This window comes from Sinohyriopsis cumingii, chromosome 18 (assembly GCF_028554795.1).
Source record: "Sinohyriopsis cumingii isolate HCF-2022 chromosome 18, ASM2855479v2, whole genome shotgun sequence".
Lineage (NCBI taxonomy): Eukaryota > Metazoa > Mollusca > Bivalvia > Unionida > Unionidae > Sinohyriopsis > Sinohyriopsis cumingii.
The window spans coordinates 11,129,357-11,273,535 of record NC_142978.1 but is presented as its reverse complement, the minus strand read 5'-3'; the positions used below and the strand labels follow the sequence as shown (position 1 = coordinate 11,273,535).

General features: G+C 38.7%; 1 protein-coding gene and 1 pseudogene across 1 annotated transcript; one reads left to right on the top strand and one right to left on the bottom strand.

Annotated features, from left to right (window-relative positions):
• Nucleotides 1-50,027: 50,027 nt before the first annotated feature.
• LOC149776066 (galactose-3-O-sulfotransferase 2-like) lies at nucleotides 50,028-142,100 on the top strand. Its single transcript, XM_089942322.1, has 3 exons — nucleotides 50,028-50,160; nucleotides 137,751-137,826; nucleotides 139,405-142,100. The coding sequence occupies exons 2-3, from the start codon at nucleotides 137,810-137,812 to the stop codon at nucleotides 140,612-140,614; spliced, it is 1,227 nt and encodes a 408-aa protein (XP_089798448.1). The 5' UTR covers nucleotides 50,028-50,160; nucleotides 137,751-137,809; the 3' UTR covers nucleotides 140,615-142,100.
• On the bottom strand, nucleotides 52,937-120,283 carry LOC149776067 (small ribosomal subunit protein eS27-like pseudogene; annotated as a pseudogene).
• Nucleotides 142,101-144,179: the final 2,079 nt, after the last annotated feature.

Genomic DNA, 144,179 nt, shown 5'->3' with positions numbered 1-144,179 from the left:
CGGTTACAAAACCAAAATCCTAGAAGCCAGACTCTACGTACGCCGTGTGGAAGTGTTACCTAAAGTGGGAAACGACATCAGTCAGACGTTGAGCAGAACGACTGCCAAGTATCCCATACGACGCGTGGAAGTGAAAACCTTCACCATTCCCAAGGGACAGCGATCCATGATCGAAGATCATCTGTTCCAAGGACAGTTACCCAAACGTTTGATCGTTGGTATCGTCGAGAATACAGCCTTCAACGGAGCTGCCGAAAACAATCCTTTCTACTTTCAACACTTTGGCGTGTCCAAAATCGAAGTCAGTCGCGATGGCAAGACCTTGTGTACCCGACCTTTCGAACCTGACTTTGCCAAGAAGAATTACTTGAGATCGTACTTGTCCCTGTACGAAGCCACCGGACAGTTAGGAACCAATACCAGTCACGGTATTACGTACGAGGATTATGCAGGAGGCTACGCTTTGTGGGCTTTCGATTTCACTCCAGACCAAGGCAGCGACGAGGGACATTTCCACCCTATAAAATCCGGCCAGATTCGTGTGGAAATTCAGTTTAAAGACCGAGACCCTGATGAAACGGTGAACGTCATCCTGTATGCAGAATTCGATAATACCATAGAAATCAACAGTTTGAGAGAAGTCATCCTAGATTACTAGAAACCATGGAAGACTGTTATCCCTCTTTACCTAGTGGAGAAACTTTTATTGCTGTATTATTGTTAAAAAATGTTAGAGTTGTTGTTGTTTAGTGTTAAGTGATTTTTGAATAAAAAATGTTGTGTTTTGAAAAAATTGTTTGATGTTATATTGTTGGATTATTGTTAAAAATGTTAGAGTTGCTGTTTAGTGTTAAGTGATTTTTGAATAAAAAATGTTGTGTTTTGAAAAAAATGCCTTTGTCTTTTGTTTAGCTATAAGAATGTTGGATTGATGCTCTTTCATTTCTTACTATCCCTCTCATGACACTCACTAAACGTTGCGACTCAAACACCGTGTGGGGGATGTTTTCCTTCACGTCCGCGCTTTGACTTTAAGAACCGGGTTGTTTCCAGTCTAACCATCCATTGTCGACTCATCCTCCTAAGAAGATGTGCTCCAAACTAGCTAAACTCAACGAAGCCTACGTGAATTTGCATAGGGTCAGACACAGTCTGATACCGAAGCCAGAAGAAGTAGAGAATGTGAGAATGTTAAAAATCACTGAAGACCTGATAGAAGAGCTCTTCAGAGAAGAAATGAACAAGTAAAAAGAAGAATGGACAGAGAAGTACAGACTTCAGAGACAGCAGCAACAACAACAACAAGAGCAGCAGCAGCAACCTGAAGCTGACAGAGGATTTGTCGATTGTCGTATCGACACTAAAGAGTTCTTCTTCTCTTTCCGAAGAAGCAGACCTATCGCCAGAAAGTCTATCCTCAGAGGACATCGCATTCTTAGAAACTAAAAAGAATGTCATAGCAAACAAAAAAAACCAGCCCTTTTCAGGGCTACCCAATACTCTAGAAAAGAAATAACAATCGATTTGCCAATGTGTGTAGGTAGAGTAGTGTGAAAATAAACACTAACTCTTTTTTAAAAAAATGTGAGGGTATGTGTTTGTGTGTTTGTGTTTGTAAGTGGTTAAGTAAGTTGGTATGGATAGTAGATTAAAATGATGTCTTTTTTGGTGTTTGAGGTGTATATTTGGAGTTAGATTGGATTGCTTTGCGTATGTGGATAGTCTATTGAAGTGATTTATAAAAATTTTTAAAATAGTGATGGGTAGCATAAAAAAGTGAGTGAGTGTTTCTTTTAGGTCCGCGCGTTGTTGTTTTTTTTTGGTTATGATCTAGGTAAGATCAATTTTATGTTTTTAGGGGATGTTTTCGTTCACGTCCGCGCTTTCACTATAAATTGAAACTCGTTCGGCAGTCCAGCTACCCTTGTTGATTGATCAACACCAAAAATGAACACGAGACTGGAGAAACTGTTGGAACTTCATGTGCATCTGGAATATGCCAGGCGCATATTAAATGAACTGGCCGCGGAAGCCATTGTGGAGGAGGGAAGGATAAGAGAGGAGGAGGAAAGAAGAAACAAAGAAGAGGAGGAGAGAAGATATAAAGAAGAGGAAAGAAGATACAAAGAGGAGGAAAGAAGATACAAAGAAGAGGAGGAGGAGGAAAAGGAGAGAAGAAGAAGAAATTTCAGAATCCCAGAGAGCAAAAATTGGGATTCTGAAGCGACATATCCTGCCTCTCCTCTCTCCCCCCAAAAGGTAAAATGTAATTGGGGGATAAGATGTGTATGCGGTGCCAGGCCTGGAAGGTGCCACCATTAACCAGGTGTCCATGAATTTCCAAACAAAAAAACAGCCCTTTTCAGGGCTACCCAATACTCTAGAAAAGAAATAACCATCAATTTTCCAATGTGTAGGTAGAGTAGTGTGAATATAAACACTAACTCTTTTTTAAGATAGTGTGAGGGTATGTGTTTGTGTGTTGGTGCTTGTAAGAGCTAAGGTATGTTTGTGTGAATAGTAGATTATGGGTTTCTTTATTGTTTCTTAGCGTAGGTGAAGAGTATAGTTAGGGTTCTGTAAGCGCTCACGTACGATTGTGTGGATAGTAGATTATGGATTTTGTTTATTGTTTCTTAGCGTATGTGAAGAGTATAGTTAGGGTTCTGTAAGCGCTCACGTACGATTGTGTGGATATTAGATTATGGATTTTGTTTATTGTTTCTTAGCGTATGTGTTTGTGTGTTTGTGTTTGTGTGTTTGTGTTTGTACCCGCTCACGTACGATTGTATGGATAGTAGATTATGGGTTTGTTTATTGTATGTGGAGAGTATAGTTTGGGTTTTGTAACCGCTCACGTACGATTGTGTGGATAGTAGATTATGGATTTTGTTTATTGTTTCTTAGCGTATGTGTTTGTGTGTTTGTGTTTGTGTGTTTGTGTTTGTGTGTTTGTGTTTGTGTGTTTGTGTTTGTACCCGCTCATTGAGTCATCCACCCTTGTGTCTTCCATGATGTTTAGGACGGACATGCTCATGTATGTCAGGTCCAAGTGGACTGTTGTTGATAGGACAGATACTAGTCAATGGATGAGGAGAGTTTACATAGAAAGACAAGGATGTCTCAAGAGGGTACTTGTGTATGGACCGGCAGTTAGAAGGAGTTTAAGAAGAAGAAGAAGAAGATGTGACAGATGCCATCTATGTTAATATTAATATTAACATAAACCCAAAGGCCCTTTTCAGGGCCAGCCATACTTCTCGAAAAGAGATAGCCTTTCCATTGCCTACCCCTTTTTTAAAAAAATTAAAAAAAAAAAAATCCCATGTTCAATTTCCCTTGACGCTATAAAGTCCCACCCTGTTTAAATTCCTTTGACGCTAAACCGTCCCACGATTCTTCTCCATGTTAATTTCCCTTGACGCTAATCTGACCCACGATTTTTCTCCATGTTAAATTTCCCTTGACGCTAATCTGACCCAGGGGTCTCTGTAATGCTAATTCCCATTGACGGTAAAGTGCCCCCATTTGCTACTTATATATATATATATATATATATATATATATATATATATATATATATATATATATATATATATATATATATATATATATATATATATATATATATATATATATATATATATACATATATATATATATATATATATATATATATATATATATATATATATATATATATATATATATATATATATATATATATATATATGTATATATGTATGTGTGTGTGTATGTATGTGTGTGTGTATGTATGTGTGTCTGTGTGTGTCTCTTTATGTGTTTCGCTGTATTTTCTTACGCCTTGTGCTTTTAAACTAGGTATCCCCTAGTCTGCATCACAGAACATTGTCACGCATCACTATTACTACCTTTATTATTTAATATAGCATTTTAAAATAAAGGTAACTATTTTATTGTCAACTGTAGTACAAAGATTGACGTGTATCAAATGCATAATGGAACAAAATGATTTCCTTTTCTAGGCAATATTAACATCTGAAAATATATGGTGCTTTATTTTTTTATTTACCCCTCCAGTTTTCTGGTTCTCTGGCTGCAAAATATTTAGGAGGTGCGATACTTACAAAGCGATGTAGTCGATCTGGAAATTACTATCAGGGGCTTTATGACTACGACATATACGTAAATTGTATTCCGGAACAGGACACCACTGCAGTAATAATGCGGTTAGAGGAAAGGACTTCATTCAGTCATTTTTGTCTCGTACTCTTGGTTTTAATTTGCTGTTGTTGTGTTTAAGGCACAGCAAGACAAATAGGCCATTTAGTACCTTGACAATAAGGTTAAAGTACCAATATTGGGCGATCGGATAGTAAGTTTAGAACCAGCACCCGATCTGTCGCAAGCCAATCCACACTGCAGCCCCTACGTCAGTTAATTTCCCATTAAACATGCATTAGGGACTACCAATCTTTTTGGAAAACTTGTCCTTGGTCAGCTCTGAGGAATGAGATTAGCAATGTAAGGAAACATGTTTGCATATGTTTGAAAATCCAGACTTTATGATTTATATAGTTGTCATCATCTTTATTTCCTTCCATAGAAGATTACATGATATAAGAATAAATCATCTGAATACAATCAATAAATAAGTATTATAAAAAAGTTCAAAACAAGATAAATAAATAATTAATATTAGACTAGAAATTCGTACAGTATATCATTGAACAAAGTGTTCATCAACTGTATAAGTTGCAAGTTTCAGTGCCTTATTTGCAGAAGATAGCTACACACTGCATGACAAAGTATGCTGCATACAGGACAAATAACTTGGAGTTTTCTTTGTCGATTACAACTGTTGGTAACCTTTTACCTAGAACATATTGTAGTTGCAGCTCATCTTCTGCATTAAATAACGTAATATGTAGGCTCAGTGGAAATTTATCAGTAAGGAAATCCCAGAAAGAGGAACAACAGCTCATAAATTAGTTACATATATAACAACATTCGTGTGCTGTCTGGTTTTAGCCGACTGCCACACTGAGGCAGGTCGTAAGTATTCGTGTATCGAAGAGAATCTATCAAAATCTGTTTGATTAGACATACGAACTCTCCAGAGGCTATTTTAAAGATCAACAATTTTTGACCTTACAATTTCTTTCCAATGTTGTTTATCTGGAATTTCAGAATGATGCAAATAATCAGTTAGATACCCGAGCAAGTCAAACTTCTTTGACGTATAATATCAATTTGAAATTAACCCCTAGCTTATCATGCATCCGCTAAAAATGAAGTGAAATAACGCAACGTTAAACACACGTTTAGTATGTACGTTATTAGGCATCAAACACAATCTGTGTGAAAACTAGTTTCGGACTGCATTGATGTCCATCCTAGCATTCCCAGGGCGATGTCTGATCTTGTATGTGTTGGAGAGCCTTGTCAATGTTTGTCAAAATACCTCAGAGTTTTATCCAATGAAGAGAGGTCACTTTTTGAAATGTACACCATAATTCACTTCCATAAAAAATTGAAGGGAAAATTACCTTTTTGTTTACATTTGCATCAACCAAAGGATTTAAACCATTTCTTGCATGCGTCGAGCATTGCGTCATATGACGTCAGCTTTGAGTTAATCCGGTGACCGGTGACCCAGATGTGTTGCCGAATCAGTAACCGGCAAACACGACGGGCCAAGATACCATTTCATATTGACATAATTCTTCTATTGGGGACCGAAAATGACAATGTATGACTTCGTGACACTAAGCTCGAATCGCCACTTATTACTGTAGTCGTATGCTATATCTAACAGCTTTTGTAGATTGCTAGGATATATAGCCAAAAGTGAAATGTCATCAGCTACGGTTGGATTCCCACAGCTAAGGATCCAATCTTTGCTCCCAATCCACTATTTTCTAACTGTAGCAGCAAGTCATTTATAAATATTGTGTACATCAAGGTCGATAAAACACCCTCTTGTCTCACTCATTGACCAATTGAGAACCAATCCGAAAATTGCCCATTGGCAAGAACTTTACTCCGTAAATTTTGTATACATGTTAAAAAATATTAAAAGGGATGTAAGATTGACCAGTCATCTGGGTAAATAAAATTGTCATGCACTCAATGAAGTAGTCGCTGCCATAGATCATATGTTCATTGTAAATTTGATCATTTCCCGATGCTTTTGATTTCTGTAGACTTTTAATGATTTCTCTTACTTCGTTTAACCTGATACTGGTCTGCAAGGCCTCCATGTGCCTTATTCCGTCCTGTAGACCCCGATTTATTTATGTCTCTATAAATTCATAAATGTTTCCGTCAAAACTATGGCGAAAATTTTGCGTGTGAATATCCTCATAGTATCTGGCAAAGCCATTTGCGATGGAATCATCATGACAGACACAAACTCCATCATGTGATAGTTCCTGACAAAATAGTTGCATATCCTTGCCTAAATAACAACTTTATTGCGAGATATAGATCTTCATTCTGGTACCTTTATTCTTCTTTTCAACATTGAAGTTCTATACTTTTCGGTATTTCTATTTTCCTCCTCGCAGCCGTAATTACACTTTCCGGTACGTCTGTTCTCATTCTCACAGCAGGGACATATATAATTGCCTGTACGTACATTCTTCTTCTCACTGTAATACCTCCAACCTTTCCACTACTTATCATCTCCTCCTAACAACAATACATTGAAACTTTCTAGTAGCTATTTAGCCTCCTCACAACATAAGCGTACTACTTTAGAGAAATTATATTCTGATTTCACACATGTAGATTTATGCTTTCCATTGTTTCCATCCTTCTCATAGCAAAACGTTATATTCCCGCACTCATAGCAGTTGCCTTATACTTACCATTCCTTCTCTTACCAGCCTCATAGCAAAAGTTTTATACTTTCCAGTGGTTCTATTCCCAGCTTTCTCATATTCATGGCAGTAGGCTTATACCTACCAGTACTTCCGTTCCCATCCTCCTAGCAGTAGCCTTAAACCTACCAGTAAATCTATTCCCTTCCTCACTGCAGTAGCCTTATACATACTGGTGCTTATATTCCCTTCCTCAGTAGCCTTATACATACTGGTACTTATATTCCCTTCCTCATTGCAGTAGCCTTACAACTACCAGTACTTGTATTCCCAGCATCATAGTAGTAGCCTTATACCTACCAGTACTTATATTGCCGTACTCACAGCTCTAATACTGTACTTTCAAATACTAATATTCTCGTCCACACAGCAACAAAACTGTAATTTCCAATACTTCTATTCCCGACCAAACAGCACTATGTGCTTTCCAATACAACTATTATTCATGAACTCACAGTACTAACGTTGTACTTTCCTGTACTACTATTGCCGTCCTCACAGCACCAACACTGTACTTTCCAATGCCACTAATCCTGTCACCACAGCACCAGCTATGTATATTCAGGTACATCTATACGTCCCCTCACAGCAGCAGCTTTGTAGATTATATTGCTTTTTCTAATGCAAATCAAAGCAACGGCTAAGAAAAATAAAAATTTCCTTTTCAGCTCTTATGTCAGTTAGCACCTTTGTACTTACCAATATGCATATTCTCCTTATCACATAAGTAGTTTTGTTCTTCCAGTACATGAATTGTTCCTCCTCACAGCTACTCAGGTCATTGGCATTATACTGTTATGTTTTGTTTTCTAATTGCGTTTTCAAGGTATTAGCGTTATATTTTACAAAACTTACATTCCCGACCGCACCGCATTAGCTTTGAACTTTCAAATACGTATCCCCGGTCCTCACAGCAATAGTTTTATATTTTCCTGTACCTCTATTTTCCTCCTCAAAGCAATAGCTTTTTAATTTACAGCACCTCTAGTTTCCTCCTCAGCACTAGTTTTATATCGTTTCAATTACTTGTGTTCTTCTCCTCACAAATGTACCTTTACGATTTCCACTACATTTATCCCCACTGCTTAAATCAGTATCTCTATACGCTTATGTTACTCTGTTCTTACCTTCACAACAATAACATTATACTTTCAAGTACTTTCTTTTTCCTTCTAACAGCAATAGTTTTACGCTTTCTAGTACTTCTATTCTCATCCACACAACTTCTCACAGTAATATGTGTACGCTTTCTAGTACTTCTATTCTCATCCACACAACTTCTCACAGTAATATATGTACGCTTTCTAGTACTTCTATTCTCATCCACACAACTTCTAAAAGCAATAGGTGTACGCTTTCTAGTACTTCTATTCTCATCCACACAACTTCTCACAGTAATATATGTACGCTTTCTAGTACTTCTATTCTCATCCACACAACTTCTAAAAGCAATAGGTGTACGCTTTCTAGTACTTCTATTCTCATCCACACAACTTCTCACAGTAATATATGTACGATTTCTAGTACTTGTATTCTCATCCACACAACTTCTAAAAGCAATAGGTGTACGCTTTCTAGTACTTCTATTCTCATCCACACAACTTCTCACAGTAATATATGTATGCTTTCTAGTACTTGTATTCTCACCCACACAACTTCTAACAGTAATAGTTGCACGCGTTCTAGTACTTCTATTTGCATCCTCAGAACAAAAGGTTTTTTATGATTGGCTTCGGTACTTTCATTCTCATCTTTGCAGTTCTTCAGCCTTTATTTACCGCTGCTTTTATTCTCGACTTCAGAGTAGTAACTTGACACTTTCCAGTTTGCCTCGATTGGTAGTAACATTTCATATCTTACGTACTACCTTTCTCTCACACTTATTTCATCGTTCATTCACTTTCATTGATTCGTTCATTCATTCGATCATTCATGTATTCATTTATTAATATTTCTTTTGTAACTTCGTTTTGTCCAGTAAAACATTATGACAAGACGAACTCATCACATATTGCCAAAACAAGAACAAAAAGGACGCCAGTAACCATGAAAACAGGAAAAGGTTTTTGAACAAGGATACAGAATAAACATCATGCCGAAAAAGCATCAATTCTTTTAACAGAACGTTTACGTTTATTTCGACAAAAGTTTCACCGACAACTGCAATAAGAAACAATTACATGATATGCCTGTGACTAATGATTGGCCGAATAAATCTGCAACATCTATTACGATCATCTTTTTTCTACAGTTGATTTCATTAACCTCCAACACCATTATCGTCGCCACAATCCTTGTCATTGTCTCTGTCGTCATCTTTGTCATAGCTATCTTCACTATTGTCGTTAAAGTCATGGTCGTTGTTATCGTCATCGTCATCTTCATCACCATGCCACTAAAGTAACAATATCATTATTATCATAATCGGCATCATCATCGTATATCCATGAAGCCCACCACATTTATTCTATCATTATTAGCATTGTCATCAACATTGAATGGTACAAGCAATGTGACTCCAGGCATTAAACTATAAACGTTGCGTTGTAAGTTATAATTTCTCTAAAATAGGCTTGTAGCCTCCGGTTGTACTTTGAAAGAGTCACATTCAATATAGATGAAAAGAATCAATCCGTTTAATTTATTTTTATCAACGCTACGACCTGGGTTAATGATTATATCTTACCCCATCTGTTCTAAATTAGAAATGTTAATTAACATGTTAATCAGAAAGAAATTAAGTTTGTATGTAATGAGTAGTGAAGTGGGGCTGTTTGCCTCAATGGGAATTAGCATTACAGCCCCCCCCCCCCCCAGCTGTTTAGCCTCAAGATGTATAGCTTCAATGGGAATTAGCATTACACACACCCCTGGGGCTGTTTAGCCTCAAAAGTTATAACCTCAATGAAAGAGGAGTTTGTATGGCGTCTGACGTCAAGGTATGGGGGATTGGTAACAATGTTGCAACCAGGAAGGCGACCTCACAGTACTGAGAAAAGAGCGGGTCTAACGATATAACACGGACAATAGTCAAACACTTATGCAACATTAAAAAATATTTTTTGGAGGCAATAAAGCAAGTCTTTTCGAGGCATATGAGTGGCCCTGAAAATTGCCTTTGGGTCTGTGTTAACATTATTCCGGTAACACAGAGGGCATCGCAAAGGTCTTCTTCTTTTCCTCAAACTTTGTCTGACTTCTGGTCCGTATATCAGAACTCTCTTCAAACAGCTTTGTCTCTCCACATAAATTCTTCTTTTCTAAGTGCTTGTATCCGTGATCCTGATAATGGTCCATGATGATTTTACATACATAGGTAAGTCTTTACGGAACAGCATTGACGAAACAAGGGTAGAGGATTCTACGTTGGTTCACATCTTGTGACGAAAAGAGGTGAAGGGAATGCAGTGAACTGCGGTTATTTATAAGGGAAGGGAGCATCGAAAGGGACTGAGTTAATTCACCAATCCAAACACGCGTTACAAAATTCAGTCACAATGCGGAGTCAGTCTTTCAATCCGAAGAGAGCAGTATCTGACGTCACATTCCCTATATAGATGCGCTAGCGTCTGTGCGCAGTCAATCCATGCGACACCGTTTTCAGTCATGACGGAAACTAAGAAGACGATTAATTGGGGTACTCCGGCCGTGGAGACGAGAAGCGATGGTAGAGCAGCGGCTACCAAAGTTAACACATCTCTACTTCCAGAAGAGGTTGATTTTAATTGGGATTTAGTTGATTTTCTTTCTTCTTCGCAAGAATTTGTTACGGTACCAGTACCTTCAACAGCTTCTCCTTCTTTACCACACGTCGAGGATTTTAAACAGAGACAGAAAGAAGAATTGGAGAAATTTTGACAACAGCAAAAGGAAGCAGAACAAGCTTTTCTTCTTCAACAACACCAGCAAGAAGAAGAGGCAAGAAGGAAACGACAGGAAGAAGAAGAAGCAGCGAAGAAACAAGGTCAAAGAGAGAATGGTGGAAGTCAAACGGTCACGGTACTTTAGGACATTTTAGCAAGTTAAAACGTCTGAAACAAATGTATCAGACTTCTTTATTTCGACCGAAGAGAAAAAGACCTTTCCGAGCTAAACAACCCATCCATGTTACTACACCTGTCGTACCACCCCTAGTGATTTCTACCAAATCATCATCGACAGGAGGCAGTCCAGTAGTAGGCCTTGGTAGTGGCAAAGGTTTAAGGCAGTTAAAGCAGATTACGTCCCGTTCCTGAGTTTGTTTTTTAACAAACAAATACTCAAAGGCCCTTTTCAGGGCCACCCACTTTTCTCGAAAAGAGATAGTATTTCAATTGCCAACATCAATTACAACTCAAAATACTCTTTTAACAAATGATTTACGTGTGTGAGTGCGCGAGTGTAGGTCCATATCATAAAAATCAAAACCAAGAGACACTTACATTTTATGCCTGGTCTATTCTGCTACAAATTTTACAATCCAATTAACAGCACAACATAACACTTTAAAATGTTCATAGGCTTCTTTTGTGTCCGTATTTACTCTCTCTGTTTTTTTTTTAAATTTCTTGTTTCACAGGTTTTTCCTCCACTTCTTCCTAACTTTCTCCTCGTCTTCTTTTCTTATCATGTTTCCCTTTCTTCTGCATGTGTATGGATTCTTCCTTTGGGAAGGTACCTCTTCTTCTTCCTGTCCAGAACCCCTGTCTTCTTCTTGGTCCTGTTGTTTCTGTGGGCAATCTGAAGACCAATGTCCTTTTTCTTGACAATGATAACAGGTATCTTGACTTTTTTCTCCTTTAGCACCTCTTTTGCTTTCTGACGGTCTGGACACTCTGAAGACCAATTCCCTTTCTTGTTACATATATAGCAAGTACCTTGACTTTGATCTCGAAAGGAGGGTGAGTAGTCCGTCGGCTTGTCTAAAGAAAATTTTCTTATGACACCTCGCAAAGTTCTGATCAAAAGTTCGATCTGTGTAGGCTCTTCCATCATTCTGCTCGGTTTGAGAGTGAAATGAATATTGGAAGGCAAGAGACACTCCCTTTATATATACGCTGGTCTGCCATGGATATAAAGTGACCCATGGTGTTTAAAATGCAATCATTTGACTTTCGCAGTCATGATGAAACGATTGCATAAATTTGTGAAGAAAGAAGAAGAAAGTAAGAGGAAGAAACGTGATTTATCGCTTGGTACAGTAGGTGAAGTCTTGGCATAAATTCATGCTAGTGATTTTGAAGATGACATGAGTGAGCCAGAATCCAAACCCAGCGATTATACACCTAACCAAAGCTCACCACCATTAGTAATCACTGAACATTACTATCACATTCGAGAGACGGAAATGCGCTCCTCTAGAAAATTTAGAACGGCGGCTTACACCTACACGGTGAAGTTTAAAGATTTCAAGTCCAACTACCACTGGATAAAGCAGTGGGCTTCATCAACGAGGTGTGGGATTCTTTGTTAACCACTCTGAAACGCCAATGTCAACCCAAAGAAGACGATCGCTTGAGACTTTCCATTCATCACGACAGTTTAAAGTCCCCCGATTGGATCGAGTTTAGCAGCCCAGCAGAATGCATACCTTCCAACGTCATCGACAAGATTCAACACGTACAACAATTCAATGACAAGTTTCACATCATCGATGAAAAAGCGACGCTGTTCATGACCCACATGCCTCTTCCCCAATGGACAGGACGCAAAACGGTGTTATTGGTAGACAACCTTCGCAACACCAAAAGGAGTCTTGTCCAAATTAACAACCCTAAAGACCAGATGTGTTTAGCCCGTGCCATCGTGGTGGGACGAACGTATGCCAATAAGAACAACACGGTAGAATGGGAAAGAGCCTGGAAAACTATTCGACAATCGGACCGAGAGAAACAACGAAGAGAAGCAGAACTCCTGTTACTGGTCTGTCCAAAGACACACCCTGTGGCATTCCTAAAATGCAAAAATTGCAAGACGTCTTGACTCTACGTTACACCTTGAAAGTGCATAATCAAGAAGTGCGCGGACCTTTGTTGTTTCGAGGCAAAGATTTTAAGGATGGAAAATACATTCACGTATATCATCACGATGAGCATTTCGATGCCATTACCAGTATTGCCCCATTCCTGGGATACAGTTATTACTCTGAGAAATGTGTCTATGGCTATAACAACCGAGAGCAACACAAGCATTGTGGATCGAAATGCTCAGGATCTTTGGCCTCTCAACCCTGTCTGGACGAAGGACAAAAACGAGTGCATTGCCCTGCTTGTCAGCGAACTTTTGTCAGCCTTGCTTGTTACCAACAACATTTGAAGACACAAGGTTTACAGCAGAAAAGAGCTTGTCAACTCCTGAGATCGTGTCCTACGTGCGGACAAGTCATATGTACCAATAATACCAAGTCAAACGTATGTTCAAGAAAGAAACGATGTCACATTTGTTTCCAAATCGTGGCCTTGGAACATCAATGCTTCATTCAAAAATATCAACCCCGACAGGAACATGATGACCAAAAGAAGAAAGGCAATTTCATCTTTTTCGATTTCGAATGCCTGCAAGAGACCGGCATTCACATTCCTAATTTCTGTGTGGCTCACCGAACATGACAAAGGTGCATCCAAGAGCCTATATTTATTCGTTACCCTCACTGCAGCAAGATTCATGGAGGACTTGAAAAAATCTTTCGGGGACCGAACACGTTGACCGATTTCGCCCAATGGATCTTAGACTACATCGACGAGACTTGGAGCCAAGGGGACATCGAACGTTATGGTGATTGTCATCGTCTTGCCACGGTAATGGCTCACAATTTCTCGGGATACCATGGGCAGTTTCTTTTGAGATACTATACGGAAACAAGTACCGAACGTCCGAACGTGACTTTGAACGGAGCCAAAATCATTTTCATGCTAGTGGGACAAGTACAGTTTAAAGATTCGATGCGTTACTTGGCCATGCCTTTGAGTCGAATGCCTGAAACGTTTGGAATGACAGAAATGGCCAAAGGCTACTTTCCGCATTTTTTCAATACCGAAGCCAATCAACATGCCGTTCTACCCCATTTGCCTAAGGCTCACGATTGCGACCCCGACAACATGCGTACCGAACAACGAGAAGCTTTCTACGCTTGGTACCAGGCTGACGATTAGGACCTTTTCGACTTTCAGGAAGAAACTTTGAAGTATTGTCGTTCTGTCTTGGACATTTTAAGGCATTGCTGCGGACAATTTAGAGCACTGTTCATGGAACACGGAGGGATCGATCCTTTGAAAGAAGCTTGCACCATTGCCAAAGCATGTTCCTTAGTGTACCGTCAACGAATCATGCCCGAAAACACCCTGGCTGTCATGTGCCTTCAAACAACTAACTTTGTCAAACGTCAATACTCTGTCAAAGCCCAACGATGGCTACATCATTTGTGCGGCAAGGAAGACAAATGGATCGAAACATGCTCGCAACGGAGGAGGCGAAAAGGCTATCGGAACGTATTCGGTGGATGGCTGGGATTTAGAAAACCCCAAGATCGTGTACGAGTTTAACTGTTGCTTATTTCTCCGATGTCCCGTCTGTTACCCTCAACGGCTAAAAATAAGTTCTTACAACGAACCATGTAAGACTTATGCCAGGCTACTTGTCAGCGACGCTTGAATTTAGAACAGCAAGGATACCAAGTAGTGGAAATGTGGGAACACGAATACAATCACCGTTTGAAAACCGATCGCGAGTTTAAACGTATCGTAGAAAGATACAAGTTGATGGACCTACTGAACCCGATGAAGATTTTGTACGGAGGACGGACAAATGCCACTGTTTGCTGTACCACGCTGACAAAGACAAAAGAGAAGAAATCAGATACTTGTAGTTGTGTTCACTGTATCCCTACGTGTGCAAATATTGTCGCTTTTCTACTGTGCAGCCGCAATTGCTGACGGAACATATTGACCTGAACGACATTCGACAATTCGAAGACTTGATCAAGTGCAAAGTTTTGCCTCCCATCGACTTGTGCCATCCCGTGTTACCTCACCATTGCCAAGGAAAACTGATGTTTCCCTTGTGCCGTACTTGTGTCGAAACGTGTAACCAAGATCAGCTTTGTCAGCACACCCAGGGAGAACGCTCCTTGACGGGAACGTGGGTCAGCGTGGAATTGTTCAAGGCTCTGGACATGGGATACCAAATGTTAGAAGTGTACGAAATTTGCCATTTTCCCAAGACAGAACGCTACGACAAGGGTGACAAGAATGAGAAAGGCATTTTCGGAGACTACGTGGATGCTTTTTTAAAACTGAAACAAGAAGCCAGTTGCTATCCTTCTTTGTGTTCACACTCACGAAGATCAAAAGACATTCAAAGAAAAATATTGGGCACAAGAATGCATCACTTTAGACCACATCGAGAAAAACGAAGGCAGGCGATCGTTTGCCAAAGTGATGTTAAATTGCTTGTGGGGCAAAATGGCAAAACAACCTTGTTTACCCAAGCGGGAGTGTTTGACAGAAACTACCCGGTATTTCCAGATGATTCACGAAACAACCAAATACATGAAACACGTGAACGTCGTTCGCGAGGATTTGATCTTAGTCAATAACGAAGACGATCTGGACTTTGTACAAGCCGACGAATTTGGAAATGTCATCATTGCGGCTTACTTGACAGCCTATGCTCATTTAAAATTGCACGAAGCTTTAGAACTGTTATGTGATCTCGTCCTGTACTTTGACACGGACAGTTGCATTTACATCGATCGCCTGGGTCAACGTCACCCTGACATCGAAGGAGACCGTTTAGGAGCCTGACAGACGAGCACCCCGACGAGAACATTTTAAGTTTTGCTAGTGGCGATCCTAAATTTATGGCTACGAACACCGAGACAAACAAAGAGAAAGGATTGACTCTCAATTATCGCACCAGTCAAGTGGTGAACTTTTGAGTATTGAAAGAAGCCTTGCAGTCTGGAGAGGATGGAAATTTTAAAGTGACCACCTAGCAACTGCACAAGATTGTACGCTTACTCACTCATCAAATCGTCAGTCGACCCTTGGGAAAGCGGTATCAAGTCGTGTACCAGAAGCGAGTGAGGCTTCCCAATCACTTCACTTTACCGTATGAACATGTCCGTATAAATAAAACGGTTGTAAGAGTATAGCAACCAACAAGAAGTATGACTTCGCCACAGCAAGAATCGAGTGAGAGACCCAATGAGAACTCCATTTTCAAACCATACCATTTTCCGGCCTTCTTGCCTGACTATTGTGATTGTGCCCGTCGATTGGAAACGTTTCAAAAATGGCCCACGGATAGGTAAGGATTAACTACTTCGAATGTCTTGGCTAGAACATGATTTGTCTACTTGAGACCTGAGACTGGATTGGTATACGAAGTACAGTGTTTCGTTCCGGCCTGAAGTTACGAATGGACCAATGTATCTATAAAGATTCAGCTATTCTGGAACATACTCGTTGGTCTCCGCACTGTCCTTACCTTTATATGGTCTTCCACCCATCACACTACGATACAATTATGATAGTATCTTAGAGAAGGTAGTATCGTTGTCCAGGAAGAAAAAGGAAGACTTCCAAAACTAGACATAAAAAGAAACGAAGTACATGCTAGAGACTTCATTGCGACTAGTATAAAACGGGACAATATGCAAACTCCTGTCGATGTCACCCTTCCCTCATCGAAAAGAGCCCGTCAAAGACGAATACCTCAGCCCTTATCAGGGCTATCTAATCGTTGCCTCTTATCAAGAGATTTCAATTTGGCTTGAAATCTCGATTTGATAATACTATGATACCGGATATGATCCTTTGAGCACCGTTCTAACTTTAAAGCACAATACCAAACTTGGCATTCAAAAATTTATTTGGTCACTTAGACCTAAAGTTTCCTTTGATTTAAAGAATTAATGCACATCTCTTGCATTTGGAATTTATCAAGATAGGAAAATTAAATACTCAAATACGAGACTCTAATAACGATTGTGACTAACACAAATTTGGTAATATGAATACCCATCATATAAGCCACTGGGTTGAATTTGACAAACATTCATTTTGACATCTCAGGTACGTTCCGGCGGCGTTTGGACCTCTGCTCCTAGGCCTTTAGCAGCAGGGAGGGCGAATCATACAATTTTTTTGCGTGAAAAAACCATTCTATCAATAATATTTACAAAAATAACCCTTATTTTGGAAAACAAACCCTTATATTAGTAAATATGACAATAAAGATGTCTATTTACTAAAATAAAAGGTTTTATCATGTAAATCTAATCTTGGAAACGTTATTGCGGCGATGATTTCATGTCGAAACCATCGTGGATTTGCGCCCTCCCTGCTGCTCCCGGGGGGATATTTTTTAACTAAAAAACGTATCAAGTCCAACTCGATATCGTGTCCGAGGATCATGTAAATTTATTGTTACAAATCCGTGTGGGTTTGCCTGAGCACGACTGAAGAAATTTCTGAATCTATTTATGTCCATGTCTCCGCTGCACCAAGTCTGATGAATATTTCGCAACGTGTGTACGTCAACTCCGTTGAACACTGCAAGAATGTTACAATTGTCCCTGATCACTTTCGGAATTTGTGTATACCGTTGTGTTACATAAATGACATCTGTGTTTTTATGACGCCCACGGGAAAATATTCTTGCAGGATTTGTTTGCTTATCCAGCATGACATCATCGTACACTACTAAGTTGTTAATCGATCCATCGATGTCATCAATGCCAGGTGCATCATTGATGTCAGTTATGAATTCAACTATGTCTTCATCATTCTCACTGATTGCTTTTGCACTCTCGTTGAAATCTTTTAACACATCATAGCATCGCTGATCGTCCGCAGATGGAGCAATCAAATATAGCTTATCCCATTTCATCCACTTCATTATCAAATTCAACAACAGCTGTGTTTTACCTGATCCGGATGGACCTATGATAATCATTCTGATTGAATTTGGTAACACACTAACATGTTTAATTGGTTCTTTTTTCTTCACCGCGGAAAAGTCAGTAACTTCCATTTGTATATAACTGAATAATATTATGGATTTATATTGTGTGAAGTGCAAGGCACGAACTCCCACAAATGATCTAACAACGATTGCAACAAAGAATAACCGACAAGCACTTTCTGGTAGGTGTGCTCGATGTGGCACAAAAAAATTTAGATTTCAAAAAAAAGCAAGGTTTTAGCGGAGGTGACATCGCAGCCCAACTTGGAAAACTCCCTGGAACTCCCTGGGCAAAGTATCCCGGAGAAAAACATCTTCCCGGATACAACTACTGCGGTCCTGGAACCAGACTTGACATAAGACTCGACAGTGAAAATCGACCGAAACCTGGTGAGTATCCGATAAATGCTATCGATGCAGCTTGTCATGTTCATGATGTAGCTTATAAAAATCCTGATTTGCAACAACGACATATCGCAGACGTAAATTAATTCATGCGCTAAATGCCATCAAAAATAAATCCATCAAAGAATCACTCGCTAACTGGGTAATAAAATCCGCAATGAAATCTAAACTAGTATTAGGCGCTAGTAATTAATAACAATGCAAGCATTTCCAATGGAGGCGATTTATTATTCCCCGATCGGATACTGGAGAGGTAACGCAGCAATTAATAAACTCGCCAAGTCAGCGTCGGTGACAAGCGAGATTGCCAAAAATTGGCTATCGAAACAGGCAATATGGCAAATTTATTTACCACCGCCTAGTCAAATCAACTTTGCACATTTCAATGTTAGTGTGCCAAACGAAGTTCATCAGGCAGACATACTGTTTCTGACACATGATACAGTTCGTCGGAAAAAATATAAATACGCGTTAACAGTGGTTGATGTTGCAAGCAGATACAAAGAAGCAACGCCGTTGACAACAAAGACAGTATCTGAAGTAGCCGATGCGTTTAAACGAATTTATCAGCGAGGACCTCTGCGATGGCCACATCTGCTGCAAGTTGATCCTGGCAAAGAATTTCAAGGTACAGTATCATCGCTGATGAAGCAACATAACGTTACCATACGACGAGGACATACTGAAATTCATCGTGATCAGGCAATCGTTGAGAGATTTAATCGAACACTCGCCGAAAGATTATTTGGATATCAATACGCGAAAGAATTTATTCAGGATGCAAGATCGCGCGAATGGGTTGCAAGATTACCAAGTGTGATAACTGCGCTAAATAACGAGATCACCCGAGCCACCAACATGAAACCTGCCATCGCGATCACAAAAAATATATACAAATACAACGAAATAATATTTCAACACAGCCAGTGTTGGGTAATGTCACAGTTAGATATTTATACGAACCAGGCGAACTGGAAGGTGGTAAACGAAGAGCGACTGATCCCATTTGGAGTGTTACCACACATAGCATATCCACCCTGACAAGATCCACTGGCAGACCAGCAATCTACAGATTTGGATTCGACTGCTCCTCAACGTGGATTTACGCGCGAGCAACTTCAGGTGATTCCCGATGATACACAATTACCACCAAAATCACTGAAGTGATCCACGCTTAAATAGCTGCAGCCGCGCCTCTGCGTCTATTACACTCAACACAGGTCAACATGATATTTTCACGTGTGTGGCCAAGTTTGCTATTTTTTCTGTCTAACGTAAACTGTCTTGGGTCATTTTTCGGATATCGCCATAACATTACACAATTGCAATTCACGCAATGATTATTTTGTTGTTGTCGCAGCGTAATAATAAATTCAACATCCAAACCCTGATCAAATTCCCGATTATTTTTTTTGTCGCTGTGTTTGCAATCGGTTAATTTTTTTCTTATCGTGTCATTCGTCGTTGACTCATCAACGGCTGATGTCGTTGACGTATCTAACACAATTCGCTGCAGTTGATACATTCTTCGCACTCTTGACACAGCTAAGTACACTAAATTTGACCACTCGATGCGATCATCAACAATCCAGACTTTTGTGTTTTCGATGGTTAATCCCTGCGCGGAGTGAATTGTCATAGCATATCCTAACATCCATGGGGATTTATTCATGCGCAGTGCAGCATCGACAACATCAACATCAACTAACACAACATCATTCAACACTAACTGCTGCTTCGTTGATTTTCCTGGAATATCAACATCGATATTTTGCAATCGTGTATCATCTGGTCTATAACATAACGGTACCGGCAACGTTGGGAATTTTTCTTGATGCAGTTGAAATAATTGCCGCTGAAGTGTGTCTCTGTCTATTTTTCTACTTGCCACTATGAGATCACTTGGGTTCCATTTTTCCCAGAAGTCTCTCATGGACGTCTCAGGGATTACTATGCATTGAATTTTATTATTCTGCAGCCTAATCAGCTTTTTAAACATCTTTAAATTTTCATCAAGTGCCCTAACATCGTCATGTATTTCTTCGTAATAATCAACAAAATTCATCAACCAATCATGCGGAGATTCACCTGTAAACGGCGGTGGTTGGCCATTTTCGCCGCACATAATAACTGCAGTATTCTTCGTTATCAACCATTCAAGAAACTGCTTTAGAGTATCCAACGGTACAGTGTCTATTTCATCCCACAGGATATTTGCGGGGATATACTTTGTGCCCATTCGTTCAGGAGTCCATGTACCTCCGCTGTATTTGAAAAAACTGTGACATGTACAAGAATTAACTCCGCGTTGTTTCATCTCCCTGGCAAGTCTATGTGTGGGCGTTAACACTATCATGTCAGAATTTCGAAATAACTCAATTACTCGAGTTGTCTTACCACAACCACCTGGCCCATTTAGATAAACAGTTCTGTGTCTGGCAACAGGATCATACACAGATGGTAGCAATTTGTTGGAAGATATTTCAGTCATTGCTGATTCACGATAATTATCTTTAATTTCAACATCAGCTGATTCACAATATCCGTGTAATGTTTCATTTTTTACTCTCCAGCATCCCCATGAAGATTCCGTTACGACGCTATTTACCAGCGGTAAGTATTTGTTATTTATGTAAAATGAATCGGTTGCAACTCTCATTGCGGTATCAGGAAATCTATTTATCATCGACAACAAATTTATAGAAACATAAGACAACATTGAAGATCTCAAATGTGTGTACTGACATGATTCTCCATCAAGGTAACTAACAATCGTGCCTAATTTTTTTCCGTTCGACAACAACGTATCTTCGCGGTGACAAAATACATCTCTTGCGGCGGCGTCAGCTATTATAAAATTCAATTCGGCATCATCGAAAATTAATCTATTGTGATGTATTTTGTGATCATACGCTCCTCCTTGAGTAAATTTCCCTATTAATTTTCGTCCGAGATCCTTCGCTACACTTTCACTGTTTTTAAGGTAAATCTTAAGCATTTCAGGAGCTCCCGCGATGATAACATCCATGGGGGTTTCTGGACATTCTCGAGTCCATCTTTCGATAACTTCTTTTTCAGTAACAACAATTGGTGTTGGTAACCAAACTTCAGTTTGACGACTATAACATATAATTGCTTCGCTGACCGTCAGCGATGTTAGCACGCCGCTGTCAAGCATGTATCGCAGCAAGACCATGGGAACCCATTGCTTCTCTGCGAAATGTCTACCGAACCATACATAATTGATCGGGTGTAAATTCTCAGCAAATCGAAATGATGTCACCCGGGCGAACCCAGTCAAGTCAAAATCAGGTAGCGGTCCGTCAACGGATACTCTTGTCATCAAGTTGGTCGGACGTCCAAATCTAGTAAAATATTTATTACATTCGCCGTACCCGAGAAAGCTTCCCGGGTAACACACAATCATATCCACGGATATCATATCGCGATGATCATACTCGGTATTCCACAACCCGCCATGACCATATTCAACACAGCTCAGCTCGATATCCTCGAGGAAATTACCGCGAGTTGGTTTCCATGAATTTCGTTCCCTGGCTATGTGAGCAGCAACACTTGGAACAGTAAAACAGCGCGTCAATAACTGATCGATGAAAGACTCATCAGATGAAACTGAGTATTTTTCCGCGAGTGTTTTCATTTCGTGTTGTAACGACTCAGTTCGGTATACTTCTCCGTTGGGTCTCACAAACTGATCATACTCGGAATCTTCATTACTTTTAAACAACCATACCGACACAGGATCGGTTTTGCTCGCTTCATAGATACAATCAAATATGTTTCCGTGATAATATCTTACAACACGGTCTCGCGGAAACATCCTAACTGATTCAGTCCAAGCATGACTGTTATGATCAATAATTGTTATTGGTGATCCATAACAGTTGTATTTTGATTTGTATAATTCTTCTCCGGTCAGCGATTTTACCGTTATAGGAAATCTCAATAAACGTTCTAACGCAGCAACATCCGCTATTGATGCTCCGCTATCTCTGACTCGATTAGCCCATTCTGTTATCTTGGATTTTCTCGACGGCGTTAAACCGTTGCCTCGCATTGCGTTGCTGAAATGTTCTGTTACTCGTTCGGCTACACAATTCAACGTCGACGCAGTCATTCGCATCGGGGCAAGTTTATCAATTTTTGTTTTTTTTTACAGGATATATTCCGTAAACAACTGCAGTTACAGGATACGCTCTGGCATAATATGGAATATCAATTCCAATGAACATTCCTGGTCTGCAATTACGACTTAACAAAACTGCTTTTCCGTTGGCAAGGACAGGATCACGTTTATCACGGATAATCCATGCATCTTCGCCGGTTTCATCGACGACACCGACGATAAATTTTATCAGAATATAATATTTTTTATCATCAAGATATTTAACAATGTTGCCCGCGCGCGCATCGGTCATTGTGCCGTCGATGACATTTTCCCGGAAAAGATCTTCAAAGATATCTTCGGAACTCTCACGGATAATTTTATACGTCGAGAATACGTGACTTGCACCATCATCACGAAATTCCTGTTTCGCGCGTCCGATGATGCTATTCAGCGTTGTTAAATCCTTTCGTTGCGCATCGGCGGTTAATCTATCAAAATCAAATCTTCCCCCGGCTGGTCTTATCGATGACAATCTGTCAAATTCTTCCATATATAACATTAGGACAAATATGTTTAGTTAAAAAAAAAACAAATTAAATATATGCCTGGAAACTATTGCAAGTGGAGAATCGCAGAGACTAAACAATGTTGCCAGCGAAGATGCATCAATGAATAATGTGCATCTCATAATCAAAATTTCAAGCGAGGATCCAACGGTGGAGTTACTTGTATGGTATGCGGTATTGCAATCCGTGGAAAAACAAAAATATGTTCAGATTGTGGCGGTAAGAGATTTCGTGAGCTTGCCAGGTATTATCAACGCAAGAATGGCACCACACTGACCGAACAACAATATCTTGCACGAACCAATAGACTCGCTGAAACATCTCCCGCTGATTTTTGCTTAAGTGACAATGAATTAGAAACAAAAAACATATAAGTATATGAACGACGAAACCATTGCGCTGTTGTCTGCGGAACTTGATTTACTTAAAAAATTTACCACATCAAGTGAAATGTTCAGCTCAACATGCTGAACAACGAATACGGCAAAGTCATTGATGCTCGTGCACAAGGTTATCGAACTCACAAGAATGAATACCGGATAATGAAAATTCTCAATGAAGAACTTAGGACTAAAATTGTTTATCAGCACCGAGACAACATTGCGTTGTTCGTGCCAATAGCTCGCACGATAAAGAAAATTCTTGATGAAGTCGGTAAAATATTTGAACAGGAAAAAATGTCAAAGACTCTTTCTGAACAGTTCGATAAACTGCTTCTCGATAATTAATTATCGGATAATTAATTATTACCAGTAAAAATTTCCCGATAACAATTTCCCGATAATAATTTCCCGATAACAATTATCGGATAGCGATTATCGGCGGTAAAAGTCAGTGTTTTTCATCGAAATATTTTTTTTCATGCCATTTTTCAGCGACGTAAAAAATTATCGCGGTAATTATCGCGGTAATTATTTTCCCGGAAATTATTTTCCGGAAATAAAATAATGAAGATCACTCTGTCGCCGACGCAGATCGAACAAATTCAACTTCAACGAAATGTTACTCCGATCGCTGAACTTGCAAAGCAGTTCCACATCGGATACAACAGAATATACCAGATATGGAAACAGGCCGATCCTGATTCTATCAGACCAAAGATATCAACGAAACCCAATCCCGAGATAGCATCGTTGACACGTCAGCGAGATGCCACAGAAGAAAAATGTCGTCGTCTACAACAACAACAACAACAGTTGAACGACGCCTATGACAAGCTCGTCATCGATGACGTGCAGTCCCGGGAAACAATAACGAAATTAACTTCGCAGATAGCATCCATGGATGCAAAATGTTTCCAATTAGGAGTAACTATGCACCTCGAATAAACGATTCAACAGCTAAAAAAAGCAGAGCGGCGATTGAAGAGCAATTTACGCGTGAACAACAGCGCAACGCCGACCTTACGTTGAAGCTCAACGCGTTGAAATCTGATAACGACGCAGCGCAGGCTGATCTCGCGAAACGGAAAAGGAAAAAAACAAAGAAATACAGCGTCGCATACACAACTTCCAAAACTTTGTCTTCCTGGACAACGAGCTGTCAAATACGTATCATGATCTGCATGATTTTATCAATGTATTTAAGTGCGTCAGCGGCATAACGCGGCTGAGGAATTTCAGATTCTTCGCATCGATAACACTCTTGATAATCTGCGTCACCGCGCCAATCACACCTATACATGATTCTGAAGAAAAATGAATCTTCATCGTCTTCGAATTCGCACAGGCAACCAGAACAATCCACGAATAAATCGCCGCGTTTTGGGTCTAACTCGGCTAACAACGACGACGACGAGTCGGAATCGTAGTCGGAATCGTAATAGAAATCATCATCATACTTGAACTTGTCAAACACTGATTTGTATTCGGAAATCACTGATATGTGTCAACCACAACCACCGCATGGAAAATCATCAACGTAAGAGAATCTCATTATATGCTTGTGTTTTGTTTAATTGTTATATTATTTGTCGAACATACGTCAATGGCATCTTTCCGCGACAACATCGCGAAATGATATCCTTGTCGGCGAAGATACCACAGATCTGTATCTGTTAGCGGCATTGTTACGTCGTCGCCAACAGTTACACGTACACATACATGTTTGTCATCGCTGACGCATGCACGGCGAACTGCATCAATGAAAGCTTGTTTATCTTCAACGTGTACTGGATGTGCTTTTTTCATTATATGATATACTTATGTCTAATTGTGATATTTAGGAATCTCTCCGCCTGCAAGAATTTCATCCAACTGCGATCGTGTCAAACATGAATGTGCATAATTTAAAATTTCATCATCGCTGAAGAACACGTAAATGTAATCGTGGTCACGCAACCGTGCTACATCGTCAGGACTCAGCAACATGACATCGTTGCCGTCGCGAGGACACCGTATCCGGGTTTGTCCTAGCCGGTGATGAAATGGTGCAGCAAATGCGGCTCTGATTGCATCGGCAAATTCTTTTCGGTCATAAATATGCACGCGAACATGCTTGTAGCGTCCTGGGACTTTCGTGGAACTATTTTCAGTCATTATATGTATTTTTTTATTTAATATAATTTATCACGACGGTGCTGTCGCTGATGGTAATGGCGTTTCCCACCGGGCTATCATCGGAATCGCTTTGTGATTCCCAATCACTGTCGGAATCGCTTTGTGATTCACAATCACTGACAATAAAATCACTATCAGAATCAATTTGTGTTTCAACGCTGTCTGAATCACTGACTGAACCAGAATCGCTGTCGTAATTCGAGGATTTCAGTGACATCATTATGATATGATATCGCTAATTGAAAGATTTCACCAGCAGGTTTACACTGATAGTCTCGTCACGTAGGTCCAAAAGTTTACCCTGCTGGTCAGTGACTTTAAAATTTATCCTTGTCAGCGTAGGGTTATGACACCGCAGAAATACAGGATTGATTGGTTCTTGCACAATCAAAAATCCAGGTGGTTCTCTAGGAGTAAATGAATACAGTATAAACCCTTGCTGGGCTTGATTCGATGTTGTCGTGGTTACGCTGTAGCTGCCATCGATTACATCACATACAAGATTGACCGCGATGATGTCAGTGATATTTACTATGCCTGGAGAAATGTGTCTGCTATCGCTCGCTGGGGAATTATTGTGTGTTAAGATAGTTGGCGGTGGTAATATTCGCTTGTGCGCGTCAAGAATATCCAGGAAGTATTCATCGACGATATCAGTGACTGATTTTCGTAGCTTGGCCGGGGAAACGTATCCTGGAAATTTATAATACGGTAGCTCAGCATCGGTCAGCGAGAACATACCTAGAAATAGTTCTCTATAGAGGGGGTAACTGTTATGTACTATTTGAATCATTCGCTGGTTATAATATTCCATATCTGCGGCAATCTGATTTAATATCTCAATTTGTTTAATAATTTCTTTGCGTGAACCTGTTATATCGGAATTGTGTACATTTCCAAGATGTTCTTGGAGTCGGTACCGTAGATGCGCTAGTTGTGCTCGGTGAAACACATTAGCAATTTTAAAAAGTTCAGTAGCAATGCTTAGACGAATAATAATTAACATCGGCTCCCACCCCCCACCCCATCCGGAGGTGTGTGAAAAAGTTGCCACTCAATATCGGTGTTATCATTACGGGTGGTCATGCTGTTAAGCAACGATGGTTTTTTTATATCATCCAGGAGTTCTTTATATGGCGGTGTAATAGCATGATATGACTGCGCGTCACTTATGTAATCAGACTTTTCGGGTTTAGGTAGTGTCGACGGTATCGGCGCTGTCGGTGGTGGATTTTCTGGCCATCCTAGCACGGTTCTGATTGAACTGTTATAGATATCAACGGCGTACCCGGGTGTTGAGATTTCAATGATCGTGGACAGCGTTGGCTCGTGTGCTGATATGCTGATCTTTGATTCTTTTCCCGTGATACGCTTCATTTGACGCTGTATTTCTTTGTTGATTTCTTCTATCTGATAACTCCCAGTTGGTAACGTGATAATGTCCCAGTCTGGGGTTCCATCGTCGTTGTTTTTATACGAAAATACAAATTAATTATTCGGCGATTGTCCGTGAAATGATGTCGACCTGATATTGGGCCAACTGTGATATACTCGTAATTGTGCCAGCGCTATTTCGGTGACTGGAATTGCAGCTGGAAAATTAATATTAAATTCTGGTTGCGTCGAGGATATTGATATCATTGTGGTCCTTACCGGAGTTGCATTTGACGCTACCAGCTGAAGTAATTCGTTCGGTGTTGACATGATTGCTATTTGTTTTGTTAGTTTTCAAATCGGAATTGAAATTATATGTGTCTGACATCAGTTTAAACTCAGAATCTGATATTGTTGTATCGTCAAGGCTGGATGATATCAGCGATGACAGTTTCTTGTACGCGACCGTGGCCGCGTACAACGCCGTCGTGTAGTTGTGCAATTTCGTGTTTGTGCATGATGATATTTTTTTTGCGATGATCCCGAAAACTCCTGCAATTGTAGTTGCCGTGGAAACACAGATCGTGGCGGTGATTACCGCGGTCACCGGAGTTACCGCTGACAGCACAACACCGGTAGATGCTACCACGGCAGATACCGAATAAACCAACACGTCTAACACGGCAACTCGTCTACGGTATTTTTTTTACCTTCGACTGGTACTTGCCGATGACAGTTTTTAACTCAGATTGCCATTCGCGTACCCGATCATACCGGTATTGCTGAGCATATAATGTTGTCGTTGATGCTGATTTCATTTTTATTTTCAATTACGCGGTAACCAATTGAGGCGTTTCTGCGACGAATTCCAAACACCACCAGTAAGATGTTGCGGTTAATTTCTTATCTGCGGCTTCAAGTATAAATATTTCTTCGGTTCCGCTGTTTAATAAGACAGTTACAACCCCGGAATACTTATCGGTGGAATGTCTCCAGGGAAACGTTGTGAAGATTTCAAATTTAGCGGCGGAAAACACAGACAACCTGTACACACCGGTGGCTGTTGCTGTATATTTGATAGTATTATTTTGTCGGGACCATGTTGCGAATCCCGATGATACCGTGAATACGATGTTGGTGATATGCCCGGAGGTAACTCCAGTGGGGACTTTAATCAGATTGGTTTTGTTAACGATCTCAGGAATTCCCGCTACGATGTTTTGCTATGTTTGTTTGATCGTGTTAATGTTATTTTCTACTATCTGAATTTGATCTGAAAAACTTTTATCTGTTCTGACTACACCTAACCGGGTATTAATCTTGTTGACGTCGCTGGCGTTAGCGGTAAGATTTGATATGATTTCAGAAAGTTTCATGTCGATGACCGGAGGAGCCCCAAAAAACTTATCCGTGGCATCATCAGTTTTTGCGAAGTTTCTTCGAAGTCTTGTAAACGAGCCCACGTGAACATCATACTCTGCCCGCAACGTGGTTAGTTTAACGTCAATGACGTCTACGTATTTTTTGTTGGTGGCATCTTCGGGACCTTCCGGATCTTTTAACACAGTTATTTTGTTACCGTTCATGCTGAGTTCACCTGTCATTGTATCACCGGTCTTTGCTACACGTCTTTCTGCAGCCTTCTGTGCATCATCTCGGAGAGCTGCAATTGATATCGACGAATCTCTGATTCTGCCGCTGTCAGTGAACACAACGATGTTGTCCGTGACAGCTCCAATAACCCTACGAATTATGTCATTCCACTTAATGTTACTGGTTTTTAGTTTGCCGTGCCTGTCCTGAAAAATAACAACCTCATCTGGGTCTATCCCGGTTAACGTTAGCAGGTTATCAATTTCATCTTTGGTCGCATACTTCGATAAATCGATATCTTCTTTGCGCTCCTTGGGTCTGCTTGATCTTCCGTAAATATCAACCATTATCAATTACAGGGTTGTTTAAATTTGGAAATCACAGATGTGATTGGAAAAATCATTGATTTGAAAATCACATCTGTGATTTCAGCGTGTATTCATGCACGACTTTATGCGGAGGACTCGCTGATTTCGAGATCGCATCAAGAACATTTAGTACTTGTCGGCCGCATATCGGAGGATCGGTTAGTGTTTGTGTTGGCAGCGTTGACTGCCAAACTGGAATGTTGGAAAATCTTTTCATGTACCTGAAAAACTCAACTGGCGGTGCTAGCCCGTACGAATCGAAATAGATAATTCCACGTGGATCGATCGCGTAAGCAACCCAATGAGTTCCAGGACCTTCTTTGTTGTCGAGATTAATAATACCTGTTTCTGTGCTCGCCGGTCGTGTTGGTAATTCATCTGACATAAATACACCTCTGAAATTCTTTATACGTAACCGCGCAACAGCATCAAGTAAATCAAAATTGCTTGCTGGAAGCGTTTTTAAAACCGTTTTGGGTACCATGACGGAGGAGTTCCTGGGAGTCTGAGACCGCGACCTGTTTTTTTATAACCTGATCCTGTTTGTGGTTGTCTTAGGGCTCTTGCTAGAGCTGATGCTGCTGCTGCTTTTACTTTACTTGCTAGAGCTGGTCCAAAATTTCTAGATGTTGGGATACTAGATTGTTGAAATGCTCTAGCAGCAAGCAATGGTCCCGCTAGGAGTGGTGCTATCATTTGTTTTATATTTCCTCCTTGTTTGTTATATCCTTTTCCAACTGCTTTCTTAAGGGCCATTCCTGCTGCAGTTCCAACTGCTCCTAACGCTGCTGCCTTTGCTGCTGCGGCTGCTGCTGTTGCTAGTGTTGCGGCAAGTATTGGAATAAGTGGAATTATTCCATCGGACTTAACCATGTCACGGACAGCTGTGGCAGTAAAATCAAGTCTGATTCCTTTTCCTGATGCTCTTGCGAAATTGATTTGATTAAGTTGTGTTTGAGTAACCGATAACTTATTTTGACCACCACTAAGTTGTCCGTGTTTAGGTGTTATTGACGTTCCAGACGCTGATGCTTGTTTTGATTTCAGTTTGTTGATCTGACCAGGGGTCAGAGCGACGTTAGCGTGATGATATGACATTTTATTTATCAGAGATCGATCTAATTGACATGTTTTCGAAAACTATAAGCTTTTGGGAAACCTATAGATTTTCCACGGGAGCATCGATGACTCTCATTCTGCCACCAGTACCTTCAAGCAACATTGCTTTATCGGAAAGTATGACCGCGTCGGCTCTGTAATCAGCTATAGCTCCTCTATTCACGGTAGCCCTGAAGTGAATATCAACGACAGACTGTCTGGTTAAATCAAGATGCTCCAGCGAGAAGTAATAGATTGGATAATGAGATATAAAATCCAACTGTGATATTTGCAAACCAGTGTCGATATTTAGATCACGCGCTAGATACTTTGTCAATCGGTGATATGCACGTGCAACATGGTTGTTAGCAAAATTTAATTGTATATTTTCAGCTGGTTCTTGATGCCCGTTTATTTTCAGAGAAACGTCAGTGACACCAAGTTGATCAAATATCATATGCGAATGTGTTTGTGAGTTTAATCGTGCAACATCCTGAAAAGCAATGAAAATATGTCGCGGCGCTGAAACCCCCTGCTGTGTTGCTATATTCCACGTGAATAAACCATTGATGTTACTTTGAATACTATCTGTGGTTGTTGTAAGCCACGATAGCAGCGTTTTGCCACCTTGATCCATGAAAGAAAGCAGTCGCTGTTCTTGGGCAATTGCAGGGGACAGCACTGGCATCCACAGTGATAGTTTTGTTATGTTTACCTTACCAGCATCACCTATAGGTCGCCATAGCGCATCATTGTCGTCGCCTTTTCTAACAAGCACGACTGTATGTTTTGCTCCGAAAATTACCTTTCTGACACCCCGGCAAAATCCAAAGATATGAGACAGCGGAATTGCACATGAAAAATTTCTGCGATTACCTACTAGCGTTTGTCTGCGTGTAGCGAAACCTAAATTAAATTCTGTATTAGCACCATGAACCAACGGCGTCACATCAGCGTCAGCGTTACCGGCAAAGTTTCTTGGTCATCTAATATTATACTGATCACTGTTAGGAAAATTAGAAGTGTCCTTGGCAAACATCATTAATGGACCAGATGATCTTGTATAATCATCAGAATATCTTGCCAGACCAATTATTGTTGTAACAACATCGACATTATTCTTTATCGCTTCGATATTTTTTCCATCAATCATATAAATAGCGCTACTAAACAGCGCCATAATTCCATTGTTGACAAAACCGATTTCAACATCAGGTCCGTATTCTGTGTTATTGTCTCTTATAATTTCACCTTCTACCTCAATAAATGCTTCAGCAGGCAGGAAATATCTACTTGTATCCTGAACCTGAAGTTCAATTCGTCCTTTTCTGTTTGGATCTCGTGCGTCATACGAATAATACTGATAATCACGCACTGATTCATTTTTAGAGGCTGGCTCGTCTATGTCGAATGCTGTGTCGGATTCATGTTTGAACATTTTATTGTAAAAGTTATCGTCTAAAACGAAGACCACTCCCCGCGACCAAACTCGTATTTATTTGTTCAGGAATTTCGTTGACTAGCGCGGCTAGCTTTTGATTTGCAGCTTCGTTTATTACTTTACTGACATTTGCTGGCATGTCTGCGGTTGATGGTAGCGCTACCGGTGGAGGTTTTTTTCTGCGCACCAGTCGTGATAGTCTGCCCTTGGCCCACGTGAATGCTTTACCGGCAGCGCTACCAACAGCGCCAATAGCTTTATCTTTAACAACATCAAAGGCTTTCATGCCTAATTGTTTTACGATCGGTATTGCTTTAGGTGCCACTCCAGCAAAGAAACTCGTAACAACATCACCGAAACCGTTTCCATAAGTCATCCTGTATACGGGTAGTCGTGAATTTATCACTCTGACCATGACTGGTCTGCGTTGGGAATTGTGTACTATCATTTATTTATTTATTATTTCTCTAATCGTCGATGAGCTCGTCAATAAGTTCTTGATAGATGTGAGAATCCATGATGCCGCCGCGAAATAGTCGCTGACAGATATCACTGGACAACAAATTTTTACAAAAGTCATGTTACTGAAATAAAATTAGTCAATTCTTATCAATTTTTATGTGCTGAACACGAATATGACAGTCAAATTGCAAAATTGGCTCTAGTTTTTTTGTAATCTGCAAGAAATTAATGTTTACATAACGAAATGCATTCCAATAGTAAAAGGTCAACTGTAATAGCCTACCTATAAAAAATCAAGTCATTGACTACATCTTAGATTTCTTCGCCTGTCTCTTGTACAGCTGTTCGGGAGCATCTCTGAGGAGTGTCCAGCAGTAGTCAGCCAGCATTGTAGTGGACCATTTTCCCTGGTATCTTTGTTCCATTGTTGCGATATCTTGATGAAAACGTTCGCCGTGTTCATCACTAACAATATCACAGTTGCTAGGAAAGAAATCCAAATGGGAATGAAGGAAGTGAATCTTTAGAGACATATTGCAGCCAAGTTTCTTATACTTCATCAACATGTCTTCTACTAGTTCCTTATAGTTTTCTGCCCTAACATTTCCGAGGAAGTTTGTAGAAACTAGGCGAAAAGCATTCCATGCTTGTTTCGCGTCACCTTCCAGCAAGTTGTTGAACCGGTCATCTTTGAAAAGCTCTCGAATCTGAGGACCCACAAAAACTCCCTCTTTAATCTTTGCTTCGCTGAGTCGAGGGAATTTTTCATGCAGGTATCGGAATGCTGGCAAAGTCCGGTCAATGGCTTTCACGAAGTTCTTCATCAAACCTAGTTTGATGTGAAGGGGTGGTAGCAAGATTTTCTGAGCCTCAACCAGAGCTGGGTGTTGGATATTCTTCTCTCCAATGGCTACATTCTGCCTGTGAGTCCATTCCTTCCTCATGTAGTGCATTTCCCTTGCTCGGCTATCCCACTCACATAAGAAACACATGTATTTTGTATATCCTTGCTGCAGTCCCATTAAAAGGGCAACTACCTTCAAATCACCACAGAGGTGCCAGCTGTACTTGTTATACTCAATGGAATTCAGTAGCTGCCTTAAGTTATCGTATGTCTCTTTCATGTGGACAGCATACGCTACTGGAATAGATGGAAGAATGTTTCCATTGTGCAAAAGCACAGCCTTGAGACTCAGTTTCGAAGAGTCCACAAATAGTCTCCATTCTTGTGGGTCATGAGTGATTTTTAAAGCATTCATGAGGCCCTCAATATCGGAACAGAATATCAGATTACTTTCCTTTCTGAAGAAAGGCTCCAATTGCTGGTGGCGCTTTCGATATGCAGTAATTGTGACATCTTCTTCTAGAAGATTCCATTGTTGGAGTCTTGATCCTAGCAATTCTGCCTTGTTCTTTGATAAGTCCAAATCACGAATCAGGTCATTTAGTTCTTCCTGTGTTATTCTGTGTGGGGTTGATGATGCACCACAGTGAAAATCTGGATCACTGCATGCTGATGGACCAGGAGAAGAACAGGTCGACTCACCTTTGTCTTCGTCAGATGAATCAAGAGAATATTCTGCTGGAGGTTCTGGAATAGGAAGTCCCTCACCATGTGGAACTGGTCTCAATGCAGACGGAATGTTTGGGTAGACTATTCTCGACTTCTTTCGCTTCGTTATTCCGCCGGAAAGAGGAGGAACCAAGCAGAAGTAACAGTCATTTAGGTGGTTACTTGGCTCTCTCCACACCATTGGGACTGCAAACGGCATTGATGACCTTTTGCAATTCAACCACTGTGAAAGCTGTGTTGTACATGTAGCACAGCATATATGCGGAGACCAAGGCTTGTCTTGGTCACCAACCTTGCATCCGAAGTAAAGATGATATGCCTTCTTCACTTGAGAATTGATACTTTTCTTCTGGTTGGCAAATGTCACTTCCCCACAAATATAGCAAAAATTGTCCGCGGTATTAACACACTTTCGAGGCATTACTGTTCTTTATTGTACGTAAATGGATAAAATAATAAGTTTTATGTAACAGTAGCTTGAACTGTCTCGCACAACGTCTAAAATATTTTAAATGCTGAACCTATCTGATTGGGCTTTATATAGTACACTGCTTACGTCAGCTTCAGCAGCCGCCTGGCATTAGTATAATAGGCCTACACATGTATAGCACACTGCTGACGTCAACTTACTTCAGCAGCCGCATGGCATTAGTATTGCATTGCATCAGAAAATGATGCAATCAACTGTGGATGATGTGAGCATGATGGTATTATGCAATGTTACATCATTATTCCGGATGTTGCTGCAGTCCTACTGGAGAAATTTACACAGTGAAACATAGAAAATGAGGTATATGAATATCTTCAAAACGAGAGCCAATACAAATTTTTCACGGTTATATTCATGTTCGGCACACCAAAATACTACAGATTAGGGCCTTTTCAAGTCAGTAATGATTTCACTGTTGACCAGTGTATCAGTCGCTTCATCATTTGTTTCCGGAGAGTTATTTCCGGCACGTTTTCCTCCGATGAGAACTTCTAGCCGTGATACATCATTGATGATATTATCAGGGCAAGTAATGTTACCACCGAGACCACTACCGGTTACACCCGAGTCGGGCGATGGTTGTCTTCGTGGTCGAGATCGCCGCTTCGTTGGTGTTCCAGCAGCTGGTGAAATACCCTTTTTTATTTCATTAACTCGCTCAACAAACTCATCATATTCGCGCTTATATTTTTTGCTGATCTGTGAAATACCTTTATGCTCACGAAATACTTTGGCATTCCACTCATGTTCTGGAGTGTTATAAAATTCTGGTTTTAAAAGCTGATGACGCATTTGATATCCCGCTGCAGCGACCTTAACAGGATCGGTTATAACTTCTACATAACCCTGCTGAGAAAAATATTTAGTTTTTAATTCTGGTTTAGATAGATCCTCGACAATATTTTTAACGTCTCCGATTTCAGCACGTGTTTTATCAGCAGACTCAATTGCTTCGCTGATCTGTTTTGGTAATTCCGCGATAACTTGCTGTGTTGCCGCTGTGGCTTCAGCGATCTTTTTTGTTGGCTCAGTAATTGGTTTAAATAATTGTTCTGCACCTGTTGCAAATTCAGCTTGTGCTTGCTGCCGTGCTTGTAATTTTTCTCTGACAGAATCTCGTACAGGAAGAAATTTTTTTATTGCTTCTAGTCGCTCTTGAGCTAGTCTAGCAGAATGTGCTTCTCCGATATTTGCCATTATTGTTTAACCTGAATTTTTAATTCCACCGATAAACTTTTTAGTTAAAAAATATCCCCCCGGGAGCAGCAGGGAAGGCGCAAATCCACGATGGTTTCGACATGAAATCATCGCCGCAATAACGTTTCCAAGATTAGATTTACATGATAAAACCTTTTATTTTAGTAAATAGACATCTTTATTGTCATATTTACTAAAATAAGGGTTTGTTTTCCAAAATAAGAGTTATTTTTGTAAATATTATTGATAGAATGTTTTTTTCACGAAAAAAACTTGTATGATTCGCCCTCCCTGCTGCTCCTTTTCCTCACTACCAGCTCGGCCATTAAAAGATGAGTGTGTGGGTCGATTCCCACTGTCTATGACCATGTGCCCAAATGAGCGTGTAAACACAAAACCGGGGTGACGTCCTATGACCGATGTCCAATCCTGAAAGACGTGTTATCCTGTTATACCTTCAAAAACAGACATCTACTTATGTAATTTGAGTGCGTGTTGGGTCCAATCCCACTCGAGCTAGCCTTACATACAGGTCGAAAGGGACTTATTGTCCCACGACCTGTCGACTAATCAATCAGCACTCGAAGAGTGCATTAATGCGTTGGGAGAGGTGGCACTATTCCCTCCCCCTCGAAAAAGTCTAACATTCCTAAACGGGAAATTAACTGGTCGTGAATGATATACGACCTAAATCCAAATGACGACCAGACTGACCATTCATTGTTGACTCATCCTCCTATGAAGATGTGCTCAAGATTAGCCCAGTTGAACGAAGAAACGTACATTTGCATCGTGTCATAACAAGTCTGATACCGAAGCCTCAAGGGATAGAGAATGTCAGAATGTTAAAAGAAACTGAAGACTTAGTAGATTTGTGTTTGTTTTGGCTCCTTCCCGAGTGTGGATGGTATAATTTGGTTTGTTTTTGCTCCTTTCCGTATGTGGATAGTATATAATATGAGAAGTGAGTGTAATGTTTTCTTTCACGTCCGTGCTTGACAATTAAAAACTCAAGCGTCCGTCATTCGCGCCATTCTACGGGATAACCAAAGAATATGAGTATAGAGCTGTTTAACAAGCTAAAGGACTTTTGGTATTGGATGATGGATGTAGCCTATGTAGTGGAAAGGCAAGAGGAGGAATGGAAGCATCCAGTTACGAATAATGTTGTCACAAGTCAAGTGGCCAGTCTCAAACTAGCCAGGGATCTTGCACAGGGAATGATAGAGGAGAAGTCAAAAAGGTAAGAGGCTTCATTCAACTTCCGTATTTAAAAGTTGGTAACTTGAAATAAGCTCAAGATATTGTAATGAGAGTCAAATGATTCTTGGAAGATATAATGCAATGGAAAGAGTGGTCTTTCGTAAAATGGGGTCTGGACCAACTAAGGAAGGCTGAAAAACTGATGAGAAAGTTGATGGAAGTAGAAGTAAAGAAAATTAAAGAAAAATGGACTAAACATATAAAGGAAAAAGAGAACATAAAACAGAAATAGGACTTTGAGAGACTCGACAACAACTGGATGAAAGTCCAGGAAACAATTAGAGCCAGGCCATCCAGACTGGATTCCAGAGAATGAAAAGTGGAAGAAGAAGAAAGGAATATTAGGAAAGGTCAGGAACTGGTGAAGAAGTGCAGAAAATAGAAGAAGCAGAACAACTCAAAAGCCCTTTTCAGGGCCACTCATATGCCTCGAAAAGAATTGCTTTCTTGCCTCAATTTTTTTTAAAATGTTGTATAAGTGTTTGTCTATTATCCTTGTTATATCTGTAGACCCGAACTTTGCTCAGTAAAGTGACTTCACATCCCCTGGTTGCATCATTGTTACCAATCTCCCATACCGTGACGTCAGACGCTATACAAACTCCACTTTCCCACTGAGGCTATAACTTTTGAGGCTAAACAGCCCCAGGGGGGTATGTAATGCTAATTCCCATTGAGGCTAAATAGCCCCACTTCACTACTGTAATGCCCGGAGCGACGTTACAATTGTATATGTAGTTGCCACCTCTTTGACACTGAGGAAGACATATGCTCGATTATCTGGTAAAGAATGAAGTGCTGTATTTTAGGATGAGGATAAGTCATCTGCTGTACTTTCCACAGTACACACAAGTACTTTCCTCAGTACACACTAGTACTTTCCTCAGTACACACTAGTAATTTGCTCAGTACACATTAGTACTTTCCTCAGTACACACTAGTACTTTCCTCAGTACACAGCAGCACTATTTTCTGTCATAACCCTTCGCTTTATGAACTTTTTCTTTCCAAATTAATTTAAAGTTGATTGATTCTTCAGGAATGCGTGTCTCCATGTTTCCTTTTAATTCATTACAGTATGCATCCTACTCTCGTGAATACGTTATCCTGTGACACGAAAACAACTTCAAGGCAAGGCCCTGCAGATAAAGTACAAGTTTAGAAATAAATTTCAACGATCAAGCCTAGTTACATTGTAATATTTTACTTCCATATTGAAGCATTGTTGGAACGCTAGTCCTTATCGGTTAACATCAAATAAACAAAAGCTTTTTAAGGTAGCAATGTATTGCAGCAGTTATGGACCAGATGATGTCTGTTGTTATTTTTCCATTGTAGATGAACCAGAAAATATGCAATCCGATTCTTCTTAACATATAAAACACGGCGGTATAAGTTTTCTCAGACTATATTTGTTATTTCAAAGGTATTGAATGGATATAATATGTCTACAGACAGGCAAATGGAAGACACCATTACTGAATTTGCCAATCTTTTCAACACAAGCATATAAAGAAACACGCGAATCTGACAAGATTTAATATATGACGATGTCAAAACGCTGGAACAAAAGTACACCAAGGAGTATAGGATAGTTATCACTGAAAACCTGATATGTATATACACGGACATTGTATTTGCCTTCAGTTCCGCTGTCTGGCAATCAGACTGGAGCCCTCTTTTCCATGTGCATCAATTACTACGAAATGAAATTTAACGCATGAGAAGATTGACATGTGCATGGGTCCTCATTACTATAGTGTCCAACATTTACTCGCGCTTATCGAGAACAGCCAGAGACTGTTAAACTGAATCATAATGCTCTCCTGAATGTTCTGAGTGTTTGAGAACTTTACAAGGAACTAACCCTCGTTTAATCACTCCAACAGGGCATGTAAATATATTCACTGCTGTTCTGTGTAAAATCAACTGTATCCATTCATTCAGTAAATGATAAGTAACAAGTCGTCCTGGTACGTCTCGCGACTCATCAGCTTCACCAGCTAATGGAAACGTTGCTTCAATTTATAACTTTCTTATGTTACGTGTTTAGGCTCGAATAAACAGTAACCCAAGAAAGAGTGAAGATAACAAGATTTGAAAATATAATAATTTATTTCCCTCGAAAAATTCTGTAAAAAATGAAAACTATGAACTTAGGTTTTAAGAATCAAATCCAAATATAATCCAAGAATATTCCACAAATACAATTTTAGAAGTCCTAATAACAAAATATTCATATGATTTCAAGTTCGAGTCCCGACAAAGAATCCAAGATGGAAGACGATGACGTATGTTGTAATCTGAAATGTTGAAGTCTACAATTCCTTGTAGAAACAATAATATTACTCCGGTTTTGGAAATCTGAATAAATTTTTATAAATCTGTCCTTGTTCAACAATTTCACATGAGCACGCGTATTTCTCAGGAAAAAAGATTTAATCCCTTTTGAATCAGAGTAATTTGAAATAACTCCAAACAGCACAACATACAGCTTCCAGTGTAAGAAAAAGACCAGCTTCTACTGAGAATATCTCTCCAAAACAAAGGTGATATCGTATTCTAAAACATAGAAAGGGAGTCACGTGATCATATTCCAGAACCTTGTACAAATTCGATACTTGTTTAAGATCATTAACACCCAGTGTGGCCATGACGAAAACCGATCATTTTACTCTAAGAAATAAAAAAAAATTAAAAAGTGTATGCATCTTAAACACGTAGTCATATCATAACCTTGACAACAACCAATCATTTTAAAATAAAAATAGAACTTATTTACGTAGTTGTTACTAATTTTGAATCATGGTCAGGATCTAGATCAACGCCTGGTGTTTATGAAACGAACAGTCAAGGTCAAACTATTGTCTAGAAAAATTATCATCTCCAGTGAAGAAATGTACATTAAAATAGAATGTAATGCAAATATATATATATATATATATATATATATATATATATATATATATATATATATATATATATATATATATATATATATATATATAAACTGACAAACAATTAAATTGAAATAAATAAATATATATATATATATATATATATATATATATATATATATATATATATATATATATATATATATATATAAAATCAGATATAATTAAATCAAATATGCATCACAACTTGTTTGCTACATACGCAGAAATGTCGGAAATTTTATATCATCCATTATAACTTGTGTTTTCTACTAAATGAAATATCTGTTACACCATGTGTCTTCGGTTTGGGTTTTTTTATAAATGAAAAAGATTGCTTTGCGTGTAAACTTTAAATAAAACTAAACTAACTAAATTTAAATGAGACTAAATTAATATGAAATAGATCAACCTAAACAAAGGCGCTGATTTAATCTTGAAAGGGTTTAGTTAACAGTATTGTTATTTTACAAGATAAGTTTTCTTGTGGAATTTTGCATATAGAAAGATAAACATTGATGAGTCACTGCGTACCAAGTCAGTCAAAATTATCATGAAAATGGAATGTTATAGCAAATGTAATTTGTTATTGTGATACAGGAAGAAATATTCAAGTATCAGTTAGCGACGACTTGAAAGAAAACAAAATTGTATATACATTACTATTTCAGGTGTAGTATATAGTTTCTGATTTCTGGCGCAAGAGTAGACTACACGTATTTTCTCCTATACGCTCATTAGACCCTGATATCCTTGTTCCAGCTCTTCAAAAGATACACTAACCATGAATAGACAGGTCAATTACCCATGAGATGGTGATGGAATATATACACTACACATGAATAGACAGGTCATGTACTCATGAGATGGTGATGGAATATATACACTACACATGAATAGACAGGTCATGTACCCATGAGATAGTGATGGAATATATACACTACACATGAATAGACAGGTTATGTACTCATGAGATGGTGATGGAATATATACACTACACATGAACATACAGGTCATGTACCATGAGACGGTGATGGAAAATAAACACTACAAATGAATAGACAGGTCATGTGCCATGAGATGGTGTTGGACAATAGACGCCACATAATCAGACAGGTCATGTACCCATGATGGTAATTAGACAATACACATGAATAGACAGGTCATGTACCCATGATGGAAAATAGACACTAACCATGAATAGAGAGTTCATGTACCCATGAGATAGTGATGGAAAATAGACAATACACATGAACAGACAGGTCATGTACCCATGAGATAGTGATGGAAAATAGACACTACACATGAACAGACCAGTCATGTACCCATTAGATAGTAATAGAAAATAGACACTACACATGAATAGACAGGTAATGTACCCATGAGATAGTGATCAAATTGCAGAATTACTGTTGTATCAGCTTTGTAAACTAACAAAAAGTACTACAGTGCTAAATAGCTCTGCAACAAAGGCGTACATTAAAATGTTATTGTTCTTGTGTAGACTAACAAACAAAAGTTTAAACAATATCAAAACGAACATATTTAACATTTTAAATGACGGTTGAATAAATTAAAGTTAACAAAGAGACACTACAATAGGAGACTATTGGATAACGTATTGTGGCTGTGGTTTATGGTTTTAATTAATATTTATGGCAACAACAGACTTTTTCAAGGACATAGAACGTATACAGACGGAACAGTAAGGCAGAATATATCCTTCAGTTTGATAAGTTTTAAATGAAAGCCAACCTTATTATTTATCAGTTGTGATGCACCTAGAAAAATATTAGTTCTACCAGGCACTAAAGTGAATACGTCTTGCCAATCAATCATGTAAAAAGTTTCTAAACAAGTGATGCATTTGAAAGAACAAACTGCAGTATTTAGATGAAACGAGCTTTCTGGAACAGTCTGAATTACACCTGTTTGCTTTGCCGTTGTAGATAAATCCATATCCAACCGACTGAATTTAACTGATTTTTTTTTTAAAATTTACTCCTTGGGGTGAATGATGTTTTTATTCATTGGGAAGTAATGTGTTACACTGGTAAGTAAATCTACAGGCTAGCACGAGATTGAAATACGAAACAGTTCCTTGAGAGCTAAATTAAATCACAACAGCTTCGTTACACACCTAATGTATAGATTCTTTGACGAGACGACAAAAGTTGCACCTTTTTAATAAATGTACAGTTACGGTATTCATAATAACATCGCATTATAACGGCGAAGTTTGATTGCATTTTTGCTGTATTATAGAGTTGATAAAGTATGATGAATCTCAGAAGACATGTGGTTTTAAATGGTTTCTGGCGTTGTAACACGAATGACAAATGAAAGGTCGAAACACAAATGCTTACTCTCCATACACATTAAATAGTGAAGCTTTCTTGGTATATCTGCTCTGATCAAAATACAAGTTCACAGCCAAATCTTTATTATATTTTGCGAAAGACAATCTTTAAGTTAACTTCGATATTATAAAAAAAAAATTAAAATAAAAAGTGTCAGTTTGTTCCATCCAGGTAGTTGCTTTGGAAGTACAATGCTTCTGACGAGTTTACAATACTACAATACAGCTCTCTCAGCAAATGACTATGGCCCTGCAACTATCACTTGTGGGTGCCAAAGGTAAAAACAATATTTTGGTCAACAGCATACTTCTAGAAATACCAAACTGTATATAAATCAATTGCTTTAACATTATCATACACACTTCTTTGGAATAACTGTGTAACAAACCTGTCTGTATGATGGTTTCTAAGTGCCAGAAAATATTTAAGCCTTTTAGAATGGTGAGTTTTACAGTGGTGATGTCGGTGCATGAACAAATCACCACGGTCTCGTCTAACTGAAAGAAATCAACCAAACGAGTTTGCCCTATTCACGCTGTGGCAGTACCCTAAGGGAGACGAAAACACGTTGGAGTAACACCTGTGGCTCCACAGTGACCTGTTCTTTGAAAAGATTTTGATCTTTTACAACAACAACAACAACAACAACCCAATTACCTCACTGCTTAACCTGGTTGTTTTTTTTTTTTCTTCTTTTATTTTCTTTAAGAGAAGACCTTGAATACTGGGCATTTTTAAAGTAAGTTTTAATTCTCACTATACTAGTGTAGCGCTTGATGGGTGTACTTTAGGTTATAGAGTACACAGCGTGGCATTACGTCAAAACGTGCATCTATCAAAATATTTCTAACTCCGTTTGCTCATTTTCACATCTGGACTCCGCAAATAAATGGGTAAAAAACAAATAGCATCCATTTTTGTTGAAATCATTGCACTTTCAGACGTTTGTAATATCTACTTTGGCAAAATACATTTTCCCTATGGGATTTAAATGCTAAATTGTGTGTACTTTGGTCTAATTTGTTTATATTTATCAAGTATATATCAGCAGCCATTCGGATTATGTGTCTTGTGTGTGTTTTGCATTATTTCGTTAATACCTCATATAAAGAAATTTCAGTCACGATACACAAAAGTAGCATTAATGTATGCTAGTAATCCCTCCAATTCTTCTTGCGAAAGCACTGAACATCTCACATGTTACTCTTGCAGAAATAATGATTGCAGAGCGGAATTTCCATGGAAATATAATTACAACCTTCCTTGCATGAAAATAATTTGCTTATTAGGTGCACATTTAAACTCTAAATCTTGTGAAGATTTAATTTTCTTACCTATAAAAAAACATGCTATATTGTATCCATTGTATTTTTAAAATATTTACCAAATGACTGACCCAATAACTTTTTTCATGTACGTGGCCATGCTTATTAGCGTGGAATTCATCCACAAATCTTAATTATCGACATAAAGGTGTTCAACGTGAATCTTCCTCATTAAAAAAACATATCAGCATAAGTCATGTTGCATTAATGATATGACTGCAATTGTTAGTAAAAATGACTTTGACAAAACTGACCAAATTTCACCTGTTTTTTACTGTCATTCTATGCAAAAGCCAAGAGGGTGAACTCAATAAACATATTTTTTCTATAGGCTTGAACGCTTTTTTTGTTGCAATGCAAGTAACCGTTTTCACAGATATGGTGATTTCCAGGAAACCAACGTAAATAGTATGAACGCATGACGCCCGCAGGATATGTTTCCAGGGGTGGGGGATCAGTCAGTCACAGCTGGGAGAGTTAGTTGCGTAGTTCCGTGTGTAAGCATTCTGAAACTGAAGCTGATATGTATTAAGCGTTTTCAACACAATATTGTGACATAATATGTTCAGCTTCATCTGCATTATTACACTTGTCGCATTGCATTATTCAATGCCCAGTCAGTAGGACCACCGGAAAAGCGCACAGAAATAGTAATTTTATCAACGACCAGAATGTTGACATATTTTTCTTGACAGAAACATGGCTAAAAACATCAGGCGATGAGCCCAAGTGTGCGGATCTAACACCCACTGGCTACTCCATCAAGTCATTCCCCTGTTATTCTCGCGGAGGTGGAATTGCTGTCATCACAAAGAACTCCATGATAAAACGTGTTAACTACACCACAACATTCAATTTTGAGCACACATTGTTTGAACTAGTCCAAAACCACGCTCATACTGGAGCAATGGTCAGCCATTTTTCTGCCTATACCGCCCTCCCCGCTAGTAGAAAAAACAAGCTGGCTGACTCTCTCTTTTTGGAGCAGTTTCCGAATCTCCTGGACTATAGAAATTCGATAGGTGGCAAACTGATTATTCTTGGAGACTTCAACTTTCACTTTGACTGTCCCGGAAACTCGAATACATCAAAACTCATAGATTCCATTAATGTTTTCAACCTCAAACCGTCAGTTAACCATCCCACCCATAAACATGGTCACATTTTAGACTGAATTCTTCATAGACCTGATGTTAACATTATACGGTCCTCCCTGGTATCCCATGACCTTGCCTCAGATCACCTTTGCATTATATGCCATCTTGACGTACCAGTCCCTAACCCTCCATCTTTATATGCTATTTAGAGAAACCTCCGTATGATAAATATAACCAAACTAATGCACGACATCCAAGCTAACCTAAAACGTGCTTACCTCCTACCGCAGAACAACTCGATAACTGTCTGCGTTCATTGCTTGACAAACATGCCCCAGCTACGAAGTGCAGAGTATCAATTCAAAAGTGTTCTTCATGGTATAGCAGTGTTAGGGACCAGCTTCGCACTGCTAAAAGAGACCGCCGTAAAGCTAAGAGGCTCTGGTTTTCCACCAGACTCACTATTCATAAGCAAATCTATGAAGTCGCTATGAAGAATGTCACAAATATTGTCCATGCAGCGAAATCAGCCAACTACACTACTAAGATCATGAAAAGTTCGAGCTGCAAAGAGGTCTTCGAGAGTACTAACAAGCTAATGTCAAGGAACAAATCAACACCACTTCCAACTACCTTCTCTCCAGTGACCTTCCGGACCTGTTTGCAAATTTCTTCTGTGACAAAGTACAAACCATTAGAGATAAGCTTGACACTACAATTTCAATTGACTCGTCGTCACCATACAGTTGGGATACGGAATTTGAGCGGCAACCATTAGCAGCATTTGAACCTGTCTCTATGGATTTTGTACATACAATCCTGTTGAAGAGTGCACCAAAGTCATGTGAACTTGATCCAATTCCATCATCACTGCTGCTTGAGTGCTTAGATCCAGTATTGCCTTCACGAACTGATGTTATTAATACCTCTCTTTCATCTGGGGAATTCCCGTCATTTTTCAAAACTGCCATTGTAAAGCCTCTGCTGAAGAAACCAACACTAGACCATAACGAATTAAAGAACTACCGCCCAGTTTCTCATCCCCCATTTATATAAAAAATCTCAGAAAAGGTTGTTCTATTCCAGCTTGTATTTCAATGAAATTCTAACAGTCTTTTTAGCAATGTACAATCTGCATATCGCCCTTGCCACAGTATTGAAACTACTCTTCTAAAAGTAGTTAATGACATTCTCTCTGCGTTGGATAGCGGAAAGATCACAGTCCTCACCCTCCTTGATTTGTCTGCAGCTTTTGACACAATAGACCATGATATATTACTTCACCGTCTCCAGCATGTAGTTGGCATTCATGATACAGCCTTACTGTGGTTCAAGTCCTACTTGGTCAACAGGACACAAATTGTGTCTGCAAATGGAATACACTCCAGCCCAGTTGATCTGTGTTGTGGTGTTCCACAGGGGTCTGTTCTTGGACTTGTTGTCTTCATTCTGTGCACTCAGTCGCACTCAAGTGTCATAGATCATTATCCAGTGTCTGACCTACTGTACGCTGATGACACCCAAATATACAAATCTAGCCACCCAACTGAAGTTGACGCTACCATCCAAGGTGAGGTGCATTTCTGATGTGAAATCATGGATGACATGTAACAAGATGCAGACGAATGATGATAAAACTGAGGCCATTCTGATCACACACAAAGACTTTCTCATTCACATCATTTACTTCAAACAATAAATAACAGCAGCGCCAACATTAAATTCACATAATCAGTACGAAACCTAGGTGTTACTCTAGACAGTACTCTCACATTCCACCCACGTCATGAACATATGCAAGGGTGTATACCTCGAGCTGAGACGCATCAGCTCAATTCACAAATATATTTCAGTTGATGCCACTAAAACACTTGTGTGTTAATTAGTACTTTCAAGACTGGACTATTGTAACTCAATTCTGTCTGGTTCATCTCAGTATCTACTCCAGAAACTTCGAAAAGTTCAAAACACAGCTGCTCGGATCATACTTAAAGTATCACGATCAGAGCCCACCTCCCCACTGCACTGTACCCTACACTGGCTATGGATTCGAATCAGAATCAAACTCAAAATTTGTTTTCTGTGCTACGTTTCACTGTCGGACTCTAGTCCAACATACCTATCCAATCTCACCCATGTGTAGACACCAGCAAGAAACTTACGCTCTTCTTCTGACAATCGTATACTCATTATTCCCACTATGAAAACAAAGTCATATGGACAGCGTTTATTTGGATACCAGGACTCAGCAACGTGGAATCAATTGTCCACTCAACTTAGACACAAAGACACAGTGATCACATTCAAGAGGGCTCTCAAAACTCACTTATTGCGACTGCAAGTACAAACTTAATGACCTAATAATGTTTCCTACCTGAAATATTCTCAGCATTTTTTAAAACAATTTTTTTATGTTTTTCTAATTTCATGGTGTTTGTTTTTGTAATAATATTATTATATGTTTTTTTTATCTTATAAGTGTTGTCTAATGTTGTAAAGCGCTTAGAGCTTCTAGAGATTAGGCGCTATACAAAGTCCTCATTATTATTATTATTATTATTATTATATATATATATTTGTAGTATGATTTCGGGGGGCGTGAACCCACCCACACCCCCCTTGACTAATGCTGCCGACGCCCATTAAGAATGATATCCTTAGGATCTACAATATAATTCAGCAAGAATGTATTGGGTCCGTTAGTGCAATTCAAACTTTGGAGCAATTTTGTGGAAACATAATACTTTTTAAACTGATGGGAAAAGACCGATTCATTATCGAAGGACAACATATAGCAGACAACAAGGAACCCTTTGGGGCTACCACATACGTTACTCATTCTATTTTAACAACTTCAAACTAAGACGGTATGTCTAACGTTTGTCGATTACGAGCACGCAGTAGATACATTATATAAATCAAGGCACAATTATAGAAACTTGAGACATGTGTAGCAAGATGAACACACGAACTTGCAGACATATAGTCAAACTATCACAGACGGAAGTGTTTACACTGTAAAACCTGCACACAAAAAAAGATCTGAAATGAAGGAAATCAAGATGTAGTATTTACTTATCCTTAGAGGTTCTGGTATTTCGATTAATTTAACTTCTCGAGAAGGAAATGGAAAGCACGCATATAGAGAGTAAAGGCGAGTTTATTTTTAAAATGGATACTAAACAACAAACTCAATACATGCAACGTTAAGATTTCTTTGAACAATTAGTAAGAATTAAGGCTCAATGATTTTTAAACATTAATTCCTGATGATTGCTTGCTATTTAGAGGTAATGTTAGTAGTCTTGGAAGGTTTACGTAGGTACTAGTTTTGCTTTTGATACGATCTTATAGAAATGCCTGATATCACCGGATTGCTGGTGTACCAGTTTACCGCAGTAAATTTTTCCGGTGGCGCGTACCACGGTACTTTTTCAATGTAACTGTACTTCAGTAGTCTCAGTCTATAAGGGATATATGGAAATTTTTAAGTAACCTTGTTTCGAATTTTATGATTTAAAGGAAGAGTTCATTTTTCAAACCAAAATAATTACAAAAATTATTAATATTTTACAAAACAATAGTATTTTCACAACGTATTTCGAACAGTACAACTATAATTAAATATATATATATATATATATATATATATATATATATATATATATATATATATATATATATATATATATATATATATATATATATAACTAAATTTTAACTTTTCACTTTCGGTGTTTAATCGTTTGCAGGTAGTTATTATGCTTCTTTGCTTAAATTTCTGTTGGATTTAGTCAGTCATTCTTCCATTATGTGTTTACGGTGCAGCTGTTGCATACTTGATCTGCTTTTCTTGTGATACTATGTCCATTGCTTTTCACGTGTTAAACTTACCTGACGATAAGCCTACTGCGTTTCACGTGTTTAACTTACCCTGACGATAAGCCTACTGCGTTTCAAGTGTTTAACCTACCCTGACAATAAGTCTACTGCTTTTCACGTGTTAGACTTACCCTGACAATTAGACTACTGTTTTTGCGGTGTTAAACTTCATGGGGTCCCTGTCTTTTTACAGGATGTATTCAATTCCACATTTGTATTGTTGTCTGAAGACAATAGGTTTAATACATACTAAAACTGTTAAGGTAGTTACCCAAATATAGGAATCGCACCATGGACATAAAATATAATTGTTTTTATATTTTGCATACAGTGCAAAAGATATATAATATAATAGTATATAGGCCAACTGCCACTTCCAATTTGTTGAAGCGTTTTCCTCTAGATTACTGTTAAGTATACGTGCTAATTTTGTGTCAAATCATATACAGGTGAACTGATATATTTGTTTCTAACTGGCAGGAAAACTTATTGTCAATTTGCTGCTAGTTGTCAGAAGAGGTATTTGCTTTTTCTGTAGCAAAATTGCGTGTGTAAACTAGGTACCTTACCGTTTACTTCACATATTTTATATCTTTAAAACATACAAAAGCATACGCTTTAAGTTCAGAAATAAAATATTGTCCTATGTTAACTTTTCTAGAATTCCATTTGGCTTATCCCGTCTATTTTACATCTCACCTTAGGTAGAACAACAGTATTGTTTAATGCCTACTCCTGATCGTTTTACAACCTCAGTTGCAGTTTTACAGGGATAGGGTTGCGGGTAATTTAAACATTTACATTTCAATATTTACTCCATTCTCTTTGTACTTAAATTTGTTAAAATAGAACCGTATATCAGAATATGTAACTCCACAACATTCTGATTTAACTGTTACCGTCCTAACTTCATTTGTTGTTTACTAATCAGTTTAAAAGCATTACATTGTCACGAAAAGCATTTCGATGGGCATGCGGCTGAAAAAAGTCATGTGATCGGCTTGGGGCTTCAAAACACCTTGTGATAGACTTGAGGATGAAAAAAAAAAGCCTTCCATTAGGCCAGCAGCTGAAAATGCCTTTTGATAGACTTAGGACTGATAAATGCCTTTTGATAGACTTGGGACTGATACATACCTTGTGATAGACTTGGAACTGATAAATGCCTTGTGATAGACTTGGGACTGATAAATGCCTTGTGATAGACTTGGGACTGATAAATTCCTTTTGATAGACTTGGGACTGATAATGCCTTTTGATAGACTTGGGACTGATAAATGCCTTGTGATCTGTTTGGGGCTTAAAATAGCCTTGCACTAGGCTTGATGTTGAAGAAAGCATGTAGACAGGTATTTCTGTTCTTTCTATGAATGTATATTGCCCGTGACTGTTTAAAGTATTGTTTTCTATATTTCATTAGCATTGACCAAAAAACATAGCAAGATGTAGTACTACATTTTTACAGCTTAGTGCAGTCTTTCTCAGTTTTGCTTATTTACTTAAGATTTAATTTTGATATATTTCCAAATAGTTTGAGGTAGTGTTGAAACGTTAGCTTTTCATCGGTTGACATGCATTAAAAATAAGGTTTTTCAGGTATGTATGTACTGAAGCAATTACAGACCCGATGGTATTTGTTATTTTGTTTCCAATGTAGATGAAGTGTGTGTGTGCGTGTGTGTGTGTGTGTGTGTGATTTGGATTTTTAACGTAGCTTTAACATTTCTTTCAGTCATATCACTACGATGTCTGCAGTCTGACAGTTTATAGTTTTATAGAGAAAGTCGAACGGGAAACGCCATTGCTGAATTTGGAAACCATTTCAAGACAAACGCACAAATCGAAAATGATTTAAACTATGAAGATATAAAAATGTACGAACAAAACCTACAACCAAGAAATACAGAATCTTCATAACTGAAAACCTGAGATGTATATAAGGGGGAAAATGTATTTGCCTTCAGTTCCACTGCCTGGCATTCAGCTCATACTCTGTCTGGATCTCGTTTCCAGCGAACATGTGCATCAATTACTACGAAACGAAATTTAATCCATGAGAATGTTCACATGTGCGTGGGTCCTCATTACTATAGTGTCCGTCATTTACTCGCTCTTATAGAGAATTGTCAGAACTCGGCTGGAACACTTACGCTATATTCCAATGACGTCCTGAATGTTCTGAGTGTTGGAGAACTTGAATGGAACGAACCCTCGTTAAGGCACTCCAAAACGGGTTTGTAAAATGCATTTACTGATTTTTTTTGGTATAAAATCAATCGGATTCATTTATGCAGCGAATAATTTGTAATAAGTCGTCCTGTGGCATCTGGAGCGTAAAGAACTACACCGCTCCACATACAAATAAGATGCTTCAGTTTAGGGCTTACTCCTTTTGTTTCCTACTAAAATAAGTAACTGTTACTCTACGAGCCGGAAGGTGGTGGTGGTGGGCTTTCCGAAAGGTTCACAAAACAAATTTAGAAGGTTGCATTACATGTAAATTTAAATAAAACTAAACTAGGATTAAATTTAATTCAATTCAATTCCAATTTTAAAAGCTAAATTAAATTTAAGTGTTTCAGTGAATTTCGATGTTCATTTAAAAAAAAATAATATTCAAACTTAAATTTCACATATCATAAATTTCTGTACCAGCTGTAATTATCTTGGAGATTTCATACCAAAGATATATAAAATACATTACTGAGACTGACTGAACAAATGTATATGTTCAAATCGGAAGCAGTGATCAATCCCCTTGATGTAGTTAATAATCGAAAACTAGGTGGTACTAATGATAATCATTGATTAGCAATTCTTCAAGTAATGGGTGATAACTCAGGGCACCAGTCTACCACGAGACAGGAACCTGTTCAGTACAGACACTTTATATCTATTGGGAAAACGGGACAATTTACGTTAAACACTGTTCACGACGATCTGACTTAAGGGATAGGCGTACATGTTAGTTTTAACTAAGAAGATTATCTTGGAAACTTTGCATTCTTTTTATGTTGGGGGTGGGGTGCACATTAGTTTACTGAATAATTTATCAGTTTCACTGGCAAATGAAGGAGGTTTGTAGACTCAAAGCCACGCTCTATTTGCCACAAACGTGGGGGTAGTGGATGTTGGGCTGGAGAGAGAGAGAGAGAGAGAGAGATTGAAAATAGTTGAGAAAAAATTCAATCTGGTGGTTTGTGATGTGGAACTGTTACAATGACATATGAGTTCTCACGCCCACGCCATGGTGTCACCGCCCATTGCACCGAGATTCCCCTAGGCTGAAATAACAGATAAAATGATTGCATAACTATACCTTTACATGTCACTCCGCGATAAATTCTTTCGATTCAGCAAGTCAGTATTTTTAACAAAATAGCCTTTGTGGAAGAAGTTTTTATTTTATTTATTGCTTTTCTTATTGTTGTTGCTGAAAATATATGTGACAGATCGCATAATCTAAGAATGGTGAACGTTGCATCAAATAATCCAACTAAAATGATAATGAAAAAGAGTACGAAATTATATCAATGTTGTGTTGCAGGCCACCCTCCAGAATCAACGTAACTTGTCGGTTGATTCGACTTTTGCATCAGCACTGCTTCTTCTGGTCTTCTCTCTTGGTTCTGGTCCATTGTATTCACTGTGAAATCTTTTTATCCAAAGTTCTCCCGTTCTAATGTTCCGACGTTAAGACGTCGGCGTCGAAGTTCTGACGTGGACGTGGAGGTTATTTTCCGTGATAAAAATAATTGCACACTAAATTTATATTTAGTATAATCTCCTGAATGAATACATATACCCATCTCTCTCTCTCTCTCTCTCTCTCTCTCTCTCTCTCTCTTGATTGATTGATTGATTGATTGATTGAAGCTTCATAGTTTTCCCATGTAGTACTACAAGCAAGCGCTAACTGCTAACATGTTTCCAGGACGAGACTTTGCAATCCATGCAAACACCGTCGTATTTGCTTACATACTCGATATATTTCTCTGGCCTTTAATATGGTACAAGTAACTTAATTCGCTTCTCTACAAATATCATTACCGTTATTATTTGATCGAAATCATAGTCTGCTCTCGCCTCATACAATTATCCCCACCCCTGCAGTGTGAGCTATTAATCGCTCTCTTGACTAATGTGGTTGTTGTTGTTGTTGTGGGGTTTAACGCCATTTTTCAGCACACGATAGGCTATGCATGGCGGCCAGTATTAATGGTGGAGGAAGAACCCGGGAAAACCCCAAGAAGAACCACCGACCCACGAGAAGCTAATAGCAAGCTTTCTCACATACCCACCTTGGTCGAATCCTGGACTCGAACCCACGCAGACTAATGTCAAACCAATATATACGTACGGTCGACGATACAAAAAGGCCGTACGGTCGCTGTAATTGCTCTAACGCTAATTCAACCGTGTCAGAGGTTATGAAAATTCACATCTTAGTTAAACAAATAAAATAAATAAATTCACTTCTTCACTTAACCACGTTATTTGCTGACTAACAGTCAATACACATAAACATCTTACAGACCTAATAATAAACAAATCCTAGTATACATCATTTAAAACAAATAAATTAAATCAATTATCTTCAGACTCATCTCACATACCAGTTATATGAAACTAAGAAAAATAAATTCAAACAAATATCCTCAGATTTATATAAAAGAAAGATTATATGAAAAGAATATACTGTACGTTGCTCTCTTTTCACCTATTTCAGAATAATCTCTGAAGACTTTCAATACACGTCCCTTGGACCACTTTTAGAGGACAAATACTTTTTTGTCTGTTTCTAGTGTCTGTGAAAAACCTGAATGACTTTATTTCATAATAAATATTAACAAGTAGGCCTAATGTTCAGCATAAATGGTGCAAGCAAATGTACAATCTTTCAGCAACTACATTCCATCGTCCATCTGAGAAATGTCTTCACATTTTACCCAGCAGGTCACTCACACACACATTCAGCCATGACAGTTACGTCTCCATCTGACAAACATCTAGTGACGTTTCCGTCTGAATGAACACACTTGTATGAGCCTCGCTTTGCCTCCCATTAGCTGGCAAAAACTGTGCTACAACCCACACACAACACAACTGTCTGGGCATGGCTAAACACTGTATTAATCTTATAACAACCTGGATATTTAACATCTATGAAGTAACTGTTGGGAGATTGCACAAGTCGCTTCAATTTGCATTTCCGCTTTTCGTTCGCAAGCGAGGGATGCAGCACATCTTTTGCAAGAAGTATGTTGACAATGTTCTGGCTAACCTGGGAAAAATAATTTTAATTCTGCTCGGAGCTAAGACGTCTCCTCTTAGTATGACGAGTTTTGCGGGTAATACGTTTATCAAACACAAACTTTCGCATATAAACACCCCAAATTAGAACGTAGCCAATCAGGATTTTAGGTTTTTAACCGCCATAATTAGCACAAGCCCATCAAGGGTTTCACATCATTCCCGCTTTCTTTAAATACCGATCTCTGCCAAATTTCAGCTGGTGACAACTATTCAGCAAGTACACACTCCATTTATGCAACGTTTGAACCCTTTGCTTTTCTAAACATTAAACCAATTCACCTCCTCCTGACCAGTTTCCTAACCCAGATATCAGACAGAATCTAATTAAGAATCAATAATGCTCCCGTAAGACCGATTAAAGTATTATATATTTGCCCCTGCTATGGATTTAATTCCGTGCCAAATCATATACATCAGCAAAAAATGGCTACATGTTACATTGCCATCTGCAGTGTTCACTCAGTTATGTGTTACAATGACATCTACAAACTTCACACTGTTACAGTTTGCAATCTGAAGAAGAACAGACAGACAGAGTGAACATGGCCGCTTTTGCCGCAGGGATAATGCGATAGTACAGGAACAAGCGACGAGGATTTTGTGGGCATTTTCATGGTATCTACCGCCAAGGGATTATCGTTACTTGAGAGGGACAATAATATTGTCGACATAATGTTTGACAATCAGTCCTGATATGAAGCCGGAGTGCACACTGACACCAAACATAACAGAGAGGGAGACACCAAGTACTTTGCTGCTGATTTATTCTTTAGAAATATTAAAGATAGGATCAGAGAGTCAGTATTCTAAACATATATAGAAATGCCCCCACGTTAGGAGAAAACTTTAGACCTCTGATTATATACTTAAATTGGTGCCTAACAGGTTACCTTAATGAAAAAGAAGTGGTTTTATTATACCATGGACGAGCTATTCTTGCTACTCACAACACAGCTACAGGCATATAATTATGGAATAATAACTACGGGTGCAGCATTTGATCTTTTGAGTTTGAATATGGGCACAAAGTGCTGAATTCTGGGCACAACGACATTAATGAAAAGAGGTCTAAGAAATCGAGTAATAAAAATTTCTGAACCGTGTAACCGCTGATGTCGTTTCCAGCTGCAGCAATGTTGGTACAGAGAATATACATTCCACAAAACAAACCATATAAAATACCAAAATCCATTTTCTCTTCAAAGTTCCATATTGGTCTGCGCTCTCCCCGGCCCCCCCCCCCCCCCGCATATATATATATATATATATATATATATATATATATATATATATAAGGAGCTCGTTGAAATGTAGGAACCTTCAATTTGTCTATGAACATTACGGAGGATTCAAGTTCATTTAATAACCGAGAGGATAAAACTGATAAACATTTATATCATAAAGGTACATGTACCATAGAATGCAACACCAGTTTTGACTATAACGTAAATTTCGAAATATTACATATTGTTACAATGTCGTTGGGCGATTTTTTTATCAAAGGCAGGGAATTGTATGTTTGTTTACATTTTGAATTATTGAGACTGTTCAAAAAGAAAATTAAGAAAACAAAATAATACTATTTAGAATTTTCTTGTTATGAAATATCCGAATGGTTATTAAAAGTCTGGTCCATATGTTAGAAAGAGACAGGATCTTCGGGGGATGGGGTGGGGTGTTTTGTTGGGATGGTGTGGGGGAGGGTTAATGCTTAAATTATCACCTTTAAGTAGAACACACCAGTACTTGTATGCAAAGGAAACATGCAAATAGAAAGTTTCAAAGTACTATAAATTAATCAGCTTTTAATTTAAAGTTTAATATATTTAATTGCTGTTTAAGTCGCCGTGAAATTTGATTGGAAGTAGTGGCCATGTATTCAGTATGTAGGGTGTAAGCCAAAAGGAGGGTAACTTACTGGTCCACAACCTCTGCTTCATTTGAGAAGCAGGGACAAATATCCTTGCTTGTGACTAGTTTAAATTCATTCATGTGTCACATACAACAGTTTTTGAAAAATTAAAAGATAAATCAGTGTCAGCAATTCAGGCAGACTAATGACGCAACTGCTGAGAATTGTCCAGGCCTAGCCCTGCTTAAGTCACACGTGATTGACGCAACTGCTGAGAATTGTCAAGGCCTAGCCCTGCTTAAGTCACACGTAATTGACGCAACTGCTGAGTATTGTCCAGGTCTTGCCCTGCTAGCCCTAACCCTAACCCAGGCATTGCCCTGCTAACCCTAACCCAGGCCTTGCCCTGCTTAAGTCACACGTGAACTTTTTTCAGAGGATTATACGCTATCTTTCTGAAAATTCGAAATACCTAGTTAATTGTTTAAAGGAAATATTACAACAAATTGAATATAATGTCAGGGTATGTACAGTTGATTCTAATAATTAGGAGCCATGCATTTAGTTCGTACGCAAAAATCAGGCAAAGCTTGACCCCACCACCACCCCGTACACATGATTAATTTGTTGACGCACACCCAATCTGCGTACGTGCGCTTGACGCACCCCCTCCCCCATTATATTGAACGGCCTGTATTTAATCCACGTAGAAACGATAAAGGATTAATAATAGTAACGTGTTTAATAAAACAGATATTCCACCTACGTTGATTGTATGGCTGCATCAAATAAATAAGCTGTGTAACTATAAAAAGTTTGTCTAGTGTCCGCTAAAATTAAAACGCCAACTGAACCTAGTCGAACAAGTTAAGTATTAGACAAATTATTATCGAGGTTTCGTCCCTCCACCCGTTTCCCTTGCGTACGTCCATTATCAGTAGACCCCCACTATCCTTACGCAAGCGTATACATTTGGGTTAACCCAACACCCCCCTCCATGTGTACGTACTAAATAGATGGCCCCTAATTTATTTAACTGCAAACAAATCCTTATCATCGCGTGTTGCAGTTGGAGGAGTGTTATACAAAACAATTAAATGGTCGGTTCCTTAAAATTAGATCATCTGCTGTCTTGGCGAGAGAGAGAGAGAGAGAGAGAGAGAGAGAGAAGAACTGAAAAAGGCAGAAAGACGGACTAACTGACTGAGGTATGGATAGACAAGTGACATTCAATAAAGATGTAATGCAAGATATAACATGCCTAAGAACGTGTAAACTTTTACCAGCACTATACAACAATTCTCCGCGCTTGCATATTCGCTATCAAAATGCTTTCTATCTCAAGTCTCGTGGGCATGAGAAATGTATGGCCTATTTAACATGCTGACAGTAGTGTTAATTTATACAGACCCAACTTAATGATAGCAAACATATGACTTCAGTACCTAACTGTTAAATTACTATTATAGACCATCACTTCAGTACTTAACATTGACTACGAAAAGAGCAGTACATTAAAAGGTGCTTTGCCCAGAATGTTTTCGTTGAAAAAAACTACGGATTATATTCACAAAGACAAATTTGCAGAACTAAAGAAGACATTACTGAAAATATGAGAAAGCCGGGGAAATTCGAACGGTAAGGCTAGTTGACTTTAGATCCAGTTAGTTATAAGGAACCTTCAATCTAATTACTAGTTTGATCTTTAATTTAGTATCTCGTGGAGGTTTGCTAATTTATTTAGTGTCTCAACACACTTTGATCTCCCCGTTCCGGTGGCCTAGTGGTTAGAGCGTCTGCCTCGGAAGCGGGAGGTCGTGGGTTCGAATCCCGGCAGAGTCATACCAAAGACTTACAAAAATGGTACTAACAGTTACTTCGCTTGGCGCTCAGCGTTAAGAGGTTAGTGTTATGACTGGTCGGCATGGTGTCAGGACAATGTGACTGGGTGGGACATCAAGCTACGTGACTGCAGCATCATAATAAACTGCCACACTGCAGATAGCTAACAAACAGCAAGGATACTAAATTGTGTCTATGAGTGCAGGTTCGGTTGTTTCAGTTCGTACTATATATATATATATATATATCTGTGTGTGTAATTTGTTTTGTTTGTTGGCTTGTTTCTCCATGGTTATATGCTATGTATACTGTATGTTGCAATTGATCTTAGTCCAAGTGGGTCGGTGGTTCTTTCTGGGGTTTTCCCGGGTTCTTCCTCCACCATTTATACTGGCCACCATGTATAACCGATCTTGTGCTGAAAATGGCGTTAAACCCTATAACAACAACAACCTTATCCCCAAACCAAGTATATTGTGTACCTGACTTGGGACATTGATTTTGTAAACAACGCTATTTCTCTGTGAGTATAGATTAAATGTTAGGATCATTATCTATGGAGGTAACTCTGTTTTTCTTAATCTGAATCTAGAACATTGGTAATCTTCCATGGAAAACACGGTATACCATATGTTTGCTATGTTACTTATTATAATTTTAGTGATACCCCTTATCATGTTGACAACTTAGAAAGTTCTAGAAATGAGTGCATGACTCTTATCCTGGTTCTATTAGTGTGCCTTAGTTTATAACATGTTGTTTGCTTGAAAAAATACTAATTCTTGCTTTAAAAACTTAAAGCAGAAGCAGCTTTATTGTTATGTTCAGATTTTCACTCTGGTGGAATTATTTATTCAAATTATTATTCACTGGAAATACAAAGTGGTCATTGATAATATTCTTGGACTGAAACATTAATTTGAAGTTACAGTGAATTCCGACAAGACCATTTATAGATTATATTATTGAGATACATCAAAAGAATCAGCACATCGCCACAATACAGGCTACTAGCAAATTACCACTTTTGAGACTACGGACACATCAACACAATCAATATTATAACTTATTTGGAAAACCACTGGAATTGAATTGGAACTTTATATATTTGGATTTGTGACAGAACTGTTATAACTATATAGGTTTAATTCACAATACTGAAGTTTCTTTTTAAATTTTGACTTTATATTCAAGGAAAATAAATTATTTGTTGAATTGTATTAAACTTGTTGGTTTGCGATTTTTTTCTTCTACTTAGGAACTCAAATGAAAGAATCAAAAGCTAATATATCAGAATAAAGCAGACAAATTTATATTTTGAAATGCTTGATTTGCCTCCTGTACATCATTCATAGTGTGCATTTTCCTTAAACGTTGACAGATTGCAACTAACTATTGCCCACAGACTTAGCTTTGTTTGCCTAGATTTTAGCGTTAGGTGACAACAACTTGTTGCCTGGATTTCTCTGTGCAGCACTGACACCTGTGTGTTATCACTGCATGCAATATTCAAATTTAACATTATTTATGCTAAATAATTCTTGTCCAGTTTCGTTGTATTTTCAGTGTTAGGAGCAGTCAAGTTTCACTTTAATAGATATTATGCATAATATAAACACAAAGGCTGTTATTATGAATCTATGATCAAATAAATCCATCAAAGGACTTTTATGGGCATTTACTGAAAGCTTCTTACTGTGAACATTATTGTTCTTGTCTTTGTGTATTGTATATCTATCCATGTGTACTTTTGGGATAGTCCATGCTATAGACTCTCTCTCTCTCTCTCTCTCTGTCTCTCTCGTTTTCATGGAGTGCACATTGTCCGAAAGGAAAGCCGTTTCATGATCCTTAGCTAAGGCAAAGAATCCAACGTATATGATATTAAATCATCACTCAAATAATATTATTGGTTTGTTCCATAATTCATATTATTCTATTCTACAAATCGAAACCACGTCAGCACTTTTAGGAACCGACCTTGTACCTTTGGGCAGCTCCAAATTGCGGACTTCTATTTTTTCTTATTTTTTTGAGGGGGATTTCATGCTTCAAATTGCGGACTTTGATCTTTTTCTTATTATTTTGAGGGTGATTTCCAGCTCCAAATCGCTTGATCTCTACTTAACCTCTTTAATCGGCGATGAGACAGTCAACTCAACTGAACTGGACTATCAGTGTTGGCCCTTTCCATTCTGACTAAATGCACTTAGTTTAAGTAAATTTAAAGCGCTTGACGCATCGTAAGGAACTTCGTCTTCTTTAATCCTCGGGTACCAATCACCGCGAAAAATGCGTCTGAAATTTCTACATAAAGGCCAGACTTTTATGTTCATCTCGTCGTTTCGTTTACAAATTGGTATATAATTTCTAAATCCAAACGGAAATAGTTAACATCACATTTTGTGTTCGTAAAAATTAAATAGCTTCAAACTACCATATCATCTCTGTGCATGTTTGCCTCAGTTGGAAACTGCGCGTTGTGTCACAAAGTCGGTTTGTCTTTACGATAGCTACATGTTCTACATCTTCGTTAGTCAAGGTTCCGATACCTTAACCCTATCTACATCTTCGCTACCCAAGGTTCCGATACCTTAACCCTATCTACACCATCTCGGATCCATCAGAGTATTCACTGCTTCAAATCTGTAAATTTCATTGGATGCGACTGTACAAACATCGATGATAAAAAGGAGAAAACAACCAACATCTTAAAGTCAACATTCAGTTAGAATTCAGTGTTATAATTTACGTAATGTTAGTTTGGGCTATAGTGCAGACAGGTATTTACGGAATTTCCATTTGGGTTATATTGCAGACAGACAATTACAGAATTTCTATTTGAGGTGTAGCCCAAACAGACAATCACGAAATCCCTTTCTGTAATAGTACATACAGATATTACGAAATATCCGTTTGGGTTATACTACACACAGATGATGTCATACAACACTTGCATGAAACTTTTAGGCTTATAGTGGTCTGTTAATCTAGATTTGCATCGAATCGGTGCATGGTTCAACTCATTCTGAATTGTATCGTATTGGTGCATGGTTCAACACAGTCTGATATGTATCGAACTGGTACACGGATCAACTCATTCTGAATTGTATCGGATTTGTACATGGTTCAACTCAATTTGAATTGTATCGTATTGGTTCATGGTTCAACGCTATTTTAATTGCATCGTATTGGTTCATAGTTCAGCTCATTTTGAATCATATCGTATTGGTTCATGGTTCAACGCTATTTTAATTGCATCGTATTGGTTCATAGTTCAGCTCATTTTGAATTGTATCGTATTGGTACATGATTAAACGCAAGTGTAAATAGTCCCGGTATGTATTTTATTTATAAGAGGAACGCTAAACATATTACCTTATCTAGTCACTTGTGTCGTAAAGCTGGATACTTTATTAGATGTCATCGTGAAATATGTACATGAATGCATCATGAACATGTAACGGTCAATAAACGTTTCATTTTGTAGACAAATCAGCATCATGCATTAGCATATATTAGCAATTTTTTTACATCTTTCATTGCAAAGCCACCATAAGCCGGCTCGAAAAATTGTAGTTTTTATTTTTTTAACCGACTACTGCCATGTCTATTTCTATTTTCTTATTCTTGAAACTTACTACTGCCATGTCAATTTCTATTGTTCTTTAAACTGACTGGCATGTCTACGTCTAAGTTTTATTCTTTAAACTGACTACTGGCGTGTATATTTTTATTGTTTTTGCCCTGTAAACTGACTACTGCTATCTCAATATCTGTTCTTTATTATTTAAACTGTGTACTGGCATGTCGACATATATTTTGGTCTTCTCTAAACTGCGTACAGCCATGTCTATTTCTATTTTTTATTCTTGAAACTGATTACTGCCATGTCTATTTCTATTGTTTAATTTTTTAAGCTGACAACTGTCATGTCTATTTTTATTGTTTTTGCTCTGTAAACTGACTACTGCCATGTCTGTTTCTATTCTTTATTCTTTAAACTTACTACTGCCATGTATGTTTCTATCTTTATGTTATTCTATAAACCGATTACTGATATGTATATTTCTATTTTTTATTCTTGATACTGACTACTGCCATGTCTGTTTCTATTCTTTATTCTTTAAACTTACTACTGCCATGTATGTTTCTATCTTTATTCTTTAAACTTACTACTGCCATGTATGTTTCTATCTTTATTCTTTAAACTTACTACTGCCATGTATGTTTCTATCTTTATGTTATTCTATAAACTGATTACTGATATGTATATTTCTATTTTTTATTCTTGATACTGACTACTGCCATGTATGTTTCTATTCTTTATTCTTTAAACTTACTACTGCCATGTATGTTTCTATTCTTTATTCTTTAAACTTACTACTGCCATGTATGTTTCTATCTTTATTCTTTAAACTTACTACTGCCATGTATGTTTCTATCTTTATGTTATTCTATAAACCGATTACTGATATGTATATTTCTATTTTTTATTCTTGATACTGACTACTGCCATGTAAATTTCTGCTGCTTTTATTCTTTAAAAGGATTACTGCCATGTCTACCTATAGTGTTTTATTCTTTAAACTCACTGCTGCGACCTCTATTCTATTGTTGTGTTCTTTAAACTGACTAAAGCAATGTTTATTTCTATTGTCTTATTCCTGAAAGTGATTTCCGCCATGTCTATTTCTGCTGTTTTTATTCTTTACACGGACTGCTGCCATGACTCAGTCTATGCTTTTATTCTATAGACTGACTACTGCCATGTCGTTTTTTTTTTCTTATTCATTTAACTGACTACTGCCATGTCTATTTCTACTTTTTATTCTTTAAATTGAGTATTGCCATGTCGATTTATATTTTATTCTTCTTCAAACTGAGTACAGCCATGTCTCATTTCTATTTGTTATTCTCGAAACTGACTTCTGCCATGTCTGTTTTTATTCTATATTCTTTAAAATCACTACTGCCATGTCAGTTTCTATTTTTCTGTTATTCTTTAAACTGACTACTGATATGTCAATTTATATTTTTTAAATTTTAATTTGACTACTGCCTTGTAATTTATATCTTGTATTCTTTAAACCGACTATAGCCATGTCTCTTTCAATTTGTATTATTTAAACATACTTCTGCCATGAGTAGTAAATGGGGATACCCTAGCGTCAATGGGAATTAGCATTACAAAATCCCCTGGGACACTCTAGCGTCAATGGAAAATTAACATGGAGAAAAATCGTGGGACAATCTAGCGTCAAGGGAAATTAACATGGAGAAAAATCGTGGGACGGTTTAGCGTCAAAGGAATTTAAACAGGGTGGGACTTTATAGCGTCAAGGGAAATTGAACATGTGATTTTTTTTTTTTTAAAATATTTTTAAGAAAGGGGTAGGCAATTGAAAGGCTATCTCTTTTCGAGAAATATGGCTGGCCCTGAAAAGGGCATTTGGGTTTATGTTAATATTAATATTAACATAGATGGCATCTGTCACATCTTCTTCTTCTTAAACTCCTTCTAACTGCCGGTCCATACACAAGTACCCTCTTGAGACATCCTTGTCTTTCTATGTAAACTCTCCTTATCCATTGACTAGTATCTGTCCTATCAACAACAGTCCACTTGGACCTGACATACATGAGCATGTCCGTCCTAAACATCATGGAAGACACAAGCGTAGAAGATTGCACATCGGTCCACATCTTGAAGCGACGAGAACAAGTGAATCAATGCACTGAACTGCGCTTATTTATAGGTAGAGGTAGGATTGAAACGGATTGAGTTCATTCACCAATCCAAACACGCGTTACAAAATTCAGTCAGCCTGCATCCAATCCGAAGAGATTAGTCTGTGACGTCAGTTGGTCTATATAGATTCGCTAGCGCTTGTGTGCAGTCAATCTATGCGACAGTGATTCAACATGACGGAAATTCAGAAAACGATCCATTGGGGTGCACCAGCAGGGGAAACCGCCCAAGGGAACCCGGACTTACTTTCAGAAGAGGTACATTGGGATTTTGTGGATTTTCTTACCTCGCAAGAATTTGTTCCAGAACCTTCGTCTCATTCTTCATTACCGCAAGTGGAGAATTTTAGACAGAGACAGAAAGAAGAATTGGAGAAATTTATGCAACGACAAAAGGAAGCGGAACAAGCTTTTCTCCTACAGCAACAGCAACAGCAACAAGAAGAGGTAAGAAAAAAAACAACAGCAACAACAGCAAGAAGAAGTAGCAGCAAAGAAACAAGAGGGTGAAAATCAAACGGCTACGGTACTGTTGGACATTTTAGAGGAGTTAAGAAGTCTGAAACAAATGTATCAGACTTCTTTATCACGACCGAAGAGAATACGACCTTCCCGAGCTAAACACGCCAACCCTGTGGCTAAGCCTATCGTACCACCCTTAGTGATTTCAACCCAATCATCAGAAGTAGGCCTTGGCTGTGGCAAAGGCTTAAGGCAGTTAAAGTTGATTGGTTAAACTCACTCCTACACCATAAAGAAAAAAGGCCCTTTTCAGGGCCACCCACATTTCTCGAAAAGAAATACAATTTCAATTTGCCAAGAACTCAAAAATAAACCACACCCATTTTACCCTTATAGTACGTGTCTGTGTATGAGTGCGTGAGTGTAGCTTCTATTTTAAAATCAAAACTCAAAGACACTTACCTTATATCATTCATGTATTCTTTTCTCCATTTTTTACAATCCAATTCACAATTCACCACAGAACACTTTAATTAAAAGTTCATTGACTTCTTCTTTCTCCTTGTTTAGTCTCTCTGTTTTTTGAATTTCTTCACCGTTTTTTCCTCATTTTGTTCCCTTCTTCTTTTCTTCTCCTGTTTCTTTGCCTCTTTTAAATAGAATTGTCTTCTTTCTTCCTCTTCTTCCTCTGAAGAATCCCTCTCATCTTCCGAAGAATCCCTCTCTTCTTCTGAAGAATCCTTCTTTTCTTCTGACTCCTCTTGTTTCTTTTTTGGGCAATCTGGAGACCAATGTCCTTTTTCTTTACAATAATAACAGGTATCTTGACTTTTGTCTTTTTTAGCCCCTGTTTTTTTTTTTTTTTTTGACGGTCTGGACACTCTGAAGACCAATGCCCTTTCTTCTGACAGATATAGCAAGTATCCTGACTTTTATCTCGAAAGGAAGGAGAGTAGTCCGTAGGCTGGTCTGAAGAGAATTTTCTAATGACCCCTCGCAAAGCTCTGACGAAACGTTCCATCTGGGTAGTCTCTTCCATCGTTGTGCTCGGTTTGAGAGTGAAATGAATAGTGAAAGGACAAGACACACACCCTTTTATATACGCTGGTTTGTCATGACTATAAATTAGTCTATGGTGTTTAAACTTTAGTCATTTGACGTTTTTCACTCAAGATGAAACGATCATATTCATTCGAGAAGAAAGAAGAAGAAGAAAGTAAGAGGCAGAAACGTGATCTATCGCCTCGTACCAGGGCTGAAATCTTGGCACAAATTCATGCCAGTGATTTTGAAGAGGACATGAGTGAACCAGAATCAGAACCCTCTAAACCACGTTCACGACCCTATGTCAACCCTGAAAAGTACTATTCCATTCGAGAGACAGAAAAGCGCTCCTCTAGAAAATTTAGAACCACGGCTTACACCTACACGGTGAAGTTTAAAGATTTCAAGGCCGACGTACCCTTAGAGAAAGCAGAAGGGTTTATCACCGTGATGTGGGATTCTTTGCTCACCGCACTCAAGCGACAATGTCAAGCCAAAGAAGACGATCGCTTGACACTATCCATAGATCACGACGGTTTGAAATCCCCTGTTTGGATCGAGTTTAGCAGACCCGCAGAACTAACCCCTTCCAAAGTCATGGACAAGATTCAACACGTACAACAATCTAATGACCAGTTTGACATCACCGATGGTAAAGCCACACTGTAAATGGACCACGTCTCTCCTCCTCAAGGGACTGGACGCAAAAAGATGTTATTGGTGGACGACCTTCGCAACACCAAAACAAGTCTCGTCCGAATTAACAACCCTCAAGACCAGATGTGTTTAGCTCGAGCCATCGTGGTGGGACGAACCTATGCCAACAAGAACGACACGACAGAATGGAAAAGAGCCTGGAAAACTATTCAACAATCGGACTGAGCCAAACAACGAAACGAAGCAGAACTCCTGTTGCAACAAGCTGGCCTGTCCAAAGACACACCCTGTGGCATTCCTGAGATGCAAAAATTGCAAGATGCCCTAGCTCCACGCTACACGTTGAAAGTGCACCCTCAAGAAATGCGTGGGTCTCTGTTGTTTCGAGGCCAAGATTTTAAGGACGGAAAATACATTCATGTCTATTATCACGATGAACATTTCGATACCATTACCAGTATCACTGGATTCCTGGGATACGGTTATTATTGTGAGAAATGTGATTATGGTTATAACAATCGAGAGCAACACAAGTCTTGTGGATGGAAATGCCCAGGATGTTTGGCCTCTCCACCCTGTCTGAGCGAAGAACCAGTGCCTTGTTCAACTTGTCTGCGCACGTTTGTCTGCCCTACCTGTTACCAGCAACATTTGAAAACACAAGGTTCACAGAAGAAATGTGCTTGTCAACTCCTGAGATTGTGCCCTACGTGTGGACAAGGCATACGTACCAATAGTACCAAGGCACACGTATGTCGAGGAAAGAAAAAATGTCACATTTGTCACCACATCGTGGACTTGGAACACGAATGTTACGTGCAAAAATACCAACCCCCACCAGAGGAAGAGGACGGTCACAAGAAGAAAGGCAATTTCATCTTTTTCGATTTCGAATGCATGCAAGAGACCGGCATTCACATTCCTAATTTCTGCGTGGCTCATCGAACGTGCGAGAAGTGCATTCAAGAACCTATCTTCAGTCATTGCCTTCACTGCAGCAAGATTCCTGGAGGGCGTGAAAAAATCTTTCGGGGACCGAACACGTTAGCCGATTTTGCCCGATGGGTCTTAGACCCCATCGACAAGACGTGGAGCCAAGAGGACATCGAACGTTACGGAGATTGTCATCGTCATGCCACGGTGATGGCTCACAATTTCTCCGGATACGATGGACAGTTTCTTTTGAGCTACTATATGGAACAAGGCACCGAGCGTCCTAAAGTCACTTTGAACGGAGCTAAAATCATTTTCATGCAAGTGGGACAAGTGCAGTTTAAAGATTCGATGAGCTATTTGGCCATGCCTTTGAGTCGAATGCCTAAAACGTTTGGAATGACAGAAATGGCTAAAGGGTACTTTCCACACTTTTTCAATACGGAAGCCAATCAACATGCCGTTCTACCCCATTTGCCTGAGGCTCACTATTACGACCCCGACAACATGCGTACCGAACAACGAGAAGCTTTCTACGCTTGGTACCAGGCTCACGCCTCGGACCCTTTCGACTTTCAGGAAGAAATGCTAAAGTATTGTCGTTCCGACGTGGACATTTTACGGCGTTGCTGTGGAAAATTTCGAGAACTGTTCATGGAACACGGAGGGGTCGATCCTTTGAAAGATTCTTGCACCATTGCCAAAGCGTGTTCCTTAGTGTACCGACAACGATTCATGCCTGAAAACACCATGGCTGTCATCAGCCCTCAAACGACCCACTATGTCAAGCGTCAATACTCGGTCAAAGCCCTACGCTGGTTACATTACTTGTGCGACAAGGAAGACAAATGGATTCAGCATGCCCGCAACGGAGGAGGCGAAAAGACCATCGGAACGTATTCGGTCGATGGCTGGGACTTAGAAAACCCCAAGATCGTGTACGAGTTTAACGGTTGCTTATTTCATGGATGTCCCGTCTGTTACCCTGACCGTAGCACTAAAAATCAGTTTTTCAACGAACCATGGAAGACTTGTACCAGGACACTTGTCAGCGACGCCTAAAGTTAGAACAGCAAGGATACCAAGTGGTGGAAATGTGGGAACACGAGTACGATCACCGTATGAAAACAGATCCCGAGTTTAAACGCCTCGTGGAAAGTTACCAGTTCATGGACCCGTTGAACCCGAGGGATAGTTTGTACGGAGGAAGGACCAATGCCACCTGTTTGCTGTACCAAGCCGACGAAGAAAAAGGAGAAGAAATCAAATACTTGGACGTGTGTTCACTGTATCCCTACGTGTGCAAATATTGTCGCTTTCCTGTAGGGCACCCGCAATTGCTGACGGAACACATCGACCTGAAAAACATTCGACAATACGAAGGCTTGATCAAGTGTAAAGTTTTGCCTCCCACGAACCTATACCATCCCGTCTTACCTCACCATTGTCAAGGCAAACTAATGTTTCCCTTGTGCCGTATTTGTGCCGAAACGTGCAACCAGGAACAACCTTGCCATCACAGCCAGGAAGAACGGGCCTTGACGGGAACCTGGGTCAGCCTGGAATTGTTCAAAGCTCTGGACATGGGATACCAACTGTTAGAAGTGTACGAAGTTTGCCACTTTCCCAAGACACAACAGTACCACAAGGGTGACCCTACTCAGAAAGGCATTTTCGCCGACTACGTGGATGCCTTTTTGAAACTGAAACAAGAAGCCAGCGGCTATCCTTCCTGGTGTCACACTCCCGAAGACCAAATACAATTCAAAGAGAAATACTACGAACAAGAAGGCATCTCTTTAGACCACATCGAAAAAAACGAAGGCAGGCGATCGTTTGCCAAAGTGATGTTAAATTGCTTGTGGGGTAAAATGGCGCAACGACCGTGTTTACCCAAGACGGAATATTTGACAGAACCTTCCCGCTACTTCCAGATGATTCACGACAAAACCAAATACATGAAACACGTGGACGTCGTTCGAGAGGATTTGATCTTGGTCAATTACGAAGAAGATCTGGACTTTGTACAAGACGACCCTTTTGGAAATGTCATCATTGCGGCTTACGTGACAGCTCATGCTCGCTTAAAATTGTACGAAGCTTTAGAACTGTTAGGGGAACGCGTCCTGTACTTTGACACGGACAGTTGCATTTACATCCATCACCTGAGTCAAGATCACCCTGACATCGAAGGAGACCGTTTAGGAGCCTGGACAGACGAGCATCCCGACGACAAGATTCTAAGTTTCGTCAGTGGTGGTCCCAAAAATTACGGCTACGAATACCGGGACAAACAAGGAGAAGTGCACACGACGTGCAAAGTGAAAGGACTGACTCTGAATCATCGTACCAGTCGAGTGGTCAACTTTGGGGTATTGAAAGAAGCCTTGCAATCGGGAGAGGATGGAAACTTTAAAGTGACCACTTATCAACCGAACAAGATTGTACGTTTACCCACTCACCACATCGTCAGTCGGCCCCTAGAAAAAGTCTATCAAATCGTGTACCAGAAGCGAGTGAGACTTCCCAATCACTTTACGTTGCCGTACGGTCACGTCGGTATTGGTCTGTATATGAAAAGGAACCCTAGGCAAGATCGATAGTTCATTGTTCATTGAAGTAACTTACCATGTCGTTGACGAAGAAGAAACCAGATTGGTTAGGAGTCAAATGTTGGACATCACCGAGACCAGGGTTTTGAGGCTTGGACACAAGAGGTGGCCCAGTATGCACGAGAGTTATTCAAGGAAAAAAGTTACTTTTCAACCCGTGTTAGTGACGGTGCCAGAAGAACCCGTCACCCAGGACGGGACTGTCGTGGACAGGCCTGAAAGACCCTTTCAGGAGGACACTTGTGTGACCTTACCCCCTACTATAGAACTGGTTAGAACTTTACCCAAAACATGTGGTTGTTGTACAGACACTTGTTTTTATTCCACGTTCATGGTTATCATGTGCCTTTTATTCTTGTACTTAAGCCTTTGGCTTTTATGTATTTTTGTCTTTCGTATTCATGTTTGAAAAAAACCATTCAATAAACGTGTTCTGAAAAAAAGTATATAAACTCTTGTCTTGTTTGTTTTTCGTGTCACAAGTGACATTCCTCACACTATGGCTACCTCTGCTGTCTCTGCTCCCTCTTCCTCTACTGTCAAAGTCATCGACGAACACTTAGATCGTGCCAGTTGGGAGGCTTTGTATCTTCGCCATCCCTTTAACATGCTCATTGCTGGACCTAGCGGTTCAGGCAAAACCGAATTCGTCAAACGTTTGATCGAACATAAACATCATTTGATCGATCGACCCCCTCAACGAATCGTGTGGTGTTACAAAGAGTGGCAATCGGCGTACAGCCTCTTGCGAGAAAGTCAAGGCGATTCCATCGTGTTTGTGGAAGGCATTCCTAAAGAAGACGGCGGCATCGTCTCTGACTCCCGTCAAACCCATTTCTTCATTTTCGACGACATGTTAGGAGAAGACGAAGAAGAAATTAAACTGTGGTTCACGCGCAAAGGGCATCACCGTAATGCCAGTGTCGTTTACATCACCCAAAATTTGTTTCAACAAAGTAAAGCCCATCGCACCATCAGTCTCAATGCGCATTACGTGGTCTTGTTTAAAAGCCCTCGAGATAAATCGCAAGTGCAAGTCTTAGCCAAACAGTTAGGAACGCCTTGGCTGACTCAGGCGTACGACGATGCCACTCAAACGCCACACGCCTATTTACTCGTCGATTTGAAACCTACGACTCCCGAGGATTTGCGATTTCGTACCCACTTGTTTCACCACTGGTGCCAAGACGGAGGGCCTGTCCTGTACACGTCTCCGTCCTCGACTTCATTTCACTCCGCATAAAAAAATCTATAAAAACCTCAGACCCTTTTTCGTCTGTCTCACACAGTGTGAACATGACGTCCCTTCAGTCGCATCTTCCCGTCAAATTGATTCGTGCCTTGTATGGCATCAGTCGAGAAAAAGATCCACAAACACGAGCTCGTGTCTTAGAAGCTGGTCTCAAAGCAGTCTTACGATGGTTCACGGTGACGGCACGTCAATTACTTCAAGGAATCATTCAGATTCCTCATCAAACCAAACGCTTTTTTGATCGAAACAAAGTCGCTTTGGTCCAACTGGCCGATCCCCGCATCGACATTCAAACCAAAAAACAAATCATTTTGAAACCTGGAGGGAGCGGTACTCTAGGAGGGGTCATCATTCGCTCACTCTTAAGATGGGATCCTAATGCCCCCAAAGTTATACCCAAGACAAAAGTCCAACGAAGCCCCAAGAAGAAAAAGACCAGGTCCCCAAGGAGAACTTCTCCAGTGGCAGGGCCCTCCTCTGACCAGACACAACCACCCCGGAAAAAGAAAAGAAGCCCCCAGAAAAAGAAACAGAGAAAAAGTCCCCAGAAAAAGAAAAGTCCACAGAAAACTAGTCGCAAGAGAGGCACTTCGGCCAGGACGCAACCTTACACTCGCAATCCACGACCTGTCACGGCGGTGATTGCGTCTCCGGCAGCCTCACGTTTGTCCACTTCTCCGTTAATGACACCCAGAACTGAAGAGTACTTGGAGACGTTGATCACACCAAGAACTTCTCCGTTGATGACCCCCAAAAGAACTTCCCCAGTGGCAGGACCTTCCAATTTAGTGGCAGTGGCTGCTGCTCACAAAGTACCTTCTCCCAAAATCAAAGTTCAAGAAAGATCGGGCATGTTACAAGGTTTACTGGATTTGTCCAAGCAAGAACTGGCTCGATTTAGTCCGTTACGTACCCCTGCACGACGTGTCATGCCTGTCCTCAAACTAATACGACGTCAAGACAATCAGTGGCGACGCGTTCCAGTATAAAAAAGGCCTGTGACCAAGTCGGGTATCAGTGTTTTTTGGTGCTCCTGAAGACTCAAAGATGTCACCCTCCAGAAAACCCCAAGGAAAGAAAAGGAAAGGACTGCCACCACGTTTAGCCAAACATGGGGACATGTTATCTGTCCTGTCCAAAGCTTCTCTACCCCTACGAAAAAAACTCATTCAAACGGCCTCCAAAGAGGTCATCGATACCGTGTGCGAATGTTGTTTGAACGTTTTGAAAGGCACGATCCCTTTGTCCAAACACCAGAAACAATGCTTAGGCTAACATCGTCACGTTCTTCGCCAAATGGTTCAAAAGAAAATTCCCATTTGTCAAAAAAAGAAGATGTTAGTGCAACGTGGAGGTATTTTATCTCTCTTGTTAGGCCCCATACTGAAAGGAGTCTTGGGAACCATGTTGGGAGGACTGGTGGGAGCAAGATAAAAAGGCCTCGGAAGTTCCAAGATCTCAGAATCGACCCCTGACAACCCCATGGAAGGACGAAAACTAGCTTTAGTGCCTTACAAACGATGGATGGAATACCATCGGTGGCAAGAACAACACACCCCGCATTTACCTCCCAATCCCCATTTGAGCGAGATGTCCCAGTTACAACACGAATTGCAGTCCTTGATGGATCGCCAAGATTTGTCCGAAACAGAAAAATCGCAAAAGTACGGTCAACTCTTGCAACGAATGAAACTCTTTCACCAGAAAGCTTTAGACGAAACAGCTCTACCCACTCTGAAAGATTTTAAGACCTTGATGAAAAGTCCAGCACCATCACCAGTACCAGTACCAGTACCACCAGTACCAATGACCAAGACAGAAAAAGGAAAAGAAGAAGAAGAAGAAGGGTTTCAAACTCCACCAGAAAAAGTACGCAAGTTAACAACACCACCTACCTCCAGAATTGGATGGATTAAAAAGATGATGGCCACCCCTTCTTCATCACAAGAGAAAAAGAAAGTGAAGACAGAAGTGAAGACAGAAGTGAAACAAGAACCGATATAACCCCGCTCAGACATCCTCCTCCTCTTCAACACCTATTGCCGGTCGCACACGCAAAGCATTGCAATCCAAGAAAATACCCCAAGAAAAAAAGAGTAGCCTCCTCCAAGAGTGGGTGTCTTATTAACACACCAACCAACACAAAAAAATGGAAAAAGTCTTAGCCAGCATTTACTACGATCCCTCCCATCCTGCAGGTTACGCAGGAGTTCAAAAATTGTATCGTGCTGCCAAAACGCAACTGAAAAGTCTCCGTTTACCTCAAGTGCAACGATGGTTACAAGAACAAGCTACCTACACTTTACACAAACCCATTCGACGCAAGCTTGCCAGAAGTCGCACCCGAGTGGAAGGCATCGATCATCAATGGCAAGCCGATTTAGCCGATGTCTCTCATTTGGCCAGCTACAATCGTGGCTACAAATATTTGTTTTGTGTCATCGACGTCTTTTCCAAATTTGCTTGGGTCGTACCCTTGACTTCCAAATCGAGCAGCGAGTTAGTGCGAGCCCTGCAACGGGTGTTGAAACAAAGCGGTCGTCACCCTCTTCGATGGCAAACGGACAAAGGTACCGAATTTCTGAACCAAGCTTTCCAAAAAGAATTAAAGAAACGTGACATTCATTTTTTTACCATCGAGAATCCCGAAACCAAAGCCAGCATCGTGGAACGTTTTCAACGCACTTTGAAAGAACGCATGTGGAAATATTTTACGCATCACCACACTCTGAAGTACATCGACATCTTACCGCACCTGGTGCAAGCGTACAACCAATCTTACCATCGAAGCATCGGATGTGCCCCGCAAGACGTGACTCCCGACAACGAAGTGTTGGTGTTTGAGCGTCTGTTTGGTACGTCCCCGACGAGGGCTGTCCCCAAGAAAAGTGGAGAGTTGGCCGTAGGAGATTGGGTGCGCATTGGCAAAACCAAACGCACTTTTGACAAAGGTTACTTACCTAACTGGACGACCGAACTGTTTCGCGTCACTGGACGAGTGCATGGCCGTCATCCTGCCGTCTATAAATTGGAAGACATGAACAGAGAAGAGCTCAAAGGAACGTTTTATTTGCCAGAGTTACAACGTGTCACCAAAAAAGAAGACGACGTGTACGACATCGAAAGCATTCTCGAACGCAGAACCCGTAAAGTGGGCAAACGACGTGTCAAAGAAGTCAAAGTACGTTGGAAAGGATATCCGCCCAGTTTTGATTCTTGGATCGACGCTTCGCAAGTCATCGACTATAAAAAGAAGTGACCATCGTGCCTTTTCACACAGACGCAGCTACGTCGACCACTCCTCCTTCACCCAGTTCTTCTGTGCAAGATTTACAAAAACAACCCTTGTGGGTGTGGTGTGGAGAACGTGTACCTAAAACGCAAATCGTCTTTTTCTGCCAAATCTTCGTGGTGTATTGTGTCATCGGGGCAGCCATCGCCAATTTGAGTTTGCAACAAGGAGACAAACAATTGTGGACCATTTTATTGAGCAGTTGCATCGGTTACCTGCTTCATAATCCCTCCCTGAAATTCACCTCGAACGGAAACCACGGGAACCTTGTGTCCAGTGCCAGTGCCAGTCACCACTCCAACCACAACCAGAACCCCATTTTGGGCGGAGACACACCTCTGACGTCCACTAACCCTTCGGACAGCCACAGAACTCTGGAATTATGAGTCACCAAAACCAATTTTACTTAACCTTACACAGTGACAGTTCCATGGAGGTGTTTCCCAAGAACACGTTGTGCTGTTACACGGCCAAATTACCTCAAGCCATCCCCTTAGATCACGAAGCCCATTGGGAAGTGGCTTTAGTAGAAATGATTCACCCGACCCAAGTCCTCAATGTCCTTCCCAATCAAAATTTTTTTGATGTGGAAGTTCATGACGAATAATTGCAAGTGTGGATGGATAGCAATGTCAAATATGACAAGAAAACCCGTACACAAAAGTACACCACCTATCACTTGTTCATTTCCCCAGGCTATTATTTTAGTGGTCAACATTTGGTCAGCACCATAACCTCCAGGTTTAATGCCGTGTTTCTGAAAGCTTTGGAGCATGTTAACAAAAGTGTCACCATGGAGTACCACAAAACAGCTCGTCGCTTCTTGATGAAATTTGAACGGAGTAAAATCCTGTCCATTTTATTTTGTCCTGAATTGTATGACATGTTGGGCGGAGACATGAACCTGAGAATGAGCATGATGAAGAAAAGCGAATTACCCATCGTTTACGACAACGAGTCTTTTAGCAAGTTATTTCGTGCCCCGGTAGAACTGAACCAAGGACTGAATTTGATGTTTGTGTACTCCGATGTGGTGGAGTATAACGTGGTGGGACACACCTCCGTACCGTTACTGCGTGTCATTCCTTTCAAAGTGGATTCTGCCACGAACACTGACGAGGAAGGTGGAAACACTTACCACGTCCACCGCGAATTTGTACATCCTCACTATTTGCCTGTCAGTAAGTCGTATTTGGACACGGTCAACATTACTATAAAAGGAGATTTGGGACAAAAATATTCCATTCACCAAAGGAAAAGTCACGGTGAAACTCCATTTTCGAAAACGGTTTTCTCACGATTCGTAAGTCATGTATCCAGTGTACCGAGGGGTGGCTCGACAGCGAGGACACGGTTTAGGAGATATGTTAAAATCGGCCTTTCGTTCGGTGGCCCGGTGTTGAAACCGATGGTGACACGCGGATTGCACGCCTTGAAAGATGCGGCACTGACGCAAGGCAAAGAATTTCTCCAAATTGTCATCATCGACAAACAAAACCCTAAAGAAGCCTTCATGAGGGCAGGCAAAAATGTCTTGCTGCAAACGGGCAAAGACATTTTGGGTCACCGAGAAACACCTATAAATGCCCTGCACGCTACCGAGTCAGGCATTCAGCAAGGACAAGGCAGGAAGAGACGACGAAGAAAACACCCTTTCACCAGACTTCAAGCTAGAAAGGCCAAGAAAAGAAGAACCGTTCGAGACTTAGACGTTTTTGATTATTGAGAAAAGAGACAAACAAATGATGCACCGAGAATCTTGCGCTTGTTCCAAGACGGAACTGGATCTGTTTGCCATGCCCCCCACGATGATGACGATGCAAGAATCCCAGTGGGTGGAATTTCACCCCGTCTCCTCACTGACCGATTCCGCTCCCATCGAGTTTGAAATCAAAGGACAGCCCGAAGATTACATCGATCTGAATAGCAGTTACTTGTACCTGAAAGTCAAAATTCTAGATAAGACTGGAGGTGCTATAGACGATGAAGCAGTAGCTCCCGTCAACAATTTCATGCATTCCTTGTTCAGTGGAGTGGACTTGTACTTGAATAACAAACTGGTCAGTAGCAGCATGGATACTTACCCTTATCGTGCCTACCTGGAAAATCTCTTGACGTACGGAATAGATGCCAAGAACACTCATCTCAATGCCTGTGTGGTATGGGAAGCTGACGAACCTACCAAGTTTGAAATATTGGAAACTGATGAAAAGAAAGACAACAATGATGGATTTGTAGAACGAAGAAAGAGAATCACGGGAGCCGACATAAGTTTAGAACTGATGGATCGTTTGCATTTGGACATGTGGTTGCAAGAAAAGTATTTGCTGAACGGGGTGGATGTCCGCCTGAGACAGAATCGTAGCAGTGCCGCTTTCCATTTGATGGCTGATAGTGACGGTTACAAAACCAAAATCCTAGAAGCCAGACTCTACGTACGCCGTGTGGAAGTGTTACCTAAAGTGGGAAACGACATCAGTCAGACGTTGAGCAGAACGACTGCCAAGTATCCCATACGACGCGTGGAAGTGAAAACCTTCACCATTCCCAAGGGACAGCGATCCATGATCGAAGATCATCTGTTCCAAGGACAGTTACCCAAACGTTTGATCGTTGGTATCGTCGAGAATACAGCCTTCAACGGAGCTGCCGAAAACAATCCTTTCTACTTTCAACACTTTGGCGTGTCCAAAATCGAAGTCAGTCGCGATGGCAAGACCTTGTGTACCCGACCTTTCGAACCTGACTTTGCCAAGAAGAATTACTTGAGATCGTACTTGTCCCTGTACGAAGCCACCGGACAGTTAGGAACCAATACCAGTCACGGTATTACGTACGAGGATTATGCAGGAGGCTACGCTTTGTGGGCTTTCGATTTCACTCCAGACCAAGGCAGCGACGAGGGACATTTCCACCCTATAAAATCCGGCCAGATTCGTGTGGAAATTCAGTTTAAAGACCGAGACCCTGATGAAACGGTGAACGTCATCCTGTATGCAGAATTCGATAATACCATAGAAATCAACAGTTTGAGAGAAGTCATCCTAGATTACTAGAAACCATGGAAGACTGTTATCCCTCTTTACCTAGTGGAGAAACTTTTAGTGTTGGATTATTGTTAAAAAATGTTAGAGTTGTTGTTGTTTAGTGTTAAGTGATTTTTGAATAAAAAATGTTGTGTTTTGAAAAAAATGCCTTTGTCTTTTGTTTTGCTATAAGAATGTTGGATTGATGCTCTTTCATTTCTTACTATCCCTCTCATGACACTCACTAAACGTTGCGACTCAAACACCGTGTGGGGGATGTTTTCCTTCACGTCCGCGCTTTGACTTTAAGAACCGGGGTTGTTTCCAGTCTAACCATCCATTGTCGACTCATCCTCCAAAGAAGATGTGCTCCAAACTAGCTAAACTCAACGAAGCCTACGTGAATTTGCATAGGGTCAGACACAGTCTGATACCGAAGCCAGAAGAAATAGAGAATGTGAGAATGTTAAAAATCACTGAAGACCTGATAGAAGAGCTCTTCAGAGAAGAAATGAACAGGGAAAAAGAAGAATGGACAGAGAAGTACAGACTTCAGAGACAGCAGCAACAGCAGCAACAACAACAACAGCAGCAGCAACCTGAAGCTGACAGAGGCTTTGTCGATTGTCGTATCGACACCAAAGAGTTCTTCTTCTCTTTCCGAAGAAGCAGACCTATCGCCAGAAAGTCTATCCTCAGAGGACATCGCATTCTTAGAAACTAGAAAGAATGCCATAGCAAACAAAAAAAGCAGCCCTTTTCAGGGCTACCCAATACTCTAGAAAAGAAATAACAATCGATTTGCCAATGTGTGTAGGTAGAGTAGTGTGAAAATAAACACTAACTCTTTTTTAAAAAAATGTGAGGGTATGTGTTTGTGTGTTTGTGTTTGTAAGTGGTTAAGTGCGTTGGTATGGATAGTAGATTAAAATGATGTCTTTTTTGGTGTTTGAGGTGTATATTTGGAGTTAGATTGGATTGCTTTGCGTATGTGGATAGTCTATTGAAGTGATTTATAAAAATTTTTATAATAGTGATGGGTAGCATAAAAAAGTGAGTGAGTGTTTCTTTTAGGTCCGCGCGTTGTTGTTTTTTTTTGGTTATGATCTAGGTAAGATCAATTTTATGTTTTTAGGGGATGTTTTCGTTCACGTCCGCGCTTTCACTATAAATTGAAACTCGTTCGGCAGTCCAGCTACCCTTGTTGATTGATCAACACCAAAAATGAACACGAGACTGGAGAAACTGTTGGAACTTCATGTGCATCTGGAATATGCCAGGCGCATATTAAATGAACTGGCCGCGGAAGCCATTGTGGAGGAGGGAAGGATAAGAGAGGAGGAGGAAAGAAGAAACAAAGAAGAGGAGGAGAGAAGATAGAAAGAAGAAGAGGAAAGAAGATACAAAGAGGAGGAGAGAAGATACAAAGAAGAAGAGGAGGAGGAAAAGGAGAGAAGAAGAAGAAATTTCAGAATCCCAGAGAGCGCAAATTGGGATTCTGAAGCGACATATCCTGCCTCTGCTCTCTCCCCCAAAAAGGTAAAAAGTAACTGGGGGACAAGATGTGTATGCGGCGCCAGGCCTGGAAGGTGCCACCATTAACCAGGTGTCCATGAAGTTCCAAACAAAAAAAACCAGCCCTTTTCAGGGCTACCCAATACTCTACAAAAGAAATAACCATCCATTTGCCAATGTGTAGGTAGAGTAGTGTGAATATAAACACTAACTCTTTTTTAAGATAGTGTGAGGGTATGTGTTTGTGTGTTGGTGCTTGTAAGAGCTAAGGTATGTTTGTGTGAATAGTAGATTATGGGTTTCTTTATTGTTTCTTAGCGTAGGTGAAGAGTATAGTTATGGTTCTGTAAGCGCTCACGTACGATTGTGTGGATAGTAGATTATGGATTTTGTTTATTGTTTCTTAGCGTATGTGGAGAGTATAGTTAGGGTTTTGTAAGCGCTCACGTACGATTGTGTGGATAGTAGATTATGGATTTTGTTTATTGTTTATTAGCGTATGTGGAGAGTATAGTTTGGGTTTTGTAAGCGCTCACGTACGATTGTGTGGATAGTAGATTATGGATTTTGTTTATTGTTTCTTAGCGTATGTGAAGAGTATAGTTAGGGTTCTGTAAGCGCTCACGTACGATTGTGTGGATATTAGATTATGGATTTTGTTTATTGTTTCTTAGCGTATGTGGAGAGTATAGTTAGGGTTTTGTAAGCGCTCACGTAAGATTGTGTAGATAGTAGATTATGGATTTTGTTTATTGTTTCTTAGCGTATGTGGAGAGTATAGTTAGGGTTTTGTAAGCGCTCACGTACGATTGTGTGGATAGTAGATTATGGATTTTGTTAATTGTTTCTTAGCGTATGTGAAGAGTATAGTTAGGGTTTTGTAAGCGCTCACGTACGATTGTGTGGATAGTAGATTATGGATTTTGTTTATTGTTTCTTAGCGTATGTGGAGAGTATAGTTTGGGTTTTATTATATGAAATGAAAAAGTAGGGGGGATGTTTTCCTTCACGTCAGCGCTTTTCGTATAAGAACCCACAGTATTCGTCGTTCAAACCATTCTGCAAAGAATAAAAAAAGAAGATGGCTTCTAACCAAATGGACAAAATGGAAAAATTGCAAAACGTCCTCGACAATTTAGGAATGATAGAGCAAATGTTGGTTAACCTAAACGAGGATCACTATTCTTATAGTCCCCATCGAGTGAAGATGGAGATAAACAATTTACGAAAAATGAAGGTAATCATCAGTGATCTGTTGAAAGAAATAAAGGAGGAGAAGGAGGATGAAGAGGAAAGGATAAGGATGAGAGCATGGAATGAAAAAATTGAAAAAGAAGAAGAAAATGAAAAGAGGAAGAAAGAAGAGGAGGAAGAGAAGAAGAAAGAAAAGCAGGAGAAAAAAAAGAAAGAAAAGAAGAGAAAGAGTGTTGGAGATAAAATAAGAACTTGGTGGAGAAAAAGAAGAAACTAGAAGCAGAAGAAGAAGAAAACCCAAAGGCCCATTTCAGGGCCAGCCATATTTCTCGAAAATAGATAGCCTTTCAATTGCCTACCCCTTTTTTAAAAAAATTTAAAAAAAAAAATCCCATGTTCAATTTCCCTTGACGCTATAAAGTCCCACCCTGTTTAAATTCCTTTGACGCTAAACCGTCCCACGATTTTTCTCCATGTTAATTTCCCTTGACGCTAGATTGTCCCACGATTTTTCTCCATGTTAATTTTCCATTGACGCTAGAGTGTCCCAGGGGGTTTTGTAATGCTAATTCCCATTGACGCTAGGGTATCCCCATTTACTACTGCCATGTCTATTTATATTGTGTATTCTTTAAACTGACTACAGCCATGTTAATTTCTCTTTTTTATTTTTGAAACTGAACACTGATATATTTATTTCTGTTTTTATTCTTTAAACTGACTAATGCCATGACCACTTATATTGCTATGCATGTTTGTATTTTTCTTTCATTCTTCACACTGACTACTGCCATGTATATTTATTTTGATTTTGTTTTTTAATCGGATTACTGTCATGTCTATTTATATTGTTGTATTCTTTAAACTGACTACTGACATTTTCTTATATCTAGCTGTATTCTAGTGACATGACGATTTATATTTTTCTATTCTTTACACCGACTTCAGACATGCCTATTTCTATTTTGTATCCTTGAAACTAAACTAAAGCTATGTCTTTTTCTATTGTTTTTATCTTCTTTAAGCTGACTACTTATATGTCTATTTTTATATTTTTATTCTTGAAACTGACTACTCTCATGTCTATTTCTAATTTTGTTTTCTTTAAAATGACTACATCCACGTATATTTCCTTTTTATTCTTGAAACGGGCTATTGTCAATTCTATTTCTATCCTTTTTCTTTCTAAACAGACTTCTGTCATGTCTATTTCTATTTTTGATTCTTTAAACTTAGTACTGTCATGTCTATTTATATTGCTTTTACTCTATTATCTGACTACTGCAATGTCTATTCGTTAATTTACATGAAATGGTGTGGCTTTAAAAACCACTTTTCCGGCCCACAATCTAGAAGACGTTGCTCGTTCCTATTCCAGAGTCAAGCACATTATAACAACACCAAACAAAGACACACATAAGGATATAATGAAATCATCATCATCACATGGATTTACGTTGAACATTGAGTGCCGAATGACTTTTTTCTGTCAAAGCAAAAAGGTTTACTTGCATGTAAAAGCATCAGACTACATCTTATTCTTTTGTGAAGACGGTAATCCTCAAAACCCCGAAAAACCCTCAATAGAGAACATTTATTCTGGTATCGATATCTTTGAGACTTGAAAGGTTTCAGTTTCTATGTTTCACTATGCAGCTCCACTTATTGTTCCAATATATTATGGGGGCCCCGAGTGGCCGAGTGGTCTAAAGCTCTCGCCGTTACGGATCACTGCCTTCTCACCTCTGTCTGCGTGAGTTCGAGTCTCAGCCTCGGCTAACGTTGGTAAGTGAGAAAGCCTGCCAGTAGCTTCTCGTGGGTCGGTGGTTCTTCCCGGGGTTTTCCAGGGTTCTTCCTCCACCAGTTATACTGGCCGCCATGTAAAGCCTATCTTGTGCTGAAAAATGGCGTTAAACCCTACACCAACAACACCAACACCAACACCAATATGTTATATTTTGTCTAATTTTAGCGGAGTTTAATCTGTGCTCATGAAAACGATACATATCCAAAAGATTCTGCAAAGTTATCAATATATAAAATAAATATAGAATTTATTTGGATTGAATGGATGACGAACGGATGGATAAACTATAAACTAACTAATTATAGACTGACATTACTTTCTTGGGGACCGCTCCGGTGGTCTAAGTGGTTAGAGTGTCCGCCCTGGGGAGGATGAGGGTTCGAACACCGGCCGAGTCATACCAAAGACTTTATAAGAATGGTACTTAAGCTGCCTCGCTTGGTGCTCAACATTGAGGTTAGTGTTAGGACTGGTCGGCCTGTTGTCAGCATAATGTGACTGAGTGGGACATGGTAGTACATGTCAACGGCATGACGCCCCGGTACTAGACATCGCTATAAACTGCCACACTGCAGACATCGTAGCGATATGACTGAAACATCGAATAGGTGTTTCATATGGGAATGTGGGAGAAAGGAGAAGTATTTGTCCTGTTTTACATTATTTTAATTTATTATAGCTGATTAGAATACATGACCTATTTATATAATATTTTGTAAGCATAAATTCTTTATTTAAAAAAACTCCGTAGGTATCAATAAAAACTGACTTGTTACCACGTCAGATAGTTTTAAATACCATATTTGCCCAAATATTTACATTCATCCAACTGCGATCAGCGTATACACAGATCTGCCGTCGCGTAATGCGCCAGCATATTCAGGTGAACGCTATTCTTTTGCTATGAAAAGTAGAACGACCAACGTATTGTACGCGGCAGATATGGGTCTATCATGTCCGCAGTTTGGCTTGTGTTATACAAAAACTGATAAGATATTTTTCTCTGCAGCATGTCAGATTAGTTAACAATGTCATTAATTGACATGTCGCCAGAGCAGACATAACCACGCCCTGCTTATTGTCACTGCATCGTAAATTAAATTAAATTATGTTGACGCTTACCTAGCAAATTCGTGTTTATTATCCAGTACGAATAGAAACGTTTACGGAAATGGTTGAAAAATATGACAAGTTTCAATTAGCATATGATACATAGCGGCAGTCGGATTGGTAACGGACACCAGATCTGTATATACAACAAGCCGCTAGTGCACCTGTAAATCACTGTATGGTCGCACCAATATAACATTAGTATTGAACAGTGGTCATTATGAACAGACAAGTGCTAGAATGCGAGTAACATATGGCGATAAATTTGCATATTTTGGCTTTTGACCACTCTGAGTAGCAAAAGATTAATGTAACCTTTTTCTAGGGACTTTTTTTGTACTTCATCTTTTCGTGATGTGTTCAGAAAGCTCCAGTTAAGACACATGGGACAAGTGTGATTTTGTCAGTAATGTGAAAAGTCACAACATATATGTACTCCATCAAATATATACTACTTCACACTAGGTAAGGATTATTACCGCTAAATAAATATGTTTGTCAAGATTTTTATACTGACGACGATATTAAGTAAAATATTTTGGCAGTAAGCACTATTTTAACTTGAGCGATATTTTTAAATGTCAGTCACACATAAGTGTGAGCTTTTGGGGTCTTTATCCGTGGTCAAGTAATTATTGTTATCTACATATCGTTTATATAATGTTTTGAATAGTAACTGATCAATGATCCTGTAGGAATTGCATTGTCCGATGTGTGCAAAGCCCTGCGCGATAACTGTGAAAAGACTTTCAACTGTGGGGCTCAAACTCTACCTTGACACTCTGACATTCTGACAAACGTTTTCCCTACGGAACGCTGTGGGACGACTCTGAAGGGTGGAGTTCAAACTCTTTCCTTGACCAAACCTATATACATCAGCCATATACAGATTATATACCATTCCTATTTCCATCAGTTGTAGACATATTATAGGCCATTCCTATTTCCATCAGCTATTGACAGAATATAGGCCATTCCTGTTTCCATCAGTTGTAGACAGATTATAGACCATTCCTATTTCCATCAGCTATAGCGAGATTATATACCATTCCTATTTCCATCAGATATAGACAGATTATAGGCCATTCCTATTTCCATCAGCTATAGAGAGATTATAGGCCATTCCTATTTACATCAGCTATAGACAGATTATAGGCCATTCCTATTTCTAACAGCTATATACAGATTATATACCATTCCTATTTCCATCAGCTGTAGACAGATTATAGGCCATTCCTATTTCCATCAGATATAGACAGATTATAGACCATTCCTATTTTGAACAGCTATAGACAGATTATATACCATTCCTATTTCCATCAGCTGTAGACAGATTATAGGCCATTCCTATTTCCATCAGCTATAGACAGATTATAGGCCATTCCTATTTCCAACAGCTATAAGCAGATTATATACCATTCCTATTTCCATCAGCTATAGACAGATTATAGGTCATTCCTATTGTAAGCGCCCCACGGTCCACTTTGTAGAAACCTAGCACAAAGTCCCCTCTTCTTGCAAGAGGTTTGTGGGTTGGCGGATTGTACCTTCTTTCAAGGTCTCCGCTTAATTTGGTTGTCGTTATCTAGAGGTTGACCGCCTTCAATGTTATTGCCCGGTTCGAGTAAATATAAATATAAGTGGTGAAATTTATAAGTGGAATAGATAGAGATCTGAGCAGATATATTGAACAGACCAACACGAGCCCCGTACAGGTAAACAACAATTTGATCAATTACATAAAACAACTGTGAGGATTCATTACATCAGGAATATATTTTACTTCTAGAAATAAAACTTTCAGCGAATTACAACACCCCCAAAAATATATTTAAATAAAGTAGCCGATCTGTTTTACTGATAGATTTAGTTCATCACTGGATCGAGTGAACAATCGAAGTCACTGCCTTGTACAATTGCATGACCTGCTTTTCCGTTTCACTCCACTTCAACTGTACCTGTTCTTTCGACTTCCGTCTTTCTTGCCTCTTTTGGTCCTCAACTCTGTGTGTGGCACGTAGATTCACAGATACCTGGATCTCAGGATAATACGTCTCAGGATACGTATCATAATACGTCTCAGAGATAATACGTCACAGGATACGTCTCAGATTTAATACGTCACAGGAGCTATTTTTTCCCTCTGAGCTTTCAGCGTTCCTCTCTTGTACCGCCAAATTTGTTGGTCGGTTTTCCTCGACAACAGTCCTCTTGGACAACAGTTTTACGACAGAATATCTCCCAAATTTAGACTTGTTTTTTTTTCTTGCAGAAAAGCTTAGACTAATTAAATTTTCGATGTGGCGATATTAAAACTAGAAAATTTAGTGTGGGAAACACGCCGTTTATTTAGCGTAACCAATCAGAATCAAATATATCTGCCACCTTTTTCCAGAGGCGACAAAGTCTTGGTCCAGCTTTTTGCTTTTGTATTTGAGTAATAGTGTTCTGCGATCTTTCAATCCTGACATTTACACTATGGAATCGAAGTTAGCTTTTGTCTCCACCAACCTTCAGTTGGCTAAATAAACGAATGCTTAATTGAAAATAAAATTCTCCTCTTGAAAAGACTTTACAGATCATGGCAGTATGGCGATTTAATATGCGCCTGTCTCCATAAATCTAATTAATTGTTCTCTGGCCCAAGTTAATGTGTACTTCATAGATCGCCAGAAATTTGCCCCTTCACACCTATTTCAATCAGCTGTAGACAGTTTATATACCACGCCTATTTACATCATATGCACACCGATTAGCGTATACATCACTAACATTGGTTTGTGCTAATCTGCCTAATTTTATATAACCTCGATAGCTCATGTGCGACATCTAGGCGGGCAGTTACTTATCAAACTGAATTAGCTTGAAATCAGAGCCTGTCGGGTTTCTTTCTCTGAGTAAGGATTATGCTTCATATGTTTAAAAAAAAAATGATTGTTCAGCTACATTTGTTAATATGGCAGATAAAACTGTTCCTTAACCGAATCACATGCTGAAGAGTTCGGCCGCCGAAACTCTAACCTAGCGAAAAGAGGTGAGATGTGAATCATCTAAAAAGGCAAGGATTCAGGCAATTCGACCACCAGGGCTCCTTTGCTTCGGTCGAATCTTATCAGCAGATAATTGCCCCTTACAACATGTTGCTTTCATGTGTTGTAATGGTGAAATCAAACGACTATACTTTACTTAAAAGATTATCAGTAGTGAATGGGGGCACTTTAGCCTCAATGGGAATTAGCATTAAAAACACCCCTGGGTCACTTTAGCCTCAATGGGAAATTTAACATTACGAAAACACCTGGGTCACTTCAGCCTCAAGGGAATTTAACATGGGAAAAAAATTTGGTCTGTTGAGCCTCAAGGGGAATTTAACATGGGAAAACTTTTTGGGTCTGTTGAGCCTCAAGGGGAATTGAAATTGGAAAATAATCTTGGGTCTGTTGAGCCTCAATGGGAATTGAACATAAGGAATAAATCGTGGGACTGTCTAGGGACAAGGGGAATTGAACAGGGGATTTTTTTAAAAAAATAAAAAAATGGGGTAGGCAATTGAAAGTCTATCTCTTTTCGAGAGCTGTGGGTGGCCCTGAAAAGGGCCTTTGGGTTTCTTCTTCTAATTTCTTCTATTTCTCCACCAGATTCTTATTTTCTGTCCTACACTTTTTCTCTTCTTTTCTTTCTTTTCTTCCTCCTTTTTCTCTTCTTTCTGCTTCTCCTCCTCTTCTTTCTTCCTCTTCTCATTTTCTTCTTATTTTTCAATTTTTTCGTTCCATTCTCTCATCCTTATCCTTTCCTCTTCATCCTCTTTTCCCCCTTTATTTCTTTCATCAGAGCACTGATCATGTCCTTTACTTTTCTTAAATTGTTGATCTCCATCTTCACTCGATGGGGACTATAAGAATAGTGATCCTCGTTTAGCCTCACTAACATTTGCTCCATCATACCCAAATTGTCCATGACGTCTTGCAATGTTTTCATTTTATCAAGTTGGTTTGAAGCCATCTTCTTTTTATTCTCTGTAGAATGGTTTGAACGACGAATACTGTGGGTTCTTATACGAAAAGCGCGGACGTGATGGAAAACATTCCCTAAGACAAAATTTATATTACCTAGATCATAACCAAACAACGCGCGTACGTGAAGGAAAACATACCCATACTTTTCTCATTTTATATGATCTACTATTCACATACGTGAAGCAGCAATAAACAAACCCCAAATCTACTATCCACACACGCAAAGCATTAAAATGAAACCCCAAATCTACTATCCACACAAACGTACGTGAGCGCTTACAAACAAACAAACACACACACACACACACACACACACACACAAGGAAAAAAGAGTCAGTGTTTATATTCACACTACTCTGCCTACACACATTGGCAAATCGATTACTATTTCTTTTCTAAAGGTTTGGTTAGCCCTGAAAAGGGCTGGTTTTTGTTTTAACTTTATGGCACCTGGTTAATGATGGCACCTTCCAGGCCTGGCACCACACACACATCTTCTTCCCCAGTCTCTTTCAATCTTTTTTGGGGGAGAGCGGAGGCGGGATAAGTGGCTTCAGAATCCCAATTTTCTGTCTCTGGGATTCTGAAAATTTCTTCTTGTGGTTGTGGTACAGCCATTCCTCTCTCCTTTTCCTCCTCTTCTTTTTTTCTTCTCTCCTCCTCTTCTTTGTTTCTTCTCTCCTCCTCTTTCATCCTTCCCTATTCTACAATGGCTTCCGCGGCCAGTTCGTTTAGTATGTGCCTGGCATATTCCAGGTGCACATGAAGTTCCAACAGTTTTGCTGGCCTTCTGCTCATTCTCAAGTGTTGATCAATCAACAAGGGTAGCTAGACTGCCGAGCGATTTTTAATTTATACTAAAACCACGGACGTGATGGAAAACAGCCCCCTAAAACAAACTTGATTTTACCTAGATCACAACCAAACAACACGCAGACCTAAAAGAAACACTCACTCACTTTTTATACTACCCATCACTATTCTAAAAATTTTTATTAAACCAATAATATACTATCCACATACGCAAAGCAATCCAATCAAACCCCAAATCTACTCTCCCCACACGTCAAACAAACAGAAAAAACATGATCATAATCTACTATCCACACAAACGTACGTGAGCACTTACAAACACACAATCATATACACAAACACATACACTCACACCACAAAAGAGTCAGTGTTTATATTCACACTACTCTACATACACACATTGGCAAATGGATTACTATTTCTTTTCTAGAGTATAGGGTAGCCCTGAAAAGGGCTGATTTTTTGCTTGTGTGAAGTTGAAGCTAGGGCGATCTTTTAGTTTCTAAGAATGCGACGTTATCTGATGATAAACTTTCTGACGATAGGTCTGCTTCTTCGGAAAGAGAAGAAGAACTCTTTGGTGTCGATCCGACAATCGTACATCTTCGTAGGAGGATGAGTCGACAATGGATAGGTGGTGTACTTTTGATTTTGTGTGCCAGGGGTTTTGATGTTATATTTGCCATGGGTATCCAAGTACTGTTGCATTTGCTCGTCATAAACTTCCACATCAAAAGAATTTTGATTGGGAATTACATTGAGGACTTGGGTCGGGTGAATGATTTCTACTAAAGCCACTTCCCAATGGGCTTCGTGATCTAATGGGATCGTCTGAGGTAATATGGCCGTGTAACAGCACAACGTGTTCTTGGGAAACACCTCCATGGAACTGTCACTGGGTAAGGTTAAGTAAAATTGGTTTTGGTGACTCATAATTCCACAGTTCGTACACGGCTTCTTGGAATCCTGTCGTCTGTGCTAAAGATGAACTCCCTCATCGCAAACCTCAAGACCATTTAGCTTATGTGATCAACACGGACGAAAGTCATCTCGAAGGAACCCACTGGGTAACCGTCTACTTTCCTCAAGAAGGATGTGTGGAATATTTCGATTCGTACGGATTGCCCCCTTTGGAAGACGGTATCATTGACTTTATGAGAAGAAATGCTCAGACCACACGATTCAATAATGTGAAATTACAAGGCACAGATTCCTTGGTGGGTGGACAGTTCTGTGTGTATTTTCTGCATCATCGCAGCCTGAGCTATTCCTTAGAACATTTAGTGACTCATTTTGATCCTCGTTCTTCTTCTAGAAATGATATGAAAGTAGATCAATGGTTTTGTGACCATTATGCTTATCTTTTATCTCAGGCTTGGAAACGTAGTGTCCATCAATGGCCTAATGACTTCCAACAGTGGAAATCACAATTTCATTCACAACGTTGTCAACCCTGTTTAAAGTAGAGTGTTAATTGAAAAAATTGTTTATGATTAGAAAAAATGTTTGATGTTATATTGTTGGATTATTGTTAAAAATGTTATAGTTGCTTGTTAGTGTTAAGTGATTTTTGAATAAAAAATGTTGTGTTTTAAAAAAATGCCTTTGTCTTTTGTTTGGCTATAGGAATCTTGATTCATGCTCTTCGACTTCTTACTATCCCTCTCATGACACTCATTGAACGTTGCGGCTCGAAAACCGTGGAGGGATGTTTTCCTTCACGTCCGCGCTTTGACTTTAAATCCATGGTAGCCTCCAGTCTAACCATCCATTGTCGACTCATCCTCCTACGAAGATGTGCTCCAAACTAGCTAAGCTAAACGAAGCCTACGTGAATTTGCATAGAGTCAGACACAGTCTGATACCGAAGCCTGAAGAGATAGAGAATGCGAGAATCTTAAAAGTCACTGAAGACCTGATAGAAGAGCTCTTCAGAGAAGAAGTGAACAGGGAGAAAGAAGAATGGACAGAGAAGTACAGACTTCAAAAGCATCAGAGAGAGCAGCAACAGCAGCAACAACAGCAGCAACAGAAACCTGAACCTGACAGAGGCTTTGTCGATTGTCGTATCGACACCAAAGAGTTCTTCTCTTTCCGAAGAAGCAGACCTATCGTCAGAAAGTTTATCATCAGATAACGTCGCATTCTTAGAAACTAAAAGATCGCCCTAGCTTCAACTTCACACAAGCAAAAAATCAGCCCTTTTCAGGGCTACCCAATACTCTAGAAAAGAAATAGTAATCCATTTGCCAATGTGTGTATGTAGAGTAGTGTGAATATAAACACTGACTCTTTTGTGATGTGAGTGTATGTGTTTGTGTATATGATTGTGTGTTTGTAAGTGCTCACGTACGTTTGTGTGGATAGTAGATTATGATCATGTTTTTCTGTTTGTTTGACGTGTGGGGAGAGTAGATTTGGGGTTTGATTGGATTGCTTTGTGTATGTGGATAGTATATTATTGGTTTAATAAAATTTTTTAGAATAGTGATGGGTAGTATAAAAAGTGAGTGAGTGTTTCTTTTAGGTCTGCGTGTTGTTTGGTTGTGATCTAGGTAAAATCAAGTTTGTTTTAGGGGGCTGTTTTCCATCACGTCCGTGGTTTTAGTATAAATTAAAAATCGCTCGGCAGTCTAGCTACCCTTGTTGATTGATCAACACTTGAGAATGAGCAGAAGGCTAGCAAAACTGTTGGAACTTCATGTGCACCTGGAATATGCCAGGCACACACTAAACGAACTGGCCGCGGAAGCCATTGTAGAAGAGGGAAGGATGAAAGAGGAGGAGAAGAAACAAAGAAGAGGAGGAGAGAAGAAAAAAGAAGAGGAGGAAAAGGAGAGAGGAATGGCTGTACCACAACCACAAGAAGAAATTTTCAGAATCCCAGAGACAGAAAATTGGGATTCTGAAGCCACTTATCCCGCCTCTGCTCTCCCCCGAAAAGAGTGAAAGAGACTGGGGAAGAAGATGTGTGTGGTGCCAGGCCTGGAAGGTGCCATCATTAACCAGGTGCCATGGAGTTAAAACAAAAACCAGCCCTTTTCAGGGCTAACCAAACCTTTAGAAAAGAAATAGTAATCGATTTGCCAATGTGTGTATGCAGAGTAGTGTGAATATAAACACTGACTCTTTTTTCCTTGTGTGTGTGTGTGTGTGTGTTTGTAAGCGCTCATGTACGTTTGTGTGGATAGTAGATTTGGGGTTTCATTTTAATGCTTTGCGTGTGTGGATAGTAGATTTGGGGTTTGTTTATTGCTGCTTCACGTATGTGAATAGTAGATCATATAAAATGAGAAAAGTATGGGTATGTTTTCCTTCACGTACGCGCGTTGTTTGGTTATGATCTAGGTAATATAAATTTTGTCTTAGGGGATGTTTTCCATCACGTCCGCGCTTTTCGTATAAGAACCCACAGTATTCGTCGTTCAAACCATTCTACAGAGAATAAAAAGAAGATGGCTTCAAACCAACTTGATAAAATGAAAACATTGCAAGACGTCATGGACAATTTGGGTATGATGGAGCAAATGTTAGTGAGGCTAAACGAGGATCACTATTCTTATAGTCCCCATCGAGTGAAGATGGAGATCAACAATTTAAGAAAAGTAAAGGACATGATCAGTGCTCTGATGAAAGAAATAAAGGGGGAAAAGAGGATGAAGAGGAAAGGATAAGGATGAGAGAATGGAACGAAAAAATTGAAAAATAAGAAGAAAATGAGAAGAGGAAGAAAGAAGAGGAGGAGAAGCAGAAAGAAGAGAAAAAGAAAAGAAAGAAAAGAAGAGAAAAAGTGTAGGACAGAAAATAAGAATCTGGTGGAGAAATAGAAGAAATTAGAAGAAGAAACCCAAAGGCCCTTTTCAGGGCCACCCACAGCTCTCGAAAAGAGATAGACTTTCAATTGCCTAGCCCACTTTTTTATTTTTAAAAAAATCCCCTGTTCAATTCCCCTTGTCCCTAGACAGTCCCACGATTTATTCCTTATGTTCAATTCCCATTGAGGCTCAACAGACCCAAGATTATTTTCCATGTTCAATTCCCCTTGAGGCTCAACAGGCCCAAAAATATTTTCCATGTTAAATTCCCCTTGAGGCTCAACAGACCCAACAAATTTTCCCATGTTAAATTCCCTTGAGGCTAAAGTGACCCAGGTGTTTTCGCAATGTTAAATTTCCTATTGAGGCTAAAGTGACCCAGGGGTGTTTTTAATGCTAATTCCCATTGAGGCTAAAGTGCCCCCATTGACTACTATCATCTGTCATTCACTGAAGAAATGAATCGTCTTTTATTCCTAAATGCAACCATGATACGATGCATTTACTCAAATGCGAGAAAAAGGAGATACAAGATTACTTCTGCATGTGATTTCCCTCTGGAATGTACTTACAATAAGTAAATGGAAAAGGCTGAATGCGAGTGGGGATCTAAAACGTAAGCAGACCGTTCATTGTGTAAATTAGGCCGCGTGTTTCAGTCTTTGTACTGTATGTAATCGTTCATATCACAATGTCAACCAAGCGGCGACGAATTCACCGTGGCGCACTTAATTATACGCTCTGTAAATCAAGGTTTAGAGAGCACGGGCTCTCCGTGTCCAAGAGGCGCTATTTAATGACTTATGTCCGAGTTTAATCTGGTCGACCTATAAAAGGGTAGTTGACCCTATGGAAAATCATAAACAATCATCTTAAAACGCAGTGCATGTTTACATTTTAGGGGAAGACAGTGTTGTCATGAAACCAGCAAAATCACTGAGAGTGAATAATACTATTTTGAGATCACCACTCAAGGGTTGCCTAAAAGTTAAACAAGAACAACTTGTGAATCTGGTTAGATTTCGGTCGTGAAACTATCGTTTTACATTGTTCCGCGCTGTACGGACGACGCACGTCTCATTGGCATAAAGGTGGGAAGGTGTGTAGCTCGAAGGGCAAGTCATTATATTTATAGATAGTGATACAAATGGCATTCAGTTAATTTATGAATATGCTTTATTTAAGTGTAATGTGTTATACACCTTTCTCATTATCGAGGAGACTTCATCACTCGGACTCTACAGTTTCGTGAAAAGGAATAAGAAAACTGGAAATATATTCATGAAACGAATTGAAATCTTATTTGTTGTGTTGTGGTGGGTTTTTTTTTTTTTGGGGGGGGGGGGCAAGGAAGGAAAGATGTCTTTGGAAACTGTTATTGTGCCTACTTGTACCCACTACCTGGAACCTGGAAACAATGACACTGTTATTTCATTCAAGACTTCTCTAACATTCCACCTATTTAGACTGCAATAACAGACATAACAATGCTAAATTATCCCTAATTATTATCATATAATATTGAAATACGCTTAGAGCTATTAAGGATTAAGCGCTGTAATTATGTCCTCATTATTATTATTATTATTATTATTATCATTATTAGTATTAAATGTATTAATGATATTTGTGTTTATTTATTTCTAATGTATTATGAATAGTTTCATATTATCATTTTAATATCAAGCCAATACGTCTTAACTGAAAGTTTATTTGCAAAATATTTTGACGTACCAGCTAAATCTGGGACAACATTTGCACCGATTCTAATGGCTTAATGTAAGTAACCGAGATAAGCAAAACTAGCAAGTTTAATAAAATTAACAAATAATGTATTTCTCTAAGTTACAACGTGAAAATTTAAGAGGAATTTACAGTATTAAGAATTAAATCCCAAATAATCCCAAATATTCTCTTACAAGACAAAACGTAAAGAATGTTCTGCATGAATTCTAATCGTTCTGAATAAGATGATGTCTCAATAGTTGTGAATATGTTGATGTACCAACAGTCTTGATGTTTCAGAATGATATAATCCGGAATATCTTTTAATGAATTCACAATATTCCTAAAATAGTGATTTAGTCCAAAACGCCAATAAGCGCATTCTAATTCCAATGAATAATATTTAAAAATGATTCCTCTCAAATGATATCTAAACACAACTGAAAATGATTCCTCAGACTGCTCAAAAGATGGGAATGAATTTTGTTTTGTATCAAAACCTTATATAAAAACCTAAGATAACATCAAGATGTGGGTCAAGAATTCACTTCCAATACATCTCAAGTTTGTAAATAAGGCTGAACATTGAAGTTAAATATAAGTAAACAACTTATTAATAACTAAAAAAAATGATAAAGAACATAAGAATAGTCAAGTAAGCCAAACCAAACCTCTAACCTCAATTATGGACAAAGGTCAAACACTCGCTACAAATTAGTTATACCTACCACATTGTCTTTATTTCTTTGTCAATATATAATACTTCCAATTTACATTATCACATATCCTAATGCAGGATATATAGATAACACTTTCCGCTCTGTATGGAGTATATTTGTACATGTTTACAGCTATCATAGTAAAAAGAGTGACTGTGTATTTGAATAGAGTTATGTGCTACGTCGTTATGTGTGTGTTTAATAGGCACGAATGCTTACACAAGCGACTTTTTGGATCCTTTGTTTGATGGGAGATTTACGCCTGGTAGAAGGGGTACATGGTTTACGCATGCAGGCAAGGTGATTGTTGCCGCAACACGCGAACCATGTTTCCATTCTCGGTTGGGAACGAATAAAAAATATTCATAATCTGCAACCATAATATATTTTTCTCAAAACACTAAATTGTCCTCTATGTTACCACGCATCCTAGTGTAGGATACACCCACGTGTGTGTGTTTGTGTGTGTATAGCTACTTATTGGCTAAATAATATTCTTATTTTTTCATTCATTACTCCTTATCATGTGTATTTATACTGAATTGTGAGGTAATAAGTGGAAGGGTTCCCCGACCTACTACTACCTAACGGAATAATATAAAAGAAAAAAAAAATAAAATAAAATAATAAATAAATAAAAACTGTCTTTCATCGCAGATATGGCAATTCATCTTTGATAAAGAAATTAGACCAGATCCGTTCGCGTCCATCTGAAGTTATTTCCCCTTACTTCCTTGACAACAATGACAAATTCGTTGTGATGCATTGCTGAATCGAACTTACATTGTTTTCAGACAGGGTCAAATAATATACAAAATCACACAACTGTACTGCGATTGATTAGATCAACCCAACCCTACTGCTTCTGACGTTAAGTATACTGACATGATGAGGCTATGAAAGTAAGGTCATTTTTACGAACGGTGTTGCACGTTTTATTTCGAAGAGTGAGTTCAGTCTTCTCTGCTTCGAGTCTGGAACAAGTTTGTGTGTGTGATTTGCATTTTAACGTAGCTTTAACAATTGTTTCAGTCATATCGCTACGATGTCTGCAGTATGACAGCTTATAGTGATGTCTAGCACTGGGGCATCATGCAGCAGACATGTAGCATAATGTCCCACCCAAGTAACATTATCCTGACACCAGGCCAACCACTCCTAAAACTAACCTCTTAATGCTGAGCGCCAAGCGAGGCAGCTGTTAGTACCATTTTGTAAGTCTTTGGTATGAATCAACCGGGGATAGCTTGTTATATAATACAAAGAACATTTTCTTTTTGTACGTTAATACTGGATATATTTCATCTTGAGGTAGCAAAAACTATATATTTTAATTCGTGACTTCACTGCTCGTTAAATAGTACTCTTTGGTACCACACTATATCGTGTATTAACGTACAAAAAGAATGTGTATGTATGTATGTATGTATGCATGTGTGCCTGCATGTCTGTCTTTATGCATGTCTGTCTGTATGTATGTTGTTTGTTGCTTATACATATATTATTGTTGGCAAACCGAGAAAATTTAATGTGGCACGTGCAACTACAGCACAAATAATAATAATAATAATAATAATAATAATAAGGACTTTGTATAGCGCCTAATCGTTAGAAGCTATAAGCGCTTTACAACATTAGACAAGACCTGTCACATAAAAACATATATAATTATATCATTACAAAAAACAAACACCATGAAATTAGAAAACATGAAAAACATCCTGTAAATATAAGGATATTTAGTAGCTTGTGTATATAATCTATCCCGACTATTTTTGTGTGTCAAGTAGAAACAAGATGGTTCAATGCGCAGCTTTAAATTTTGTGAATAATAGCAGTTCCGGACAGAAGATTAGTTTTTTCACATTTCCAAAGGACCATAAAAGGAAATCTGTATGGGCGATCACTGACGGTCGCCATCATTTAAACATTCAAGCACATCCAATTCACAGAACGCTTGACTGCATTATCATCGGTATACGGAGAACTCGCCCCATGGAGAACTCGCCTTGGGAGAACTCGCCTCATTGAGAACTTGCCCCAAAGTATCTGGAGAAGTCGCCCTAGAGTGTTTGGAGACGTCGCCCCAAATGGTTGGAGAAGTCACCTCAAAACTTGTCATCCAGAAAACCTATTTGATATTTATCTTTGAAATAAATAAATTATTTAAAAGATAGTAATGTGTACCTTAGAACAATACTGTTAGCAGCAAAAGATGTCACCACATGGTGGTTACCGCATTATTTGAATACACGAATGATGTATCTTATTATCTGGTATTGACTCTCCTGTACAAGGAAGAAAACTCCATACTTATGCAACTCCAGATGGTTTCAGAAGGGAAACTGAAACGAAGTCAGATCCGGAAAAAAAAGAAAAACAAGGAAGAATATTTCACTTGTGACATGTTCAAACTCGGACCAGGCTGATTCGGTTCAAATCGCTGACTGATTCCGCCCATATATCTGGCTGATTCTCCAAACTTCCAAGCTGATTCGGACCATGTAATATGTTATTCAGTTTAGTCCAGGATTTAAATGTGACATTTAAATTTGTTTTTAAAGATGATCTTCTCATTATGTCCCAAGTACGTCGAGAAGTTCAAATATGCATTTAAGGTAACAAAATCCCGTTAGTACGCGTGATCATGGTGTTGATATATATAATAAAATAACGTAATAATGTTTATTGTGCATCGGCAATTTAGTAGTGAAATATTTTTTAAACTTCTCGTTCAACTTTATATAGTTTGTTTTATTGAGGAATAATACAATTACGAACACTGGCAAAAAAGAAGAAATAAACTAAATGATGGGCGTAGTTCATGCCAGCTTTCAGAAGCGTACAAATTCTGTGCATTATCCATGATGTTGAACTCAGTAGCGACCGGATTTCCTGAGTAGGTGTCAATTATGATTTTTAGTTCAAGTATCATTCGTCAATGGTTAGCAAATCTCAATGAAAAATCAGATTAAATTGTTCATTTAAAGAGATGATACTTTAACTCGTTGGATTATTGACGGTCAGCACCTTTTCAGTCGATTTTGGGTTATAGAGGTCCATGCCATAAAGTCGTCTCAGGATGACTTTAATTATTAGGTTGGAGTCCTTTCATGTATAAAACTGCAGGCGTCACATCATGCTTACACCCGCTCTATTTTTCCAATTAAAATGCTTTTAATGATTTACAGAGCAGAGCAAAAGAGACCGATACCACTTCTTTTTCGTTAAGTACAGAAGCGGAGTTGATCAAATGGAAAAGTTTAAAAGTTGCAAATTTTATAGATTTAATAAGTTATTAAGTTGAAGAAAAACAACAATAAAGAAAGCCTTGACAACCAAGTGGCGACATTTCAGAATTAGTATATATGATCCTTGGGGCGACTTTTCCAGACGCAGTGGGGCAACTTCTCCGACCACCATGGGGCGACTTCCCCTAACACCTGGGATGAGTTCTCCTAGGGCGAGTTCTCCATAATTCATTATCAACAATGCCAGTGTGTACAGTGTCTCAAATGACGTCAGATCTGCTATTTGTACAGGGGGAGGGAAGCGCGTTGTTCTATTCTAGACGGATCGGGAGAGATGATCTGTTTTTCATAAATTTCTTCGTAACGAGTAAGAATAAAAGTTGCAAATTTTCAGAAAATGAATCTTATATATATATATAGCAAATTATTTATGAAGTTTGCACGAATTTCAGTCTTGCATGTTTGTCCCCTTTAAGGTAGGGAACATTATTAGGTCTTTAAGGTTGTTCTTGTAGTCGAAATAAGTAAGTTTTAAGAGGGCTGTTGAATGGGATCACTGTGTCTTGTGTCTAAATTCAGTGGGCAATTCATTCCATGTTGCAAAAGAAAGTTGTTCATATGACTTCGTTTTCGTAGTGGGAAAAATGCTCAGCTATAATTACCTCGAGGGTGGTGCAAACTGTAGAGCACCTATGCTATCACATTGCCGCTATCATACGATTTGTGCTGACCCAAAAACCTTTTTCCTCCAATTATATAAATGACCAAGACAGATATTAGAACAACACAATGCATGAATATGAGTCTCCCTTTACAAATTTCCATGTTAGTCAATGTCAGTACTAATTTCGGCTCACCTTGATATAAGTGACTTTATGGTATGTTTCTTCGTGCGTCGTCCGTCATCCGTTAACAAAATGCTACTTAAAAAATCTTCTCATACAGCGTTTAACAGAATTCGGTCTAATTCACAGAAAGCATTTTGGCATAACGATGTCTCAAATTGATCAAAAGATACTGATCCAATTATGGCCGCTGTTACTTACAATATAACAATATGTAAATGACTTCCTACGGAAACGACTTCAGGGGTACTCAACATAATTGTACCCATTTTGAGAAAGGTATCCAGTCATGAAACTCTCTGATTTGTTCTTGAAATTATGTCCATCAGCCACCACTATTTGCCACCGTTGCTAAAATAGCAAATTGTTTAAGTGACTTCGCAACAAGAAGAGCACAAGAGAATTTGACCACCCTGGACTGAAATTAGATATTTTGTTGTGCTAAATAAATTGATATACTTTACGGGTGGGTGTTAAATAAATAGATCTACTTTAAGGGTCGGTGTATGAACATATTAATTAGGCTGTAGTCCCCAGCGGCGGTGAGAGCTGATCAGTCTGTTAGAGATCATGGGGACAGTGCTTACTTCAATGATCTATCCATTTTATCCCGATAATGTGATAACATACATACATACGTACGTACGTGCGTACATCCATCCATCCATCCATCCATACATGCATACATTATATGGAAGGTAACAAATCCTAGCAATATTATTATACAATGTGGCAACTATGTGCTGTGATCTTCTTTCCCCTATATGGTTTCGATAGTGTGTGAATCATCTGCAATCTCAAGCTGATATGTCAGTTACTCGTGTTATCTTTTTTAAGGCCAACTTGTGCCTCGTGTAATTAACCACTATAAGCACCTACGGTTATCTTAGGCAAGGTCTACTCTCGCCTCTTAAACTACCACTATAAGTTACTCCAGTTATCTTAGTCCAGGCCCACTTGGGTTTCTTGAACAACCACTATAAGTTACTCCAGTTATCTTAGTCCAGGCCCACTTGGGCTTCTTGAACAACCACTATAAGCTACTCCAGTTATCTTAGTCCAGGCCCACTTGGGCTTTTTGAACAACCACTATAAGCTACTCCAGTTATCTTAGGCCAGGTCCACTTGTGCCTCTTGAACAACCACTATAAGCTAATCTTAGGTCAGACCCACTTGGGTCTCGTGTAAACTACTATACAAATAAATAAACCAGACTAGAGATTATTAGCGGTATGAAAACCACTTTAAAGAGTTAACAGCTCCAAAAACACGATCATCATCTTAGTGTACAATTTGATATGGGACGGAATGCAGCTTAACGTTTTCTCTCGCTTTTTGTTTTAATGGGGAAAATGGGGAATATGAAATTTGCCGATATAACTATTTGAACACTTTTTTTTTACTGTAAAAAGAGTCAATGACATATGTTGTAACGCCAGTTTGAATATAATATATGGGGGTATTGTCCCGTAACAGGTTGATCACTGGGTCGAAGAGCTATCCCAGTGTCACCTTATAATCTCACATACTCTAGGGATAATAAATATAGTGTATGAAAAACACTTACACGCACATGCAAGCACGTGTGCACACAATCATATAGAATACAATATATTTTAAGAGAGACAACTACAAATATACAACGTCTAGGTGACAGACGTTATTATGTTATAGTCCATTGTCCCTGTTAATCAACAAATCAGACTCAATGAAATATCTTTGGGTTAGCTATTAGCTTATTATACGAACACAATATATATATATATATATATATATATATATATATATATATATATATATATATATATATATATATATATATATATATTATAACATGATGCTATTAGACATGCATTTGCATTATGACAAATCATTCTAAGTTACGGATGGAATACATGGTTCCCACTTTTTCCACATCAACATAAATGTTTCTTTCTCTTCAGATTTAATAGCAAATATATTGTTTCCAGGTCATAGTGGTCTTTAAGACAAAACTTTCAACTCATCTAATAAAGGCATATCCCCTTTTATTTTACATATATAGAGGTATAATATATGTTTCCCCCTTACTCTTATTACATTGTTACATAAATAGAGGCATAATCTATGTTTCCCCTTACCACTATTACATTTGTATATATATATATATATATATATATATATATATATAATCGATATTTCCCCCTTACTCCGATTACACACACACAAACACACACGCACACACGCACACACACACACACATATATATATATATATATATATATCGAGAGAGAAAGAAAATCCTTGTTTCCTCCTTACCCCTATTACATGTTTGCATATATAGAGGTATAATATATGTTTCCCCTTTCTCCTGTTACATTTATGAATATACAGAATTATGATCTATGTTTCCCCTTAGTCCTATTACATTGTTGCATATACAGAGCTATCATCTATGTTTCCTCTTACTTCTATTACTTTTTTGTCATGTATAAAGGTATAACATATGTTTCCCCTTACTCCTTTTATAATTTTGCTTATATATAGGTATAATCTGTTTCCCTTGTTCCTGTTTCTTTTGTACACATGTAGAGGCATAATCTATGTTTCCCTTTACTCCTATTACCTTTTTACATATATAGGTGTAATTTATGTTTACCATTACTCCTATTAATTCTTTGCATATATAGAGGTATATTCTATCTTTTCCCTTACTCATATTATATTTGTGCATATATAGACGTATAATCTATATTTCTCCTTACTCCTATTACATTTTTGAATATGCAGAGGTATAATCTCTTACTCCTATTACATTTTTCATATATAGAGGCATAATCTATGTCTCCCATTTCTCCTATTACATTTGTGCATACATAGATATATAATCTATGTTTCCCTTTTACTCCTATTACATTTGTACATATATAGAGGTATAATATATGTTTCCCCTTACTCCTATTACAATTTTCCATACATGATTTACATATTCATCTTCTTATTGATTGGTCTTTCTTCTGTTCCAAATGAGCTTGTAACAAAAAACATGGCGTTGTGGTCGATACTACATTTGTCGTCGTTATTTATGTCAGTTCCTAATGGCTAAAACTATACGTGTTGCTACATCATAACGATTACTAAATCATATTAACAAAAGCTGGTGGCAGTGACCTACTTTTAAAACTCAAGTGAGCTTGGTTCGGTCAGTTTATCGGACATGTTACAGTCGTGAAACTCATGTGCCAATATTCTGTGAAGTACTTTTACACCTTTTGAGCAACAAAAAGGTATTTTGATCTACATCTACAACATGAGCTGTCTCTTTATTGTTACGAATATATGGTCTTAACCTGTGTAATAGAAAGAAGAGAAAACAACAAGCTGAGTAAAATCAACACAGATAATTTATTTATCTAGTTACAAAGTGAAATTTTAAGAGACACTTACTGTATTGTGAATCAAGTCACAAATAATCCTAAAAGTGTTGAATGGTCTAAATGACTTCCAATAGTCACGAATATTCTAAAATGTAGTATGTTCTGAATGACTTCCAATAGCCACAACTAATCCTCAAAGTGTAGAATGTTCTGAATGACTTCCAATAGTCACGAATAATCCTAAAAGTGTTGAATGTTCTGAATGACTTCCAATAGTCATACATAATCATAAAAGTGTTGAATGTTCTGAATGACTTCATATAGTCAAGAATATCCTAAAAGTGTTGAATGTTCTGAATGACTTCCAATAGTCACAAATATCCTGTTGTACAAAGAGTACCATTATGATATTATTAAGAATATTTTTGAGTGGGTTCTTAGAACTCAAAATTGTGTGTTTTAGTCCAGAATATATTGAGCACTATGTGATTACTGTGATTAATTTAAATAAATAATTCCCCTCTAATGAATACTGAACACGACTATAACTGATTCCACAGAAAGATCATAAACACGAATGAATGATTGCAAAACACTCTCTTTCTCTCCTCTCTCTCTCTCTCTCTCTCTCTCTCTCTCTCTCTATATATATATATATATATATATATATATATATATATATATATATAGAGAGAGAGAGAGAGAGAGAGAGAGAGAGAGAGAGAGATGCACGTGACCTGCCACCTAATATTTTGTTCAACGGAATTAACCGCTAACTTGTAAACAAGGCCAGGTCTTAAATTCACATTCACGTTAACAACTGAACATCTTGGTTACTTTATAAAAATATGACAAAAATCAGGTAGGCATTAATTGCACATCCATCAATAACCAGCAAACACAAAGCGCACATTATAGATATGCATACACATAATTAGACAAATAGGAGCTGAGATAAGCAAATCTCTTTAAAATATTTGTGCAGGCGAACGTTCTGTTTTTTGACAGTACCGTTTCGTGTTACAACAAAATGTGCAGGCGCTTTATTATATATGCATGTATATTATATGTACTCTATAGATTCTTTGGAGTAATTCATGAATGACACCTTTTAGTTTCAGTGACCATATCTCATCACCCCAAACGTTGAAAGGATTAGTGATATTTTTATATTTGCACACCTGTTAAACCAAGTAAATTGTTGCAGTAAACACACACTTTACTAGGTGTACTGGTGCAAAAAGTAAATATTTGACAAATGAGTTTACATCCTTTCCCAAATACTATTATGTCATTTTTATTCTGCTGTTTATAATAATTAGTGCTTGTAGCCACTGTCAGTTCATTCAGATTTTCGGCAGTCGCCATACCACATCCGATCTATGTTGCCAACCATGTCAGGCATAAAGGAGTTAGCGCAGCAGTTATCAGTTACTCTTAAAGATAAATATGCCCAGGTCAAGTCAGTAGCTCTTGCGATATAAGATTACATTATTGGTACATTGGTGTTGAAGAAGAAGAATATTGTGATTGTCAACAATATATCTAGACGACTGCCAAAATCAATTACGACAGGTTTAGGTTAATCTTGGAAACCAGTTATAAATGGTAACTTCCCAACGTTTTAAATATGTGTAGTGAAGTGGGGCGATTCAGCGACAATGGGAATTTGCATTAAAACCACCCTGGACCTGTTTAGCGACAATGGGAAATTTAACATTACGAAAACCACTGGGCCTGTTTAGCAACAAGGGAAATTAACATGGGGAATAAATCGTGGGCCCGTTTAGCGACAAGGGAAATTGAACATGGGAATAAATCGTGGGCCTGTTTAGCGACAAGGGAAATTGATGATGGGAAAAAATCGTGGGCCTGTTTAGCGACAAGGGAAATTGAACAGGGGAGAGGGATATAACACACACACACACACACACACACACACACACAACAGACAATAGATTTTTGTTTAAAAAAGGTAGGCTTGAAAATGAATATATTTTCGAGGCATGGGAGTGGCCCTGAAAAGGGCCTTTGGTTTTATGTTAACATACCATATTGTTAACACAGAGGGCACCGCATTGGTCTTCTTCTTGTCCTCAAACTCTGTCTTACTTCAGGGCCATACATGATAACCCTCTTTAAACATCCTTGCCTCTCCACGTAGATTCTTCTTTTCCACGCACAGGTTTCTTTCATTCTAACAATAGTCCAGGTGGATCGGACATACATGGGTAAGTCCTTTCTGAACATCATGGAAGAGACAAGAGTTGATGATTCCAAGTCGGTCCACATGTTGGTGACGAGAACAGGTGAAGGAATGTAGCAAACTGTGGGTATTTATAGGGAGAGGAAGGGTTGAAACGGATTGAGTTCATTGACCAATCCAAACACGTGGTACAAAATTCAGTCACCCTTTGTCCAATCCGAAGAAAGCAGTCCGTGACGTCACATGTCCTATATAGAGGCACTAGCGTTTGTGCGCAGTCAATCCATGCGACATAGTGAGCATAAACATGGCGCAAACTCAGAAGACCGTGAGTTGGGGTGCACCAGTCGTAAAGACTACCCAAGTGAACCGGACTTACTTTCAGAAGAGGTAAATTGGGATTTTGAGGATTTTCTTTCGCAAGAATTTGTTCCGGAACCTTCGCCACCTTCTCCTTCATTACCGCACGTGGAGAATTTTAAAGAAAGACAGAAAGAAGAATTGGAGAAATTTATACAACAGCAAAAGGAAGCGGAACAAGCTTTTCTCCTACAGCAACAGCAGCAAGAAGAAGAGGTAAGAAAGAAACAACAAGAAGCAGCAGCAAAGAAACAAGAGGGTCAAAGTCAAACGGTCACGATAATGATGGACATTTTAGCGGAGTTAAGAAGTCTGAAACAAATGTATCAGATTTCTTTATTACGACCGAAGAGAAAAAGGCCTTCAAGAGCTAAACAACCCAACCCAGTGACAACACCTACCCTACCACCCTTAGTGATTTCTACCTAATCATCATTATCGACAGTACACAGTCCAGAAGTAGGCCTTGGCCGTGGCAAAGGCTTAAGGCAATTAAAGTTGATTACTTCCTAAGTTTTGTTGTTTAAAACCCACCAAGACCCAAAGGCCCTTTTCAGGGCCACCCATGTCTCTTGAAAAGAAATAATATTTCAATAGCCAACATCAATTAAAATTCAAAACCCTTTTTTCCTTAGTGTACGTGTGAATGATGGAGTGTGTGAGTGTAGATTCTTATTCTAGAAATCAAAACCAAGAGACACTTACTTTTTATAGACTTTCTATTCTGGTACAAATTTTACAATTCAGTTCACAACACCACATAACATTTTAAAAAGTCTATAATCTTCTTCATCTTTTTTTTTTCTTCACTCTCTCTTATTTTTAAAGTTCTTCACTTTCATAGCTTTTTCCTCCTCTTCATTTTCACTTTCTTCCCTTCTTTTTTTCTCCTGTTTCTGTTTCTTTACCTGTATGCTTTCTTCCTCTTCTTCCTCTCCATCACTCCCCTCTACTTCTTCTTGCTCCTGTTGTTTCTTAGGGCAATCTGGAGACCAATGTCCATTTTCTTGACAATGATAACAGGTATCTTGACTTTTGTCTCTTTTAACCCCCGTTTTTTTTTTTGACGGTCTGGACACTCTGAAGACCAATGCCCTTTCATCTGACAGATATAGCAAGCATCTTGACTTTTATCTCGATAGGAGGGTGAGTAGTCCCTCGGCTGGTCTGAAGAAAATTTTCGGATGACCACTCGCAAAGCTCTGATGAAATGTTCGATTTGTGTAGTGTCGTCCATCGTTGTGCTCGGTTTGAGAGTGAAATGAATAGTGGAAGGACAAGACACACACCCTTTATATACGCTGGTCTGTCATGACTATAAACTAACCCATGGTGTTTAAACTTTATTCAATTGACTTTTTGCAGTCAAGATGAAACGATCCAATCCAATCAAGAAGAAAGGAGAAGAAGAAAGTAAGAGACAGAAACGTGATCTATCGCCTCGTACCACCATGGCTGAAGTCTTGGTACAAATTCATGCCAGTGATTTTGAAGAGGACATGAGTGAACCAGAATCCAAACCCAGAGAGTTTTCCTCTAAACAAAGTTCACCACCCTTAGTCAGTCCTGAAAAGTACTATTCCATTCGAGAGACGGAAAAGCGTCCCTCTGAAAGTTTAGAAACACGGCTTACAAATACACGGTGAAGTTTAAAGGTTTCAAGTCCGAAGTAGCGTTAGAGAAAGCAGAAGGGTTCATCACCGAGATGTGGGATTCTTTGCTCACCACACTCAAGCGACAATGTCAACCCAAAGAATACCATCGCTTAAGGCTTTCCATACAACACGACGGCTTGAAATCCCCTGTTTGGATCGAGTTTAGCAGCCCTGCAGAATTGACCGCTTCCAAAGTCATGGACAAGATTCAACACGTGCAACAATCCAATGACCAGTTTGACATCACCGATGGAAAAGCCACACTGGACATGACCCACGTCTCTCCTCCTCAAGGGACCGGACAACGCAGAAAAATGTTATTGGTGAACCGTCTTCGCAGCACCAAAAAGAGCCTCGTCCAAATTAACAACCCTCAAGACCAGATGTGTTTAGCCAGGTCTATCGTGGTGGGACGAACCTATGCCAACAAGAACGACACGGAAGAATGGAAAAGAGCCTGGAAAACTATTCGACAATCGGACCGAGCCAAACAACGAAGTGAAGCAGAAATCCTGTTACAACAAGCCGGCCTGTCCAAAGACACACCCTGTGGCATTGCTGAGATGCAAAAATTGCAAGATATCCTAGCTCCACGTTATACCTTGAAAGTGTACCCTCAAGAAGTGCGCGGGCCTCTGTTGTTTCGAGGGAAAGACTTTAAGTATGGAAAATACATTCACCTCTATCATCACGATGAACATTCCGATAACATTACCAGTATCACCGTATTCCTGGGATACAGTTATTACTGTGAGAAACGTGACTATGGCTATAACAATCGAGAGCAACACAAACATTGCGGATCAAAATGCTCAGGATGTTTGGCCTCTCAACCCTGTCTGGACGAAGGACAAGAACGATTGCATTGTCCTGCTTGTCTGCGCACGTTTGTCAGTCCTGCTGTTACCAAAAACATTTGAAGACACAAGGTTCACAGAAGAAATGTGCTTGTCAACTCCTGAGATTGTGCCCCACGTGTGGACAAGGCATACTTACCAATAATGCCAAGGCACACGTGCGTCGAGGAAAGAAAAAATGTCACATTTGTCACCACATCGTGGACTTGGAACACCAATGCTACATGCAAAAATATCAACCCCAACAAGAGAAAGAGGATGGTCACAAGAAGAAAGGCAATTTCATCTTTTTCGATTTCGAATGCATGCAAGAGACCGGTATTCACATTCCTAATTTCTGCGTGGCTCATCGAGCGTGTGAAAAGTGCATTCAAGAACCTATCTTGAGTTATTGCCTTCACTGCAGGAAGATTCCTGGAGGACGTGAAAAAAATCTTTCGGGGACCGAACACGCTAGCCGATTTCGCCCGATGGGTCTTAAACCCCATCGACGAAACATGGAGCCAAGAGGACATCGATCGTTACCGAGATTGTCATCGTCATGCCACAGCGATGGCTCATAATTTTTCGGGATACGATTTACAGTTTCTTTTGAGGTACTATAAGGAACATGGAACAGACCGTCCTAAAGTGACTTTGAAAGGAGCCAAATAATTTTCATGCAAGTGGGACAAGTACAGTTTAAAGATTCGATGAGTTACTTGGCCATGCCTTTGAGTTGAATGCCTAAAACGTTTGGAATGATAGAAATGGCTAAAGGGTATTTTCCATACTTTTTCAATACCGAAGTCAGTCAACATGCCGTTCTACCCCATTTGCCTGAGGCTCACTATTACGACCCCGACAACATGCGTACCGAACATCAAGAAGCTTTCTACGCTTGGTACCAGTCCCATGCCTCCAACCCTTTCGACTTTCAGGAAGAAATGTTAAAGTATTGTCGTTCCGACGTGGACATTTTACGGCGTTGCTGTGGAAAATTTCGAGACCTGTTCATGGAACACGGAGGGGTCGATCCTTTGAAAGAAGCTTGCACCATTGTTAAAGCATGTTCCTTAGTCTACCGACAACGATTCATGCCTGAAAACACCGTGGCTGTCATCAGTCCTCAATCGACCAACTATGTGAAACGTCAATACTCGGTCAAAGTCCTACGCTGATTACATTACTTGTGCGACAAGGAAGACAAATGGATTCAGCATGCCCGCAACGGAGGGGGCGAAAAGACCATCGGAATGTATTAGGTGGATGGCTGGGACTTAGAAAACCCCAAGATCGTGTACGAGTTTAACGGTTGCTTATTTCACGGATTCCCCGTCTGTTACCCTCAACGGCTAAAAATCAGTTTTTACAACGAACCATGTAAGACTTGTGCCAGGCTGCTTGTCAGCGAGGCATGAATTTAGAACAGCAGGGATACCAAGTGGTGGAAATGTGGGAACACGAATACGATCACCGTTTGAAAACCGATCCCGTGTTTAAACGCATCGTGGAAAGTTACCAGTTCATGGACCCCCTGAATCCGAGGGATAGTTTGTACGGAGGAATAACCAATGCCACCTGTTTGCTGTACCAAGCCGACGAAGAGAAAGGGAAAGAAATCAAATACTTGGACGTGTGTTTGCTGTATCCCTACGTGTGCAAATATTGTCGCTTTCCTGCAGGGCACCCACAATTGTTAACCGAACACATTGACCTGAACCACGTTCGACAATACGAAGGCTTAATCAAGTGCAAAGTTTTGCCTCCCACCGACTTGTACCATCCCGTGTTACCTCACCATTGTCAAGGCAAACTGATTTTTCCCTTGTGTCGTACATGTGGCGAAACGTGCAACCAAGATCAACCTTGTCAGCACACCTAGGAAGAACGGACCTTGACGGGGACGTGGGTCAGCGTAGAATTGTTGAAAGCTCTTTACATGGGACACCAACTGTTAAAAGTGTACGAAATTTGTCACTTTCCCAAGACACAACAATACCACAAGGGTGACCCTACTCAGAAAGGCATTTTCGCCGACTACGTGGATGCCTTTTTGAAACTAAAGCAAGAAGCCAGCGGCTATCCTTCCTGGTGCCACACTCCCGAAGACCAAAAGACATTCAAAGAGAAATGCTGGGCACAATAAGGCATTACTTTAGATCACATCGAGAAAAACGAAGGCAGGAGATCGTTTGCCAAAGTGATGTTAAATTGCTTGTAGGGTAAAATGGCACAACGGCAGTGTTTACCCAAGACGGAGTATTTGACAGAACCTTCTCGCTACTTTCAGATGATTCACGACAAAACCAAATTCATGAAACACCTGGACGTCGTTCGGGAGGATTTGATCTTATTCAATTACGAAGAAGATCTGGACTTTGTAGAAGCCGACGAATTTGGAAATGTCATCATTGTGGCTTACATGACAGCTCATGCTCGCTTAAAATTGTACGTAGCTTTAGAACTGTTAAGGGAACGTGTCCTGTACGTTGACACGGACAGTTGCATTTACATCGATCACCCGAGTCAACAGCACCCTGACATCGAAGGAGACCGTTTAGGAGCCTGGACAGACGAGCACCCCGATGAGAAAACTTTAAGTTTCGCAAGTGGCGGTCCTAAAAATTACGGCTACGAATACCGGGACAAACAAGGAGAAGTACACACGAAGTGTAAAGTGAAAGGATTGACTCTGAATTATCGTACCAGTCGAGTGGTGAACTTTGGCGTATTGAAAGAAGCCTTGCAGTCTGGAAAAGATGAACACTTTAAAGTGACCACCTATCAGCCAAACAAGATTGTACGTTTACCCACTCACCACATCGTCAGTCGACCCTTGGAAAAAGTCTATTAAATCGTGTACCAGAAGCGAGTGCGACTTCCCAATCACTGCACGTTGCCGTATGAACATGTTGGTATTGGTCTGTATATAAAAAGGGACAATGTCTAAGATCGATAGTTCATTGTTACTACCAAGATCAAGCGAACAAGATGAATCCTTTGAAAGAGACAACATTCCAGTTTGGGGATTGTAAAAGAGCTTTACATTCCCCTAATGTGACTAATATTGGATGGATAAGACCCATGCATTGCGACGGAAAATGTCCAGAAGGAAACTGCAAGTGTCCATGCGGTTACCATTGTAATTGCGTAACGGAGTTTGCAGACAAGTGCGATTTTGAGCCTTGCGATGGGAACGATGCTGTACGTTGTGACCTTAGTGATGCCGTAAAGCATCATGGGAACTTTGTTCTCACTACTCTTATCATGGAAAGTGATGATGTGCGTGTCAAACCTGATGGATGCGAAAGCGATGCCACTCGTCCTCCTGGACACTTTACTGGGTTTCATTTTAAATGTGGATGTCAACCTTCACGTCTACCACCCTACGGATGTCATCCAGCCCTGAGCAAACTCCTTTTCATGTCACCCTACCCTCATCGAAACGAACCTGTGAAAGACGAGTATTCGTTCCCATTGTGTTTGTCGGAATATTTCAACTTTGAAAATCGTCTTCAATCGTTCAAAGGAAAATGGCCTAAGTATCTGGGAGGACAGACCTACGAAGAATTAGCCAGAGCCGGACTTTTCTACTTGGGTGAAGGGGATAAAGTCAAGGGCTTCAGTTGCGGTGTGTCACTTCACCACTGGGAACCACAAGATTCGGCCTACCTAGAACATGCTCGATGGTCACCGAATTGTCATTACTTACCCTTAGTGGGACCGAGACATTGAAGTAGCTTACGATGACGCTGAAGAAGAAACCATATTGGCTAGGAGTCAAATGTTGGACATCACCGAGACCAGTATTTAAACTTCATTTCAAAAATGATATTGAATCATTACCTAAAGAACTGCAAGAGAAGATCTACAAGGACGTTTGGCAGGGACTTGCCAGAGTGAAATCACAATGGGTAACTGTAGAACTTTTGTGCCGAGAAATTCACAAGAGGAAAGTTAAAAAAGTTAACCAATCTGTTAGATTTCTCTGGATCAAGGGTGCGTTCATCCTATTATAGCGCTTTAGACCGTTTACATCACAAGATGTCAGTGACATTCTTCTACGTTACCCTGAGTGGCAGTGGTCAGAAATTACTTACTATGTGGATTACTTTTGCTCTAGGAGAAGATTGTAAATTCAATTGTACTGACTGACCTATTTATGGATACTTTACAAGAGAATATTCGTGCTTTGCCTGTGGAGTTGAGAAAACGGATTTACCGAGAACTGGTCAAAATACAAGTCAAACGTAAAGAACAATTGCATCCGTTGCGTCACCAGATCTTTAACCACTGGTACCTGAATGATATAAGAGAATTGATTCGTCAGAAATTGATTCAGTGGTCAAACCTTGTTCAATACTTCTAGGTCGCCAATGATCGACATATTTGTGATTTTGGTTACTTCGAGATTCACCTAGTGCAACAAATTGAGGAAGACAAGTTAAAGGATTACCAACATATTTTACGTGGAATCTGCTTAGAGAAAGAGGAAACTTCTAATCGAACTCTGAAGTGTAGGTTACAGTTTGGAGCATTTAAATTTCAAACTGGAGAACAAAGATCTCTGGCTAGAAAGTATGTGAATTGCTTCCGAAAAAAAGAGAGCATAACAACAGGCTGCCATGCCAAGGTTTTAATCACATGTGATTGAACAGATTCCGTGGAAGGAACTCAATGACCATATTCAAACCGTGGATCATTACCATCAATTATTACAGGAACTGTTTCCGTTCAATTTGGGTCGACATGTGGTGTTTGTCTTAGTGGCTTGTTTTCTGGGATTTCGTTTACCAGCCGATTCCTTGTGGACGCTTTACGAACAGTACTTACCACTCAAATGGCCTTAAATGTTCACGAAAGACTCATTTTGCACAAAGCCTTGCGTTTTCATCTGGATACTTCTCGACCTCTACGGGAAAAAAAGATTCGTCAACTTTTAGCTACCGAAGACGTGTATGACGATGTGTGTGTAGCTTATGACTTACACCCCCATTGGACAGATGTACGTGCCTAGAAAAAATGGGGTTTTGAGGCTTGGACCCAAGAAGTGGCCCAGTATGCTCGAGAGTTGTGATCCTTCCTTTCAACGTCCAAAGAAAAAAGTCACTTTTCAACGTGTGTTAGTGACAGTACCAGAAGAAGAACTCGTCACTCAGGACAGGACTATCGTGGACATTCCTGAAAGACCCTTTCGGGAGGACACTTGTGTGACCTTACCCCCTGTTGAACTGGTCAGAACATTACCCAGAACATGTTGTACAGAAACTTGTTTATGTTCCACGTTGATCATTGTCATGTGCCTTTATCGTTGTACTTAAGCCTTTGGCTTTCGTGTATTTTTGTCTTTCGTGTTCATGTTTAAAACATTAAATAAACGTGTCCTGAAAAAAAGTATATAAACTCTTGTCTTGTCTGTTTTCGTGTCACAAATGACATTCCTTACATTATAGATACCTCTGCTCTCTCTGCTCCTTCTTCCTCTACTGTCAAAGTCATCGACGAACACTTAGATCGTGCCCGTTGGGAGGCTTTGTATCTTCGCCATCCCTTTAACATGATCATTGCTGGACCTAGCGGTTCAGGCAAAACCGAATTCGTCAAACGCTTGATCGAACATAAACATCATTTGATCGATCGTCCACCTCAACGCATCGTGTGGTGTTACAAAGAGTGGCAATCGGCGTATAGCCTCTAGCAAGAAAATCACATCGATTCCATGGTCTTTGTGGAAGGCATTCCTAAAGAAAACGACGGAATCGTGTCTGACTTTTGTCAAACCCATTTGGTCATTTTCGACGACATGTTAGGAGAAGACGAAGAAGAAATTAAACTTTGCTTTACACGCAAAGGGCATCACCGTAATGCCAGTGTCGTTTACATCACTCAAAATTTGTTTCAACAAAGTAAAGCTCATCGCACCATCATTATCAATGCTCATTACGTGGTCTTGTTGAAAAGCCCTCGAGATAAATCGCAAGTGCAAGTCTTAGCCAAACAGTTAGGAACACCCTGGCTCACTCAGGCGTACGATGATGCCACTCAAACTCCACACGCCTATTTACTCGTCGATTTGAAACCTACTACCCCTGATGATTTGCGATTTCGTAGCCAATTGTTTCACCACTGGTGCCAAGACGGAGGGCCAGTCCTGTACACGTCTCCATCCTCGACTTAATTTCACTCAAAAAAATCTTTAAAAACCTTAGACACTTTTCGTCTGTCTCACACAGTCTCAACATGACGTCCATTCAGTCGCATCTTCCCGTCAAATTGATTCGTGCCTTGTATGGCATCAGTCGAGAAAAAAATCCACAAATATGAGCTCGTGTCTTAGAAGCTATTCTCAAAGAAGTCTTACGACGGTTCACGGTGACATCACGTCAATTACTACAAGGGATCATTCAGATTCCTCATCAAATCAAACGCTTTTTTGATCGAAACAAAGTCGCTTTGACCCAACTGGCCGATCCCCGCATCGACACTCATACCAAAAAGCAAATCATTTTGAAACATGGATGGAGCGGTACTCTAGGAGGTGTCATCATTCGCTCTCTCTTAAGATGGGATCCTAATGATTCCAAAGTTCTCCCCAATAAAAAAGCCAAACAAAGCTCCAAGAAGAAAAAGAGCCACGGTGTCAAGACCATGTCCCCAAGGAGACCCGTGTCTCCAAGAACTTCTCCATTGGCGGCACCCTCCTCTTACCAGTCAACACCCGGGGAAAAGTAAAGCCCACAGAAAAAGAAACAGAGAAAAAGTCCCCAGAAAAAGAAAAGCCCACAGAAAACTAGTCGCAAGAGAATCACTTCGGTCAGGACACAACCTTACACTCGCAAACTACGATATGCAAGGACGGTGACCGCGTCTTCGGTAGCCTCAGGTTCATTCACTTCTCCGTTGATGACACCAAGAACTGAGAAGTATTTGGAGACGGTGATGACACCAAGAACTTCTCCAGTAGCAGGACCCTCCCCTTTAGCGGCAGTGGCCACTGCTCACAAAGTACCTTCTCCCAAAATCAAAGTCCAAGAGAGATCGGGCATGTTACAAAGTTTACTGGATTTGTCCAAGCGAGAACTGGCTCGATTTAGTCCGGTGCGTACCCCTGCACGACGTGTCATGCCTGTCCTCAAGTTAATACGACGTAAAGGCAATCAGTGGCGACGCGTTCCAGTATAAAAAAGGTCTTGACCAAGTATGGGTATCAGTATTTTGGTGATCCCGAAGACTCAAAGATGTCACCCTCCAGAAAACATCCCACTTCTAAACCCCAAGGAAAGAAAAGGAAAGGACTGCCACCACGTTTAGTCAAACATGGGACCATGTTATCTGTCCTGTCCAAAGCTTCTCCACCCCTACGAAAAAAACTCATTCAAACAGCCTCCAAAGAGGTCATCGATACCGTATGCGAATGTTGTTTGAACGTTTTGAAAGGCACGATCCCTTTGTCCAAACACCAGAAACAATGCTTAGGTAAACATCGTCACGTTCTTCGCCAAATGTTTCAAAAGAAAATCCCCCTTCGTCAAAACAAGAAGAGTATGGTCGAACGTCTAGGAATTTTGCCACTCTTATTAGGCCCATTGCTGAATGGAGTCTTGGGAACCATGTTGGGAGGACTGGTGGGAGCAAGATAAAAAGGACCTCTGAAGTAACAAGATCTCAGACTTAACCCTTGACATTCAATGGAAGGACGAAAACTAACTTTAGTGCCTTGCAAACGATGGATGGAATATCATCGTTGGCAAGAACAACAGACCCCGCATTTACCTCCCAATCCCAATTTGAGCGAGATGTCCCAGTTACAACACGAATTGCAGTCCTTGATGGATCGCCAAGATTTGTCCGAAACAGAAAAATCTCAAAAGTACGGTCAAGTCTTGCAACGACTGCAACTCTTTCACCAAAAAGCTTTAGACGAAACAGCTTTTCCCACTCTGAAAGATTTTAAGACCTTGATGAAAAGTCCATCCCCCACACTGTCACCACCATTACTACCAGTGACCAAGACAGAAAAAGGAGAAGAAGAAGAAGGGATTCAAACCCCACCAGAAAAAGTACGCAAGTTAACAACACCACCTACCTCCAGAATTGGATGGATTAAAAGGATGATGACCACCCCTTCTTCATCACAAGAGAAAAAGGAGGTGAAGACAGAAGTGAAACAGGAACCGATATCCCCTGTTCAGACATCCTCCTCTACGACACCTATCGCTGGTCGCACACGTAAAGCATTACAAACGAAGAAAATACCCCACGAAAGAAAGAGTAGCATCCTCCAAGAGTGGGTGCCTCATTAAAGAACAAAATGGAAAAGGTGTTAGCCAGCATTTACTACGATCCATCCCATCCTGCAGGTTACGGAGGAGTTAAAACATTATATCGTGCTGCCAAAACGCGACTGAAAATTTCCGTTTACCTCAAGTGCAACGATGGTTCCAAGAATATGCTACCTACACTTTACACAAACCCGTTCGACGCAAGTGTTCCAGAAGTCGCACCCGAGTGGAAGGCATCGATCTTCAATGGCAAGCCGATTTAGCCCATGTCTCTCATTTGGCCAGCTACAATCGCGGTTTCAAATATTTGTTTTGTGTCATCGACGTGTTTTCCAAATTTTCCTGGGTCGTACCATTGACTTCCAAATCGAGCAGTGAGTTAGTGCTAGCCCTGCAACGGGTGTGGAAACAAAGTGGTCGTCACCATCTTCGATGGCAAACGGACAATGGCACCGAATTTCTGAACCAAGCTTTCCAAAAAGAATTAAAGAAACGTGACATTCATTTTTTTACCACCGAGAATCCTGAAACCAAGGTTAGCATCGTGGAACGTTTTCAACGTACCTTGAAAGAACGCATGTGGAAATATTTTACTCATCACCACACTCTGAAGTACATCGACATCTTACCGCACATGGTGCATGCGTACAACCAATCTTACCATCGAAGCATTGGACGTGCTCCGCAAGAGGTGACTCCCGACAACGTAGTGCTGGTGTCTGATCGTCTGTATGTTACGTCCCCGACGAGGCCTGTCCCCAAGAAAAGTGAAGTGTTGGCCGTAGGAGATTGGGTGTGCATTGGCAAAACCAAACGCACTTTCGACAAAGGTTACTTACCCAACTGGACCACCGAATTGTTTCGTGTCACTGAACGAGTGCATGGCCGTCATCCTACCGTCTATAAATTGGAAGACATGGACGGAGAAGTGTTAAAAGGAACGTTTTACTTACCCGAGTTACAACGTGTCACCAAAAAAGAAGACTACGTGTACGACATCGAAAGCATTCTCGAACGCAGAACCCGTAAAGTAGGCAAACGACGTGTCAAAGAAGTTAAAGTACGTTGGAACGGATATCCACCCAGTTTCGATTCTTGGATCGACGCTTCGCAAGTCATCGACTATAGAAGGAAGTGACCATCATGCCCTTTCACACAGACCCAGCTACTGTGACCACTCCTTCACCAATTTCTTCTCTGCAAGATTTACAGAAACAGCCCATGTGGGTGTGGTGTGGAGAACGTGTGCCTAAAACGCAAATCGTCTTTTTCTGCCAAATCTTCGTGGTGTATTGTGTCATCGGTGCAGCCATTGCCAATTTGAGTTTGCAACAAAGAGACAAACAATTGTGGACCATTTTATTGAGCAGTTGCATCGGTTACCTGCTTCCCAATCCCTCCCTGAAATTCTCCTCGAACGGGAACATCGGAAACCTTGTGTCCAGTGCCAGTGTCAGTCACCACTCCAACAACAACCCTACTTTGGGCGGAGACATTCCCCTGACTTCCAGTAACCCCTCGGACAGCCACAGAGCGCTGGAACTATGATTCACACTAACCAATTTTACTTAACCTTACCCAGTGACAGTTCCATGGAGGTGTTTCCCAATAACACTTTATGCTGTTACACGGCCAAATTACCTCAGTCCATCCAATTATATCACGAAACACATTGGGAAGTGGCCTTGGTAGAAATCATTCACCCGACCCAAGTCCTGAATGTCCTTCCCAATCAAAAGAAATTTGAGGTGGAAGTTGATGACGAACAAATGCAACAGTACTTGGATACCCACGTCAAATATGGTGAGAAAACCCCTGGCACAAAAACTCAAAAGTCGACCACCTATCACTTGTTCGTTCCCCCATACTATTATTTTAGCAGACAACATCTGGTCAGCACCATTGCTTCCAGGTTTAATTTCGTGTTTCTTAAAGCATTGGAGAGTGTCAGAAAAAGTGTCACCCTGGAGTACCATAAAGTAGCTCGTCGCTTCCTGAAGAAATTTCCTGATGGGGGTAAACTTGTTGTCCATTTTATTTTGTCCTGAATTGTTTGCCATGTTGGGCGGAGACATAGAGATGAGGATAGTCATGCTCAAGAAAAACGAATTACCAGGCATTTCCGACAACGATTCTTTTGCGAAGTTTTTTCGTTTCCCGGTAGAATTGAACCAAGGACTGAATTTGATCTTTGTGTACTCCAATGTGGTGGAGTATAACGTAGTGGGACACACCTCCGTACCGTTACTGCGTGTCATTCCTTTAAAAGTGGATTCTGCCACGAACGCTGACGAGGAAGGTGGAAACACTTATCAAGTTCACAGCGAATTTGTACATCCTCATTATTTGCCTGTCGGCAAGTCGTATTTGGACACGGTCAACATTGCTATAAAAGAAGATCTGGGACAAAATATTCCATTCACCAAAGGGAAAGTCACGGTGAAACTCCATTTTCGAAAACGGTTCTCTAACGACTCGTAAGTCATGTATCCAGTGTACCGACAGCGAGGACACGGTTTAGGAGATATGTTAAAATCAGCCTTTCGTTCGGTGGCCCAGGTGTTGAAACCGATGGTGACACGAGGATTGCACGCCTTGAAAGATGCGGCATTGACACACGGTAAAGAATTTCTCGAAAATGTCATCATCGACAAACAAAACCCAAAAGAAGCCTTCTTGAGGGCAGGCAAAAATGTCTTGTTGCAAACGGGCTAAGACCTTTTGGGTCGACGAGAAACACCTATAAATGCCCTGCACGCTACCGAGTCAGGCATTCCTACTTCCCTGGCGCCACAGCAAGGACAAGGTAGAAAAAGACGACGAAGAAAACACCTTTTCACCAGACTTCACACGTCTAAAGCTAGAAAGACAAAGAAAAGAAAAACCGTTCAAGACTTAGACGTTTTCCCTTATTGAGAAAGAGAAAAAAAAAAGATGCACCGAGAGTCTTGCGCTTGTTCCAAGTCGGAACTGGATCTGTTTGCCATGCCACCCACATGATGACCATGCAAGACTCCCGATGGGTGGAATTTCATCCCGTCTCCTCTTTGACGGATTCAGCTCCCATCGAGCTTGAAATCAAAGGAGAACCCGAAGATTACATCGATCTGAATAGCAGTTACTTGTACCTAAAAGTCAGAGTTGTAGATAAGAGTGGAGGTGATATAGACACTGAAGCAGTAGCTCCCGTCAACAATTTCATGCATTCCTTGTTTAGTGGAGTTGACTTGTACTTGAATAACAAACTAGACAGTAGTAGCATGTATACTTACCCTTATCGCGCCTACTGTAAAATCTCTTGACGTACGGAATAGACGCCAAGAACACTCATCTCAATGCCTGTGTGGTATGGGAAGCTGACGATGCAGGCCAGTTTGACACAACCGAAATTGATACAAGCAAAGCACACAATGAGGGATTTGTAGAACGAAGAGACAAAATCAATAATTGAGTTTAGAACTGATGGATCGCTTGCATTTGGACATATGGTTACAAGAGAAGTATTTGCTAAACGGGATGAATCTCCGCTAGAGACTGAATCGTAGCAATGCCGCTTTCCATTTAGTGGCTGATAGTGACAATTACAAAACCAGCATCCAAGAAGCCAGACTACGTACGACGTGTGGAAGTGCTACCTAAAGTGGGAAACGACCTTAGTCACACGTTGAGCAGAACGACCGCTAAGTATCCAGTACGACGCGTGGAAGTGGAAACCTTCACCATTCCTGCTGGACAGCGATCCATGATCGAATATCATCTGTTCCAAGTGCAGTTACCCAAACGTTTAATCCTAAAGCCTTGGTATGGTCGAGAATACAGCCTTCAACGGAGATGTCAATCAAAATCCTTTTGAGTTTAAACATTACAAAGATTGAAGTCAGTTACGATGGCAAGACCTTGTGTACCCGACCTTTCGAACCTGACTTTGCCAAGAAGAATTACTTGAGGTCGTACTTTTCCCTGTATGAAGCCACGGGACAGTTAGGAACTAACACCAGTCACGGCATTACGTACGAGGATTATGCAGGAGGCTACGCTTTGTGGGCTTTTGATTTCACTCCAGACCAAGGCAGCGACAAGAGACATTTCCACCCTATAAAATCAGGCCAGAGTCGAGTGGAACTTCAGTTTGCAGGTTCTCTAACAGAGACGGTGAAAGTCATCCTGTATGTAGAATTTGACAATACTATAGAAATCAACAGTTTGAGAGAAGTCAATCTAGATTATTAGAAACCATGGACGACTGTTATCCCTCTTTACCTAGTAGAGAAACTTTGGACATGGAATGTGAGGAGACTGTGGAAGAAGAACCCCAAGACAAAGAAAAAGAAGTCATCATAATGAAGTCCAGATGGCCAGAACAAGCAGCGCATTTAGTCTCTTGTTTTGCTACAGTCCTGGGAGATAAAATGAAGGAATTGATCAAGAAAGATTGCTATGGATGTCAAAACGATCCTCCCAGTCAAATTCAACACGATAAATGTCTGATGCTGAGTCAAAAAGAAAAATTGGACGAGTATCTGGACGAAGCCTGGGGTCTCATCTCGAAAGAAGTCGTGTTGCATCAGTGGTATAAAATGCTTGCGTGAACATTCTTGTCCTCCATTAATGCCTCTGGAGATCGGTCGCATCGAAACTCTCGTGGATCATGGTCCGAAATCGGAGCTAAACGCCTTTTACTTGTCAGACATTTTCCAAGAGAAAGCCAGGATCGAATTGATCACCTATCATTTCCTGTGAAGAAAAAAGCACACAAAACATGGATACCTGGGAACTTTTTTTATCTTTTGAACCACAGTTCGTACACTGCTTCTTGGAATCCTGTCGTATGTCCTAAAGATGAACTCCCTCATCGCAAACTTCAAGACCATCAAGCTTATGTGATCAACACGGACGACAGTCATCTCCTAGGAAACCACTGGGTAGCTGTCTACTTTCCTCAAGAAGGATGTGTGGAATATTTTGATTCGTATGGATTGCCTCCTCTGGAAGACGATATCATTGACTTTATGAGAAGAAATGCTCAGACCACACGATTCAATAATGTGAAATTGCTAGGCACAGATTCCTTGGTGTGTGGACAATATTGTGTGTATTTTCTGCATCATCGCAGCCTGGGCTATTCTTTGGAACATTTTGTCACTCGTTGTTATCCTCGTTCTTCTTCTAGAAACGATGTGAATGTAGATCGATGGTTTTGTGACCATTATACTTATATTTTGTCTCAAGCTAGGAAACATAGTGTCCGTCAATGGCCTAATGACTTCCAACAGTGGAAATCACAATTTCATTCACAACGTTGTCAACCCTGTCCAAAATAGAGTGTTATTAGAGAAAAAATGTTTGTTATTTGAAAAAAATGTTTAATGTTATATTGTTAGGTTAATGTTAGTGTTAAGTGATTTTGAATAAAAAATTTTGTGTTTTGAAGAAAAAAATGTTTTTGTGGTTTGTTTGGCTATAGGAATCATGATTCATGCTCTTTGACTTCTTACTATCCCTCCCATGACACTCATTGAACGTTCCGACTCGAAAACCGTGTAGGGATGTTTTCGTTCACGTCCGCGCTTTGACCATAAACCCGGGGAAGTCTCCAGTCTGACCATCCATTGTCGACTCATCCTCCTACAAAGATGTGCTCCAGACTATCTAAGCTAAACGAAGCCTACGTGAATTTGCATAGCGTCAGACACAGTCTGATACCGAAGCCTGAAGAGATAGAGAATGTGAGAATGTTAAAAGTCACTGAAGACCTGATAGAAGAGCTCTTCGGAGCAGAAACTAACACGGAGAAAGAAGAATGGACAGAGAAGTATAGACTTCAGAAACAGCAGAGAGAGCAACAACAGCAACAACAACAGCAGCAGCAACCTGAACCCGACAGAGGCTTTGTCGACTGACGTATCTATACCAAAGAGTTCTTCTTCTCTTTCCGAAGACGCAGACCTTATCCTGCGGGAAAGCTTGTCGTCAGAGGAGGTCGCAATCTTAGAACCGAAAAGATTGCCATAGCTTCAAGTTCACACACACACAACAGCCCTTCTCAGCGCTACCCCATACTCTAGAAAAGAAATAACAATCGATTGCCATAAATAAGTTCAAAAAATAAAAGTGCTTGTATAAGCACATGAATTATTTATCTTGCTTGGAAAGTGAGTGTGTGTGTGAGTGTGTGTGTGTATAAGTATTTTATTTAAGTGGCTTCTCAAAATTTTTTAGAATAGTGATGGGTAGTATAAAAAGGTGATTGAGTGTTTCTTTTTGGTCGGCGATTTTTTGGTGATGATCTAGATAATATAAGTTTTGGGTCTTAGGGGGATGTTTTCCTTCACCTCCGCGCGTTTTGGGTGATGATCCAGGTAATATAAGTTTTGAGTCTTAGGGGGATGTTTTCCTTCACGTCCGCGCTTTTCGTATAAATTGAAAACCGCTCGGCAGTCTGATTACCTTTGTTGATTGATCAACACTAGAAAATGAGTAGAATGTGCAGCAGACTGACTAAATTCATGGAACTTCAGATGCATCTGGAGTATGCCAGGCGCCTCGTGGACGAGCTGGCCTCGGAGGTTCTTGTGGAAGAAGCCAGGATAGAACAGGAGGAGGAAGAGAGAAAAATGAAAGAAGAGGAGGAAAAAAAAGAGAGGGATAGTGTCTCACCTGTTCATGAGACCGAGTTGTGAGGTGAAGCCATTGGTGATGGAACCTCCAAAGGCAATGGCTGCACCACAGTCAGTAGCTGCACCACAGCCAAACGTGAACAACAAGAACCAGTACAGGACCCACAGGAGGCAAAGAGGCCAGTTGTTCATCCTGGAGTGTGGAATAAAAGACAAAGAAGACAGATGGAACAAGAAGTGTTCATTATTTCGCAAACGGTGGAATGGGATAGTGAAGTCACTCAACCCAAGACTGCTCTTCCAACCACTCAATGAATTTAACCAATGATTGGAGTAGACGTTGTGTCTGTGGTGCCAAACCCGGAAGGCGCCGCCATTAACCAGGTGCCTCTGGAGTTAAAAACCCCCCGCCCTTTTCAGGGCTACCCCAACCTCTAGAAAGTAAATAGTAATGAATTTGCCAATGTGTGAATGTAGAGTAGTGTGAAAATAAGCACTCACTCCTTTCCTGGTGTGATTGTATGTGTTTATGTTGATTGTGTGTGTTTATGTGTGTGATTGTAAACGCTAAAGTAAGTATGTGGGGATAGTAAATTATGGCTATGTTTTTTTTGCTGCTTGTCGTGTGTAGACAGTATATTTTGGGTTTGATTTTGCTGCTTGTCGTGTGTGGATAGTATATTTTGGGTTTGATTTTGCTGCTTGGCGTGTGTGGATAGTATATTATGGTTACGTTATTTGTCTAGTCATTAGTGTGTGGATAGTAGATAATATGAGATGAGAAAAGTAGGGGATGTTTTCCTTCACGTCCGTGCTTTTCATATAAAGCTCATAACGTTGGTCGTTCGCTCCATTCTACGGAATAAGCCAGGAAGAAGATGACAGTAGCAACAGCCTTGTTTAATCGGTTGAAGGACATTTGGTATTGGATCATCGATGGAGCCTTTGTAGTGGAAAGGATTGAACGTGAATGGATGCATGAAGTTACCCTGGATTTTGTCAGAAGACAAGTGACAAACCTACAATTAGCTATGCATCTGGTGAAAGACATGATAGAGGAAGAAGTAAAAAGGCTAAGAGGCTTTATCGATCCCGAGTATGTGAAGATTGGTCACTTGAAGGAAGCCATCGATAATGTCATAGAAGTAAGGTGCTTTTTGGAAGACGTAATGGAATGGACAGAGTGGTCCGTTTTCAAAAGAGGTCTGGACCAGCTGAAGAAAGCGGAAGAACTTATGAATAAAGTAATGAAGGAAGAAGTCAAGAAGATCAAAGACAAGTGGAATAAAGAACGAAAGGATAAGGAAAACTTAAAGAAAAAAGAGGCCTTTGAAAAACTCAACAACAGTTGGATCATGATACAGGGGAAATTCAGGGCGATAGGTCATCCAGACTGGATGCCAGAGAAGAAGAAGAAGAAGAAGAAGAAGAAGAAGAAGAAGAAGAAGAAGAAGAAGAAGAAAGGAATGATGGACAAAGTGAGAACTTGGTGGAAGAAGTGGAGGAAATAAAAGAAGAAGAAGATGATATGAAACCAAAGGCCCTTTTCAGGGCTACTTCCATGCCTCGAAAAGATATTCATTTTCAAACCTACCTTTTTAAACAAAAATGTATTGTCTATTTTGTGCGTGTGTGTGTGTGTGTGTGTGTGTGTCTTTGTGTGTGTGTGTGTGTTCTATCCCTCTCCCCTATTCAATTTCCCTTGTCGCTAAACAGGCCTACGATTTTTTCCCATGTTCAATTTCTCTTGTCGCTAAACAGGCCCACGATTTATTCCCATGTTCAATTTCCCTTGTCGCTAAACAGGCCCAGGTGTTTTCGTAATGTTAAATTTCCCATTGTCACTAAACAGGCCCAGGGTGGTTTTTAATGCTAATTCCCATTGTCGCTGAATCGCCCCACTTCACTACTAATATGTCTTCAATATGTATTTAAAACATTACATTTCGGACCAACCAACCCCCCAGACACTTGATATCATCTGGTCCTGATATAATCTTACTGGAATTAACAGTCGATTCTCAGACGAAAATGGTTTCTGCAAATAAATTAAAACGATAACCCGCGGCGCCAGCAAACATTTAATGAAACTAAAAGTCAATGGCAACGACATTCCATCAAATCTAATCATTATATATATAATTAAGCCTGTACGTAGCTACAGGCAACTGAATAAATCTAGCACAATTAAATCTCGTCCTAGTCGGGGACTGATCTGACCTTTCCAATCTCGTCAAATCTCTTCTTGGTCGATGTTAGCAATGACCTTTCCCATCCCGTTTTAGATATTTGAAATTTATATCGGCGTGTAACGTCAGAAAGTTTTCGCTATCGAATACATTGAATTCGCAGAAACCAAACGGTAGTCTTATGTTGGTGTCGCTTTAAGCTGGGTCCTGCAACACTGAGTGACATTGTAGCGAAATATATCAGCTAAGTTCGATAAATATATAATACTCAACTTCTCATTCATCGCAGTCAAAACCTATTTTGCATCTTTAATAAGCCGATGCAAGAAGCAAATTTATAATGTTTGCATACTGAACGCTATACCTAATTATTTGGTACATTGCTGCATCATCACGAGACCCAAATATGGTATTCTACATCTTTCTTGACATCAGAGATTCAAGGATCATGTGATACAGAAAACATATTTTGTTTCAAGGACTCACTGGACTTATTCAGTTACTATTGTAAAACATATGCAAACACCATGATATTAAAATTCAATAACTTTAAATTTATGAATGATCATGATCAAACCAATATTTACCAATATAGATGAAATCTGGATGTCAGCTTATATATAGAGGACAGGACTGAGCCGTGCTATTTTCTGGACCTACTTGTGTTTGAAACACGTGCTTTCAATTCTGCACCAAATAATAATAAAAATAATGAGGACTTTTTATAACGACTAATCTTTAGAAGCTCTAAGCGCTTTACCAAATTTCACAATGCCTATAAGATAAAAAACATATAATAATATATTACAAAAACAAATACCATGAAAATAGAAAAACATTAAAAAATTAAAAACATGCTGAGAATATTTTAGGCAGAAAACATTATTAGGTCTTTAAGTTTGTACTTGCAGTCGAAATAAGTGAGTTTCGAGAGCCCTATTGAATGTGATCACTGTGTCTTTGTGTCTAAGTTCACTGGGCAATTGATTCCACGTTGCTGGGCCCTGGTATGCAAAAGAACGCTGTCCATATGACTTTGTTTTCATAGTGAGAATAATGAGTATACGATTGTCAGAAGTGGAGCGTAAGTTTCTTGCTGGTGTGTACACATGGATGAGGTCGGATAGGTATGTTGGACTAGAGTCCGACAGTGAAACGTAGCACAGAGAACAAATTTTGTGTTTGATTCTGGATCAAATGGATAGCCAGTGTAGGGTACATAGCAGTGGGGAGGTGTGCTCTGATCGTGGTACTCTAAGTATGATCCAAGCAGCTGTGTTTTGAACTTTTTGAAGTTTCTGGCGCAGATATTGAGGTGAACCAGACAGAATTGAGTTACAATAGTCCAGTCTTGAAAGTACCAATGAACACACAAGTGTTTTAGTGGCATCAACTGAAAGATATTTGCGAATTAAGCGGATGCGTCTAAGCTTAAGATATACAGCCTTGCATATGGTTTAGTGTTGTTTTCTTCAGCAGAGGCTTTACAATGGCAGTTTTCAAAAATGATGGGAATTCCCCTGATGAGAGAGAGGTATTAGTAACATCAGATAGTGAAGGCAATACTGGATCTAAGCACTCAAGCAGCAATGATGTTGGAATTGGATCAAGTTCACATGACTTTGGTGCACTCTTCAACAGGATTGTACGTACGAAATCCATAGAGACAGGTTCAAATGCTGCTAACGGTTGCCGCTCAAATTATGTATCCAAACTGTATGGTGACGACGAGTCAATTGAAATTGTGGTGTCAAGCTTATCTCTAATGTTTTGTACTTTGTCACGGAAGAAATTTGCAAACATGTCCGGAAGGTCGACTGGAGAGATGGTATTTGGAAGTGGTGTTGATTTGTTCCTTGACATTAGCTTGTTAGCAATCTCGAAGAGCTCTTTGCAGCTGGAACTTTCCATGATCTTAGTAGTGTAGTGGGCTGATTTTGCTGCATGGACTATATTTGTGACATTCTTCTTAGCGACTTCATAGATTTACTTTTAAATAGTGACTCTGGTGGAAGGCCAGAGCCTCTCAGCTTTACTGTGGTCTCTTTTAGCAGTGCGAAACTGGTCACTAACACTGCTATACCATGGAGAACACTTTTCAGGTGCTAATTTCAGGAGGGGCATTCCAAACTCAAGACAGTTAAAGGACTGAAATTCCATCAATAGAACAATATCTTTTTCAGTTAAAAATAGGATAAGCTCTCAAAAGATTCTTTTAAAGCAAATAACTTATATTATTAACCGACCCTCGTCAACCAAAACCATATATAGTCTATTTTATTTTCACCCATTTCCAGACTGGTTCCAGTGTTTCCATAAATTTAGTAGTAATTGTCCTAAAGGCGTATTGCGATCGGATACTACTGTACCGAAGCAATGCAATATGGAAATGTCGACAGTTCGCAAATATTGGATAGTTGGTTCATTTGTTGGGTTATTGAATTTACAAATTGTATTGATTGCTATGTTTGAGACGATAAATAATGTTTTTATCAATATGTTAAGTGGTTGTCGATACAGATTATAACATAGATGGATTATGAACAGTGTTGCCACGAGTTACATGAATCACAAACATGTGTATGCTAGTTTGTAGTTACTCCTCTTGAACACTCCACATAATGAGCATTACCCATGGATGCGTTGATATCTGCATTTAATTCGCGGGGGGGGGAGGCAAAACCGAAATTGCCATGCAATATGATCACAGTGTCAGCCATCATGGAAATATTGTTATTGGTATTTCTCCAAATCGGGAAATATTGTTGGTCCTAAATGATGTCTTATTGGTTTTAACAAAAAATGGTGCCAATATTACAGCCACATCAACTACTTTGAACATCTTGTTATCAAAGATGATTTCACCATTCAGCAGTTAAAGAAAGAAAGGGTCTTATCTGGAAATCCATGCGGCAAGTACAACGCCAGTCCCTTCGATGAACTTTTGTTTGCTAAATAATGGTGTTGAGGTTTAAATTAACGAACACAGTACTTTTCCCTTATCTGGCAAATCAGTGTAGACCGTTGCATTAGTTAAATTGGTTAAATCACCTTAACCGACATAATAGCAAATAAATTTATTATTATGGATTTACTACACCGGAACTCACTTTTTTCAATACAGACATTTTATCATCCTGTAAGAAAACAACTCTAAAGTTTGACAGTGAAGTTTCCACAAAACGATACATGTCATAGCATGACATGAAATGTTGAATGGGTCAACGAAACTGTTAATGTGCATGGCAACATATGGTTGCGGTATTTCATGCTAGCACTTTATAGGGAAAGTAAACACGAATTAGCAAATTCATTTGCTTAAATTTCACTTTATTTACGTATGCGAAAACCGCTGCCTAAATGTTAAATACTTTGGTTTCATGATGATGCGATCATATCGAATAACAACAGAACAATTTTTCAAATAATTATTTTTGATCTGCAATAATCTCAAACTTTCAGCACTTAATGGTTGGAGATATATTACGGGCAAATGCAAGTTATTTACCGATAATGGACCAGAAGAGCATAAAAACGGCACCCAGCGTATGTAGGATCCCACATCCTTTGTTGTGTTAACAAGTTACAAACGTATATATTAACATGGGTAAGATACTCTAGAGAATTTGAGAAAATTACCAGATGATGGAAGGAATTATGTGGTACACATAGAAGAGTCAAGATGTTAGACTTTTCTGTCTGCAAGATAATAATGTCCTGAGGCGTGAGGGAACATATATATTGAATCATGTGTAATTTGCATCGCTGGCTAACGTATGAATCCATTGAGACGGTACTAGACAGTATTAAAACGTTATGTAGCTACTCATTCTAGAACAGTAAATGTCACGACATGGGTGAAAACACCTTTGCTGAAGTCCAACAATTCCTAACAGATTCGATAGTGAATTTGGACTGTGTTGTTGAAGATGAATATATATTTTTTATACATTTTGACATAGTTATGAAAATGGGTAGTATAGCTGAAGACAGCATCAATTTGCACAATACCAGTGACTCGATTTAGACTGGAATTAAGCCTACCATGACTACAATGGAGATAACCAGTATAGGTATTCCCAGAATTGATAAACATAAAATAACCAGTAGAGGTATTTTTGAATTGATAAATAACAATTAACAAGTAGAGCTATTCCCAGAATTGATAAACAACAAAAAACCAGTAGAAGTATTCTCAGAATTAATAAACAACAAATAACAATAAGAGGTATTCCCATAATTGATAGCAACAAAAAACCAGTAGAGGTAAACCCAGAATTGATAAACAACAAATAAATCGTATAGGTATTCCCAGAATTGATAAACAACAAATAACCAGTCGAGGTATTCCTACAATTGATGAACAACAAATAACCAGTCGAGGCATTCCCAGAGCTGATACACATCAAATAACCAGTAGAGGTATTTGTTATTTCATAAACAACACAATAACCAGAAGAGGTATTCCCAGAATTGATAAACAACATACAACCAGCAGAGGTATTCTCAGAATTGATAAACAACAAATAACCAGCAGAGGTATTCCCAGAATTTATAAGCAACACATAAACAGTAGAAGTATTCCCAGAATTGATAAACAACAATCAAACAGTAGAGGTATTTTTGGAATGATTAACAACACATAACCATAGAGGTATTCCCTGAATTGATGAAAAAACAAGCAACCTAAAGACGTATTTCCATAATGGATAAACAACAAATAACCAGAATAGGTATTTCCAGAATCAATAAGCAGTAAATAACCAGTAGAGATATTCCAGAATTGATAAACCACCAATAAACCGTAGAGGTAATCCCAGAATTGATAAACAACAAATAACCAGTAGAGGTATTCCCAAAATTAATAAGCAACAAGTAACCAAATGAGATACTTTCTGAGAATACTTCTGCTGTTTATTTGTTGTTTATCAATTATAGGAATAACTGTAATGGTTATTTGCTGTTTATCAATTCTGACAATACCTCTGCTGATTATATTTGTTTATCAATTATGGTAATGCATCTACTGGTTATTTGCTGTTTATCCATTCTGGATTACCTCTGCTGGTTATTTGTTGTTTATCAATTCATCAATTCCTCCACTCTTTATTTTTTGCTTATCAATTCTGGGAAATACATCTACTGGTTATTTTGTATTTATCAATCCTGGGATAATATTTACTGGTTATCTGATGTATACACAGAATTAATAAACCACAAATAAACCGTGGAGGTATTCCCAGAATTGATAAACAATAAATACCCAGTAGAGGTATTTCCAAAGTTGATCAGCAACACATAATCAGTAGACGTATTTTGGATTTGATAAACAACAAATAACCAGCAGAAGTATTCTCAGAATTGATAAGCAACAAACAACCATCAGAGATATTTTTGAATTGATAAACAGCAAATAACCAGTAGAGGTATTCCCAGAATGGATAAACAACAAATAAACAGTAGAAGTATTTTCAGAATTCAGAAACCACAAATGAAACGTAAATGTATTTTTGAATTGATAAACAACAAATAAACCGTAGATGTATTACCATAATTGATAAAAAACAAATAACCAGTCGAGGTATTCCCAGAACTGATAAACAACAAATAATCAATAGTGGTATTCCCAGAATTGATAAACAACAAATAACCAGTATAAATATTCCCAGAATTGACAAGCAACAAATAACCAGTAGAGGTATTTCTAGAATTGATAAGCAACAAATAAGTAGTACAGGTATTTCCCATAATTGATAAACCACAAATAAACAGCAGAGGTATTTTTTCATTGATAAACAACAAATAACCAGTATATGTATTACCAGAATTGATAACCAACAAATAAGCAGCAAAGATATCTCCAGAATTGATAAACATCAAATAACCAGTAGAGGTATTCATATATTTGATAAACAACAAATAACCAGCAGATGTATTTCCACAATTGATAAACAACAGATATCCAATAGAGGTATTTCCAGAATTGATAAACAATAAATATCCAGTAGAGGTATTCCCAGTGTTGATAAACAACAAATAACCTGTAAAGGTATTTTTGATTTTATAAACAACAAATAACCAGGATAGGTATTTCCAGAATTGATAAGTAACACACATCCAGTAGAGGTGTTCCGATAATTGATAAAACAGAAATAAACCGTAGAAGTATTCCCAGAATTGATAAACAACAAATAACCATTCGAGGTTTTCCCATAAATGGTGAGCAACAACTAACCAGTAGAGGTATTCCCTGATTTGATATGCCACAAATAACCCTTAGAAGTATTCTAAGAATTGATAAGCAACACATAAGCAGTAGAGATGTCCCCTGAATTGATAAAACAAATAAACAGTAGAGGTATTTGTGAATTGATAAACAACAACTAACGAGTAGATATATTTCCAGAATTGATGAAAAATATATAACCAATACAGGTATTCTCAGAATTGATAAACCGCAAATAAACCGTAGAGGTATTCCCATAATTGATAAACAACAAAAAACCAGTAGAGGTATTCCCAGGAATGATAAGCAGAAAATAACAAGTAAAGTTATTCCATAACTGATAAACCACAAATAAACCGTATAGGTATTCCCAGAATTGATAAACAACAAAAAACCAGTAGAGGTATTCCTAGAATTGATAAACAACAAAAAACCAGTAGAGGTATTCCCATGAATGATAAGCAGAAAATAACAAGTAAAGTTATTACATAATTTATAAACCACAAATAAACCGTATAGGTATTCCCAGAATTGATAAACAGCAAATAACCAGTAGAAGTACTCCCAGAATTCATAAGCAAAATGTAACCAAGTGAGGCATTTTTGAATTTATAAACAACAAATAACCAGTATAGGTATCCCCATAATTGATAAACAACAAAAAACCAGTGTAGGTATTCCTAGAATTGAAAAACAATAAATTAACCAGTAGAGGTATTCCAGATTTGATAAACCACAAATAAATCGTAAGTATTCCCGGAATTGATAAACAACAAATAACCAGTAGAGGTATTCCCAGAATGGATAAACACCAAATAAACAGTAGAAGTATTTTCAGAATTCAGAAACCACAAATGAAACGTAAATGTATTTTTGAACTGATAAACAACAAAAAAAACGTAGATGTATTACCATAATTGATAAAAAAAACAAATAACCAGTCGAAGTATTCCCAGAACTGATAAACAACAAATAATCAATAGTGGTATTCCCAGAATTGATAAACAACAAATAACCAGTATAAATATTCCCAGAATTGACAAGCAACAAATAACCAGTAGAGGCATTTCTAGAATTGATAAGCAACAAATAACCAGTAGAGGTATTTTTAGAATTGATAAGCAACAAATAAGCAGTAGAGGTATTTCCCATAATTGATAAACCACAAATAAACAGCAGAGGTATTTTTTCATTGATAAACAACAAATAACCAGTATATGTATTCCAAGAATTGATAAACAACAAATAAGCAGCATAGATATCCCCAGAATTGACAAACATCAAATAACCAGTAGAGGTATTCATATATTTGATAAACAACAAATAACCAGCAGATGCATTTCCACAATTGATAAACAACAGATAACCAATAGAGGTATTTCCAGAATTGATAAAAAATAAATATCCAGTAGAGGTATTCCCAGTGTTGATAAACAACAAATAACCTGTAAAGGTATTTTTGATTTTATAAACAACAAATAATCAGGATAGATATTCCCAGAATTGATAAGCAACACATATCCAGTAGAGGTGTTCCAATAATTGATAAAACAGAAATAAACCGTAGAAGTATTCCCAGAATTGATAAACAACAAATAACCAGTAGAGGTATTCGCAGAATTGATGAACAACATACAAGCATTAGAGGTGGTCCCAGAATTGATAAGCAACACATAAGCAGTAGAGATGTCCCCTGAATTGATAAAACACAAATAAACCGTAGAGGTATTTGTGAATTGATAAACAACAACTAACGAGTAGAGATATTTCCAGAATTGATGTAAAATATATAACCAATACAGGTATTCTCAGAATTGATAAACCGCAAATAAACCGTAGAGGTATTCCTAGAATTGATAAACAACAAAAAACCAGTAGAGGTATTCCCAGGAATGATAAGCAGAAAATAACAAGTAAAGTTATTCCATAACTGATAAACCACAAATAAACCGTATAGGTATTCCCAGAATTGATAAACAACAAAAAACCAGTAGAGGTATTCATAGAATTGATAAACAACAAAAAACCAGTAGAGGTATTCCCAGGAATGACAAGCAGAAAATAACAAGTAAAGTTATTCCATAATTTATAAACCACAAATAAACCGTATAGGTATTCCCAGAATTGATAAACAGCAAATAACCAGTAGAAGTACTCCCAGAATTCATAAGCAAAATGTAACCAAGTGAGGCATTTTTGAATTTATAAACAACAAATAACCAGTATAGGTATCCCCATAATTGATAAACAACAAAAAACCAGTGTAGGTATTCCCAGAATTGAAAAACAATAAATTAACCAGTAGAGGTATTCCAGATTTGATAAACCACAAATAAATCGTAGGTATTCCCGGAATTGATAAACAACAAATAACCAGTAGTGGTATTCCCAGAATTCATAAGCAACAAGTAACCAAGCGAAGTATTTTTGATAAACAATAAATAAACAGTAGTGGTATTTTTGAATTGTCAAACAGCAAATAACCAGTAGAGGTATTTCTAGAATTGATAAACAACAAATAACCAGTACAGGTATTCCTAGAATTGATGAACAATAAGAAAAAGCTGTAAGTGATACATAGGAAGGCAAAATGGGTAACACATATATGAAGCTAGGGCTATGTACACTATATTGTGCATAGGATATGTGCTAATTCCTTGAGATTATATGACGTTCAAAGACACGTGACACTTTTAGTTCTTCAACTAAAGAAATGACAATTAAGATAATGTGTTCTGAAAAGAACAACACAATTATCCCAGCACATTTGCATAGCCAGCTTATCAGATTCAAACTAATTGCAGGTACTGTATTATTACAGATTGTCGTAGAGGGTCAATTGTCCTTGCTTCGGCTGTTGCCCCTATCTCTGAATTTAAAGACCCAACGAACAATTAGCCACATATGATGATGACCATATGGATACCGTCCATTTTCTTACTGTATTTGGTTCCTAGAGATTAACAAAGCTACTTGTATTCGCTAAAACAGCGTCAATATTATAATATGATAATACAATATTAGCTTCAACTCGTGCTTGTTTCATTCAAACGATTTTAAAAGAATTACGAAGTATTTTATATTGATAATGTATCCGATAGCTTTAATTTCCACTCACTGCCTTTAATCGATATGTGAGAGTGGAACATAGATAAGCTAGAAATGCATACTGTATTTAACTACTAGTGATATTGAAAATGAAAGAATGATAAAATATATTAATATATGGAATGTAATTATTGGAATACATATTCAATTCGATCCTTCATTCAAGTGTAACTGTGGTTGACACATTTAAATCCTGCTCAAAGCACATTACATTTTATCCATGCATTCTTAATCTTTAATTACAAGAAGCCTGTACAATACCAGAGGTACTGCTGGAAGCACTATTATTAAACGCTGTGTATATATACTAATTACGACATAGTAGTAAAGCTCACACCTGATATTTGGACAAAGCCACATTATGAACATCGTGTAACTGTAAATCAAGTCTCCTGGTACAAGCAAATGCTTGCCAGATAAATAATCTCCAAATTACAGGGAAAAAAAAACAAGTCCACTGTTCTGAAAACCATTTATAATTAATTCAGATATTTCATTCATTGTCGCGTCACCTGCAATTATCCATTTAGTTTGAACTGAATGTATTGGTCCGCTATTACGGTTTACTGATTGTCACATGTAACAAATTCATTTTTCATGATAACCTCCATGCTGTGTTTAGAATATTAGTAGTTGACGTATGATTGTAATTCTTCTTTGTACACTTTATTCCTTGTTTCCTTCATGGTTGCAGTTGGCCTGTAAATGAGGCAAACAAAGAAGGGATTCCAATGTCTTTCTATTTAGTTAGTATATTCTCAGACGAAAACCTTTTGTTGTCATAATTTATACTGTTAAATTATATGCAAGATCGATTATGCCGATTGGTAATTTGGACATTTTATAAAATGAACTTTAAGATGACGACATAACATCCAGTGCAATTTGGTATTTGAGAGGGTGTTTCTTATTCAAGAAAGATTTTATGCCTTGCATGCTAGTTTTATAGCGTTTAAGTGTGCATATTTCAACATGAAAACAGACGACAAACGAACTACTTTGAAAACATCGAATGCCTTGTTAAATGTATTCTGATTCCTTCATCAAGTTTCGTTGCAAGTGTTGCCATTGCAAGGGTAGCTGCTCCTTTCACTGAAATTGTTTAAGGACATAATATTATTCTCTGTTCTATCATAATCAGAAAAAAACAAACAGGGCATGTGGGATAGTGTAATCGACATAAGGATCATATTCACTTGCGCGTCAGGTTTTGTGACGTCAAGCCATCCTTTTAAAAGTCAGTTAATGGAATCCCTAGTAATGGTGTCTCTTTTCAGATTTCTTCTGCTAGTCATGCAAAATATGTCGACGTTTTTCCCATCATATTATCCATTAATTGTTGTAAAATGTTCCATGTCTTCATATCTTCAAGCACTCCTTTTGGGTGCTTTGTTTTCTCTATCCCAGTTTTTCTTCTACTCATGTTCCTGCAGTAATGATCACGTTTATTATATACACATTTTCGTCTCCTTTAGATTGTCAGCATCATGCAGTATTTTACGATATTGAACACCTTTATATTCCTCGCGCGTGCATGACACGTGTGCCCAATAGTAGTATATTGTATTAGGAACTGCTTTGTAAACACATACTGTACACTCATGTAGTGAGCGCTTTACGGTTTGGTTGAATATATTTTTTACTGAATGAAATGCCATCTACCAGCTGCTTTGCAATATTCAGCGTAAACATTTTTGATATAATATTTCGGATTTAGGCAAGCAATAGGCACCATATAGGTTATAACTTTGCTGGAGTCCTTACAACGACCATGCGATTGACAAGCCATAAACGTGTCTTCTTTAGCTGGTAATAAGAATGGGAAAATATAATTACAGTTTTACATCCTGAATTTCCTCATAATGTACTTTCTTGGTTCTGAAAATCCGAAATACATGAGCCACGTCATAGGTTCTAAGCTTGATTACACATTTAGAAATTGTACTGTAATTTCGAATACATTCCTTGGGCAATAATATCCTTCTTACTAGACTCAAAATGAAATGCACATTACATGTCATAGCGTCATTTTCATAATCACAAGTGAAAGAGTTCATATTTCTCCCATCGTATGATTCCTTACACTCAACGACAGAACCGAAACACACGTGCAGATGAGTCAAAATGCCTCCCTCGCTGCTCAAATCAGATGTACTTAATGTAGAATTGACACACACAAATCTAGTCCATAATCACAAACTTTAGTAGAATCGAGACCAAAATAACGAATCTATTCATTCAAGACCAAATTGAAAAATTGTTGTAAGCAAAGCACATTCATTCACAATATGACTCTAAATTTGAATTCAAAGTAGACAAAAACGAATTTTTTCTACTATTTAGCTGGGTAGAGTTATGTGCGCATTACTATTATTATTAGTAGTAGTAGTAGTATTGTGATGAATCTGTGCTTGTATATTTAGTTTGGAATGCAGCAAAAATTCAATTATTTTGTTTCTTGTAGTATATTTTTATTTATGTAATTTAGCCTTAGGTAGAATAAGAAAATTAGTATATAATAAAATGTTTACTGCATTTGTATGGGAAAATGCGAAATCGTTTTGTCGGATGGCTGTACTGCACTCCCAAGGTCGTGCAGTATCCATCCAAAAAAAAAATCTTTCATATTTTCCAATAAATATGCAGTAATCTATAATTATTAAACTCATTTATTTCAATTTCTTATCCGCACATGCTGTATGCCTTGAGGTCCATCTCTCTATTTACCCAAGTAAATTTCAATATATGGCTCTTCTTTTAGGTATACTATCGAAATACTTACATTCATCTCTCGTCTACGTTGTAGTGTAATAAAACAAAATGTCATTTGGAATAGAACGAAACATTTTTCAGAAGAAATAATAATTTCATGTTTGCATATTTCTGAATCATTTAAAAAAATAACTGTAAACGACAAATAAATAATTAGCGGAAGAAATTTTACTCTTAACAAAAATGAATTAAAAATATTAAAATAGAACAAAAATACTTATGGAAAACGCGAAGCATGGTCAAGACAATCCAGATGGCAGGTAATTAATCACACCTGGAGGTAATCCATAACTTTAACAAAGAAATACACGTAACATACAAACTTAATTGCTTTAAAATTGAAAGCTATGAACATCATTATTATAGCAAGTCAATTTTTGAAAACAACTAATTTCATTGATGAGGATGCATGTACTATTGTAAATAAGAAGTTGAAAGTTGATAGTCCAGTTATTGAAGATTTTTGGAAATCCTTTACTGCATGAATTGAGAATTAAAAACCAAGTATTTTGATTGAGGTAAGAGAATTTTTCTTTATAAATGACATGTTTGGTGATCTATTCTTTATAAATTTGATTACAAAATATCTAAACTATAAATAGGCAATTTGGAAACGTTTATATCGATTTAGATAATACTTACCTGGATTTTTAACGTAACGTTTATATCGATTTAGATAATACTAACCTGAATTTTTAACATAACGTTTATATCGATTTAGATAATACTTACCTGGATTTTTAACGTAACGTTTATATCGATTTATATAATACTAACCTGAATTTTTAACATAACGTTTATATCGATTTAGATAATACTTACCTGGATTTTTAACGTAACGTTTATATCGATTTATATAATACTAACCTGAATTTTTAACAACGTTTATATCGATTTAGATAATACTAACCTGAATTTTTAACGTAACGTTTATATCGATTTAGATAATACTTACCTGGATTTTTAACGTAACGTTTATATCGATTTATATAATACTAACCTGAATTTTTAACATAACGTTTATATCGATTTAGATAATACTTACCTGGATTTTTAACGTAACGTTTATATCGATTTATATAATACTAACCTGAATTTTTAACATAACGTTTATATCGATTTAGATAATACTAACCTGAATTTTTAACGTAACGTTTATATTGATTTAGATTATATCGATTTAGATTATATCGATTTAGATAATACTAATCTGAACGTTTAAAAGGAATAATATTTTGAAATAGTACCTAATATCACGCAAGAACAAAATGGAATGAGCTCAAGCTATTCAGTCTATTATTTGGTACTTGTCTGGGTATTTTTATGTGGACTCTTATTCACTTAGACAGTCTGTTAAATTGCTTCTTCACCAAGTCTGCAATACATTGTGGTAAAAGTCGTTGAAAGGCAAAATCAACAATCAACCAAAATAGGAATGCAAATTCCACCCATTACGGATCATTTAGTTCAATATCAAGTCAAAACGTCTATAAAATATATTCTCCAGCTGTCCTTCTTTAACGCTAGATAAATAACATATGAATCGGAACTAAAATATCGGTAAATCTATTTAACACTTAAAACTGCTCTCTTAGTTTCATGCAGTATGCTTTTATGGATGTTTTTTAAATCATCACTTTGTACATCATCAGTAGCGGATATTACAGAAATTTCAACGCTAATTACGTCCTCTATCGGCAATCATTTTAAAATGGATTGCCTGATAACACATAGACCTATATAGACCTATACTTGACAACATTGCTAGCACAGTACAATCGAGCTTAAAGTCAAATAGTCTTTGATAATATACTTAGTTTTGCGCTCCGTCGCTGCTCTGTAACCAGTCTATTCCAAAAGTGACAACGCCAGTTGGCTAACTCTTTTCCTACCTAAATAACAATATGTATAGTAAAAGAAACAACGTAATCACTACAGTTTTCCACGCGATATTAAGTCGTTTTACTATCGCATACAGAATGATTTTGATAAATGAACTGCACTTTTTAAATTGGTCCGCGAATAACAATGGATTGGATAGAAGTTTTCAAATTTATCATCACAGTTTCTTTGCCTAATTCATAATACACTACCTGGTAGCCAATGTAATTTGACCTGACGAAATTGTAACATAGTGGTGTTTGTTGTTAAGTAAATAGCGCATGAGAGGAGTGAATCGGTCGCGTATCTTATTCATCATGTTGTGAATATAGAAAGCAAACATAAAATTTGTATTGTGAAGGCTTGCTGACCAGGTAGTACGTATGTTTATTGAGACAAGTTTGACAGATGATGAGGCGAAACGTTGACAAAAACAAAAACAGAATGGCAATGAAAAAGCTAGCAACGTCACATAGATACGGAAAAGAATTTATGAGAACAGTGACAGCTTTCGTAAATATATGACTTGTTCAAATATTCACTATAGGTATCTATTTTTTCTTGAGGTTAAAGGCAGTGTCCTGCATGTTTGCACGATTCTGATTTCTCGTTTTATTTCGTTGTCTGTCTTGTATAGAAAGTTACAGATTGTTTATCCCTCGAAATAAATGCATCAAAAGTTTTTTAATGTCAGTAATACAGTTTTATTTACTGTCACGCACGTCTTTATGAAATTTTCCCTTGTGTACGTTTCTTGAAGTCGTGTCTGATGTCACTTAGACATTGAATTAATTTGGAGGAGTGCCCACTCCTTGCAGGTGATTGCACCAGCTTGTGTTTATTTTCCTCTCTGGTATGTTCTATCGATACGAAGTGTGGATTGTGCACATTTATTTTACAGCTATCACAGTAAGTCAGTTGCATTACGCATGATTTTGCGTATCAAGTTACTATCTTCCTACATGAAGGCGATATTTCTGGTTACCGCACACAACCAGTGCTGCGTGATTCCATGTGTGGTTCTCACATATACGTGCATAGAAGGCTTCGACGAAATTAGATTTTTCTTCAAGAACAGGATATAATCAATGGATGATTTTACTGATAGATGAATACGTTTAGGGTGAAACCAGAAATAAAGGTTTAGATTTGTGGGGTATAGATAAACTGATAGATGAAGGGATATATTGACTTTCAGGAAGCACAAGTGGATCTATACATAATTTCTTTTCGGCATCACGAGGTGGCCGAAGCTATTTATTTTGGTGTAATACGCGGGTGGCACGAAAGAAAGCTCTATCCACATGATTAACCCGTACAAAAGCATTCATACCACAGTTCATCTGATTTCAAGGTTTTCACAATGCTGCTTGAATAGAGTAGAACATTGTATTCATTTTAACTACTAATATACATCCAGTGTGATCTCAACAATTTAATTGCCTTCTCTTGCACTCTGATTTGTTCTAAAAAAATTTTTCAGAGAAAAAAGACCGGGAAAGAAGGAATATAAAGATAGCTTGCAAACTATATGCTTGCAGAATGAGGTGTAAAATACGGTAAGTTTGATACGTATTTTTCATAAAATATTCAAATTTAGGTTTTCCAAGGCGTGAATCTCGAGTACCAACAAACTATGGAGGAGGTGGTTATTACTATTACTCGTTTTGTAAAACGTCTGGTACATTTACCCGAGAAACATTAATAACATGATCCTCCCAAATATGTTTATATCTAAGACTCACCATGTAGCAGATCTAAAATGAAGCTAAAGAAAAGTCCCGTTTCTTTGTTGATAACATCACACTGAAACAATGCCGGTTGGGTTGGAATTTTCAGCTTCTTTTGTGATCAAATTTCCCATTTTCGATTGGGGTCTTCAACTTTGTTTTTGTGAGTAAGTTTTCCACTTTTTATTTTCATTCCTTTGCCACGTTTGTGATCTAGTTTCTCTGGACTTCTGGTAAAAGTGAAGGGATTGAAAGAGACAACTGCACATGAAGCACTTCTTAAAGATCATATCCAGAAAATGGCGTTACTTTAAAGGATACTGTTCAGGAATGCACTTTTTTAAAATTGTATTCAAATGCCACATCTTTTCGTAGAACACATAGGCGTGGGCAATTGATAGGTCTTTCGTAAACAGGTTTAACTTTACAAGTAACCTCTTCTTCCTCGCTGGTTTAATCACTGCCCAGAATGTTCTTATATCCTTTTGCATTTCCTCCTCCAGATGCCTCTTAAAGGCTGGTGGCCTCAGTGAGGAGAATGTGTGTTTCCTTGCACTGGGTGCTAGAATAGTGTTATCTGGGATTCAAAATCAAATATCCAAGGAGAAATGTTTTAATGTTTTATGATAGCAACAATTAAATAACGGCTGATCTCAAGGTTGAAGTAACATTACAGCCTTTGTACATCAGCAAGTGACATTGCTTAAATACATTTAAACAAGCGTAAATCAAATAGCAAAAAAGCATATTTGTACTAGAAGTAGCGAATACATACATACATATATATATATATATATATATATATATATATATATATATATATATATATATATATATATATATATATTAGAAAGAAAGAATTATTAACATACTTATTTGTTATCAGCTGAATAAATGTTCCCTATCTCCTATCTTATGTTGAGTAAAACTTTAAATGATTTTTTAGCCAAGATACACTAATGTAATTACACATGGAAAACGATTAGGTTCTTTTTTCAAACCCTTTAAAGTAGTTATTCCTTGCAAGGATGAATTCGATAGTAGAGCAATATTTTGTAAAACATATTATGTTTTATTATCTGGCTACAGAGATACAGGTACGATCTATGTATCAGTACTGATAAGGGACAAGAAAGTTAACAAAATGAATGTGTTTAATATGATGATTGTGTAAATAGAGACCCAGCCATCACATAATGATTGCATACATGGGGTCTGTGCTATGTTAAATCGCTTTTCATCCCATGGCGTTTTATTTAGCTAAGAACACATTTAACACATTATATAGTATTGTCAAGACTGCTGATTTTAGTTATTGAAATTGTTTCGGCATGTAGAGCAAACATAATTAAAAGTTTTGTTTTCTAGTTCAGTAATACCTTCTATCTCATATTTTGCCTGTTTCAGATTTTTGGCATTCTCTGCTGTACTGTTAACCGTGTTCGTGTTGGCATTCCAGTGGGGGGAAGTTATATATCAGTACAAGGACGCTAATAATGTTCAAGCCAGACAATCCTTTGTCATTTGTCATCATCAAAACTTGCTGAATCAACAACCGAAGGAAAGCGATCCCTGTAAAGTTTCGCAGACAAAACTGTTTCACCGAAACGGTGGGCAAGAAGTCCACCATATTGTTTTCCTAAAAGTCCATAAAGCCGCCAGTGGTACGATGACATCAATTCTATTTCGATATGGTGTCCAACGAAATCTCACGTTTGTGTTACCAAAATTTATTAACAGTATCAGTTCCACGGAAACAATTCGTGAGAAATATATACATCCCAGACCAAAGGGCAGAAAGTTTGATATTTTGACTAGTCACGTGATTTACAATAGAAAGGCATTCCAAACATTTATGCAAAATGATACTGTGTATATAGGAATATTACGAGAGCCGTATCTCCAATTTAAATCAAGTATGAATTACATGCAACCCAAATATATCTATAATCTTTCTGAAACGAATCCTATTCAAATTTATCTGAATAACCCTGAAAAGTACGAGTTAGAGAACGTGAAAGATCCGATAAATTCATGGGTCAATAATAGACAGGCTGTTGAGTTTGGGATACCATCAAGAGTCATTTTGGAAAAGAAACCAGGAGATATCGATGCTCATGTTAAACAGCTGAATAAAGATTTTGATCTTGTGATTATTGCAGAATATTTTGACGAATCTATCGTACTAATGAGAAGGATGCTTAATTGGAAAATGCAAGATGTCCTTTACAGAAGATTACACATAAGAGGTTGGGACAGAAAGATTACACTTCCACAACCTCATGATAGACGACTCTACCGGAAATGGGCCTCGGTTGATTATGCACTGTATGATTTCTTTTTCACAAGATTATGGGACCAAGCTAAATTGTCCGGTCCTGGATTTTTCGATGAGGTTTTGAGATTCAAACAAGTTAGAGAGGAGGTTGAAGACTTTTGTAAACCCAAGCCGAATGCAACACACATCTATGAAATAGAGGCTAGTATATGGAATGAACAATTTAACGTAACAAATGAAATGTGTGATTTTATGTTCTACGAAGAAGAAGACTGGGTTAAAATCATAGCATTTCAACAATACGGAATTACGCCAAAACCGAGCAGCAAAACTCAATAATGAAATTTTAAGAATTATATACCTTCTTACCTTACAGTATATAGCAGCTGATGATTGGTTATGAAGATGAGGAAGGCATGAGCCCAGGCCATTAATCCAACTTAATACAAAACGCTGTTTGTAATATCTTCAACATTTAAAAGTTAGAGTGAAATTCGATGACATCCCCACTGGCCAACATTTACCCTTTATGCATTGATACTGTGACTATTCGATTAATGTATGCTATATACTAAGTGCTCATCATTCACTGGCTCTCTATTTGCGTTGCAAAGAGAAGGCAAGTTTGTCAGAATAATACCAGTTCATTGGACTGCCCTTGGAGAGCTTATTTTTTGAGGATTTTATGTATGTATCTCCTGCCTGAGTCCGTAGTTTGTTGTAAGGTGTTATGGCTTGATTTATCAGAGAACACGAGGACGGACTCGCAAGTGAATCTAATGCGAAAATCGTCAAGTATCATATTCGTTATGCTATCAAGTAAAAAGTTACTGCTTGGGATGTACTACTTTCCTTTTATGTAACTTGTCCATGTGGATTATGAATTCTCATCCAGATGTCAGATGCAAACTAAAAAAGCTTGATCACCATTTGGCTGTCAAAACTCTATTTTAGTTCCAGACAAATGGAAATTCCGGATCTCTTAAGAGCTTGTCTAAATCAGATCACAGTAATATCGTTGGAGCATGGATTGACATGATGAACCTTGGATTTAACACAGACTGCAAGTGCTGCTCTCTTCGCTTCACAAGGGTACAAAATGTACCCGACATGGCGATCTTCATCAGTACTACGCTGGGTAATAACTCATGAGTATGGCATTGCCAAGCACGTTTCCATTTTGAACATGACTCCATACAATTTATGTCGAAAGCGCGTTGGTAGGAATAGTGTCATCACTTTTCTTTTTCTAGGGCGGTTGCTAGTCCAAGGTAAAGGTAACCGGAACAGAAAATATTACATTTTTTTGGTAATGTTTTGTGGTTAAGCTCTCGCAAACCAGTTACAGACTATATGCCTAAACGCTCAGTCACTAATGCGATCGGCTTCTGCGGAACGTTTGCGATTTTATTCACATTGCAACTTTAAGTAATGAGATAAACGTGGCTGTCGGGACAAATTATGGTAATGTATACCCTTGCTTGATATATCAGTAAAATGTACCTTTATGTCTAGAAACAATTTAGTTCAGATGTCCGTCCACTTTGTCACAGTTTGTATGTACAATAAATTAGACCTATCAAATAAATTGGTCTTTAAAACAACGCACATCGTATATAGATAGGACAATCTCTTATATACATCCTATGGAAAGTTGTTTTGTAATTAACGGTATAATCGTATAGTATTTCCATAATGTAATACATACAGTATGCCTGTTGAAGAAAAGTGTGAACGATCAACCCTAATCGTGTAGTTGAGATACGTGTTTACATAAAATGTTACGTAATTTATGAAAATAATGTGAATAAAACTTCAAAATATTTCGATTACTCTCTTACGAAATATCCCCCCCCCCAATATTATATAATATTTTATATAAATGTTTGTCAATAAATATGATAGGTAAAAATAATATATTTTATGCAATAAGTGTTAGTCTACTTACAAGGGCGTTACCCATATTCAGTCCTGAAACATGTCCAGGTGCAAATGGAAATGGAATAGCAGAATGTTCAAACTCACAAAAAAAAGATATACGCATAAACTATCACACATGGGATGGAAGGAAAGGAGAGAAGAGACCATGAATGTTAATAATAACACGCAAGCATACTGTCATTATTCACACTGGAATATAGTGAAATGAGCCTGGTGGTACTCTTTGCTTTTGATAACGTTCCTACAACCTTGCAGATTAGCAATTATATTGTTATATAATCAAAATAACCCTTATGCTGTCCAAGTTCTGAAAATACAAGCTATATACATACCACATACTATACCACATACACTAAAAATAATGTGGCTTTTAAAGTACCGGTAAAAAGCAATTTGATATGCGCAATAATACGCGTACATAAACAAACTTGGAACTGTGTGCTGTTGGGTCTATTCCTATAGATCAATGATAAACTTCCACTCAATAATCATTAGTGAGGTATGAAATTAACTATAAAAAGTAATAATAATTCCCGTTTTCTAAATGAATTTAGCATGGTGCACAATTTAATAGCATTCCCTTCTTTTTCCGGTTTCCTCTCTCCTTTCATGCATAAGGGACACAATATGCAGAAATCTGGAGTGAGAGAGAAAAAGAAATTGGGCTGGATAAAAAAACTTGAAACTGAAATTGCATCAAGTAACTTACAATATCGTTCTTCATAACGGTATGTTTACACTTCCCTTGAGACTATTTAAAATGCTTATATAATCAATGATACAAAGTTGCTATTGCCGGGCGACACAAGATGGTAAATGTCTTGGTTACGGGGTATACATATGGAATGTATTTTAGGCTTTGTTGATGTTGTTGTTGTTTCTTACACCTATTATAATGTTATAAAAATTGATTATTATTAATTAAATATGAAAATAACGAAAGGTCTCTCTCTCTCTCTCGACCATAGTATCAAGATAAGGGAGAAAATCCATGAAAAGACGAGCTTAGAGGATTTTGGCTTCTGTAATACCACGTTTCTGGACCTATGAAGAATGATGGTAAATGTTAACCGACCAAATGAAGAGAGAGAGAGAGAGAGAGAGAGAGAGAGAGATGTTTCACCAGTATTAAACAATCTTACTGAGATGCTTGCAGGTTCGCAAAAAGCAGGCTCTTTCTGGGAGTTGATGTGACGAGAGAGAGAGAGACAGCCAGACAGACAGACAGAGACAGAGATAAACAAATGTATATTCGGTAGTAATGTTAATTAAATCAGAATAATGACTTAAGATCAACTTTAAATAAATTTAAATATTTTAATTAACTCTTGTTGGTTCTTCGGCTTGCTTTGATTTTATTCCACGTTAATTTCCTTGCGCCTCTACGTCAATGCATTGATGAGCGTTCAGTATTCAAGAATCAGTGTGTCTGTAGGCCTAGTGCTCTACTTTCTTCATTGAAACCATCTTTCACGTATAAATCATACGTGTAACTTATATTGACTTAATCAATGTGAATACAAATCGAAATTCAAAAATGAAAACAATCACCTTATCAATATGAAATGGTCATTGTGAATAGGCACAAAAAGACAGAACTACATTTTGTAGCGGACACACTCGGTAGGGATGTGAATTCTTTCAACCAGCCAATACACAGTTGCCTCACGTTCATCTAACTCCGTTCATATGACAAATATATGTATTTGTATTTGATATAAATAAAATATATTTAATAATGTGTACGCGGTATCAATGATATATCACTCGTTGTATAAATTTTAATTAAAAGGAAAATCGGCAAGCATCGTTCCCTTTAAATGAAACACTTAGAAATCTAATGGTATATCATTGGAGGTCATAGTGTTATTTTTAAACATTCTATTGGATGAGGCCAGTACCAGTTTTTAAACAAATACTCATTGATGCTATGGTGTCATTTTTGTGATCATAAAGTCATTCT